General features: G+C 37.3%; 3 protein-coding genes across 5 annotated transcripts; 1 reads left to right on the forward strand and 2 right to left on the reverse strand.

The window, feature by feature from the left end:
* Nucleotides 1-8,612: 8,612 nt before the first annotated feature.
* Nucleotides 8,613-77,050, reverse strand: SMCHD1 (structural maintenance of chromosomes flexible hinge domain containing 1). Its single transcript, XM_066546339.1, has 48 exons — nucleotides 76,871-77,050; nucleotides 65,122-65,197; nucleotides 64,510-64,671; nucleotides 61,820-61,902; nucleotides 61,585-61,715; nucleotides 59,945-60,059; nucleotides 59,673-59,792; nucleotides 56,993-57,159; nucleotides 54,821-54,914; nucleotides 54,357-54,567; nucleotides 53,403-53,520; nucleotides 53,132-53,315; nucleotides 52,424-52,621; nucleotides 52,227-52,340; nucleotides 51,672-51,778; nucleotides 51,309-51,391; nucleotides 51,025-51,138; nucleotides 48,679-48,756; nucleotides 48,483-48,602; nucleotides 43,225-43,369; nucleotides 42,912-43,008; nucleotides 41,262-41,334; nucleotides 39,483-39,622; nucleotides 38,379-38,513; nucleotides 37,339-37,566; nucleotides 36,473-36,621; nucleotides 35,681-35,769; nucleotides 34,461-34,579; nucleotides 33,662-33,829; nucleotides 32,482-32,607; nucleotides 30,491-30,570; nucleotides 29,034-29,191; nucleotides 27,311-27,426; nucleotides 26,811-26,872; nucleotides 24,768-24,855; nucleotides 24,217-24,348; nucleotides 22,899-23,048; nucleotides 19,381-19,507; nucleotides 19,091-19,210; nucleotides 17,719-17,804; nucleotides 16,638-16,760; nucleotides 16,232-16,422; nucleotides 15,361-15,470; nucleotides 13,966-14,036; nucleotides 12,926-13,097; nucleotides 10,832-10,990; nucleotides 10,022-10,145; nucleotides 8,613-9,038 (listed from the first exon to the last, which is right to left on the reverse strand). Exons 1-48 carry the CDS (start codon nucleotides 77,048-77,050, stop codon nucleotides 8,936-8,938), a joined length of 6,096 nt encoding a protein of 2,031 aa, XP_066402436.1. The 3' UTR covers nucleotides 8,613-8,935.
* A 12,082-nt stretch (nucleotides 77,051-89,132) lies between these two features.
* On the reverse strand, nucleotides 89,133-102,369 carry NDC80 (NDC80 kinetochore complex component). The gene is made up of 16 exons (XM_066546350.1): nucleotides 102,269-102,369; nucleotides 101,798-101,884; nucleotides 100,902-101,025; nucleotides 100,602-100,774; nucleotides 99,299-99,401; nucleotides 98,398-98,487; nucleotides 97,031-97,124; nucleotides 95,805-95,911; nucleotides 94,853-94,997; nucleotides 94,351-94,556; nucleotides 93,017-93,169; nucleotides 92,656-92,745; nucleotides 91,743-91,835; nucleotides 90,089-90,219; nucleotides 89,614-89,716; nucleotides 89,133-89,255 (listed from the first exon to the last, which is right to left on the reverse strand). Exons 1-16 carry the CDS (start codon nucleotides 102,367-102,369, stop codon nucleotides 89,133-89,135), a joined length of 1,923 nt encoding a protein of 640 aa, XP_066402447.1.
* Nucleotides 102,370-104,290: 1,921 nt separating this feature from the next.
* Nucleotides 104,291-124,097, forward strand: METTL4 (methyltransferase 4, N6-adenosine). Of its 3 annotated transcripts, none has more exons than XM_066562194.1 (9): nucleotides 104,291-104,406; nucleotides 105,774-106,288; nucleotides 106,999-107,061; nucleotides 110,247-110,613; nucleotides 112,730-112,799; nucleotides 114,603-114,777; nucleotides 114,993-115,099; nucleotides 115,699-115,787; nucleotides 121,923-124,097. In XM_066562194.1, exons 2-9 carry the CDS (start codon nucleotides 105,860-105,862, stop codon nucleotides 122,066-122,068), a joined length of 1,446 nt encoding a protein of 481 aa, XP_066418291.1. In that variant the 5' UTR covers nucleotides 104,291-104,406; nucleotides 105,774-105,859; the 3' UTR covers nucleotides 122,069-124,097. The 3 variants fall into 3 exon arrangements, with proteins under 3 accessions (XP_066418291.1, XP_066418300.1, XP_066418307.1); XM_066562203.1 differs by having other exon boundaries at nucleotides 121,926-124,097; XM_066562210.1 differs by having other exon boundaries at nucleotides 122,057-124,097.
* Nucleotides 124,098-144,179: the final 20,082 nt, after the last annotated feature.

A 144,179-nucleotide genomic window follows, 5' to 3' on the forward strand; every position in this document is an offset into this window, starting at 1 on the left:
TTTATTTTTAGATTCTTTATCCAGTTATGGAATCAAAGTTCTTCACTCTTTTATCAACCTTACAATTACTTTATTTCATTTTCCTTGTGTGTAAGCTTTCTCTGGTAAGGGTCATATATCTGGATTAAGTTACTGGTGTGAGACTCTTTCTTTCCCCTCAGTTCTGTCTGTGGTAACTGGGTATTTGCATTTCAGTCGCCCCCTCAACCTACAGACAGCACTTCATGCCTGACTAATTTCTTGTGACTTGCAAAACTCTTCTGAGACATGTAAATGTAGATCATTTTTTCCTAAGCTTTAGCAATTTCAATGTGAGGACCTAACTTAAAATTCAAGCCTAGATCCTTTGCATGGATATACTCTTGTTTTCAAGCAGTTAACAAAAAAAAAAAAGGGGGAACAAAAAAAAAAAAGCAGAAGTCCACAGCCAAACATTGCAACATAGGTTGGACACACATCCAGGGGTGAGAACAAGACAATTCTTTTCTACAGACTGTCTCTAGGGTCTGGTCCTGTTTTTCAATTGGCAAAAAGTGGTTACAAAACATTTTACGCAGACAGCAAAATCTCACCACTGTTAAGGGCAAGGTTGGCTTGGGCCTTTTGAAGGTGCAGGGCCTCTGTGGGTTCCTGCTGCTGCTGCAAACACAGATGTTTGAAGCAGTCAAAATTGTACACATTTAAATGAATGATGGTTTCTGCCTATGAGTAAGACTTTGATCCAGTGTAGTAGAGGGATCAGACTGTTAAAAAAGAAAAGACCCATATGCAGCTGCTCTCTAGTCATTGTTGGAACCTTGGATCTTTTTCTGATATATTAAACTTGGATATTTTTCTGATATATGTATTCTGTTATATTAAAGGGAGAAAGCATTTGGTTATCAAAACTTAACTTTGAGTGCAGGTTATTAAATGAGAGTTATACCATCCAACGCAGTCAGATTTTGCCACTTTAACAGTCAATGATGAGCAGATCAAATTTACTCGCCATCACCATCATGTACACAAATGAATACTGGAAGAGCCACAATGTTGTGTTCCAAGGGTGGAAATCCAATGGCTTCAAGTCCAGCAGTACAAAATAGCCAGCAGGTCACAGAGAAGTCTACTGCTTCTCTGCCTACAGCAATGAATCCTATTTAATCATCTTTATTTTACATCTTAGAGAAATTTATACCAGCTGACACAACCTGAATTTTAGGAAGGAAAAAAAACATCTTATGAAGTGACATCCAGAATTTCATGTTCAAAGAGTTTTAGATCCTTTGGCGAAGATAATCTAATAGCTCTTTTTTTCATACTAGAGTCTGATTTTCCTTTTTCTTTTGAGAAGAAGCTTACATTTTCTATTCACAAAGATTTCTCAACCTTTAATAAATATATATGTTATACATAGAAGACAGTTGGTTTTGAAAAGGTAAGCTGACAGGGGAAATAATGCAGATGAAAGTTTTATATGTTATGGATTCTGAGATGGCATTATTTATTTTTCACCTAAGTGAAAATTTGAACAGGATTTTACTACCTCTGTATCTCTCTGTGTAGTTGCTTTGTCAAAGTGTTCCAAGAGCAATAACTGGCATTGCCTAAAACCTGAGGAATGTTCTCACAAATTTCCCTCTTTCCCAGGAATCAGAAGAACTGGAAAGAGTGGAGACAGATATACAGTTAGTGTCCATAAAAAATGTGGCAAATACATTCCAAAGACAAAGCAGACTTAAAAGTGATAGCTGTAATTTTGAAACATCTGAAAACTGAGAACAAGAGAACCAGGTAACAATTATTAAATGTTCTGATTCCCAAAGTTCTAACTGTATTATAAATGTATTGCAAAAAATTGCATTTTTATGCAGAACACTGAATGCTTTGTGCTTTTCCGACTCAGGAAAAGGACACCAAATTTCTTTCCAGTTCTTGCCCCATCCCTTTCCCCCTGCCCCCACCCCGATGGCATATTTGTTATTATTATTTTTTGCATGCAATCTCTGCACATGCAGGAGAGTTTTTCAACAAAGGAAAGGCTCACATTTGAAGTGGTGTCATGGAAAAAGTTCCACATCATCAGGTCCTTGACACATAACACCAATGTGTCAGCATGTCTTTATAAGGATCTGGAACAGTCAGTCTTGGCAACAGAGCTAACCAGCAAACTCTTTGACCCCAAATTCCTCTATTTTGATAATGCTATCATGCATTTGACACAGGTCACTATTACCCTCTTACATACAGGAAACTTTCATAAGAGAAACTGAGTAACTCTTATTTAAGAGAAATCTAGTCTGAAGTGATAAGCTGGAATCTGAATAAACCATGCTAATTCCAGATAATTCTATTTGCCAAAATTCTAACAAAACATCCATGTTCAGCTCTTTCTCCAAGCCTGGCAGAGACCTCTCCAGATCCTCAGAGAATGCAAGAGTTCAAAAGTTCACTTGTTATTTGCACTTCAACACATTTGGTTAAAATAATGTTTCCAATCTTTCTTAACACCAGAAGTGGTATATATTACAATTCTAAGATCAGAGAAAGTAGAGCAGTTCAGGGAAAAAATTCAACACAAACATTTAAAATGTATTTATGGCATTTAACAACCAGTGTATCAATATATATGGAGCAACTATTCTCCAGTGTACTTGGCAATTTATATGTGAAGCTTATGAAGTAGATCTGTGTATATTCAAGCCTGCTTATTTTTCTAGAAAATACTAATACTTAAGAAATATTAACATCAAAAATGACTCGGGCCTGCATAGCCTAGAAGACATGTTCCCACGCTGTGATTTGGTGGGTGGTTGAGTAACTGGAAATTAGATGGCTCTGGGAGCCACAAAATACCTCAAAGGATGATACAAAACCTAAAAAATTCAGAGTGCTTTCTTTCCCACAAGAAAAATATTTTATCACCAAACCATTTTTTTAAAGTTAATTCTGGTTTTGTGACCTTTCACCAACCCAGGGAAATTACCTGATCACAATGGTGAGGAAAAGTGACCCATTATATCTTCTGGAACAGGGTATTTGGCATAAGTTTCAAGTCCACTGCAAAGATGTTTTGTAATGTGTGTTCACTAGAATCCTGAATCCATGCCTACCTGTCAGTGTAGAAACAGAAACAGGCTTTAGGAGTTGCACTGGTGAGACCATCCTTAATCTGCCATAAATCGCTCCCTCTAAGGTTGATAGATGTGTCCATCTGTCCTGCTAGACTGGTCAACTCTCCTGCTACTCCTTGCACGCTTACCTGGTATTCTATTTTTGGCAGCTTCAGCAGTTTCCATCTTTCTGCTCATCTTCCCTGTGCCATCAGCATCCAATTGCAGGGAATTCTTATCACACAGCTGAGTCTCCTAGGGACTCTCAAGTCATGTGCCAGGAGCCTCCATAGCTGCTTCATGTCTAATCCCAAACTGCTTCAGTCTTGGAAGCACCCAACAACAGGGGCCTAACAAACTCTCAAGCCTCCTTTTGGTAGATGTGAAACTTCAGACCCAAATTTCAAAGCCAAATATGTCTGATTCCTTGTGCTCTTATTGCTTCCTTCCCTAGCCCACACTCCTCCATTCAGATTTTTCTGGGGACTCTTGCTTATCTTTGAATCTTGTTTATCTTGGCACAGGAGGGTGCTAAAGATTAGTAGGGTAGAGAGACTCTACCAGCATCACAAGCTTATTCCAGGAACAGTTAAGAAGGAGAAGAAGACCCTTTTGACTTTGAGCAGCATGAGACAAGTACAGCACTCTGCCAGCACTGTGGCTGGCCTCCCAGTGTTTGTTTCCAGAAAAAGGAGGACAAGAATGGTCAGATCTTGTACAGTTCCGATGCTCTGACGTGGACTCCTAGAAGGGCTCAGTTCTGGAGGAAGATATAATCGCCAGCCAGAGACCAAGAGACCAACTGGATAAATCAGTCTTGGTCTGACCACCCACTTTCAGAGGGACTTTTTCCTTTCAAACTCTGCATGACAACAAACTGCCTTTGGCATCCAAGGGCTCTCCACTTGGAATGCACTTACAAACTTCAAAATGGTGGTTAAATGCCAGTGAAGGATGTGATTAATTGCAAGCTTGCACATGTCTGTGTAACACCACACTGCAACAGCACCACGCCACAACTCACTAACTGATCTTAGCAGTCCCCATTTTCATCATGCTCCTGCAGCAGTTTGACTCCACCAGCTGTGTCGTATGTCTCAGGTCAGTTCAGGTATGACTGATGCAAGATGAAGTTGTTACACTGAAGGCAGCTCTCTCTAAAATTACCTGCAAGAGCAGCAGCCAAAATTACCTGCAACAGCAGCAGGCTCAATTTCAGCATGGTGAGGCCTCTCACTTGTGACCCAGCCCTCAGTGTGCTTCCACTTCAGCAGTTCTGCTTTGACTTCCCATCACTGCTGGGTTAGCTCTGGCATGCATTACCAAATTTACTCGTGACTGCATCTGCCAGAAGTCCTTAGTATGAAGAAGACTTCCAACCATCCCTTCTCACTTTTCCCAGGACGGTCTCTGTCCTAGAATTGCCCCAGGACTCTGTTTCTTTTCTGAAGAAAAGAAACTCTTGAGCAACTTGTAGAATGGCCTCCTCCATTGTTTCAGAATTCTTTTCACTGCATTCCTCAGGCTGTCATGAATCTTCCTCTTGCTAAACCAGCTCTTCCAGTTTGTAGAGCAGAGCTTGACCTTTGATCTGCATCTTCTGAATCAGTTTAGGTTAATATACCACCACACAGGAGCATGCACATGCTAAGAGACCCTTAATTACAAAGACAGGCTCCTGGAAGTAAGACAGGGCAGGAACATGACAGTCCACCTTTCCCTTTTCTTGTAAGGCAGCCTTTAGCTAATTTTATGACATTGCCATTTCATTTCTCTACTATATTTTGTTTATAAGAACAGCTAAAAGCAGGAGCTGTATTTAATATGAAACATTTGTTTTCACTAGCTGTTTGCTGGGGAAAGTTAACTTTTAAGTTTTTGGGATAATTCCCATTTTCCATTAAACAAAGTAGCAGCAACTTTTAATTCAATAGCTCCGTTTTTTATTCAGTAACTTTTTAATCTACCAATTTATTTTGTGTGTGTGAAAAATGATGAATCAGAGGTTGCTGCAGTTAGTTGGTTCATCATTCTTTGAAACTTTTAAGTACACTAAGGGAAAATAATTTTTCTGTTCTTGAAATCAGCCTTCACTGCAATATTTGCTGCATGATATGGTTTAATTGATTTACCAAAGTTGCAGGATGAGGGATAAAGAGGGAGTGAATAATAAGAAACAACAGCCCACTAAATGTCTTTCCAGTAACTAGAAAGTAACATTCATTTTCTAAAAAGGGTGAATACTATATGATTTAGGCAAAGATTCTTGGGCTGTGTTATTAGATGAAAAAATCTTTCATAATTTGTTCCTAGGTAAGACAGTGAAACGCATAGTTTTGCTGTTGTACATAATATTTTCAATTTTTTGAAGGAAGGTCTTAGCAGCCCTATTTCTCTTGCAAAGTTCACCTGTGCTTGATGATATGCATACAAATAGGGCCTAAATAATGTAGTCATAAAGAGCAAGACTACTGTAAAATAATAACCCCAAAGTAGTGAGTGGGGATTTCTTTAGAGCCCTCATAAATACTAAGTCCTATAAAAGCTAGTGAGAGTTGTAAGAATCCATTAACATATATTATAAAATTTGTGGAATTTATGTATTTACTTAAATTGAAAGTACTGTATTTTTTTGCCTCTAATAACTGAAAATTTTCCTTAGTTTTATATATAGGCTGGATTAAAATAAAATTGCAATTAGTTTACATGTGTACCTTTTCTAAGTCAGTTTTCATTGCTAAAGCTAGGGCTTCTCTGCTCTTAGAACCATTTCACAGCAGAGAAGACATGCCACAGAGGCAGAGATAGAGGATAGGAGCAGCTAAAGCACACCCAGGCAACACAGTAGCTCTCTTGGAATTTTTCCACAGTCACGGTGGGTGTGGAAGAGCTCGTCTATGGAAATATAGACTAAAGGAACTATATGTACACATGTACATATATAACTTGGCATGTGTATGCACATCCACAAGTCCATACTTTTTATGAACCTGAAATGATGCCTGTTCCTGTGGGAAGATGATCTGGTGTGGCAGGAATGTCAAAATCCCTGAATACACCCTGTCGAGTCACAGGCAGAAAGGGAGGCAAACAGCTGCTTTTTACTGATACTGGTACTGCTACCATCAGTAAGACATGTTCTACTTCCTAGATAATAAGCAAACTGACTTTTAAAAAAGAAAACATTGAAAGTGATTTGGGCATCTCTTATGGTGTATTGCATTCTGGCAGGTGAAAAGGAACTTACTGCAGGTATGGTCTGTGATGGTTGCCTATCTTTTCTCTGTGATCATGAAATGCAACTTTAATAGCTTTTGTTTCCTAAGTATTTAAAAAAAACAAACTCCTAAACAGAACAATTTGGGAGGAGAATTTATTGGGAGAAAATGTCGGTGTATGGAAGCAGATAATGTTTTAATGATAGCTCCTTAATAATGCTTTATTAAATATCCACAAAATAACACCACAACTGCAGCAATGTACTATAATAAAAGTCTTTAGAACAGCTGATATCTTTGCTGTTAAAAAGCAAGCAACTTACCTTTCTTTTCCCATTGTGACCAACTGAAGAATGAACCATTCACCAATGGTGACTGCAAATCTCTTTAAAGGCTTAGCTGAAATGGAGTTCAGGATAGCAATATAATGCTAACTTAATCAAATATGCACCTACTCTGGATTGCTTCAGCAGAAAACTTCCAGTAATTACACTGCTACAGTCTCACAATGTCTCAATGGACATTTGGAATGTGTGTTTTTCACCCAGGCTACTGCTGTAGCAGTAACATAGCAACACCCTGCAGTGGTTCCCTGCCCCCCTTTTGCTCCCTGGGCATCATCCCTTCCTCCTTCCCTCTCACTGCTCTTTCCCTGAACTGCAGCTCTGGCTGACAAGGGGACTCTGGCCCTGGAGGAGGGAGAGCAAGTCCCATGGCTAGAGAAGTACTGGTGATACTGGGATTGTAGAGATGTAGAGTCAGGGCCATGATACTGATGGTGGGGCTGTAACACCACAAGCGTGGTTTGGCAGAAAGGACTTGTCATCCAACCTACCTCCCTGGGCTACAAGGGGTGTCCATCCCCACTCACCTGACAAGCAGTCTCTGCATCCTTGGGTGCTAGTCAAAAAGCAGGCCCAGACCAAAACCACAACCACTTCCTCCCAGTTTCCTGCATGGATTTCCACCAGCCCCACATCAAATCAGTGAGGACAACACACACGGCCCAGCATGGCTGAGGTCCCTGCTCTGCTCTGTTGCAGAATAAAGAGTGGGTAGAGGAAAAAAATTGACACTTACCTTCAGAGCTCCAATTTGTTGTCATGACCAAATCAGCTGCCCTCAATAGCTTTGCAAAGCAGTGACTTGCACTGTAGTAACTTGCCATCACTCTGCTGGAAAATCCTGAAAGTTCCCTGCTGAAATTTCCTGAAATCTCTGATAGCTATTGCACAATGCTGGAAACCATCCTTAATTTTCTGTTTGCCTCTTCCACCAGGGAGATCCATCGCATGATGCTAGTAGTGCCTACACTGACTACCAAAGGCAAGAGATGAATTCCAACAGGAATACATATTTCTGCAGGAATATGTATTTAATCCAATTCTGGATTAAATTTCTGCAGGAATACATATTTAATCCAATAAGATTCAAGGTTATCCAGAGGCCAGAGACTGAGGCTAGGCAGATGTCAGAATTAAAATAAATGCATTTAAAAGAAGCACAATCAGGTAACTTGTGGTAGGACAAATTATTACATGGCAAACCCTTCATGATGGCTACCTGATTCAAGTCTTGATGTCTAAATTTAGAGAGAAAAAACAGAAAAAAGGGCTGAGGTAGGGCTAGGTCAGTTTCTTGCTGGTGTTACATGTTATACTTGAATATATTTATTTGCTTTAAGAGTAGGATAATTTGATGTTTAACCTGTCTTTAAAGCATAAAGCTCTGGAAAACCTTCAACTAAAAATTACACTGCTTTATTTCTCCTTAATTTGGAGAAATTCCATTTTATTAGAAGTGTCACAGAGATGTGCACCAATGATCATTCTAAAACTTCTAGCAGGTGACGACCATGTCTTTTTAAGTAAAAGTCCTTTTTCAGAAACAGAGTATGTATATAAAATGCATGTTGCTGAGAGTACAGGTCAGTAGATTTGGTGTCAACATTCACTCTGAGGCAGAAATTCTTTGAGACAGATGTGAACCCACATGTCCACACCCCTGAACACTGTCTCCTATGTTATTCACAGGGCCTCAACTAATTACTGTACTGTTCAAGGTTAGCTTCCTACTCCCACCCTATCTTTTTCTTTCAATCAAGTCTGTTTCCAGCTGCTTGCTCTGACTCTGGCTGCAGTTCTGTCTTTAATCATGCTTGATCCTTTTCTGCCCTGTTCATCACTAAAATCTTTGCAATGCAGATCATTAAAGCGACCTTTGACTATCTTCCTCAAGACAGCTTGGGATGCTTTTTAAATTAAAATCTCATTTCATGACACAATCTATTCAACACAAGCAATTGTATTGTCAGTGCTTTGTACTGAAGCGGTTTTATTGCAAAGATCTTTTATTTTCATAAATAAAAAAGAATATATTTAAAACCTTTTTTTTCCACACACGAACATAAAAACTCTGAAAGCTTTTAGAAATGAAAATTAACTATACAAAACTTGGGCTATCAATGTTAAATACTTACACTTTTGTTCCTACTAACTGAAATACATTTGTATCTTCTATCAGTATAAAAATCGTCAGAGTAATGGTAATACCGCCTAAGTATTTTCTTTAACTGAATGTATTCACATTTTCCATACACAGCTTTTCCCAGCAAGTCTCATCAGTCTATGCCTTTCTTTTCCGTGGAGTTCCATTAAGTTCTGAAGGGGCCACTTGCAGCTCTTGCTGTTGCTGCTGCTTTGCAGAAGAGGAAATCCATTCTTCTGAGCTAAACAAAACATAGCACAGTGGCTTATAAACAAAGCTTTTCTTTTTTATAGATATATATATATCTATATATAATATTTATATAACATAGAGCTCCCACAAGTATAAACAGTATAACCCCCATATTTGTACACAGCTTTTTATTACTGTATTTATTTCTTTAAAATGAAGAATAGCAACAGGCTAATATCACTTTAACTACATAACCACTTTAGTTCTATATGTAGATAAAAATTAAAACAGTAACAAGTATAAAAAATAAGGAGACATAGCAATATAGTGAACACTTGTTCTGAGATTCACAGAACAGTACTGGGTAAGATTTAAATAATTTCAGAAAAAATTACCATAGTTCAGCAAAGACAATGATGTAGTCATGAGGAGAGACATGAGAAATAGCAGACAGTTTCATGTTACTTTACTTTAAAGATACAGATATATGGATTTCCCAAATTTGTGCGTGTGTGTTTGTGTGTGTTCAAACACTCATCAGCACAGAGGGAATGAGAACAGATGCATGGGTAAAACACTTTACCACCAGTTCACCTCAGAGAGTTACTTGGAAAAAATGGTGTAAGAATGATTCTATTACATAAGAATAATTATTCCTGTGTTCATCTATCCAGTATTTGACAGCAGACCTTAAAAGAGTTTACAGACCGAGCCCTCTCAAATAGTTTTGGGTGTAACAGTGTGGGATATACCAGAAAATATGGGGAATGTGATGCACAAAGATAATAATCAGTTTATAAAGAGAAACAGAATTAGAATTAATAAGGAAATCTCTATATTAGATTTAACTTTTAAATGAGGCAGAAACTTGTAGAAGAAATTAAAAATTATCTCAAAAATCAGATTTATGCAAACTCTATTAATTGTTGCTTATTAGATACAAATATGAATTTAAAAATAGGCAGAATAAACTAGTTTTGGTTTTGAATTCAGATTATGGGAAAATAATGACTAGACTCAGAAAATACTTACCTGTACAATTTTTTCACTGTGTCTCTTCTCATTCTTTTGGGAGGAATGGGGGTGTCAGATATATCTAATATTATAGGCTGAAGTAACGATTCAGCACCTTTATCTGATAAAGCAGGAGTCATACCTATGAAAAAGTTGCAAGTAAGAACCAATAACAGAAAAATTAATCCTGCTGGTTATAAATGGGTGCTATAACAATAGAGTTAAACCTTTGAAATAAGACTTTAGAAATGTCATGAATTTTATGGTTACCTTATATCTAAAATAGAGTTCAAAGATGACAGTTAAAATGATTTATTTATAACGGTTGCAGAGTAAATGTTGATTTTTAAAATATTATTTGATATTGACATAAAAAAAATTTGTTACTCAGATAGACAATCCTTGCAGACTTCAGGGTGTTTCTTTTTATAGCACAATGTTTTGATTGTGTTTCCTTAGCAAAAGCAATTCAGCTCTTTACTCCAGTCATTTCAAAAACCATGCCAATGTTCTGTAGCACGGGGCCAGCCACAGTAATCTCTTATTAGTGAGATCACAGTTTCATGTTCACAAGATACAGACTGACCACATTCTTATTATCTGAACACAATACAGGGCAGTACTGCTTTAGGCAATATCCACAGCATCATACTACCACATACAGTTTTTCTATTCTTTCCTTAAAATGTGACATCTCTAAGCTACTAATTAATGTTAACAATTTTCATTCATAGTTTGAACTTCTTACTTTGTAAGAGCAAAATACATCTGGTTGCAGTTAACTGTTCTCTTCCTATAGCACATCAAAATTATAGAACAATAACCTACCCAATTTTTGTTTTACTAGCTTGAGGCTTTTCTCTTGTTCAGCAAGTTCCTGTTTTCTCTTTTGCATTTCTGGAGTGTTCAGTGACTGCAAATGTAAATCCAGGTCCTTATTCACATTATCAAATTTAATCACTGCTGCACGGTATTGCTGAAGAAGATCTAATTGAGAAATAAAACAATAAGCCACAGAACAATAAGTAAATGACCATTTTGATTTAGAATGCTACCAATACAAACTAGGCAATGTATAAATCCACAAGAAAATATACCTTTCATAACACTACTTAAAAAACCACCCAAACTTATAGTGGCTGTTCTTAAAATGACTGTAAAAAGAAAACCATATCCAATATTTTGACTCCTCTTTTCTTTTTGAGTCCACATCTTAGATGACAGTGAAGTACCTGCAAGCTCTGAAAATGATGTGGGAAACTGGTATCACTGTACACTTCTTTTTGTCTGTGTGCTCCAAGTGAAATTCTCTACCTCTGATGACATTAAGTGCTTGTAGCATGTTGTGTTTTCAGTGCTACAAAGCAGAAGCTTGTATTATTGACTTGAATTGTATTCCACCTTGTGGACCAAGTGAACATTTACTGAGTTTCACTCTGTCCCACTATGGAAATCTAATCAAGTAGACTCAGATAAACAAAAGTGTATTTTGTTGACAATCCTTTTTCCTCTTTAAACATATGAGATAAAAAAATTTTTCCATGTCCAGGCATTGAATAAATATGTCAAGTAATAAAGGAAGGGTTCAAGCATATTAGCCTGGACTCATTCATTTTACTTTCAGGTGAGTATGAGGTATCTTGCACAAAGCTTAACTGAACACTAAATGACCTTAAGTTTGCTATGGGGTGAAAGCTCTCATACAGAGACTGACAAAAGTCTGCAGACTCTTAGTACAACTTATTTTACAAGTACCTTGCCTAATCTGTTATTACACTGGCAACTTTTATCCTACAAACATTCAAAAAGAGCATGTCAGAACTAATGCTAAGTGTAAAATTAAGTTCAAAACAAGCCCTGTGTAATGAGATGCTGTCCTTTAAATGGAATTTTACTATGATTTTCCTTTAAATGTCTAGTATCTATCTAAGTGAAATTAAACCATGCCCTTTCCTTCTACCATGATTGCGCCAGTACTAAACTATAAAAAAATTCAATTTCATTTGTATTAGGTAATAATTGAGCTCAACAATTGAAAACATGCTGACAGACAAAGTGTGCTAAACCCAGTGTATTTTAGTCTGTGATTGACGTGCTTACTGTGTTTTCCCTAGGAATAATGTATTTTTACTAAAATGCTGAGAAAAGATCTTTTTAGTCCTGATTTCCCCCCCTATTCAATTGGTCAGTGCTAAGTAGTTTTTCATATATATGGCTACTTTAATAGGTATGTGTGTTCTCTCCCCACACCCCTCCATTGCACTGTCATGGATAAACTTCATGTCCTTTCTTTTTAAAGTTAAGTATTTAAGAACAATCTTGTTTGTAAGTAAGACTTTTCAATGTTTTACTCATCAGTCAGGTCAGTTGTTACATGTCAGAAACTGCATATTCTAACTTAACTTCTAACCTTTATTCTGAAATGAAGAATCCAAACACATAAAGAAATGGAAGTGATCCCATAGGAAACAGTGTAACTTATGAGATATTTTCTCTTGAGAATATGAATTTTTCTACCTCTGTTTCATAGAGCTCACTTGCACAGAAGAAATTCTAAATTGATTATAGTATTTCCAGAGTAGAAAGACCTAAAACTTGTTTCTCAGTTATGCCAGAATTCAATCAGCTCAAGCTTCTCATGCTGGCTATTTGAATGATTATTACTGCTTATACTCCTTTAATAAGACTAAGAATAAAGGGGATTGTCTCATTATTATTATTTTTTATTTCAGGAAATATAATAGCTATAAGCTTTTAAGAAAAGGCAAATTTATAATCAGAACACTGTACAGCTCCTACTCCTTAAAACAACTGTATGCGAAATTGAAGATTTCCTCTCTGTATTACATCAGAGAATAAAAAAACATAGGACAAGCAATAGAATTTTGTAAGTTTTGTATGTTTGTGATTTCATTAACCCACCTATCTGTGCAGAGATAGTAGAGTAAAGTTTTGGCATTGGTGCTCCAAATACCATTCCTCTGAGTTTGTCCATTGGAGGAGCTTTATTCTGCAGGCCTCCAAATTTTCCATTGCTGCGAATCCTGTCTCCTTCCCTAGTCAGCAAGGTAGGGCAGTGTGTAATTTTTACAACCTGCACAGGTATAAAAATCGAGAATAAATTAGTAACTCCACAGAAAATCTAAGTATTCATCAATGCTGTTGTGAACCTTTGTATTTTTCAACTGCAATGCAACTTTGTTCCCTAATGAAAAACATATTTTATGAAATTATGACTTTGCTTTCAAGCAATAGAATGCATAGATTAAAATTAAGCAGTATTGTCAATAATTATGATGACCGGTTTTTTTGGGTTTGTGTTCTCACATTTTACCAGAACTCTCAAGGCAGAATACAGATCTATAACTGGGAAAAGCTGATTATCAACATGTATTAGGAAGCAGTGGCAATAAGTACAGTTCTACATTTTTATGCTCAATCGTTATTTTGATTCTAGCAAAGTCGTAAGCTGAAAGTAAAAGTGCTCAGTATCAGCACCTCCTCAGAGACTCTTGTCTGCTAAAACATATACCATTAAACCTAAATAAAATGGGTCTCAAAGACATCTAGGAAGTTTCACATCAAGTTTTTATTCAAGTGGACCTGAAATTTCACCATATGCCTTAGACTCCTGTGTTTTATGAGACAGAGTGACTAGGAAAGTACAAAAAAACCTGTGCTTAACACTAACACATCAGAACTGAAGATGCTTATCTTTGGAAACATGGTCCCATGTGCCATAGAAACATTCACATAATGGAATTTGTAGAATGGAGGTAATTTTGTCAGTGCCAGTAACAGAGATTTCATTCACTATTAAGTGCTTTGAGACCCACAGACAGTAAGTACACTTACAGCTAACACAGCAGTAAACTAGGAAATTACTCTAAGTTTTTCATGCATTAAATATGTAGCTCTGCAATATATCTGTATCATAAACTTAAAAAAAAATTGATACAAACCTCTTTTCTGTAGTGGTTGGCAGCATCCAAGTTATCTATAATGATAGTATCACCCAAGAGCATACCAAACACTGAAAAATATAAATTTTTGAACTATGAAATTTCTCTGGAACAAAATAACTTGAGTTTTGAAAAGTCAATTCTGAGGCATCATTATAACATCTTCTAAGATAAGTGCAAGGGAAACAGCATGTAAGTAATTTTTGTTTCAAAAAAATTCTCTTGAGGTTGAGATAGATATGCAATCTTCTGCTTTCATCAGTGAATTCATAAGGGAAAAAAATAGTACATTTAAGTGCCTTTTGGCATAATTGAGTGTATTTTTCAATAAAATACTCTCTTGATACTTTACATTGATCAAGATACACATAATAAGTTTCATGGAATTATATAAACACTATCTTTTTAAAAATCTTCCTGGAATGTTGAATTTTGCTCTCAGTTTCTTAATATTTTTCTTCATATTCAACGCTTTATCAAAGAAAAAAACATTCACATGCAATGATCCAAGGGAGCTTAAGACTCTTCTGCTAATAAAAGTCTGTTCCATACAAAATCTAACAATGTAGTCATGCACGGGATATATCATGCAATGTGGTTTTTCAATTCCCCAATGGGCATGAAGAAGAATTTATAGTTAAAAGTCTGTCAATATCTAACTTTCTGAAAATGCACAGGATTAAAAATTGGTCTTTATTAAGAGTAGAGAGGAATACTTCAATAGTGGGAAGTCATTAAATAAAATGCAAAATTTACTGAAGTAACTACAGATGCCAACTCTCCATATAAAGGAGCAGATCTACTTCATTAAAAAAAGTGTAGGTAAGGTAGGGATTGCTACATTGTTAGAAAGAGCAAGAGGACAATAGTTTGCTAAACTAAAATCTATGTAAAAATTGAAAGATTTCTCACAACTATTAAGCTGTTTAAGCATAACATACACAGTCATGTACAGTTCAGTCTGCATGTACTTAAATCTATGCATTTCACATTTCTGAGAAGAACCAAACTAGAAACAAAGCCTAACAAAAGGAGTAACTTCTGCAATATGAGATAATAAAATTAATCTTGTGATAGTTCCTGCTCTAAATAGTTTGAGAATAAGATAATGCTGCAGGAATTTAAAAAAGAAAAAACCTGCCATACATCTAAGTAGACAAAATGAAACTAAGAAAACAAGCAGAAGAAAGTGGTCATGGTTGAAATTTTCACTTTTATTTAAAAATAATTAATGCTAATGTCCTCCTATTTTTACTAACAGAACTCAGGAGGAATGTACTCTGGTATTTGCAAACGTATCAGTGAAGATTATTGAAGGGATTATCATTTGTCATGTTTCTGTATTTCATTCTTTAAAAGAAATAAGTTATTAATTCTTTCTTTCTTATCATTTACCTGTTTGACAGTGTTCTATGTTATCTGGAAATGTTAACAGATCTCTGGCAAATACAGGATTTCCAATAGGTCTGAAGAAGGTTCTTCCATTTCTCAAGTGAGGTAAAGGCCTGGTTAAAGAAAGAGGACAGCGAAGGAGAAGAAAAGAAGAAAGCAATTTGTCTTTATTCTAGTCAGGAATCTCCAACTGAATTGAATGCATCTTAACACTTCCACATTAGATAAATGACTCCACCATTATCTGAAATGCCAGTTATATTAAAGGTGTGTTAGTGAAATATTGATTTGTTATGAGACATTATTTCCAACAAATTCATATGACTAATTTATGGACAAGTTTTAATGCACTGTATTATGAAAACTGAGAATTTGAACATTATAAATGCATTTATACATCAGATCTTTTCTAAAAGGCATTCTTATTATATTAGCAGACACCTTCATAAGCAAATGATTTTCAGGAGCAGAATTACTATACTTTATTATTCAGGCAGCTGATATAGTAAAATGAATTTCTATTACTACAGATGATTTTAGGAATGTATTTTGAAACTGGATTTTTGAAAGTTATAATCTGATTAAAAGCACTATAATTATTTAAAATAAATTCCTGCTCTAGAAAACATGTAGACATGAAGAAAAAGAAGATTATCTTATTTAATAGAAACACCTGAACATCACACAGTCGTTAAAGACGACAAAGCTGAGATTTCAGCTAATGCTTCAAGAGACATTACTGTTGCTATAATAATAAGCCCAGAAATTTTATACTTCAAATCTTTAACTGAAGTTTAACAATCAACTTAGACAAGAAAAAAGAGTTGAAGAAGTATGTAATACAAACGCAGAACTTTCATTGTTTTTTCCCTACCTGTTCCAATCTGGAAGTGTCTTCTTGTAAATGGAATCAAGAGGTAACACTTGTTGTCGACCTTGAGTTTCATCGAAGATAGAACGAGCAGCTTCCGTGGTCAGTGTGACTACACAGTCCATGTCACTTGCCAGGTGCCAAGAGATGACTTTTGCTGCTTCATTATCCTCAATTTGAGCTAAATGTGCAATCTGTACCACAGAAGTTACAACAGTCAAAACAGAAACCAAGACTATGTCCCCTTTTCATAGTAATCACAATAATCCTGCAACTTCAGACAGACATTTAATTCCCTTGTTGATGGCTCTGTTACGGGAGCTGGTCATCGGGTAATTTTTCATCACCATCACTACCACTCTGTGGAACCAACAAAACTTATTAGAAGGCTCCCTGCAAGAAAACTCACCTTGCCTAGAATATCCTGGTTGCCTTTTGGATAGTTTGGGAGGGTGCAAGTTCTCCTTGGCTGCTTCATTACTCCTTCTTGTTCCAACATCTTTTTTTTCAGAAGAGAATCCACATACTGAAGCTGAGAATGAAAATTTAAAATCAGCAAGCATGTACCATTGGGCTGAGCAGCAGAAGTAGTTATCTGTCATCAGCTAACTTTCTAACCTGAAAGTAATAACCTGAAACAGACTTCTAACGTACAAGGGACCACAATCTCAGAGAAGAGCAAAGGGAAAAATCACTGCAATTGTGACCAAACTTTCTAATTACTTTTTTTTCCCTTTTTTTAATTTTTAAGGACTTCAAGGAGCATTTCACAAAGAACTATCAGTGCTTGATTAGAAACAAAAGTGAGGAAAGTTTAAAACAGCAGGAAGAGACAATCATGAATGCACAGAAAGAAACCATTTCAGAGGGTGACTATGTCCAGGCTTGAAAAATTTAGCCAGCAGGGGGAACTTCAGTACTGTGACTGCAATTTAATTCTACTGATTTGTGATTAATGACTATAATTTGGTCTTATTTGATCTAAAGATAATTGTTTACATAGGTGTTTTCTTCCCCCAAATGTCAGTAGTTTGAAAACTTTTTAAAAGTTTCTTAAAACATAATTGTATCTTTAAGGGAAATTAGTAATGAGGTACATTGCCCTGAAAATTTCCAAACTTATTTTTACATGAACTTTGGCAGTTACATATGTAATTCTCTGATTCTCTAAAAAAAAGTGCTTTCCTTTGGCTTACTTATGCCAGAATACATCCAATATATATTGACCAACATCCAAAAACCTACTCTAACATCTAGCAGTACCAGTAACACTCGTAACCTTAGCAGAAACATGACCAGCAGAAACACAAGACCAGGATCTAAAAGACAAGGGTTTTGTTAGTTCTTTAACAGTATTTTAAGTTTGACATTGATTCACGAATTTTTCTACAGTTTAAATTTTCACTGTTTTGGTAACAGGTATGATTCAGCAATATTATTGATATCAATTTTAGATATATTAATGGAGTTTAGTAAGAATCACGTCATACTGTGTTTGTCTGTGGTATTTCAATTTGGTGCTTTTTCAGTTCATTCTTCAGGAGAGCTTCTCGTGTTTCAGCTTCTTTAACCTGACCTGAAACAAAATCAAAAGAGAGTGAGGAAGTGATAGGAAGCAATGGAACACTTAGAGAATTTCTTATAACTTTTCAGAATTATGCCAGCTGCAACTGACCCTATCTACTTCTTAATTTCAGCACAGAATATAAGAATTTTTCCACAAAGATCTTGTGATTTTGTCCAGGTTCTAAACAATTTCAGCAGATGTCACACCTTCAGCTTCAAGAAGCAAAGGGGCCCAGACCTTATATCAATCTGAGAACATTAGCTGGTTTTAGTTTTCATCCTCAATTATCATTGTAAATGGTTCTCCAATGGGTGAATTGGCAAGACAGGAGAGAAGAGTGGTGGCTGGCACTACCTTCTTTTGTCTGTTATATGGGACACCACTTTCTGGACACTACTTCCTCAGCTCTCATGTCTGAACTAATTCCAAAAACAAATGAGTAAACAGGTGAGTTGCTTTCTACCCTCTATTGACAACAAGTTTGTATTTGAAAATGTTACTTAAGAGAACAGCATTACACTTTATGCTAACTTGCTCTCTACAGATGTACGCGTATGAAACAAAGATTTTATGCCTTTCACAGCAATTCAGGATTTTCTATTCATAATGGAAATATGTAGTATTAAAATTACAACAAACAGCAGCATCTTCTATGCCAATCCACTTTATTTACTTTTGGTGATTATTTAAAATAAAAATTCAAAATGCAACTATTAAAACAAACCTTGCAATCAATAGGCAGGATGATTCAAACAAAAAAAAAGGCAAAGAAAACATTTCCCTCATTCATAAAGAATTACATTTGCTGAAGAACATAAACAATGACACAACACTTCTGAATAATGTACACAGGGTCAAATGTGAGGTGGAAAAGTAACATTTTGAAAACATAAGACTACCATTTTTAAAGAGGATTATCTACAGTTCACTCTCCTCAAACTGTTTTTAGGCAACTGTTAAATTTCCAGATGTATGAGCATGCAAAGATGGGAGTGAAAGGCAGTCACGGATAAAAAGAACACCAACTTCAATGTTCCTTTTCTACTTTAGATAATCCTGACATAAGACATTCTACGTCAAAGACCTTTATAGGTAGGAACATCCTAATGCTAAATAGATAGATGCTAAATAATTAGATGCTTCCCTGCAAGATATACACCCTGTCTGCTAGCCTCTAATTACTATCTCTCATGATTTCAATATTGATTTTTCTCCCCTTCTCTCTATTCTGAAAATCATTATGGGACAGAAGTTTAATTTACAGAAAAATTATCTACATATTTGATTGAACTTACATTTCATTTCAGCTACAAGCTGATTTGTAGTATCAAACATCTTTCTGTAAAGATCTATGGACTTAGATAATTGGTCTTTCTCCCTGGTCAGTGTTGCCATCAGCTGCTGCTTCTTGGAATCTACAGAAATACACATAAACACTTTTAAAAGAAAACACAGCAACATGCTTAATTGGTTTAAGCATTAGCAAAAATCTATTAAGCTATTACATGGTTCTGAAAACGTATTATGGATCTAAAAATAGCTGATTCTAAGAAAAAGCAAGTATTTTAGAGCACTTGAAACATACCATTGTAAAACATAAATGAGAGACAATATGGTTCCAAAGGTTTTTTCAAAACTGGCAGATGTGGCTCAAAGACAAGAATATATTCAGTGCTATCTCTTCCAGGACTGTCTTCAGCCAGCACTAAATTCTGTGAAAATAAACAAACATAAGTTTATGCCCATGTTTGAGGTTACACACAAACCAAACATTCTTCAGATGTAAATCTCATAAGTTACATAAGTGTAAATGTGAATCTTGTGAGTTATATAACACATGATATCTATACAGTTGACAGCCTTTTATAACAATTAAACAAAAGTAAAACACAAAGATATAGCTATTTCATTATTTAGGAATTAAGATTGTCATTTTACCTGTTGAAAAAGTCTCAGTATTTTTGCTATGTATTTTATTTCAGAGACACACGCTTAGAAATAATATCCTCTGCACTGTCTCATAAGCAAGATATCCTCAGGTGTACTTCATTCAGTATGTGAAATGCAAACAGATCATTAAAAAGAAAGACCCAAAGCATAAACATGGAGAAGGAAGAACAAACTATTCCCAGTGCTTAGATAAAGTTACTGCTGTTACCATGGAAGCAGACAGCAAATCCCAAATCAATGAACAATATACATCCAAACACTTTCATAAACATTTAACTTCTTATCAATTCCTTATGGAAAAGACATACTAAATCCTTTGCCTTTCTTTATAAATGTGAGAAATATTATAAAATCATAAAGGTAAACAGAAATAAAATTAGTAAAGGTACTATCTAAATGCGCTGCTACTTTGGGAAAGGTATCATGTGTAAAACAAATAATTCTTATAATAAAACTCATACTGTTTCCACCTTTAACATGTAGAAATTGCCACTCAACTGGCCAAATCAAGAGAGAAGTGGTTGCAGCCTAAAAGAAGAGATAGATATATAACCTTCAAAGATAGTCTTCATAGCTTTCAAAAATATTGTAGCTACATATTTTATCAGGAGAAGTCCGTAGTGGAAATATTTTTTCCTTAGAAAATATATGCCAACAAAAATCTAAACATTTTTCTTCATTAAACAAGTTCCAGAACTTGTGACTAAGGGTAAACATGTCAGATTATCACTTTCATTATTTGTGCTAAGTACACATATCTGTCTTTACAAACAAGATGGAACAATTTCAAAATACTTGAAGAACACAAGTATGTCCCTTCCACTCCCTATGACAAGTCATATGAAAAGGACAGTGCATCACAACCAACAAATCCTTTCCACATAAGACTCGCACAGTTTCCACATGGGTTTTGTGAGTAGTCTGAAGTCAGTGAACTGAAATCTGCCTGAAGAGGGGAAAAGATACTGGGTTCACTGAAATGCAATTCGTCCCCATGGATGACTGGGGAACACAAGTTACTGTCAAAAGCAGCAGGACCTCTTTAGATCATCGTAATAAAAAGGAAGAAGCATGCAAAACCCCCCACCTCCCACCAAACCAGGAATACCTAAGTAGAAAAAAACCACCCCATCTGCTTACAAAAAAAGAAAAAAAAGAGGGGAGAGGTAAAGGGCAAAATAAGCCAAATAAACCACCAACCCCCTAAACACCATGAAACTCATCACACTCTCCCCTCCATTACATTGGCTAGTTTGTCACTGATGGGGAACTGGAGAATTTAGGTCACAATGATGCAACAGGAGGTTACTACATGGAGATAAACCAAGAAACTTATTTCTGCATTAGCAAGGAGTCTTTGAAATTATCTAGTAATTTTATCTGAACTGTCACAGGTTGTATATGGGGTTATTGTTACCCATATAAAAGTGTTCAATTTACACCTTGTTACCACAGGTGTAAATACAAGAATTGCAGAGTGTTTTGTTAGACCACTGGTTTTAGCTGATCCTTTACCTAAAGCTAAAACCTTTAGGTTTTCTTAACCCCATCTGCCTGGAGGAAAATGTTTCACAAACCAGTTAATTACTCCTGAAACACGGTACGGAAACCAGAGAAATCCAAGGGTGTACCGTAAATCAATCAGTATATTAATTTTATCTGATACCTCTATTCAGTCTCTGCATTTTATTTTACTAGGTTGTTTTCCATACATATTTTGTCACTTTTCTGTATGGATTAGAGTAGACAAGAATCTGGCACATTAATAACATTTGGCCATGTTAACTAGATGTTTCTGTTCCTGACTGTTATTGACAGAGAATAACTTAGGCTGTGTCATTCAGTTTCACATATATAGCTCCACAAAAGCAGTCAATGTACTGAATAAGATATATATTATAAAGAAGTTTCTATGTAGGACCTGTAGTTTTTAGGATTCTAGTGTAGTCTTATGGTAGTGATTTCCAAGATGTATTTGGAGAATTTGTTTGGATTGCTATGCATGTCTGTCTCCACTTGGCCCACACTGATGTTGGTCAGTCATAAAGCTGGTTCCAAAGAGCGAGTTAGAAAAGGTGGTTGAGAAAATGTCCTTAAAAAGTTGGATCCTACTTTGGTACATCTTCTAACTGTTTGAAGACTTCTGTGGAAGTCTTACTTTTAAAATATGTGACAACCAAATGAAATAGGGGTATAATTTTGCTATGCCTTTCTTATATATTTCAAGTTGAAAACAAAAATCAATATACAACTGTTTCACCACAGGAATACTACTGACTGAAGTTCTGTGTAGGCTTGAGACTGTAGACAGAGATTGTGACCATTCCACTCAGAAGAAATTTCACATTCAGCTGGATTTTCTTTGGTGTGTTTTGAAGAGTTCCTGGTTTTGTGCAGGTGCACATTTTACGCTGTGTCTTTGTATCATATTTTATATCAACTGTGAAAGATGGAACTTACAGGTTTTAAAAATTCAATCTGTATTTGTTGTAGGAAAAGTGCCTGCAGTGATGTGACTACAATATGCAGTATTTTCAGAGTATGCATGATGTCAGAGATTCAAACCAAAATAAGGAAAGCATTTCTAACAGCCAGGTGCATTAATGAGTGAAACAAAGCATAAAGAAAAATGGTAGTTTTATCTTCTTCAAATGAGGGTAGGATGCCTTTCTACAAAGTATATATATGCCCACTACTTAGACAAAAGGAGACCCTAGCAAAATTTAATTAGAAATATATGAAGAAGTCAGTCTAAATGATCTTAAGATAAAACAGTCTGAGAGTATTATAAATAAAAATGTAAAATACTAGTAATATTAGTGGTTTAACTGGTTAAGTGTTGTTCACACGTGAAATTCAGATGAAGAAAATATTTTTCCTGGATTCTCCTGAATGTTCTGATCCCTAACAAAGTACTTGTGCAATTCCCTCACTTGGAAAGGATAAACTTTTTAAAGAATGTCCTTCCTTCAGATTTTCTGAAAATCAGCAACCAAACACAGAAGAAAAAATTTATCTACTTATTTCTAAGGCAAACCTACAATATAAACTAAATCTCCACAGAACACAATGAGATGTAAGATAACTTTAAAACTGCAGGAAAATTAGCCTTATTATACAGTGTTCATGGAGCTGTGTATTTCAATCACTTACAATTTCAGCTGATCCATTCTCCAATGGAAACTCTACTGTATTGACTTTCCCCTGAAACTGCGGGATCTCAATATCTTCTTCATTGGGGCTTTTAATTTTTGCTATTACTCTGCCAACTAGATCAAGTCCACTGTGGTTGTTGTATTCATCCTGTGAGTAAAAAAGAAATTAAAGTTAGTTTGGGACTGAACTAAATAATCCATTCCTGCACTGCCCTGGTTTTATATGGCAAGGTGCTAGGAGTCTCTGCAGAGGCAGCCTTTGTGAGGAGAGACTGCACATGGCCAGTGCTCTGAGCATTGAGCCAAAATGGTGTTTCTTTATATTTAAGAATAGGCAGAAATGCACAGGCAGGTGAGAATGGGTAAAAAAAAAAAGGGAAAACAGCAGAGGGTGAGAGAAGGAACAGTAGGAGGAGCAGAAATTCCCCTACAGCTCACAGGGAAACTACACTGGAGCAAGTACTTCCCTGTAGCCAATCAATGGTGGACCATGGTGAAGCAGAGACCGGCATGGAAGCCCACGGAGGACCCCATGCTAAACCAGGCTGATAATTCCTGGACTGCAGCCTGTGGCAAGGGCTTACAGTGGAGCAGTTCATGAAGGACTGTGGCCCACGAAGGGACCTGCACTAGAACAGGGAAACTGAAGAAAAAGCACTGGCAGGATAGAGCTGAGGGGCTGTTACGGGTTGACTGTGGCCCCTATTCTCCATTCCCCTGCACTGCTTGGGGGAGAGTACAGGAATTTGGAACAAAGCTGAGCCTAGGAAGGGTGGGGCAGTAGGTGTTGCTTTAGATTTTTGGTCTTTGTTTCTTATTACACAAATCTTTTTTAACTGGGAATTAAATTAAATTACTTCTCCACAAGCTGAGTCTGCTTTGCTGTTGTGGTAGCTGGTAAGTGATTTCCTTTTCCTTTTCCCTGTGAACACTCAAAATTCAAGAAACCTTATTTTTGGTAATATAAGATTTCTAAGAGAAACTGTACCTGGGAATAAAAATCATGGAGAGAAACATCTGCTGTACATGTGTTTTCCCACTAGAATCTATTCTTGAAACAATTTTTTTGTGTGGCAACAAGACATGGATTTCAATAGAGATACCTGACAGCAAGTACAAAACATTTCAGTTTTGGTCATCCGTATGTAAATCTAAGAAGATGGACCTGTCACATGCTGAAAAATCACTGATTAACATCTTTTTTAATGAAGTGAATCTGCAAAGAAACAGTAGCAATGCCTTATAGCAAAATTCAACACAGTTTCAGCAGTCTTCTACTTTTCCTTAATTATGATTTTGTATGGAAGTATAGTTACCATTAAATGGAGGTATAAATCCTTGACCAGTGTACGGCTGGTAAGAGCTCGAACATTGGAAACTGCTGGAGTAGCTGGTAAAGAATCAGGTAACAAGCGTACAGGGTCATTAGGTACAACTTCAATTATAATCTAGCAGAAAAAGAAGGAAAAATAAAACAAAACAAAATAAAATAAAGACTGATATAATTAACTACAAATCACCTGCACACCTGGGTTGCTCAAAAACCACTAAAACAAATGTATGTGAAATTTGTGGACAGACCTGAAATATATTAGCACAACCATAAAGCAGTTCTGCTAGGTTGCAAATTATGCACCTCTGTTATACCGTCAAATTTTTGGTTACTTTTGGTTACAGAAGTTAACGAAAACATATTTTGATAATCAACAGTTTGAAATCAGTAACTATCAAAAATAAAAATACAATTTTTTAAAAAATTGTGAGTGAAAGTATTTTCATTCTGAACCTAAAAAGTATCCTAACGCTTCACTCAGATGATTCTGTATTACGTGTTCTTGGCTACTTGCAATTAATTATAGATACAAACCTGTTCACTGTTGAGCATATTTGTCTTATCCATTGCAAAGGTAAACTGGATCATGTAAGTGCCTACCCTCTCTGGAACCATTTTATCCCTAAAAAAATCAAAAATAAAACCCAAGCAAACATGAGACAATATTATAGTCAGAAGTATGTAAGTACACAAGCAATTCAAACTCTGAGTAGTCCTCCAAACTACTCAGAAAGCCCTACTAAGGCATAATACTTCTCTTTCAGAAAGAAGGCCATCAAACGTCCTTGAGAATTAGAGTAAGGCTTTTGGAAGCTTGAATGAGGGAAGTCTCCTGCAAGAGTTTCTCTTCTAGATGACAGGAAGTTTGTCATGGCCCTATTCAGAAATCTGCAAGTCTACACCATTTAATTTCCTGTTCAGAATTTTCATACAGCTACCAGAACAAAACATAGACATCTCTAGATCTGGAACAACCACCATTTCTCTCCAAATTTAATAAAATTTTCATAAAATCAGAGTATCTAATTCCCTCCTTAGTCAGATGGTACAAAGTTGTGTAACTTGGATCACTGGTCAAGGCTGAGTATAGTGAGAGAGAAATAGTTTTCCTTCTACCTTATAGCATTCCAGGTGTAGACCACTGGCAAAGAACCCCTACTACCAAAACATGAAGAAAAGCCCAGACACCTGAGGTTCTGCTGCTATAATTTCACCCAGCAAGGAAGGCCACATGGCATCCAGAGGACTTCTGCAGTATTCAGCAAGGGATACCAGTGACTTAAAAGTGCTTACAAACTTTTGAAGAGATGCAAACAGCCAAGATGCAGGTATTTCTCCAAACATGACATGTGGCATTCCTGAATTGATTAATGATTCTTGTTTTCAACATACAGCAGTTTAACTGTTTTGTCAATATTAAGTAATTTATTTCTTCTGATTTTGTTTGGGAAGTAGTAATATGCAAGATTCCCTGGAATGCTTAGCTTGGAAAAAATGAATTCCCAAAGCTTTAATATTTCTAGAACAGACCATGACTTTTCCTTTTTTACATTTCACATATAGAAGTAACAATTCTTTTCTACATTTTATTGAGCTTAAGACTGACAGTAGCCTTGTCAGGATACATTAAAACACTAATTAGTAAATAATCAGCTAAGGATCTCATGGCTGGACAGACACAGGCTTTAGAAGAAGAAGAAATTACACAATTGCTATGGAAGTTGTTTAAGACTGTGTAATGGCATCTGTGTTACTGACTGGCAATAAATAGATGAAAACCATCTGAGAGTGTGCCAAGAACAGGAAAACTTGAAATAAAGTCACTTGATAGACAGTCATACCACAGACCCTGGCAGTAACATGTAAAACGTACTTTTCTACAAGGGAGGCTAATGGGCAGCGCCTACTCTCATATTTTTCAATAAGGCTGGGAGTTGTAATTCTGGACATTTTTGGACAACTAGTGAACTACAGGCACTGATGTCAAGAAAAGCCCACTCCCAGAAGGCAAAAGCTTAAATCAATAGCCAGTACCATAACTATTTAGCTAATGCCATAGACTAGAAATAGACGTAGAAATAACATGGCATTCAGGCACCACCTTCCATTTAAGACACTATTTCTGAAAAAGTATCACAAGGAATGGTTACTAACAGGACCAAGGTCATGGCTCAGGATTGATGCACAGCTAAAGAAGGTAGCAAAAAAAGAGTTAAATCTGCTTTGTCCAGCCTGCAATTCTACAGTAGTTAAAGCAATATTGAAAAGAATTAAAGTTACCATCTAAGTTACAAGCTGATGATTTAGTTCCCTCATTGCTAGCGTATCTCAAAATGTTTTCTAATATATTTTATTAGACTCCTTTCTTCTCTACTCTCAGATTATACAAATGTCAAAAGCATCTAGGAAAGAATTCAATCTTCATCTCAATGTATCTTGCTAGAATCTTTCACCTCTTCTGTATTATACTAATTCTGTGATGGACTGTTATTATCAAAACATAAAACTCTTCTACTTCAAACTATGTATTTTGTATAGTAAGTTCCATGAGTATTTATAGAATAAATGCTGTTATACCTGAAGTAAAAGAAGCCATCTTCCTTGTCATCCTTCACCTTACTACAGCTAAATGTTGTAACCTGTAAAGATGCAAAAAATTTAATGCAATGTACTAAAGTACTTAACTTGCAATATGCTACCAAGTTTAAATGATTTGCAGTACTGATAGCCCACAGTGAATCAATGAGACTGCCTGTATTTTAGACACTAATTTCATGTTCTTACTTCTCCCAGTCTTTTCTTTGCAAAATTCAACATGACTACTTCTAATACCCTCCCTGCTATGAGTTAGCTTCTGCAGAACAGCAACATTTTTGTCATTACTGTGGTACAGATGATCAATCTGACAACTTGTAACAGGACAGATACTGATAAACACATAGGGTTGATCTGTAATATTTGTTACTTAAAATCTAGAACAGGATGCAGATCTAAGTCAAATGAAAGGCAGCTTCTACTATGTTTGTCTTATGCTGGCATCTTCATAGCCATTTTGAAAATGCATTTTGATGACTTACATCAACCGGTGTCCTAATCCGGCTGCTCTGTGCTTCCCACATTTTCATAGAAATCCGTGCTGGATTAATATTTTTAATAATGGTGTCATCTTCAGAAAGAACATTAACCATAAAATCTGTAGGACAAAAAACATGTTTTGAAGATTATTCTTATTCAGAATTAAGCAGCTCAGACTTCATTATTTCTGTGTCTCCCTCATACTTAAGAGAAAAAAGAACTTAAAAAACAAGCATTTCACAAAGAGCCAAAACCACTAAGAATTTCAAATCAGGTATGAAAAACCTTTTCTCCTAGACCAGGTAACAATCCTTAGGAAAAACCAAACATGTACTTTATGACAGCTTTAAAAAAAAATCCTAAAATTTCAAGTCTGCCTTTCTCAAATTATCATTCTTATCAAAACAGCACACCAGGCTGCTTCTTGCTCTCAGGAATGCGTCCCAATAGCAGTTAAGCAGATGATTCCTTCCTTCAAGGACAAGAAATCCAAATCCCCCTTTTCCTTCACAAGTGCTTTATTTCTTACAGACTAGGATCATACAGTTGTATCTGTTAGAAGTTGGCTATAGGAGGACATTTCACTCTGGTGACTGCTTTTGCAGTCAAACTACCTGCCATTTTATAACCCAGTATGAAAAATTTCACTTTTCCTGTAGGTCCCATAGAAAGTGCAGTGATCTGAAGGAAATGGAATCCAAATTGGAATAAAGTTACCCTTCTTCTAGCTCAAAACGTGAACAAAGCAAATGGGTTTAATGCATGTAAATGAACTTGCACTGTTCGTGCAGAACTGAATTTTGCACTTTAAGGAAGGACTATGATTTGATGAGCATGAAAAGTTCAGGCATGACCCCCTCCAAGATTACAGTGCCTGCCCTCAGGTATGCCTGAAATCAACAGTAAATCAAATAATTAGGATGTTATTTATTTAATAATATGAGGCAGTTAATACAGAACTTATTATGAAATAATTTAATGTCATATATACTATATATATTGTCCTGAAGAAGCTGTTTAATTCTCTTTCTTAACTAAAAACCTGACAGATTTACACTACACACTACATTTGAAAAATGTCTGTTTGGCAGGGAGGTTGGAGGTAGATAATTTTACAGGTCCCTTCCAACCGAAACCACTCTGTCATTTTAGGATTCCTCCTAATGACTTTAATCAAGGTCATAACACTGTATGGAGTATTTTAAAAAACAAAAACCTCTTGCCATAAAAATGTTGGCTGATCAAGTTATGACAGCCAAGAACCAAACTCTTTTGTGAGAGACTACAGCAGGAGAAAAGAATATTTTGTGTTGTCCTCCTGTTGATTACTTTTGGTTTGTCTTGGCTCACAGCTGACCTAGAATTTCATAGCTACTTCCTTTGCTACTATTCCAGAGACAGATGACGGAAAACATACAGGAACTGGCTCAGATCATATTTTAGTAAGACAGAATAGAGATTCTGTAGTTTTACCATTTATAGATGGATAAAAGGAGCAATTTAGAACAAATAAATAAGAGGTCTTTTGAAATGCTTTCCAAAGTTGACCTACGTATCTCTTCTGTCCAAGTGTTACATCTTAGACACAGCTGTTACAAAGAACTGAGAAAAAAGACCAGAAAAACCAAAAATAAAAAAAATACAGTAGGCAAACCACCAAAATTGTTTTCCACAATTTTTCAAAGCTCTTGAGTGATTGGTTTCCACAAAAATCCATATACTTACCAGGAAAAGTACCTCCTGCTGGAAAAGAAGGACTTTTGTCATATTTAACATTCAAGCAGATAGGTTTCTCAGGATCAGGCAGGACATTTATTTTGATTACAAGACAATCTAATATGGCCTTGTTGTACGAGGCTTTAATCTGTAAAATGTGCTCTCCCCTGCAATATACAGAAATCATAAAAATGGATGCAAAATCTCTTCTGAAAAGACAATTTTCGACTGGCTTCAAGTCTGAATAATGTACAGGAAAGCATGCTAAACAATATCTAGTAATGTAGTAGTAAAGAGAAGAAAAAAAGGAACTGTTAATGCAATGTCATTCTTAAGATATTAACTTGTTAATTTTGTGTTAATATTTCATTATTTTAATCACATTTCATTGCCTGTAAGACACTAGCAACTATAGCCTCAAGTAGCAGAAGACAGTAAAGCAAAAAGCAGTTAAAATGGTGAGGAGCATTCCACTTTGATAGATTTCCAAAGAGTGAATCCAAGTAGCATTCACATATAACAAAGTACACTGAAAGTATATAATGTCTTCAATGCTATCAAATAACTGATTTTCTTTACAGTATTAAAAACTTAAATTTTTAAGTTTAAGGTTAATTTTTAAAAGTTTAATTTTTAAGTTTAATTTTTAAAAGCTTTTTCAAAAATTCCCAGTCTTTTAAAAATATAACTGGGTATATAATATTTAACTGCACAGAGGTTGTACTTCCCAGCCAGTTTTGATTATGCTGTAAATAGTATGATGCCACACCTGTTTCTAACCTCCAGTAGTAAATTGATAACTAATATTCATCATCCTTCTACCAAGTCACAGACATTATAAATACACTGAGCACCATCAACAGCATTTAAAGCAATGCTCTTTTAGATTTCCAAATGCAAGAGTACTATGAGTCAAATCCTCCATATTTAAATGCAAAGAACAGGCACTTTTTGCTAGTTTCAAATAACCAAAAGCCAACCCAGTCTTGCTCCAAAACCTCAGGGATACAGGGAGTGGGTTGCAGAACTGTGAATATGAGGAAGATACAGAAATGATGAACCGAAAAGCCATATGGGACCGAAGTGTGTAAGGGAAGCTATACATGAAGTGAGCATGAAGAAGCACAAGATGAAGAAGCAGGAGCCACAGGACACATATCTGCTGGAAATGAGACTTGAGCAGTTGAATTGCAAATAGGAAAAATGAAATACATCTATTTAAAATTCCTTTGGACACTCTACCCAATCCTTTAAAACAATGTCTAGCACAATAAAACAAGATTCAGAAAATTACAGCAGCAGCTTCTCAGTAGATCAAAAGAAGCAGCTACTGAATTTTATTTAGTTAAGCACTTGGATTTTTAAACTTACTATCTGGCCATCCACCTGCATATGAATAGTAAATCTTAGCTCTAGATTAATACTTAATAGTACTTTATGAAATCCATCTGGTTTTCACTACTTACCTCGGTGCATGAATACTAAAAACTCCTAGGTTAGCCCTACCAGTGTCATCTGTTTTATGCTGCTGGTTTGAAGGAACAAGCTGTCAAGAAAAAAAAAATCTTTCAACAACACAGAAATAGTCTTAGGATAAAATGTTTATCTCATTTGCCTGCATATGTCTGTTAATTTGAGCTGTAGCTAAAATTTGTACTGTAAGTTAGGGAAAGATATACTGTTATTAGGACAATATTAACAAAGAAGGTTCAAATTCTCAACCAGATTTTAAAAGCTATCACTTCATCTGAACTAGGATATTTTTCTTCATTAATATATTCAAATATTTTATGTTATTTTTTAAACTGCTACTGATGCTATCGTATCATCCACAGGAGATGTTAATCTGAGTGTATTTTCAGATCCAAAAACTTTCTACAAACTATTTAGTGCTTGTTACAGTGTTCCTCCAGTTCTTACTCAGTTTTGGATCTGTAAGATAAAGGAGTATGGGAGCACATGTTACAACTGCAAAGTATCAGGCTTTGGAGACTTAGAGGGTGGAATCTGAAATATAGAGACATCTTATTTGAGAATTTCCATTCCCAAAATCTTCTCATTTCTTTTGGGAGACTGTGCATACAACCTATTGGAAATGCCAAGGCAGAGCATGCTGTAATAAACACTTTTATAACAATGTTCAACCTTGGCTTTCAGAGCACTTTGTCCTGGACACATCCCACTAAGCTAAAGAACATGTGGACTCTAAGACATGCTGCTGGTGCTCCCTGGAAGAAGGCAAAAAATCTGAGAAGACACAGCACACTACCATAACGTCTCTTTGACCAGGCAGCACAATCACACAGTGCTACTGCCAAGGTTGTGTCTTCTCTCAAGAACAAAATAACTAGAACCCACAGCGAGCTTCAGCTGACATCACAAAAACAGTAGATGGTGCAAAGAAAAAAATCTCCAAACTGTGAGGCAGGCTTCTATGGCAAGAGAGTAAAAAAAGACAGAAAAAAAATGTTCAGGATATCAAGAAATCTACTTCAAAATATCCAATTAAAAAAGTAATAATAGCATAGTTAAATTGGGCAAAAGCTAAGGTTGTGGCACAGCTTTGGTGGAATGAGCAAAAGAAGGTTCTTGGCTTGTTGCTTATTCTGAGAAAATTGAGGAACGCAAATGGACAGCAAGCAAAAACAAAAAGGGAACAGGACCTGTCCTGAATGAAAAAATGTTATGTCCAGAGGTGGATGAATATATCCTGTGTTGATAATATATATATTCAATGTAACAGTCTCTGTAATGACAGGTAGGAATGTTTGACAGCTTGACTTTCCTTTTTTGTTCAAACACAGGAATAAATTTTTAATGAATGGAGTATTCTGTCAAAGTCCTTCCTTTGTACAGACTGATGTGAAAACCATCTGATACTCATACCTCACTTATGGAACAGACAGTAACAACTTAAATCTGGGCTAAATTTGCATCCTTATTGTTTTAATCTCATTTATCCTGCTTTAATTTCATTTATCCTGCTTTTCACAGGATAATCAAGTAGGGCCCAAACCTGTTGACCAGCTTTACATACAGACCAGTAAGTCACATTCAGGAATCAAAATCAAAGAACCAGCAGATAAAAATTATTTGGTTGCCAGTTGAGACTGTACCATTGTCATTACTATCATTCAGTAAATTACCTCTGATAACATGGGGGATGTGGTGGTGTGATGTGCACGCAAAATTTGGAAAAAGGTTCTGTAGAATATCTGGAATGTATTCGAATTGTACTCAGACCCTGTCCTATCTGAATTTTGTTATGTTTGTGATTTTTGTCCTGGGACCAGTTTATAATATTTGTTGCCACAGTTCTTATACTAGATTAGTTATTCTTTTGTGCTCTTAGAATATTTTATTAAAATTTCCAAAAATGTTCTGAAAAGTAACATACCATAGACATGACAACATAACTTGTGTTAAACAAGATTTACCCAATAAGGCCAATGCTTACCTTTAAGTTGTTACTCTTTGTAAGGTTGATTTTGACATTAGGTTCAGGAGTTGGATTTCCCCACTGATCACACAACTGAACAATAAGGGGCCTCTGCAATTCTCTACCATTAATCACTGCGACAGGCTAGAAGAGACACAAATACATGATACTCAAATGATGATAATCAATTGTACATATCTTGGACATTCACAGCAGTTCAGGAATCCCCAGAGCAACAGTGTCCACCTTTCCCATACTATTTACCTCTCAGAACAGCTAGACCATGATTAAATGGTATGCAGGCATGTATTTCTAGAGTTTGTTTATATTCTCTTTTTAGAATAAAATGCACTACTTGAATTAAATGGCATGGGTTACTCAGGGTGATGTGACTAAAAGGAAGGACATGATTCTGAAGGGCCTTATCAATGTTCTTGTTGTAGGAAGAGCTATGGCCTAAAGATTTTATTTTCTGATATACTTAAACAGCTGCCTAACAGAACAAAAATAGTTATGCAACTTCCAGGACCTTTTGTTTAATTTTCTTCAGTAACCTCCTTTGCCATTTTCCCAAAACACCAATCTTGATTCCTGTCCTCTATTCAGACAATTTTCTTTTTTCTGCTTTCAATTTTCTGTTCTGATTTCTGCAAGATGTTAAGCATTGTTCTTTGAATAGCCAAAGTAAACACTGAAAAATAATTTTAAAAACCTAAGGCAAATAGATGGACAGCACCAAAAATCTCCAGCCATTTCCATTAAGTCTTATATTCCATTGTCTCTAAGTGTTTACTTTCTGACAGTAAACACTTGTAAACTGAAGTAAATCTGGGACTGCCATCCTACATCCTGAACATCAAAAAACCCCAGTAAGAGACAGAGAGATGAGCTGCCAGCCATTACTACCACTAAGGACTGTATCTTTGGAAAATAGCAGTGAAAGATGGGTGTCAAGATCCAGCCCACAGTAAAATTACTGCACCACAGAAAAGTTACACTATCAGTAGAAAGGCAAATGGGGAAGAGTAAAGTTTACAGTACTTAAGGTTGTAAACATACACATATGAGTTAGATTACTCCAAAATAAGTTTACTTTTAAAAGTCTAATGTAGATAGCTATTGCATTAAAAATTGAATTAAAATACCTGACTAGAGACCATGATGCTTTTTTTTTTCAAAGCAAAATTGTTCAACTTACCTTTTCTAACTCTGGCCAATCCACAAGCTGCAATTTAGCTGGGGATCCTGCTACCAAATTCACTCTGATAAAGTCAGAAAACTCACGCCAAGCAAAGCACAATTCTTTGCTTCCAAGTAAACAGGGTTTGTATCGAATACCTTTTACTTTCATTGTCTGAGTACTTTCCTATTGAGAAACAAAGAAGATTTTATGAAGAACAAATAAAGCAAACTAAAACTTATTAGTATTTTTTCAATATAGCATTTATGCTATAAATAACTGTTTGGTATTTTTACTCTGAGACAGTGGACTAAAAATTAAACTACAAGTTCGATTCCTTCTCTTAAATTTAATGAACTTCACGAGTAATAAGTGACACATTTCAAACTCAAGAATTTCTCAGAAAACTGTTTTTCAGGTTATATCCAGTGTATTTTAAAAGGGCTAGATACTAGTCCATTCTACAAGGTTCTTCAAAAGATCTTAAAATCAACTGTACCAACATAAAAAAATACAGAAGACTAAAAGCAAGATAGAAGAAAACATATAGAACAATGAACCTAGAAACAAAGCAACCCTCACTCAAGCACAGAGTTAACTGGCCTCCACATTTTACAGCTGCAGCAGTGATAAGGTTTTTAACAGATGCAGCTGTGCTCCTTAGAACACAATCATACAATTTTAATGCTTTAAGCAACCAACTAGCATGTAATTTGACTACCTTTCCACATTTTTGGTTCAGTTCTATGTAACAGAATTAAGACAATTACCACACAAATGCCACAAAGGAGTAAACTATATGACATCTTATAAATACCTGCCAAGTTATTTTCAAATTTGATTTATCAAGTCCAGGCCCAGAAACTCCTAGGGAATTTACACATGCAGATGTCACTGTCTGAACCTGATTTCCAAACTGATCTGTAATCATTACATCTGTTAAAAAAGATGATGATGATTAAAATGATTATTAGGATGATCACCTCAGCAGCTGCTTTAACAAAACATTATACAACATATGGAATATAAACATACACAACATAGAGACACAATATAGAAAAAATTCAAATAACTATCACTACATGACAGGCTGAAGTTGGAGGGTATTTCTGGATGTCACCTGGTTCAAAACCCCTGCTCAATTAGGGCGACCTTGAGCCTGTTGCAGACAGGCAGCTGCTGAGTATTTCTATGGGGGGAGACTCCACAAATTCTGGGCAATCTGTGCCAGTGCTCAGTCACCCTCACAGTGAAAAAGTGTTTCCTGATGTTCAGGGGGAACAGCCTGTGTTTTGCTTGGTGCCCACTGCTTCTATTTACTGTCTCTGATCATGCCTAGGAAAAGCCCGGCTCCAACTTTTTTACACTCTCTTCACGTTTTTATACACATTGATAAGAACACCCAGTCTTGTGGGTATAAACCAAATGTTTAGTTATATCCCATATTTGTGCTACCCCCTTCTTTGAATAAAAAGATTATTTCTTACCAAAAATTAAAAGGAAAATAAAAATCTTAAAATTGAAAGTTTTTTTCAACCTGTTTTTTTTTCTATCTCTTTTTGTTCTATGTGCTTTCTTTATTCACACCCAAGCTTTTAATGTTCCAATACTAAAAGAATTTTTAATTTCTCACTATGTCATGTGGCAACTGCATACAGAAACCAAAGAATGAGAAGACTGATCCCTAACATGCCTTTCTCTGAAGTCCATGCCTTAGCAACAGTCTGAATGCTGTTAAGCCTTTGAGATTTCAGAATACATGAACTAAACAAAAAATTATGAGCTATTTTAATTAAGCGTGATGAATGTCCTGATGTACAAAGTAAGAGGCAAATTTCATCAGAGAGTAACTCCAGAAATGTAAAAGGGCAATTCAGAAGTCTGAACATCTTTCTGTGAATGAGAATGTAAACCTGTTTTTTATATTAAAATAGTTGAAGGTAATTTACTCTTGATGACATCTATACATATATAAGTCTTAACAAACTGCCAAGAAATATATCTTAAAAGAAAATGAAGAATATGCAAACAACTTACCGATTTCACTCTGCAGTTCTTCACCCATCTGCAGTGTGTTTGAGCCTTTTAGTTTACATTTAATGTGTTTGGGTTCATCAGGAACTGGTCTGAGTACATGAAAATTGACTTATTTCTCTCATAAAGTAAATATAACATCATAGCAGGCATGATAAATATATTTAAGAATCTTAATGCTTTGTCATGCAGTGTATTTTATTTTCCTACTGCAGATCTGTGAAATGACTAATTGCTGCAAATTTACCCCTGGCATCAGAGTGCTGTGAATTAATTAATTATAACCTATTAAAATCACATGAAAAACACTGAAGTAATTTAGAATGAGATTCCTCTTCATAAACTTTATAAGATACAAGTCTTAAACTCACTAAGAGCGATAAACAGGTAATTTTAAAGTTCAATTTACAGCCTGTCAGTTTTGACTGAGAAACCAGATAAGAACTAACTTTGTAGGGATATTTCTTTCTCCTCAGTCACCTTATTCTGTGAGCTAATCTTTACTTCAACTTTAGAAAAAAATCAATAGTCTTCTTCAGTGTATGTATATTTACACAAGTGATTATAGGGCTGGATGCAAGTCAGTAATCACAATGGAGTCTTTCACACAGATAATGTTCTCACATGTAATAAATTTACACAAACCCTTCCCATTTCCCCAGTTGACATTCTCCTGTTAATTTGCCAACCGCCTTCATTATTTCAGCTAAAGACTTTTGTTTTACCCCAAAGTAATGAGATCTATATGCTATGCCAATAACATGGTTAATAAAGAAATATACCAAATGAACAAACCTGACTGTGAATGCACTTTCCAAAGACACATGCTCATCAAGGTAAGTAATTAGACAGTAACGTGCATCTTTTACTGAAGTTGGTACTTTTACATCTGGTAATAGTCCCTGCATCAACAGCTCTCTGTCAATTTTAGGTGTCCAGTTGACCTAAAATTAAAATTTTATAAGTTAATCAAAAGCTAAATTATAAATGACTAGCTACATAATGCATCTTGAAGCCATAAATATGCTTCAAAATGCATATGCTAAATATGCATATATAACATATTAAATATGCTCTAAATATGCTGATGTAACATACAGGCAATGGCAGCTTTCAATGGGAAGCCTGGACATTTCTCAGCAGTAACCAATGCTATCTGCTGAAATACAGTCAATTACTTGAAAAAAAACCACAAGCAGATCAAAACATACATTAGGTTTCCCTCACTGAACTTGAATTAGAAAAGATACAAGTGTCATATATTTGGTGAATCCCTCTGTTTGCTTTAGACTCCACATAAGTACACACATAAGACAGGGGGATAAGATAGGCAAGCAAGCCTTCATGGGGAACATGCCTATTTAAAGTTCCTAAATGTTGGGAAGAACCTGGATCTGAGGAATTATAACTACGTGATAATTATTTAATGCATTTAGGAGAAGCACTGAAAATACTAATCTGCTTTTCATTACCCTGAAGCATTACTTGACATTTAATTAATAAAAATAGTTTAAAAATAATTTAAAGGATAGTTAAGTTTCCATGTTTATTAATACAGTTTTGAGGAATATTATTTAGTAGTCTGACATTTATGGATCTTAAGCGTATCAGCTTTGTGTTTCTCCCCCATATTATGCTGCTGTTTACTCAAAAGTACTTGCCTTGATTTTTTCTGCAGCAGCTGCAGTTATGGGTATTTCCCTTTCTGCTTCATCATACATCTGAAATATAAGTTTATTCATGACTTGGCCAGCAACACAACTGATTTCATCCTGATGTTTAATCTGAAGAGCTTTTTGTCCATTCATACTTAAGACCTGTAGTCTTGCAACATGACTGCTAGGAAGAAGTTTTATAATCTTTTCCACTGGTGGCACATCTTTGCAATTCTATTCATAGATAAAAAAAAAAGACAAATAATTAAGATACTAAATTTAGATATGCATACACATAACACCATAATAGCCTATGGCTCTACGCAGAACTACCAGGTATGACCAGGTGTCCAAACATGAAATCAGCTTGATTTGTCAAAACTAAATCAAAAACATATGCCAATATACTTACAACTTTTAACAGATACTAGAATTGATGCTAGCTGTTTAGATTTTTTTCTATTCCAGAAATAGTAGGTTATAAAATTTACAAAATACTTCTTAAGCGCAATCCTAAGTATCCCTTCACATAATTCACTTTGCCATACTAGTATTTATTCACACATTTTCCAGAGTAAAACACACACAGGTCTTATTTTCTCAAGCAGCATGACTCTCCTGTCTGCCAGAGAACTAGAATGTTCAACAGTATTTAAAAAAATTCATACTTCATGAGCTTTGAAATTGAAATGCTACAAAAAACTATTGATTGCCATACCTATTCTTACACTAAAATGTTTATGCAATGAGGGCAGTTTGTGAAAACAATCCAGGAATTAAAAAGGGCAAGAAAAATCCCAGAAAACATGCATATTTCTGAAACACCTCATGGATTTAACAAATAGAATTAGAAGTGAATAAAAAAATGGAAAAAACTCTTTGCCTTTTTATTATTTTCTAGTGATAAAAAAGCGTAGCCACCTGATTATGAGGTTTATGATACCACTAACTTTGGTGGAGCTAAGCTTATTCATAAAAATGCTGGCAAGATAGTACAATAAACTTTTCAGTCTTTTGTTAATCCAAACACTCCAACCAATACTTACAAGTACTTCAAACCTTGCTTTCAGTATCTGGTCTTTTTTGATATTCTGTACATGTATAACTGGACCAGTTAAAATGTTTGTTCCTCCATTACTGCAGTCCACAGAATACACAGGAAGGTCTGAAGCACCTAAAAACTATTGAAAATGTAAGATTAAACATCAAGTTTCTTTTACAGAACTACCATGATTATTTCAGAAATGATTATTTGCAAAGTCCAAATATATATATAATTCTTTCCAGAAAAAAACAATATATTTCAGTTTTCCAACAACTGTAAGACAATTGGAAACAACTGGAGCCTGTATTTTTCTGCAGGTGATAAGAGATGTGTGGGAGAAAGGAGTAAGTTATAGAAATAAAGTATACTATCTACTCACTTGCTTTAATAACACACAATAATTAGACTCTTCTGCCATTATGCAATAAATTCAATTAACTTGTGGAGTAATTTACCAAACATCACACATTAAAGGAATTTAAACATCACATTCATCATATCACTGCAGACCCAGTCTACAGACCCATATAAAGTGCAAATGGAATGCAGCCTATTTTGCAGTGGGGAAACACTTCTATATCCCCTTGCTGGATTTCACTAGAACTGGGGAAGTCACTTTCTTGAGACCAAAAAAAATTGCCAAAAGGGGAAGTTTTTTTACCTCCTAAAGTCAGAGCAAGATATGCATTCCGTTCTGAGCTTATATTGGTGCTTATGATAATTTCTAATATTATTATTAGGCACTAGACTTGAATTTTCAACTTATAAATACCAGAAGTAAGCCTTCTGAAGTTATTTTTCTGAATAAATTTTAACATTGTATATGATAAATATGGTCTAAAATGCCTTAAAATTGAACCTATACATCCTCACATAATTTTCTCCTCCTTTTCCAAGGTCATGTTCCACTGATTCTAAAACTTACTGAATGGCTTATAATACATAAGAGGTAAGACAGTCACAGTTATGGCTAGCAAGCTGTAGAAACTTGAAAAGCATTGCTAAAGATATTAAATTCTACGTAGATTCCAACACAGATTCTTCTTCCAACCCTTTAAAAGGCAAGAATAAAAATCCTTATGGCACACTATGAAATGAAGTTTACCTTACAATGAACAATCAACTCTGGCTGTGCTGTTATATTTCCTGATTCATCCAGTACTTCAACCTGAAAGGGAAAAGCTGTACCATTTTCAATCTTTAGAATTTCTGAATCTGGTTTTACTTTCAATTGACGAGGAGGGCCTGTAAAAAATGCACAATTGCAGAACAATAGTTACATTCTGGATAACTTGTGAGACACTAAATTTAAGTTTTTGCTATCTCAGAGATTTTAAAGCCAAGCTACTAAGATATTTGTGGTAACAAACCATTTCAAACAATTCAGGTATATATGTTGGTTTGTACTGACATGTTCTAGACTTTCTGTCCTTCAACACATACCATCTGCCAATCTTTTGAACTTAGTAGATAACCCTTAGAGAAACACGATGAAATTCAGAATATACAAGGTGTAAACACATGATATAATTCTGCTTACATATTATATGGATTCACATTCATCAAAAAAGAAACTTCGAGCTTTCTTGTGACATGATAAACACAAGAAAAATAATGTTGAGATATCCAATTAATTGCCAAAGCTATCACAGCTACAATCTGCATGCAAAAAAATGCAAAAGAAAATTTTGTTGTCATTACTTAGATAAGAAAGTGAAGCTATTCAGATAATTATGTGTTCCAGGAGATAGACTTATTTTATAAGTTTTTAAAAAGAGAAGGAAGTAATAGATTACTATTAGAAAATAGGTTCTGAAAGAACAAAGATGGTAATTTTTCAGAAGCATCCTTTATGCATGACTTACTAAATCTTCTATTTCAAACTCACTAGTTGAGGAATGAGACTGAAATAGCTTTAATTATTCCTTCCTCAAAAACCAGCTTACAAAGCCAAGGGTTTAACTCAAGTGAGAAGAAAGAGGCAGTGAAGCATCTCTACATTGTCGAAAGCAAAATGAAGGACGAAGGTAAATAATAGTCCAAGGTAAATAACAGCAACACACAACACAGTCTGTCTCAAGTCCAATCATTTCACTGTTTTCTACGTAAACACTTAACTCCTCAAAGGATAAAGATTAATGGACTAAACTGTGCATTGTTGGTCTTACAAAGTAGAAGATAGTATCTCTGCAAAATGAGATGGGCAAGCCTGAAGTTTGGTAATCTGGGAGGCCAAAACTTAGCTTTCATACTATACTTTATATCCCAAATCCAGAAAAACCCAGGTAACAAGGGATAACAAGATCTCATATAAGGGACTCCTCTGAATCAAGACATCCAGAAAACATAAAATTCTGGTAAGGGCAGTGTCCTTACAGACCTCTATGTTCTTGTCTTGCATTATGATAAATTCATGTAAGATAAAAATTTCAGACACAATTCAATTACCAAAGCATCCCCCTTTGCTCAGTTAAGAAACTGAATGACCACTTATTCATTCATAAAAGGTTTTCTGCAGAGAGAACAGGTTAATACTGATTAGTACAGGTTAAAATCTTAATGCTAAAGAAAAACAAGAAGATAAGAAATTCATTCGTTCAGTGGTGCTAGATTAGAAAAAGATTTAAAGTAATTAAAAGACAAAAATGTATCTCAAATAAGCAGAGCAATATTCCAGCCCCTAGAATAGTAGAGAAGATTGTACTGTGAGTACATTGATACTCCTGCCAAGAATGAGATGCTCTTGGCTTTATTTCCTTTCTAGTCATCACCTGAATCCTTTTTTATGCCTCACTAAATATTTTACTTTCTTGGGAGAAGCTTTCGTTAATAGTGTCAGAATAAAATTTAACAGAATTTCACTAAATATTTTAAGGATACTTACCAGGCTGCAATCTTATTTTAATGACTTGTGTATCTTCTTTCAAACCAGGAAGAGTAATCTTGAGATTAAAGTTCTAATGAAAAGAATATTTTAATTATTAACTTTAAATAAAACCAGGTATTAGTTTCACATAATCATGTCAATTTGTATATATGTTAATTTCAGAAGCCCCTAGAAATAGTCTTGCAGTGCTCCAAAAAATAAAGATTTTTTTTCCTATACTGAAACCTCTTTTCCATGTTATTATAATCAGAGATGTCAATTCAGGATTTATATGTTAAACTACATGATTCTGAAACTACGAAAAGCGGCGATCATAACTTTTCATTTCCTGCTTAGAGGTTGTTTTAATGGGGGAAAAAATACAGTAGTTAAAAAAAAAAAACCAGTTTTAAAATAAAGGTCTGCAAGTTCTGTGTTTGTTATTCCTTAGCAAGGCATCACTATCACCATCCATCTATCTTTGATTAAGGAGGTAAGAAAAATAACTGCTGCAAACTGCAGCACTAAAACAAATTTTCACATTAAAATCAGAAAATGAAAAATAGTAATAAGAATAGTTTTTTAAATTATTATGGTACAATATTATTTCTATACTGCAAATTCCCTAACTGATTCTTGGTCTTGCCCCTCACCAAATTTATCTCTTGCTAAAGTCTGGCACATTTGCTCCTATACACTTTATTTCTCATAATCCACTCCATTTTATGCCATTGTTCTTGCCCTTCACCTTAGATGATGAACTTCGCCTACAAAATTGACTACACTGAACACCCTTTAATTTTCAATAAGCAGGTATATATGCTGTTTCTCCTCTTCATACATCTTTCCACCAGCAACATTATTTGCTATTTTCTAAGCAACAATATCAACAGTAAAATGGGATACCTCATCTCCTAGCTTTGTCATTAATATACTAGACTATCAGACTAAATGAAAGGATAGGGACCTGGCTAAAATACTGTGTAAATATGCCTTATAAATAATTTAAGAAACATTTTTAAAATATTTAAATCTATATTCATCAAAAGCATTAAGATCTGTTTTATGAAAAAAATCTTTTTAACATGGAATGTACATTTTGGGTTTTACAGTAAAGCAGAAGCTTGACAAGGTGCTGAGAATCCATCAGTAACAGGTTGGCTTGAGATAACATAAGTGTGTAAGTGGATAAGCATAACTGTGTAAGTGCAATAAGAATAGTGGAAACTTATTATTAAAAAAATTAAAGAAGCTTGAGCAGACACCCTGCATATTAGCTGCTACTACTCTCATCTGAACTAAGAATGTAAGATTTCATTTTCTTTAGCTCCCTATCATCTTTCAGTGCAAAAGTCACCAGGATGATTTGGTCTAAACCAATCTCAGCACTAGTTCAAACTAAGACAGCTGATTTGGTGTGCTGGGTACACTCTACCACACATCCATGTGTTGCTCAGCCTTTCTAGCTCCACGTCCCATCAGTTGTGAAAAGAGTGCAGGTATGGGAAATACAAATTGCTCCAAGTAGAGCTCTTAAAGATAATTTAAAAATATCCCAAGAAATATCTGTAGTCATTAGTGCAGACCAAACTTAACAATTCATTTCACACAAACATTATTTTCTCTGTCTCTTAATATGCTACTTAAAGTTTAAATTTATTAGCCTACCTTGCCCTGGCAACTATTTACACAGCCTTTAGCAGTAACACCCTTAATGACACACTTTGTTGCCACAGGTATGTCGTCATGCTTCAGTGTTAATCCACTAGAAAAATATATAGAAAACACAAGAGAACCAGTTTAAAAACAAACACAGTGTTTAATATACAAGATACTTTCAGACATTCTTATGAAAATAAAAGGAAAACATATCAGTTAATTTATGTGAGAAATTGCTAGAATATCATTCAGATAAACCCTAAAGTATTATTATATTATTGTCATATAAAGAAAGGGCAAAGAAAAAAGATGGCTGAATTACCTAGCTTCCAGAATTGGTCTAATGCGATTTGTCAAGTGTGTTGTATGACCAAATTCATCCTGCAATTCCAAAGGAATACTAAAAGGTACTCCAATTCGAAAAGGAAGCTCCAAGAGACCCACCAAAAATTTCTCTGGTTTGCCCTCTAAGAGAAAAGAATAATACATTTTGAGAAAGAATTATGTGCGCTCCTTGGCTTTTTCTTGATTAAGGCTGCAATTAAGTCAAGAGGTTTTCAGACACAAAGTAAACAGGCTGTTCAGAATACTGTTATAACCAAAGTTATGCTTATGTTCTTTTTCTAATTTATGCTAAAATAGAAACAATGGTTAAAATGTAACAGTGGGAGACTACAGTATAAGAAACATAACAAGATAGTCAAAATTCCCAAAGTATTCAAAACACCAATACAGCACCTGAAAGTGAAAAAGTTCTGTGTGGACAGCTTTTCCTAAATATTCAATTGCTTTAATTCTGGTAAAATAAATCATTCATGCAACAGAACATTTTTGTTCTACAACTGCCTCAAATTTGAGAAATAAAGATATATAATGATGAGTATTAGAAAAAGAAACATGAGTGTATCTTTCCTGTGAAACCTGGTCCCACTACACTTCCTCCAATTAGGCACTAGCAAACAAGACCCAACAGTGGTAATAAGATGAGTGTCTATCAACTGGAGCACGTAGATCAAGAATCATATTTTGTGGAAACAAAATGTCTTGACCAAGTGACCTTTGAAAAAAGAAGCAATGCATGCTGAGCTACATGGTAAATTAATATCCTATCAAAAAATTTCAAACTCAAATTAACAACTATCTATACAACCTAGGGGTGTCCATTATCAGGGAGCTTCCTTTGCACATGAGATGACAGATATCTTGTATTGGCCAAAATTAGTTACCAGTTATAACAAGAGAAAGACCTCAACCTCACAGTGTCTACAACTTTATTTGTCATTTTAAGTGAATGATAAAACTGTAAAATTATTTGAGAAAGTAACAGTAGAATAACTTCTGCAATATTTAAGTGAGTAACTGCCAAAAGAACATGTCTGAACTAAAACCACAAACCTAGCAGATTGACTTAGGAAGCTCAGTTTTAACCAGGATTTATGGTGATTTTTTAGCTTATCAAGAACAACTATAAACACTCAGTGACACCCTTCTGTTAGAGAAATAGAATAATTTGTTTCTCAGTCCAGCGCTGTAATAAACATTACCAGCTTTACAACTTTCACAAAAGTTGTAGAGTTTTGTTTATCTCAGCAAAACACTATTAGCTAAATCAGTTTTTCAAAGTTTTTTTCCTTTCCATTGAGATTTGTTCATTTCAGTTGTTATAGCTGAAGGAATCTTTAACTGAATGCTGCCATACTGGGGGAAGTGACACTACTATTGGAAAATAGTAAGATTCTCTTTTCACTTTGATAAAGAGATAAAAGAAGAGGAAAGGTTCATTTTTCTTCAGAGAACAAGTTTTTTTTTTCCTCTTCTTTACTTGCAAGTTCACAGAAACCATCTTGAGCCTTCCATGGCATGTTTTCAGACATATGTTTAGATAACTACTCTTTTGAAGGAATGCCAAACATTTTTTTTCCTTTACTGTCATACAAGAACACCTCTTTATACTCTGCCAATACGTAGAAAATATTAGAAAAATATGCTACATACAAAGAACTATTTTCTGCCTCAAGAATTTGCATTCAAAGCCTCTCTTTTGTGGAAGAAATAGAAAACATTGATTTTTTCCCCCCGCTTTGATCTTCTGAAAACAGATGTTAGCTGTACCTCCCAAAATTGTGACAAAAATAACCATTTTGATATTAAATGCAAAGAAATTAGCTTTTTTTTCTTTCCCTCTTCCTGTCCCTCTTGTAGATAAAGTTCACAGAATGGCTGAGGTCAGAAGGGTTTTCTGGAGGTCATCTTATCCAATGCCTCTGGCTCAAATGGCACCACCTAGAGTCAGCTGCCCAGGAACATCTTTAGACAACTTTTGATATCACCAAGAAAGGAAACTCCACAACTTCTTGGGCAACTTGTGCCACCACTGCGTCACATTTATAGTGAAAAACCCCTGTTTCCTGATGTTTGGAGAGAACCTCCTGTGTTTCAGTGTGTGCCCCTTGGCTCTGGTCCTGTCACTGAGCACCACTGGAAAAAGCCTGGCTCCACCTTCTTTACACTCCCTTCAGTTATTTATAGACACTGGTAAGACCCCCATGAGTCATCTTCAGGCAAAGCAGTCACTGCTCCCCCAGACTTTTTTCAGGTAAGAGATCACGGAATCATAGAATGCTTTGAGTTGGAAAGGACCTTAAACATCACCCAGTTCCAACCCCCCCACTGTGGACAGGAACACCTTCCACTAGACAAGGTTGCTCAGAGTCCCATACTACCTGGTCTTGAACACTTCCAGGGGTGGGGCTACCACTTCTCTGGGAAAATTGTTTCACTGTCTCAGCACCCTCCAGTCCCTTCCTCAGCTTCAGGGGCCTGTGCTAGACTCTCTCCAGAATATCCATGTCTGTGTGTTGTAATGAAATGTGTCCAGTTCTGGGCACAGTACCCCAGCTAGCCTCACCAATCCTCCCTTGACCAGCTTCTAATGCAGCCCAAGAAGTTGTTGCTGCTTGTTGCTGTAAGGGCACATTGCTGGTTTGTGTCCACCTGCTGCCCACGAGGACCTCCAGGTCCTTTCCTGCTGCTTTCCAGATACCTGGGTGGCAGGTAGGGGGTTGTCCTTCCACGGTGCCGGACTTTGCCCTTCATGCTGGATTATTTCCTAAGGCTCCAGACAGCCAATTTCTGCAGCCTGTTGAGGTCGCTCTGGATGGTGGCAAATTCTCATGTGTATCAGCCACTCTTCCCAGTTTTGTGTTATCAGGAAGACTTGCTAAAGGTACATTCTCTCTTGTTATCCAGATCATGAATGAAGACATTGAGCAGGATTCAAACCCTGGTTTGGCCCCTGGGGTAACCCCTACTTGCTGCCCTCCAACTAGACAGATCACCACTCTCTGGGCTCACTGTTCATTAATTCACCTCACCCTGTTCATCCAGTCCAAACTCCATGAGCTTCTCTGTAAGGATCTTATGGGATCTTACTGATGAGAACCCTGCTGAAGTCTAGGTAGACAACATCTACTAGCTAGTCCTTTCATCATAGAAGGTGAATCCACGCTAACTACTCCTGATGATCTTCTAGTCCTTCACATACCTGGAAATGGTTTTCAGGATTAGTTGCTCCATCACCTTCCCACAAACATCACCTTCCCACTGAGATGAGGCTGACTGGCCTGTAGCTCTGCGTGTCCTCTTCCTGATTTCTGTAGATGGGAGTGATGCTTTCCTCAAAACATCAGAAGTTCTCTCAATTGCCATGATTATTCAATTGAGTGGCCTCATAAGGATATCAGTCAGCTCTCTCTGGCTCATGAGTGTGTCCCATCATGGCCCATGGACTTTGGTATCACCGGTTTCCTTAGGTATTCCCTGGCCTGATCATCTTCCACCAAGGGTGTATCCTCCTTGTTCCAGACCTTTCACCAGGGGAAGGTCTTTGGGGTCTGGGATTCTTGAGGTCTGTCTTACTAGTAAATACTAAGGCAGACGATTTCAGTATCTCAGACTTTTCCACATCCTGTGTTCCCTGCCTCATTCAACAGTGGGCCCATGTTTATTTCAGCCATCCTTTTGTCACCTATGTATTTAAAGAAGTCTATCTTTTTGACTTTGATATCACTTGCTAGTGATTCCATTTTCAATTCCAATTGGACTTTGGCTTTCCTAACCCCATCCCTGCATGCTTGGATGGTGTCTGTATTCCTCCCCAGTTACTTGGTTCCATTTCCACCTTCTGTATACTTCTTTGTGTTGAGTTTTGCCAGTAGCTCCTTGTTCATCCATGCAAGACTCCAGGAATTTTTGTCTGACTTTCTATTCAGTGTGATGAACCAGACCTGAGCTTGGAAGTGACTGTGAATACTAACAAACTTGCTTGGGCCTCCAGTCTGTCCAGGGCCTCTTTCCATAGAGCTCTAACAGGCAGATCTTTGAAGAGGCCAGAGTTTTTTCCTGAAGTTCAGGTTGTGAACTTCCTTTTTGCTCTTCTTCTTCCAGCCTTTCTGGATTCCTCTGCCCTTCAGAACTACCTCCCAAGGGACTCTGTCAACCACTCACCTAACAGGCCAAATCCTGCTCTCTGGAAGTCCAAGGTGACAGTTCTCTCCTTACTTCAAGAACAGTGAACACTGTAAACATCCATTTTACGACTGATATGCTCAAGACAGCCTCCAACCACCCACCAGTCCTTCTCTCTTCACAAAGAGAAAGTCACAAAGGAGATGGGGCTCCCTGCGCAGCTGGCTCCCTCACCAGTTGTGTCAGCTCAGCAAGCTCTCTTCAACAGACTCTAGGAACCTCCTAGACCATTTCCTGCTGTGTTATATTTCCAGCATACATCTGGGAAAGAGGAAGTCCCCCGTAAGAACAAGGACTAGTGATTGTGACACTTCTCCCAGCTGTTTATGTATTTAATCTGCCTCTGCATCCTGGCTGGGTGGTCTGTAACAGACTCCTACCACAGGATCTGCCTTGTTGGCCTTCTCCGTTCTCTCAGCCACAAACACTCAACAATAACTGTCACCATCATCAAGCTCTGTAAAGTCTAAACCCTCTCAGGCTACCTCACCACCTCTCCTTTCACACTGACCCTTTCTGAAATGAGTATTCTAGTAAGCATTGCAGTAAAGAGACATATCCATTACAACCAAATGAGAATTTAGTTTTGCATCGGATTCTTCCTTAATTAATTAATTTAAAAAAGACTTCAATCTCAACGTGTTTATTTTAAACACGTTTTAAACACGTGTTTTTGAATGCATTTCTGTGGTTTATGCATGAAAGTTGGCCTAATGAATACTAGTTTTATGAAAGAATATTTATGTCAATGGCATGTGGAAAAGGGGGGATTCTAATGAAATTTAAGTTTGGCTTTTTTTATGTACATTTAGGAAAGTTCACATCAAGGAGCTTTATTTTTTATGTAAAACTGCCTGCCACAGAGCCAACACATTACACATGAGATCAAAACCTACTACAAACCCCATTGTTTCCTGGAAATTCTTCAAATTTCACATGCAAATGCTACTTTTCAGTGCTGAAAACCACGTCTCAACTAGGACATGACAAATTTTGATATAATATGAATCAAACAGAAACACTATAAGTAAGAAAAAAGATGGGAATTCTTACCTACAATAGTAAATTTAAATACTTTAGATGGCAGAGGCCTTCCTGCGTAAGTGTCTGCATTACTTTCATTCAACACTACTTGCAGTTTCAAGGAGTAGTTACCAAGTTTCTGAAGATTTTCTAAACAGATATAAAAGTACAATTAGAAAGAAAAAAATATTACAAATAAACTGAAGATATTGAATATGCAACTTACCCATTTTTTTAAACCAGTATGGCCACTTGCCTCCATGCTGACTGATATGGGAAATTATTTCTTTATTCTCAGTAGGTGCTGCAAAACAAACACTTAGCTCATGTATTGAAATTTTACATCATAGTTCTTAACTTTTTCAAGCATTAGCATCACTTATTATTTAGTATTACTCTCACTTCTGGATCTAACTAACATCGATTCAGCTTTACAACTAAACACAATGATCACAGCTAAACAAATGAGTTCCCTGTCTAATCCCATTTTAATTAAAACTTGCTAGCCTCAGGCACATTGCACTGAAAGAAGCAGGTTTGTAAAGCTGAATTTTGTTAGCTCTTTGGTTGTACATTCCCTGTAACTATGAGCACCCTGCACTCCATGCTGGCAATGGATCAAACTGACAAATGACTGTAGCAAAACTGCTTAAATGGGAGCAATGATAAAAATGTGCAGTTGACAGAAAACATAACTGGAAAAAAAAATTCCTGTTTTGCTCCAAATTGTTTTCTCTGTCTTTATAAACCTCTGCAGAATTAAGACATATACAAAAATATAACACACTGAAACTCTGAGGCAGTTTTAGTGACTGGTTCTATAACCTAAGATAAATACAGAAGTAAGATTTATTGTTGGAAGTGTCAAGAGGTATTACTACCTCTTTTATTTTCGACTGAAACACACTTCAAAATATAGAATGTGACTGCAATAAGACTACACAGAATAAAAAGAAATGCAGTAGAAATACAAATTGTTTTATAGCTAAGCAAAACAGTTTCAAGACCCTGTCCTTGCACCAAATGGCATACATAAGATAAAGTAAGAGCTGTCAACAAGATTTTATCATTCTTTTACCCTAATTCAAACCCTAATTTTGAATTGAAACTTGTATAATAAGACTCCCCAGTAACAGATCAGGTTTCTCATAGCTCAGGTCTCTTGGTAGACCACACTACAGTTCACTAAGTATTCCACTCCTCAGAAGAGAAGAGAAACTTTTTGTACATTATATTTGCTCTTGGCCTTTGTATGGGTGTAACCACATTTCTCTCATTTATACAATTAAGGGTTTGAGTTTTGCTAGGTGTGCTATGCCCAAATCATCACTTAGGATTCACTGTTCTGGTGAAGAAGATGAGGATTACACTACTGATTCTTCAGCTGAGTAGAGAAAAAAAGCTAACACAGGAAGTAGTAGAAACAGTTAAAAGTACAAATTTCCATCAATGAATGGGTCAGGAGACATGAAAGGTCTGAAGGCAGACTTTTCAGTGATCCTAGGAATGACCCTGACAAAACAGAACAACAGAAACACCAGGTCTCTCTCAAGTCCATACTTCCTGAGATCAGGATGCCCTATCTCATTAAGTTTGCAAAATGCTGGTGTGTCACACATGCTGATAGGTGACAATTTGATAATCTAGATTAAATGAACAGCTTTTTTCAATTCCAACCTCTTTATGCCCCAGCACACTATGCTGGACAATGGTCATGCACAGCAGCCAGCTCCCATGAACAAGAGCCATTAAAATACCACGTGTAACCTCATGACACGTGCACTAAACTGTAGCTAAGATACTTCAATTTGGTTTCCTTGACATGTACCACTACAATAACCTCAGTGCTCATAAAGCTATTTTTACAACTCCTAACAGATAAAGAATTGCTTATGGTGTATGGAAAGAAAGAAGATTTTAGGTTTCTACAAGTTTCAAATACATTTGACATGTGCAGAATTGGAGTTTTCAGAGAATTTGGTGTTCTAATTCCGTGTTCAAAACAAAACAAAACTTGGGCAGAATGCAATTCTTAACAATGCAATGTGAGAACATCAAGTGAAGTACCCACAAAATGGAAACCACAAACCAGTAAATCAAAAAAACCCCTTGATTTTTTAAAAATTCTGAAGCGAATTTATGTTAGATACTAAACAAGTCTGATTCCCCACTTTTATGCATCTCATGTAAATTGCTACATGAACTACAGAAACATTACCCATTTTACCCATGTTCTTATGCAGGTTAAGTAGAACAGGCTGGAATTGTTAGGCCCTCCTTACTTGTGACAGAAGATGTAATCAAAATACAGCATTAAGACAATACATGGTATTGAGGCAGTTGTCATTTCATGAAAAGTAGCTTTGAAATGCTACATGAACTGATGGAATATTGTCTAACTACGACATCCATTTGTCACATTCAAATATGTATTTTAAATATATACATATGTATTCTAAATATATACATATATATTTAAAATATATACATATATTATACAATTAAATACCTTATTATCTATTATGCACTTTAAAAATAATAAAGATACAATTAAATATAATGAAATACTCACAATGCAAAATAACTTTGAGTTCAACAAGAAGTTTCTTTGAACCTCCGTGGCTTGTACCTGGAAGTTTTTGCATTGCTTCTCCTTTTTTATTTAAAATTTCTATTCTTAATGCTCCTGAATTTAAAATGAAAGATGACAGACTTTTAAAATATGTTGTGAATTAAAAGTGATCAGAGATTTCTGTATGCTTGTCTTTTTAACAAGGGTGCACAATGTATTTTTATTAAAAAATGTATTTTTTAATTGGCGTTTAATACTTTAGTATTTGGAAGAAAAAAATATACCTATTGGTGTACCAGCAAATCTTGTTTCATTTGGTAACAACTCATCTCCTTCAGGCCATGTTACTGATAATTTATCAGGAAGTCTAATAGAAAAAAAAAAGGGTGAACATTTTTTCAGTAAGTTAAAATAAAGAGCAATTTACCTTTAGTTAAATACATGTGAATCTATTTTTGTGGTGGGGAAAGAAAAACCAAATCCCAACCTATTTCTTCTTGGCTTATTTTTTTTTTTTTTTGGTTTCTACTGAAACAGCTGACTGCTTTCCCATTTGGGAATAAAACTGAACTTTGTTTGATTCCTGATTAAATACAAAAACTATAATTAGGAACTCCACAATTATGTAATTGTTACTTGGTGCTTACCTAGCCATTTCATCCTCTATGTATTTTTTAACAACTTTGTCAGACACTGTTCTGTCAAGTTTTGAGATTGGAATAATTTTTGTTTCAGCATACAATGCCTGTGGTTCCTGAAATAAAAATTCAGTGCAGTTATAAGTGGCCAGACTTTATAATATGTCAGATGAGAAAGACCTCCCAATCAAGGGACTAAACAAGTCAACACAGACATAATGCAATATGCTAACAAATACTACCTGGTAAAACTACAAGATACTGTTTTAAAATTTGCTGAAACCGTAAGAGTTACAAATGGATGCACAATATACTGTTGATGTTAACTGTGATACTTTATTCCATACACAAATCTTAATAAGTCAGACTGTTCATAATGAATAATAATTTTAATATATTCACATTAAAGCTCAAGTTGATTATTTCTAGACTGCTGATTGTAAAAAATTACATTAAAGGTATTTACTGTTATTTAAAGTAATTTAATCAGGTCAGACAAGGGACTACGTTTAAAGATTTAATATCCACACTAGCTGTGAGAATCCTTTCTGTATTTCTTCTTACCAAAGCAATCTGAACCTCTCCCCCAGTGGCAAATATATCCCCATCATGGTCCCCATACAAGTAAAATTTCTCAATGCTTCCATAGAATATTGGATGAGTCTTAGTAGTTTTCACCTATAAGCAGAAGACACCAATTAATTCATTACTTCTGCATCAAATGCACAGTGTCTGCCTTTCATAGGGTTTAACTAACATACCAGCTGTCCAGTTTTGTATGTTTTTCCATCCCACTCTATTGCAGCATACATTGTCCAAGGGCTCTGCATTCTTTTGGATAATACATCAGTACGTACAGTTATTCCTTTAAAGACTGTGAATTTTATCTGTTTGTCATATTTTTCATGACAGTCTTTGAGCCACAGAGCAAATTCTCTGTCAATTTTCATTCTCTGCTCCTATAAAGAGATTACAAAATAATTACATATTAACAATGTATTATAAAATTTGAATCTGACCACATCAGAAGCCTGAACAGTTGTAAGAGTACAGAGATACTGTACTCAAATGAAAAGCCAAAAAGTCACACACACACAAAAAGAACAAACAGAAAAGAAAAAGAAACACAGGAACAGAAGCAAAGAAAAAAAAAGGATTCTTCAGTCTGAAAACTTTAAAAAACTCGAGGAAAGCTACACTTCAAGTCAAAAAAAAGTGCTTCCCCCAGCAGCCATATTCCTTTAGGAAGAGGGTCTTTCCACAAATACTGACATATAACAACTAAATAAAGTAATTGTTCAAGAAAATAAAAGGAAAAATACTGAGTCTTAAGTTTTCAGATTTAAAGATTCAGCTTTACTGCTCACTAAACCAGAGAGACATGAACAAATAACCAGTAAGCAAAGGTTTCTGTATTACATGCACTGAACTTCACCAAGAAGAAACACTTAACAGAATGCAGTAATTACCTGTCCATTGAAGATTCTTGTGAACAAAGTATTCTTATCCTTTAGCTTCAGCTCCAGATCCATGAAAGTGAGTTTGTTTGTGCTGACCTGGAACTTATCATTGGTAAACAATGCACCAGAAATTCTGTTGTAGCATTCAATTGGTGCCAATCCTCTCTTCTTTGGAGGAGCGCACCAGTCAAAACTTAAAAGGAGAAAGTCATTACAATCCTTTTTCATAAAGAGAGGTTTACGTTACAGAAAGAGAATGTACAAACACATCACCACTTACTCTTCCACAGTTGTGTATGGTATTAATCTTCCATTCCAAAAACATTCAAAAATAGGCCTTTTTCCTCTGGCACCTTTTTCTACTAAAAAACAGTCATCGTCATCATCATCATTTAATCCTTGTTAAAAAAAAAAAGAAAGATAGTCTCTTGAATAAATTTCCTTAAAAAACTAATGTAATATCAAAACCCATTGCAAACTTAATGAAGAAGTACTATTGTTATTACATTCAGCACAGAAGCAACGCACATTATATCAAGCTCATTACATACAATATTACATTTTTTTTCCTGTTTTAGAAATACCAAGCAGAAAAACTAAGGAAGGTAAAGAAAAATTCTAAATGGAAGTTAAATGTTACCAAATCAAAACTTTAAAATTTTGAGTGTTACTTTTTCCTTCGTTTCAACTGATGTTCTTCTAGTATCATGAAATCTTGTCCCAATTAACTCAAGATTTGCTTTGTCAAGAAAAAAAAGGCACAAGGAATTTTAAAACCCCTAGCATTTGAAAACTCATAACTGCGTAAAACAAATTTTAAACTAAAGACTTCAGACTATATGTTGTCCTTTGCAGTATTTCAATACTATAATCTCTTGAATCTGTATCTCTTAAAATCTCTTGAATCAACTGCTCATATTTTATTACTTTGTTGGAGCAAAGATGTAATCAAGAAAGTGCAAAGTTTCAACTGGAGTACATTCCATAAGAGTTTATAATTTGGAATCAGATGGTGGTATGCCAAAGATTAAGTTTACAGGAATGAGTTACCACAACAGACAATTCACAAGATCTGTTCATCCAAAAGAATGTGAACTTTTTTGTTCTGTCACAACCTAAATCAGGTAATATTTACACTTCAACCTAAAGTTGTTCTGGTTTTACTTCATTAAAATATTTACAGTAGTAGAACTGTCTATGATAGGACTGACAAGCAGCAAAACATTTCACTTACTTGATGGAAAACATGGATCATCAGGGTATGTTTCTTTATCATAAAGGAAGGGATGGTATCGGATGATGCCTTCAACTATACCTTCTTCTTCAACATGTGCCTTGAACTCAAAACTATCTGCTGCAGTGTTTATATACAATGTCTGCATGTCATCTTTGATCTCCCTCAGATTGACAATCTTTGGTACTTTCCCCTTTTCAAACATTGAAATCTGGAAAAAAGGAAAACAAGTTGATTTTCCTTAAAGCAAAAAGACTTATAGTAATAAGCACTTTGACAATTGACTGTTAGCAAAGGAGTTCGTTTCTACACTGCAATGCTAAACAGAATTACTTCAAAAAATTAAACTACATACACATCTTGAATGCTGTATTTTAAAATGCATTATTACAGAGAAACAGGCACAATATAAAATAAGTTGGCATTAAAGAGGACTTCTGACTCACATGTATAAAATCTCTTACCTGAATATCGATGTTGTTGAAAGGGCTTATTTCCTTTGTTACAGCATTAGCTTCATTTCCTTTTGGTCCATGGATATAATAGTGATAGATATGTCTGAAATATATTTCAGAAAAAAAAAAACAAACCAGCAAGTGAAATTTAAAAACTGCACATTATAATTTAAAAAAAATCTAAATAAGCTTTTATTTTTATTATAATATAACTGGTTTGTTGCACTGTTATAAATCAACTCCTTGACAACATATATCTGGTACAAAAGATTTACTAAAGGGAGTGACTCCTTTTCATTCTTCTCATCTCTGTCATGCACAATCACACCAGGACCAATTTTTGGGTAAAATAATTGGAAACAAATTTGAAAAAAAATGAATAAGTGAAAAAAATTACAATTGTTACATGGCTACAGATCCTTTACATTAAAGGGTAAACTAAAAATAACAAAAAACTACTGTAAATTGTTCTGCAGTCTGGAAATCAGAATTAGAGCCACAAATCTTTCCACACTTTGTCTCTGATATCAGTTTTATATCAATCATCTAATGGTAACAGAAATATGTAACATACAATCACTATCTTTACATTATTTACATAAATTTGAATATAGGTAGGAGTCATGGACGTGATCTGCATAATAGAAATAGTTTTCCAGTTGTAAACGTTGCTTTCTAATTGGCATTTTTCCTCATTTAAGAAATTTCAAAAAATCCATGTGGTCAAATAGATTAAATAATTTCATAGAGAAATGCAATTTGAGAAAACTGAGGAACTTAACTCCATTTACTTCAACTTTTCAGCAAGCTAGCTAATTCTTCCAACTTCAAAGACTGTATACTTAAAGCTCTGGGGGATGGTCTGGAGAAAAATGAGATTGTACTAGTCAAAGGGACTGAATGCATGACTAAAGTCAAATGCACCTGCAAGTTTATAGCTACTTGTCTTTGACCTCCACTACACTAAATGTTCCCCAAAGAGAAATCTTGGTTCCCAGAAAAAAGCTCCTCCTGGTCTCATTGCTCAGGATTTTATAGTATGTCCAAACTGCCTAGTATTTTGTGTGCATTCTTCCAGACTTCAAAAGGCAGTCTCCTGGCCTTAAGACATTGTTATTTTAGGGGTTCATCTCCACTTCAAAGCATCCACAATAATGAGGGCTGTGCTGCAGCGCATGAAAGCGGAATGAAACTGGTACCCTGCATGTGTGGCAAAAGGCATGGCAGAAGGGAATGGGGAAGTGTTTGAGGGAAAGGGCCATTACAGCTGAAACAGTGACACAGGACTGTGTAGCACCGGAAGGCTAAGTGAGTGGTTTTACTGTAACAGCTACAGGGCATATATCTGAATAATTGCACCTGGGTTCCATCTCAAACAGAGGCAGCTCTTTCACTTCAAGAGATGGTTGGAAAGAACTAACACACACTAATGTGTGAGTGTTAACTGGATGAGCACCTGGAAGCTAATGAGGGATCTAAATTATCCTCTGCAGGTAGATGTACCCTATATTTTCATGACGTTAAAAATGGTTTCAGCAACAAGTTTTTATGTGCAACACTGAATGATATTTCAAATAGTAAGATATTACCTAATTCTTATATTAATCCTCTTTTTAAGTACATCTATTATTATCAGATTATAGGTATCACAAAAATAAAATCATAGTTTGAAAACAAAGTTGTGTAGTTTGCCAGATTTCAATATTGATCTAGGCCTTTGTATTTCAGTTTACATTCACAGATGGATCCATCATCATATCAGGTAAGCCCAAACTATTCACAGGTATCTCCAGGCTCTGCAGGCCCACTGACAACACTATTACAGTACAGAGCAGATAGTGTCATATATCCTTCTCCCTCTTGAACTGGGATGAAGAGCAGTATCTTCTTTTATTGCTGTTTAAAAAAGTCAACCAACCAAAAGATCCCCTAAAACTGTAAACACAATGCTAGGTACCAAGGTTAGGAGCACGGCTGTGAGCAAAGTAACTGATGAAGGTATTAGGAATTAGATAAACAACTTCTTACATTAGTAATACACCATTAAATTAACAGGCTACTAAAAATTACAGTGGATATGTATGTAAAAATTACAGTGGATTATGTATTGAAGCAGTTCATAATTACTTGACTTTGTTAGTAGCCCACTTTTAATTCAAATCTTTTAAATCACCAACTTACGCCAGCTGCCTTGTCCAAAGATGAAAGTAGTTTTTCAAGTACTGCATGTGATCTGGTTGTACACCTGTAATGACAACTGCTGTGAAACTCTCTTTATGCCTTTCTTCTAATATTAGATTATGAAGAAATCTTTCATCATCACTTGTGATGTGAGTAGAATCAGATGGCTGCAAAAAGAGTAAAATAATAAGATCAGGGATGTAAACTGAATTTCCGAACTCCCATCAACTTGAAAGCGATTAAAAAACATAAGAGAAAAGTAATACAGAACACATGATGCTAAGTATCACAAAGGATTAAAGCTTAAAATAAAGGTTTCCAAATTAAAGTCAACAAGCTGAGAATGTGACAACCCCAATCCAGTTCATTTTCAACTCACTTTCACCACAGCACTTAAAGTGTGCCGTCTAAAAATGCATTTAAGCACGCTGAATGTAGCGCTGTGTAATATCCCTGTTCTCATCCATCAAGTGGAAGCATTAAGTGTGCAAGACATTAAGCCCACTTTAAGAAAACAAAGCCAAAAAAAATTATTGGCTTTTAAAGGGATAGGCTGCTTTCTATAGCAGAAACTCAAGCAGAAGAAACAGTTTTGTTATAAAAGAAAAAAAAGTGAATCCTCAATTCCAGATGAAATGTCAAGTAGTCTAAAAGAAAGAGAGATTCCTCATTCCAGAAACTACTGACTGTCTTTTCCTGAATGGATGCACTTTGCTCTTTTGACAGTTCTCTAAAGTGCAGGAAGACACAGTGGTTGATGTCATGCTTCACACTGGACCAGTGAGTAATCCCTTACATTTGGTACATCCAGAAAAAAACCCTATTTTTAAAACAAAGATTAAGATCTTTCTAGTGAATTCAATCAATTGCTACAACTGAGAAGACATGTTGTAGTAAATGCAGCTACATGCCTTATTTTGCAGGAAAGCAGACAAACCCCATATCACTAAGGCATGAAAGGAGACATGTCCTACCTAACCAGTTAGGTGAAATAGTTAAGGGTGTTCTATCAAGACTTACTTTCCCCAGGGAATCAAAGAGCTCTCCTTAGCTAAAAGGATAATTAAACAATTTTTGAGACTTTTCGTCAAAGAAGACTACATCTCTTTTGCCTGCCCATAGCATAGCCTGGACTCTTCTATGCTAGTGATGGGATTGGCAATAATAAAGAAAAGCCAGAGCTGCTTGGTCCTCATCCCCATGTGATCTGACAAACCTAGAAGCTGCACACTTATGCTAAACAATTGCCACTTTGTACAGCATGGAAGAAATTTAGAGACCAAAAGAGCCTCCAAAATATCACTCCCGAATTATCTGGCTGCATTCCCACTACAGATTACAAACTACCATGGCACCTTCCCCTACATTCCTAGCATCTATCTCAACTAGAAAATTACTATTTACTTCTTTGTAATATTCAATGGTCCAGAGAAATGACTGCATTGAAGAGAGGTGCCTATTACCCATTAAGGAAAGATGACCAGCAGGGATACCATTAATATCACTTCTCTTCAGTGTTATGGCCATGTTCTAAAGTTCTTTTTGTTTCATATTAACTACATCTTAATTTCTTTGCAAAAGTAACTTCCTTCACTAACTGAATGGCTCAAAGGCTCAATTATTCTTCTCACACTAGTAATCCATTTACAATTTCTACTTCTGCCACAGTATCCACAGTATTCTCTTGCTGAAGTATGTGTGTCTTAGGTTGGATGATACAAAGTAGAAGACAAACTTTCTCTTTAGTATCAGGCAGGGAGGGAAGGCATTTGTACCCTTTACAATAAAGCAGATTTTGTCAGCTTTTATTTTCAGTTTCTACTTTTTGAGTCTGATATTGTAGAGAGAATAAAACCAAAACTGGCAATTCATGTTTTGTTGCAACTCACTGACCCAGAATTGGCATGATAAAACCCTATTTACCTACTGTTCCTTTCTCATCCATATGAAACATCAAGAACACTGATATAATCCACAGGATATGGGCTCAAGTCTGACTACCTTATCATACACACCACCCATTTTTCCTCCCATCTGCACCCTTAGCTACATCTTTGCCTCTCTCTCCTTGCCCAAAAATGTCCAAAAACTAGTTCTTTTAAATCTTCCTCCTTATCTTACAGCTTTTTTACTTAGGCTCTTTTCCTTCATGAAAAGCATCAGGACTGTTGAGTTTAGCTTTCAGCTAAACAGTTCATTTATTTTACAACAATATTTTATGAATATTTATAAAATCATTGGGTTTTGTTGGTCTGGCTGGACTTCTCTCCCATATGCAGGTTAGTCGTACATATTTCTAAACAAGTACAATTTGGTTCCCTAATTTATTCCTTACTGCTTCAGAGAAAATTCATTTTTGTTTCATACACAACAAAAAAATTTGCTGTGCTTGGAAAAGTATTTTAAAGTATTTTTCTTAACCTGACATGCAAAACTGTAAAGCATTTCTGTCATTTAACCTTAACTGAAAAGAGGAAAAAGCATCACATAAAAAAATAAGGCATAAATTGTCTTTAGTGTCTTCAAGTTCTTGGTTACTGCCTTTTACACTACAGGGTGCAAATGTTTCACTAATGTGAAGATATCCCCAGGTAAGTATTACAGGAATATTACACAGTTAAATCACATTAACCTGGGAAAGGCTTTCAATTACAAATGTGAGAATCTTAAGGGTATTTACCTTCCTGTTTCGAATGAATCCAGTATATATCGCTTCTTTGTTTTTCTCCTTCTTTTCAAAATCCTCTTTAGAAAGGACAAGTTCATGAACATCCTGAGATGCTGCAGGTTTGCTTATCATCTGATTTTATTAAAGAAACAGCATTTAAAATCAAAATAAGACTTAAAATTAACATCATAACATACTTTAATGCTGTGATTAAAAATTAGGAAGTAACAATCTGATTGTGTGCCAACGTTCTAAAATAAAATTAAAGTCAGACATTGACTTACTCTGGCAGACTGTCCCACGAAGAACACTGCTTGCTTGCCTCCAACTCCAAAATATGAGATATCACTATTTAAACTACGAGGCACTGGCAAAGGGCGCACGTATCCTGAGTGATCACTGAGAATAAAAGTGTCTTTAATAAAATTTTTCAAGACAAAAGTAATTAAAAAACCCAAAGATACTTTTGATCTAAAGCTTCTACTAAATTCTTCCTCCTGGCATTTTGTTAAAAAATCCTTCACTTTATACCTTTTAAAACTGCAAGCTTAAAACATATGTGCCTGAAATTCTTGATGTACTCTTTTTAAAAGGATAATGACAGAGTAAGTATTTTCCTAAGTCATCTTATAAAACATTTCTGCCCCTTCTCGCAAACCAAATCTTACTAAATAAAAATGGCTTAAAAAGCAAGCCTGATCTTTCTGACAGCATCCTTTCATAAAATACTTTTAAGTCAAAGTGGAAAATAATGCCAACCAACTATTAAATGCAGACTTGGAGAGATAACATATGCTATCAGTAGTGAAATTCCATGTCTTCTAAGTCACCTTGAACAGCCTTATCTAGTTTAGGAAAACATTTATCTTTAAATCACAACAGTCCCAAATGAAAATAAGGTGCAGATGGTATCCTACTATAATTTAGACCTCTGTTTCCATTAAGTGGTAGTAATCCACAGTTTAAATCGGCATTTTAGGAATACTAAATTTACTAAAGTTGCTTACAGCAATTTCAAAAAGCATTGAATTTCTCTACAAATGACCCAGAATCACTTTTTATGCACATATCTCCAGATGCTTAAAAACACTGACTTTCCATTTGGAGATGTTTTCAATTCCCCCAGCTATATTATCACTTCCCACAACCATATTACTTTTTACACTACCTGCTCATATGACAAAGTAGTTATGACTGAGACTGTAATTATCATCTTCACATTTACGATCCTAGGCTTAAGGTATTTAAAATGTGACCAAAGCTCAAAAACTGTACATAACTGATTTTGTGGGATTTTATACACTAGGATTAAGCCTGGCTGTGCAGGTAGAACATCTCTTAAGAATAGACTCAAAACTGTAAAGTTAATTCATATAAATAGCAAAACCCACCACAGAACCTCCACTTTCTTCTTTAAATGCAAAACATTTATTTTGTGTAGCCTGCATCAAAAAATAAGACATCTCCAGGTATAATTTATAATACATTATACAGAATTAAAATTTAAATAAAAAAAAAGAAAATTTGAACTAAAACCATCTGTTTTGCAGTAGCTTAACAGATATTGAATGTATCATTTAATGCACCACTGAAAGGCTTTCAGGTAAGAGATGAACATGGTACAAAAACCCCTTGCAGGACATAGCATGCCCCAAACTGTATGCAGGCAAGCAAAAGACAGTTTAGAAAAGGTCTCAAGAACAAAAAAATATTCAGAGTATTCAGTGTGTCACAACAATAGAAGAGCAGTTTTGTGTTATAAAGCTTCTCTATTGCCTACTTAGAAAAAGTATGGGTATATTTACGTAATCATAAAATGACAGGGTTTAGCTGAGTGTTGGTATACAGGTATGCCTTAAAAGCATATTTTATGGATCTTTGCAGAACTTGATAATTGTTGTAGAAATATTTAGAACTTGCTAACCTTTCAAAGTCACCTTGTCTTGTAAACTTTGACAATCTATATACAGCCCAGTTGTTAAGCTGTTTAGAAGTCATTCCACTTCCATTATCAATCACAGCAACAGCTGGTTTTCCTTGGGAATCATCAAACAGCTGTTTGGGAAAAGACAAACAAACAGCACAAATCAACAAGGAGCAACAGGAAAAAAAGGATAATGCAAGCTACATCTGAAAACATTGAAGTATTTTTATCTTACCAATTTTATCTGTATACTCCGAATGCCAGTATTTTGAGAGGTAGCTGATAGAGAATTGTCAATCAATTCAGCAAGGGCAAATGCTAAAGAAATTGACGAAAAAACCCTATTAGTGCTCAGAAAACAGACATGCACTTATAGTAGTTTCTTTCAACAATTAGGAAAACACATTACCTAAACACAGACAAGACCTAAGCCCAGTCAGAACAATCAAAATCACATAACATCTTGTTTAAAAAAACAAAACAGCTTTTCTACATGTACTTTATGATTTGTTTCATCACCAAGTCTCTCATATCTCTTAATGGCAATATCACAATTATTAGAAAGAACAATGATAAACCATCTCCTTAACAAAAGACAGATTTGTCCCTTTCACGATTAGAAATTAATTTTTATGATTCATATGTGAGTCAAAAGTACATAAAAATGGACTTTGAATTGTTAAAATATTGAGGGAAGAATGAATTAACTGAAGAAAACTGAATTGAAATTTTGTGGAACACTTAAAACTACAATGTTATTTTTTTATAGAAAACAAAGAAAATTGTAGAAATGGTTGAAGGATTTGGCTGTAAATACAGCCAAATTTCTGTCAGGTCCATGGCAATACACTGCAGAAATAGTCAGGCAAACTATTTGCACAAATTTGTCATTTCTAACCATTAATGCTTGGAGCACTTACCTAATTAGAGTAAAACTACCTAAGTTTACTGGAAAATTGCATTTAATCTGAAAAAAATACATCAAATTCAGATTAACTCAATCTGACTGACCAGCTTTAGTGAACAGACATTTCCAGTCAGTCTCTTTAAAAAGGAAACCTTATTTCCTACAACTTGCAGAGTTCTTCAGAATGCTACAGTGCAATTTACACTGGCCACATACTTCAGACATGTAAAAGAAAACCCTTGAGTATCAGTGTAACACAGCAACACTGAAGCACATGGCATTTTCCCTCAAGCTGTTATCGAAGTACAAAAACTGTTCTGCACTTTTTTGCAACTTTCTTCATTGCAGAGTAGTTGAGCATCAGTTATGTGATCCATATTTACTATTCCATAGCAAAGAACAATGGTCCTTCATCAACACTCAGAATTGGTTAGGCACTGGTTTAGTACTTCAGCCTTCCCCATGTCAGCTGCCCCTAGACCTCCTCACTTCACATTTCATTTATTTAGGGTGCAACTTTTTTTATCATCCTTTTCTAATGTATCAGTAAAACCCTTATTAACCTTCCTCTCATCCCTTGCCAAATTTGCTCCGGCTGTGCCTTAGCGTTCCTGATCTCATCTGTATATTCCCAGGCAATATCCCTGCATTATTCTCTAGCTTGCTTGCTAGCTATTATTGCTATATTATTCTCTAGCTTGCTATTATTCTATAGCTTGCTTCCACCAGCTGTGCAATTCTCTCCTGTGTTTCAGTGTGACCAGGAGGTCTTTACTCAGCCATGCTATTCTCCTGCCTTCTACACCCGATTTCTTCCACATAGAAATCAATAGTTATTGTGCTCTGAAAAGTCATTTAAGCAACTGCAAGCACTCTTCTACTCCTTTATCCCCAAGGGTGTTTCCGGGTGTCCCATGAACCACACCCTTTAACATCCTTTAACAACTGAAAGGTCTTTTCCTAAGGTTTAGAGTCCTTACAATACTTTACACTTGCCTATATAATCAAATTCCACCAGGATGTGGTTGCTACAGACCATGCCCAGCTTGGCCTTTCCAGTCAGTTTCTCTGTATTGGAAAGCCACAGGTCCACTACTGGCTGCTGGCAGGAATAAAGCACATATCTCCACAGAACGCTTGCTCTGAGTGGCCTTACACAGCAATTCCTGTGCACAGGGATGGGTGTACCACTGACTCAACAGTACCACCAAACCCGAACCAAAATAGTGCTTTTGCTGGGGCACAGAACAAATGATGTGCACAAAGAGGAAAGGGGAAAGATTGGTCCTTAAAAATAACAGCTGCTATTTATAAACATTTTTTATATTGCTTTAAAACAACAGGAATGGTATGATGCTTGATTCTTGATATTTTTTGGATTTTTTTCCTGTGCAATTTTGAACCTGCTGTACCTTTGAACTACATAGTACTTAGAAGGTAATCACAGCCACAGACAGAATTTTCAGAGAAGCCATGAACAGAAAGTAATTTATTCAATAAAACAATACAAAATGCTGGTCACATATTTCATGCACCACTTAGATAAAAACTGATTAAAGCAGCATCTTTTTAAAGAAATACTTGCTCTTGTTGGTAAGTTAAGCCCTGTAGCACCCCAGATGGGAGGGCACAAAACGTTCTATAGTAGCTCACACAAAAACCGTTCATGAAATTCAAACACAAAGTCTACAGTTTAGTACAGGAGACAAAAAAACTGATAACACAAATGCTGACCTGTCTGAATGACATGCACAAGATTATTCAGGCTAAAGTTATTTTACTTCTAAAATACTCAAACTTCTTGAACAAGTATTTGAGAAGATATCTCTATAAATCTGGATCCTTAGGTGGCTACTTTTAATAATTTTTAGAAGAAAAATTTATATAAAGAACACATTAATTTTTGTTTTGCAGTTAGGACTATTTTTTAGCAGCTATAATTTTAAGTTGAACTGCTCATAACCACATTATATTCATATAAACATCATTTACACAAGATTACTTTTGCAGGTACTTACGCAAAGGATTTTGGCCCTCGCTGGCATAGTACTCGTACATGCCACTTTTGACGAGTGTGTCATAGTGGGGCAGAAAGTCAATTCGCTCCTTGGTTGCCAAAAGCAACATTTGATCAACTGACTGCAGCAGATATAAAGTAACTCCATCGTGAACAAGCTCGCCTGCAGTGAAGATGAAATGCAAAGTACATTGAAGAGCACTGCATCAGGCAACTTCTGCTCTCAAAACAAGTACGGGCTTAGCTGCAGGTAATCTGTGTATTGTCCTAGGCATTGCCTGTTCAGCATTTAACAACAACTACATTTAAATTAATATCTTTTCACATTTCCAAGCTTTAGAATGCAAGTTTTCTCAGGTGATAGCTATGTACATATAATTTTTTCCTATCATTTACAGACTTTGTGAAAGAAAATACTTAGTATAACTGTCATCATATGAACTCATCAAAATCATGCTTTTGAAAATAATTTTTAAACAATTTTTGGCAAACTATTACAGGATTTGTACTTTCAGTTAATTACTGTATATCATAGAGCACAAACAGTTATCATGTTACCTTTATGGCCAATATAAGAAATAACTGTAATTATTTTGTCATCTAAGATACTTACTGAAGTTATCTTCAGAGATTTCCTTCCTATTTGTTGTGGTGATAACAAAGATTTCATCAGAAGGTATGCCAAATGCCTATAAAATTGAAGGTTATTTAGTTATGATAACTAAGTAGTCCAAAAACTATTCAGATACATAAAAAAAAAAAAAGGCACAGTCTATTTACTTTGTCACAAGCTACTGGTGAGTAATCACATAATCTCTTAGAACACGGTTGAACTTAGGATCACTTATTTTCTCAATTTAGCCAAATCTGTTCATACTAGGGTGGTTTGCTCTTTTACCTGCATAAAAGAAAAATATGCTCTAGTGAGCAACAGGAATTTTAAGGAGGAAGAACTGTCCTACAGATAACCCCCTTGAGGGCAGAGGAACAAGACTGTGAAACTACAATAACAATAGTTATGATCTAGAGGGTGTCCCATATTTGACTGCACTCCTAAGACACCAAACCAACCTAATATTTCTTAACGTTGGATATTAAAGTCTTTGTTCTTCAATTATATCATACATCTGAAAAAAAAATAAAGATTTCTTTCAGAAAAATTCTTTACTGTTAAAATACTGAAGTTTATTTTTCTGAACATAAACAATCTTTGCCACTTTCATGCCTTCTTCTGAATGTGTTTACTGTAGCTTTAGACTTTTTATCTTGCTTTCTACATGCATTCAAATGCTTCTACTTTTGCTTTCATTTTTACACCCTGATGATCAACACTAATCTCTTTCCCAAAATAATAAAATAAATATCTGTACCTTCTCCTGCCTTTCCAGTCTTTGAAACTCAAATAAAAGTCAACCCTGGTCTCATCAAACTCCATCAACCCAGTCAGTCTTGCAGTGAAAACTCAGATAAGTACTTTATGCATTTCTACCCAGATTCTTCCCTGAAGGAAGCTCTAGCATTCTCTGTAGCAGCTTGCCCTCATCATTTCCCACATCTCTCTTTCCATCCCTATTACTCAGACTCATGAAAATATTTTTAAACACTACTTATGGTTTCATTAAGAGCCTACTTTCCATATTTCAGTTACTTTCTCCCTGTGACCACATTAAAGTTACAGTTATTATCCATCAGCAAAATTAGAAAAAATGGTGAACTTCTCATAGCATTTGGTGCAAGTGAAACTAATGCAGATGACAGAGACTGATATTCAGACTTAAGAACCCAAAGTAATATTTTTAACTCTTCTGAATTCAGATCACTTCAATTTTACCTCTCACATTACACAAAATTCCACATAGCAAATCTGTACAGGAAAAACTATAAAACTGCTGAGAGCAAGAAAAGTAAGCATTAAAATATATGGATTTTTAAAAACTAACACCTTACAGTGCATTTGAGGCCAGTGGTTAATAGAGAGTAACTGTAGAGTTTTACATTTGAAAGCACAGACAAGCATCTTTCCCTCCAGCTATAGCTACAGCTTCCTTGTTTTCTCACTCTCCCAAAGGCTCTTCTCCTCTCACACTATTATGAAGAGTGCAGTATTTACTTTAAGGCAGCAAAAAGTTAGGATCAGCTAGTGCATGTACAAGGCAGCAGCCTGCTATGGAAGCAGGGGCAGCCTCATCCTTCTGGTCCTCCCCCCCATTCCATGGGAGAGCCTCAATTAAACCAACCCAAACAGCCTGGCAGGCTATGCTTTAATTTCCTGCGCGAACCCAGCATTTCAGCATCCACTGGCAGCAGGTCCTTTCCACTTCACCAACTACTAGGTAGGTACACAGACCAAGTTTGGCAGTCTGGACTGCAGATTACTGTTTTTTCTTGTCCATGCCATGGTTTGACTGGCCATATCCTTTGTAAACTTTGGGAATTACTCAGTTTGAATGCTTCACTTCTATATAAGACTTACTTGTTTTACTTCCCCCTCCCTCTCTCCTACATTCTTGGTTATCCTAGTCCCTGTCTCTTCCCACTATGCCAGGTAGCAGTGAAGCAGCTGGACAGCTGTGCCAGTATGTGGATCTGATTTCCAGAATGAGAAGCTGCTGGTCATTCCTGAATTAAAGTGAACCTACTGGGCAATTTACTTGTACAGTTGGCAATTTCCATTCAGTTCCAACAGACAATGTTTGGTCAAATGTTTAATTTCTCAGTAAGATTTGTGCATGTAAGAGATATCATGTTATCTTCTGTTGGTAAGAAGTTCCGGTTTCACTGCCATGTCTTTTTCAGCCTAGCATGGTGCCCTTTTCCAAGTAAGTACTGAAGATGTACACAACACAATTTGATAAGATTCAGACCCAGAAACACATTCATACAATAAATCTGTGAGTTATTCTATGATAATCCAGACACACAACCATGATGAAGCTTTCACTGTCACCAAAATCTGCAAGAGTACAATCACTATGCTCAGAAACACCTGTGCACATTCACAGTGAAAGCATGTTTGGAGGTTACTGTGTTCAAACAACTAAGTGAAAGCTTTTATCTTTTTGTATACAAAAGAAGAGACGTTGGGAAAAAAAAAAAGACACAAACTTCAAATAAATCCACAACCTAGAAAAGGCAGACATGTGAAAAGGCAAGGATCCCTAAACTGTTGGTTACATATTATCACTTCATGCAAACTCAAGAGTTAAAATAGTACAAAGATGAACTGTTATGTGCATAGAGAAGAGAAAAATTACACCAAAAGCCTAAGAAGTATAGATTATGTCAACAAACCAAAATTTTAATATTCTGGGAAAACAACCATAGCTGTTGAATGAAAATCAAATTAGTTGCTAAACCACACTTGGAAGCATGCTGAGCGTACGCTGCCAGGCTTTGATGTCAGAGAGCTGTAGGGGTGACCAGTGTGAGAAGAGGCAATCAATTGCCCTGAGACAGCCATAGCCAGTTCCAGATAGCTCTCAAATCCATGGAAATAACTCACTCCTCCCCCAAATTTCCACCAGAAGGGCACATGGTGCTTCTGCTCTAACTTATCAGGGAAGACATAGAAGAGACAAAAGAGAAGCAACAGAGGAGATGCATCAGGAGACACTGCCCAGGACAGACCCATTGAAAGGATGTTCTCCACACCAGGGCAGGGAGGGTCCCAAAGCTGCTGAGGGCCATGGAGGACTCACATCAGGGCACAGAACTTCCTCTCTCTGTCCTCCTACTCCCATGGAGCTGAGACCTATGGCAATTCATCATAACAGGAAAACAAACAGTATGAGCAGCAGAATAAAGCCCCGAACATGCCCTGATGTCTCACACCACCTGTTGCCTAACCAAAGGAATTGGGATTGACCATGAGATGTGCATTGGGAGAACAAGGACAAATTAAACTAGGAATGAAAAGAATGGTGTATGACAGAAGATGAGTTTGGAAGAGGGGAAGGAAATGCATCACTTCTCTAAGTGATTAATTTCCCCCACAATCAATCATCACAAGTTTGTATTAACAGGCAATAAGTCAAATTAAGAAAAACAAAACCCCTGAGTTTACCCTGCTTTGCACACAGCAGGATATCAATCCTTAAACCCATGGAATGACACAGACGCAAAAAAAGCTGCCTGTACAAACAAGAAAAATGCCCTCCTTGTAACTGGAGGATCAGTCTGGAGCACCACCTATGTTTAATGATAAATAAAGTTAATAGCTCTCAACCTGCTGGTAGATGTTTATGACATGAGATTAATACAATGCTAAAGGAGTTTGAGACAATGTCACATGCCCAAGAAGCTTTCAGCAGAGCACTTTACAGGTATGACACATGAAAGCGTGAATGAACTGGTGGTATCTTTAACCTTTAAGTCTGAATCAAGAAGCAAGGTTCAGTTTATGTACCAGCTTCAGTCACAGGTTTTCTTCATAAACCAAAAAAAACCCGACAAACCTCAAAACAAAAACACAACCCCTCAAACCATAGATAACTCCTCAGCAGCTTACACTTTAAACAGGCCTCTGTTTCTTTTCTCTTTCACATATGAGCACAAAAGCTCAAAAGTTTTACTGCTACTTGATCTACACACACACAGCAAGTCTTACCTGCCTACTGAGCCAACTAAAACACTCAACAGGAAGTCAACTTAGATTTTGCCTCTGGATTTACTATCTGCCTTGGAAAAGGTGCTCAAAGAACAAATATTTAATTTAGTGTGTGCACCACCACCGCTAGCAGTCACATGAATAGGCTTGAGGCGGTAAGTGAAGGAGAAATAACATGCTGTAAGGACAGAGTCATTGGCCCACTTCCTCTGCTCCTCCTGGTGTTGACTTTTAAAACTGAAGGAATAGAACACTCTCCAACATGACAAAGGTAGAACAGTGAAGCCAAGACTACAATATCTTCAGAAAAGATGTTTAACCCCTTGGAATCCAAACCTTTCCAACACAAACAGTTGTTCCCTACAATATGCAACTTCTGTACCCTTAAAATTCTGCATCCTCTGACCGTAACCAATCCAAGCAGACAGCACATGAGAATAATGAGAATAAATGGCTGCAGGCCTTAGTGATGCAGCCAAAGGATAACAGAGACATAACATCCATGGAGTCACCTTCCACATCCAAGAAGTATTTTTTCTGACTGCTACAACTGTACTGCCAATGCAAACCTCTAAAGGGGAACCTGAACTGTATTAGTTAAACATAAAGAAATTTGATAATGTCATTTTCAATGCTCTCCTTCATAGTTATACACTTAGTGACCCAACATGGCAAAAGGCAAAATAGCTTTTAAAGTATTTCAAATTGATCCAGCAGCTGCTTTACAAAAACTTGTCCAGGAATCTGAAAATATGAAGCTAAGAGCCACATCCCAACACTGAGAAGGCTGTAGCCTTCTCTAATTTTGCACCGATTAACTGAATATCCCATGCTATTTACCAAATTATCATCTGAAAGACATGCATTTATCGGTTAATCAGCCCACTTAATGAAGATTTATCAGTCCAAATTGAGAGAAATCTCTTACATCAACAAATGGATGAAATGATAGTACTCATTTAAGGGAAACTATTTCATTCTCAAATCCCAGATTTTCAAGCCAAGAACTGTCTTTTGTATCATCTCTCTCAATTATTCATACAGCTATATAATATTAAGGTAATTAATAGAAGTAGCAGATATGAAAACTAAAATATAAAAAGATTAAGTGGAGACCTTGCTGGAAGTATATAAGAACAACTGTATGTGCCTCCTAAGAATGCTAATCAAATAAACTTTTCCAATCCACTGTTAGGACAGTTCTCAACACAATGACAACTTGCTGAGGATGTCTTAGTGAGGACCTGGGACTAAGCACTCATGGTAGCAGGGCAGGATGATAACAGTCATCTCCAATCATAATCTCAATAAGCTTCCCTAATGTCACAACACAAACTCATATATAATTGGACACCAACAAAGAGGAATCCAAAAGTCTCTAGAAAAGCAGGTAAAATTAAAAATAAAGGTAGAAATTATTTCTAAGCATTTCTTAGAGCTAAAATCAAAAAATTATATATTACAGAAATACACAGGAGCCCATATCTTCTGGTCAAATGGTTTTTAGAGACTATCTGCAGACAAAAACTAGCAATGAACTCTAACGCTCTAAAAATATTTTCCAACCATCCTTTATTGACAGCACCATCTCCATCTAAAGAACAAATTACAGAGGATAACATTTGCAGAACTTCAAGGTCCTTGTCCTCAGTCATACTTAAAAGCTTCACTACTTTCAGAAGTTCAGTTGATACACTTCTAAATATTTACGAAAAGTAATCAATAAAAGGTGTTAAGAAGTTAAGAACTAAGAGTTTAACAGAAACACTTAGAACATTGCTATGTATCACAAGATTCAGTAATAGAATAGGTTTTTGAGGTGCCTTAAAGTTTTATCACAATTTTGATGGAAAAAGAGAAAAAAAGAAAAGAGGCAAATGGTTTGACACAACATCTCTACAGAAGTCACAAGTGTATTTGTCCAGAATGATGCACTAACTCAGACATCTTTTCAAGATGTGCAACTTTTAGCAAGCAGAAAGAAGCTTGGGACCCCAGAATTTCTACAAAGAGCATGTTACTACACTTAGTCTGAGTCTAGACAGTAACTTCCACAAGACCTTCACAAACTACCATGTCTAAAATCACAATCACAAATACTCAGTGCAGCTATCAGCCAAAATTTGAACATTAACTTCATGCCAGCTTCTCCTACCAAAATACTTTGTATGGCACCACTTCTTAAATGAACAAGAATTCAGAAACCACTCTTCAAAACCAAAAAATATTTAGTCACATCTAACAACTGCACCTGGATAACTAATCCTAAAGACTGCAGGTACTCTTCATGTGACTGTGTTGCCAACACTTGAATTTGACCAGGAACTTACAAGCCACTCAGCTTTCCAAATCAACTGATGCACATAAGGCTGTACCTAAGTGCACAAAGGTAGGCAAACTGCATCCTTCTTCCCATCAAAACATCAGTAACAATTTGAGTGAATTCTGCAATACAGTGTGATAGTGCTGAAAAAAAATTTACAGCATTGCTGCATCGTACAGTATTTCCAGCAGTGTCTTTAAAAATCAAGGAGAAACTTGCTTTGCATATGCATAGCATGTTTAAAATAAATCTATTCTTAGTTTCTGGTTACACAGAATTGCTAAAATTGCTAAACAAACATAGGGCTTAAAATACAAAAATACAATTATTGCAAGATGGACTGATTTTATCATTAATGGAAGTATCTCTATTAAGCATTTATCAGAATGATGTTTTGGTGATACAAACTTGCAGAAGTTCCTAATATTTTTTCTTTGATTGCAAATAATTTGATTATACTTCATTTATTATGCACTGTAAGCAAATATTCACCAAAATTTTCACTTATTTCTTGTCTTGATTTGATATTACACTTATGCTTATTTTCCACACACCATCTTAATGAATATCCTTTTCTGATTCTTGGCTCATTGAGACATTGGAATTTATTTGGGTGGATTGGCAAAATCTATTTAAATATCTATTTAAATAGTAAGTAGGTTAGGATACAACGGGAAGCTCGACAAAAGACTAAAAGCAAAAAATATTGTTTTATTGTGATACTTGTTGATATTTAATTACAGATAATTACTTTTTATACAGATTACAGATCTATGCTTTCTTTTTTTTTTACACAAGGAGATCACAACAATGAGGAGAAGCTTCAGAAGAACTAAGGAAGCATTTACCAATGACTTTGGATCCTATACAAGTAGTAACCCTAATCTTAGTACCATTAACTGTCTTCAGACTGGTAGTTCACCTCAAAGCCTCTTAAAAATCCCTTCACACATGGCAAAACTTCTGTGCAGTTTCCAGCCCAGACACCTTTCTGCTATCAAAGGAGCATAACCTCTCTAAGTGACTGAAGGATTTCTGCCATCCCAGCAACAAACTGAAGGGTTTCAGTTCCACTGTGCACCGGGATAAGGTGAGCAAGGAATTTCAGATTAGCTGCCAACAGTTTAGCTACATTTTGCTTACTGCTACTAAGTATTTTTGAATTATACTCTAAACATCAGGACAAGCAGTAGGGTACAGACCTAACAGAAGACAACAATAAGGAGCACAAGAAACAGTACTGCCAAGAAGAAGCAAAAGAAGCAACACACAGCATTTAATGCCCTTATTCACCTTAAAACTTCATGATTCTGTAGACTGAAATTATATGACTGCTCCACATGGGCACAAACTGAATACTCAAGCTAGTATTATTCTTAATTAAGAGCTTTCTACTTTAGGATTGATCACTACAAGGATGAAGAACGAAGACCATATAAGCTCCACCCTCTTATAAGATTTTTTTCCCTAAATCTTCCCTCCTGCAACACTGAGAATGAAAGGCTAATTTATCAGTATATAAAGCCACTTCCAACTACACAGACATGTATTAACTACTTATGGGATAGTAAAAAACCAAAAATTTGCTTAAAACCCCCTCCCAAAATTTCAAAAATTAATTAAGAATATTTTAGTTATTATAGAGGAATATTTTATATGACAACAGACACGACATGCATAAGCTCCTAAATCAGCCTCTGAAGTGGCTGAATCAATTCTGCTCCACAAACAAGAAAATACCTTCTCTCTGCATTATGAAAAAAAATCCCTAAGTCTCAGAAGTAGCAGCCCAAGACCATGCCTTCAGGTACTTAAGTTTCTCAATTCAGGATCATCGCATACCACAATCAGGTTTAATTTCATAATTTTTTTGTAGGATTTGACTCCTATACATACACATCTACCCAGAAGAATTCTCTTGTGCCATAGGAAAACGTTCACAACATAAATAGTTCCAACAGCTTAATATTTCTGGCATCCTTGTCAGCCATGGCCATGTGGGAGCACCTTTGCTGCTACACTCACATCATTCAGTTGTACAACAAATTTCCAATCAAAGTCCATTGAAAGCTGAGCCTGTACTGAGGCTGAGCCACCAGACGGAGACCCGTGGAAACAACACTGCTACATACTTGGTATCTGCCCAATCAAGCAGTCTGACAGTGCCTAACAGCTTTAATTGTCTAAAAGTGACTACAACATTCCACTTCACCTTAGTTTGAACTAACTCAAAATCCACTTAACAAAAGAATTGTTCTTCCTGAGCTTTCATCACTTCCCTGCTGTTTTCAGCACCACGAACCTAGGAAAGTCTGTCCCAAGCCGATGAACCCATTCATCACTTTCTCCTAAAAGTAATTAGTTGCAACTTTCGAGATGCCAGAAATGGAGAACTTTGGAGTACAACCAAATTTACAAAGCTCTTGGAGCACTGAGATGCCAAAATGTTCTTTCAGAAGTCCTAGAACTTGTATATTGTTGGTGTGGGAGACATGAGATAGCAAACATCCCAACCCTCTGCCTGTCCAGTTTTCACTGTACCAACATTTAGAGGTCATGCCAATCCACCTGCCTCAGCATTTTTTCAGAGTCAGATGCCCCACATATTAGATGATGACAGTTCCAAAGTGCAAAGAGTCATTACACTGAAAGTAGCAGTGACAGAGGCATCTCTGACCACACTCACCGATGGTAAATGTTATAGGTAAAAATTAAGTTATGTTAAATTAGGGTATAGTTCAATTATATTGTATTAATTATGTTATATTAATTGTATTATGTTAAGGGGGGGTCTGATTAGAATGTTCTAGGAGAAGGGTCCAGGGTTTGGTGGAACATTGGTCTGGTGGGGCAAGGAGACGTCAAAGAGGGATTGGAATCATTTGAAGCCCTGCAGAAATGCTCGGTCCAGAATGAAAGGCGTTAAAGACCAAAGAGAAGCCTGGAAATGGACCAATCACCGCGCGGATCCAAAATGGACCAATCCTGGACTCAAAGGGGGCTATAAATGGGGGGAGCTGGGTTGGGTCAGGGTTCTTCTTTTTGGATACTTGTTTTGTGGGGAGAACCCAGTGCACTTGGGGTTAGCGCACTGTTCTGGTTTTGGCTCGCTGTGTGGGTGCCTGGCTTATCCTGGGTACTCCATTCCTTGCAGCTATTTTAATAAACGAGAACCTCTTTCTCCAGAGAAAGTTTGGCCTCATTCATATTCATAACAGTAAACACATTATTGGAGAAGGTCTTTCTCTAAGAGAATAATCAGCTGAGGTTCTTGCTGCATAAGTTTGTAAGAGCACAGACTCTGTTATCCTCAACACGCAAAACAGCCACCAGGACTGGTGACAAGGCTTGTAATACTAAACATAGTAAAAAAACTATACTTGAAAATTTTACTTTCACAGGCAGCACATTCAAACACAGCAAGGTCTGCTTTGCAGCATCAGGCTTCTCAAACGCTCAGCTGCCCATGCGAGAAGTCTGCCTAACAGCATTAAGGTACCAACTTCAAAACATCAATACGTTTCTCTGGTAAAAAAAATCCCCAAAGATGTTTGTACCCGAGATCTGTCACAGCTGGTGATGATGGCTTAGTACTGCAAATATGCCAAAAGCTCTGTGAACTGAACACCATGTCGACGTATGGAAACATTAAGTCACTGGAGTGTGGAGTATATGTAAAAAAACCCAGAAAAGACAGACTCCATTCTAGAACAAATTGTAAATTAGTGTTAAACTCAGCCTGTCGATAAAGTACAAAATTAAGAGAAAGAGGGGTGGGTTCATCAGGTACATATTTGCCTCAACTACTGAAAATACTTAGTGTTCTTGAGCTCATCTGCTAGGTGCAGTTGTATCTATTAAGACAATTCTAGAAGAAAATTATCTAACACTCATAAATTACTCACAGGAGATACAAACCCTTGGAAGGTCATGAACCCACCCTACTGTCTAGCTTCTCAGAATGTTACACTGTAGTGTATTCATGTCTTTATCGGGCACTGATCAGACAAAGCAATATGCTAACACTCCACAACCCCTTTATTTATGAGTACAGAATCAAAAAGGCTGGAAAAGACTTCCCAGTCTTCCAAGACTTCACACTCTCTAAACCATATCATATCACAAAGTACCACCTCTACTCCTTTTTTGGACACTTCTAGGGAAGATGACTCTGCCATGGCTATGCCATTTTGGACACAGAACTCTGCAATCACAAGTGACAGCTATCCCTGCTGACACTGGCAACTCAAAGCTTCCATCACAGTAGGAAGCCATTACATGAAACACTGTCCAGACACAGAACAATTTATACATTACTTATTTAGTTATTTTTTTCTCAATAAATATTTTGCCTGTATCTTATATATAATTATTATCACATATAATTATATTAATTATATATTTCATAATGATATAGTTATATTACATATAAAAGTAATACTTCGTAGTACTTACATTGTTCATAAATAATCGATACATTTTTATAATATTTAGAAATAATTCTATTTATTAAAATGTAAAACAGGTATTTATTATATCACATCAATATGTAAAAAATAGAATTTACATGCTTCAAAACGAAGTGCAAATTATACTGGATAAAGAAATTAAAATTAAATTTTTTATCAGACTAAATTAGTACAGAAATTCAGAGCTGATTTTCCTGCGCATTTCACATGGTAAAACACGCAGGCAGCTAAGAGGTTTATGGCATTTACCACTCGCTCAGAAAACGAAACCATGATAGAAACGGGCGATGCCTACTGGCAGCGCCAGCAAACTGCTGGAACAGCCCGTACGCGGAAAACAATCTCCACCTTCCCGAGCTGTGAAGACAGAGTAAGTTTCGTTTCGCGTTACGACAGAGAAAAAGAACCGAAAGGACACGCGACAGGCAAAGGCGCCGCCAGACACGGTATTTAAATGGCAGCCACCGCTGGAGACGGGAAACGGCGCTCATCGCCAACACTTCGGACAGCAGAAACAGAGCCACAGAACCACCTGGGTTGGAAGCGACCTGTGAGACCCCCGAGCCGGCGCTGCGACCGAGCACCAACCACCGCGTCAGCTACAAACGCCCTCCGGAGCGCGGCACCGCGCCCGCCGCCGCCGCTCCCCGAGCGGGGGCGCTCGGGGGCCGCTCGCTGCCTTCCCGCCCGCCGGCAGGGGCTGCTCCCGCCGCCGCCCCGCACCGGCCTCTCGGGCTGCGGGAGAAAGGCGACGGCGACGGGGCCGCCGCGGGCTCTCCGCCATGGCCGCCCATCTATCCCGGCAACAAAGCTGGCGGGCAGACGGCGGGCGCGGCGGCCCCCGAGCAGGCTGTGACACCTCCGCCTCGCCCCGGCCGCCCCCCAGCCCCAGCGCCTCAGGGACGGACGCTCACTAGTGAAACAACGCCACCGGCGCGCCCGACGCGCCCGCCCTGCCGCGTACCTGGCAGACGGCGCTGCGGAAAGCGCGGTAGTTGTCCTTGCCGTAGCTGAGCACTTTCTCGTCCGGGTCCGCCTGCTCACGGCGCCGGTCGAAGAGGAACACGGTGCGGTCCCCGTTGCCGCGAGGGGTCAGCAGCGCCGGCCTGCGAGATGCGCGGCCACCTCCCGCCGCTGCTGCCATGTTGGGGAGCTGAGGAGACTGAAACCGTCCTGCAGCGATGGCGGCAGCGACGCCTGCTGCTGCCGGGCCCGCCAGCGCCCCCGCCCGGCAAAATACGTCCCGGCAGGGGAAGGAGGAGGCGGAGCCGGCCCGGAAGCTGGGGAAGCAGGCGCCGTGGAAGCCCGGAAGGAGAGGGTGGGAGTGAGGGAAGGAGAGGGACGGCGATAACTGCGCTGGCCATACGGAGTAGTGCCAGGGGCGCGGGGCAGGCGGGTGGGAAGGGCCTGGAAACAAATGCGCCACTTTGGCGGTGTGATCTCGGAATGAGTTAGCGCCCTCCGCCTCGTGCCACTTCCGCCGCCGGGTAGAGCAGGATCGGGATCGGGATCGTCATCGTCGCTGTAGAAAGCGCAGGCGGGGTGGGTCATGGCAGCGCATGCTGCGCCCGTGTTCGCGGCCCGCCGGCCGTTGCGAGCGGTGGCGCGGGAGCCGCCGCGCGAGGGGACCGGCGGGCGCGCTCCTGACACCGGCGGGCGCGCTCCTGTCACCGGACAACGGCCAGGGAGGGACCAGAGGTGTGAAGTCCCGCTTCGTCTGCCGTAAAACAAAGCGGCCAGTCTGGATCCCAACAGTGTTGTTTTACACAATCACAGAATCTCAGAACGGTCAAGTTGGAAGGGACCAGAGTGGGTCACCTGGTCAAATCTGTGCTCAAACAGGGTCATCCCAGAGCAAAGAATTGTGCCCAGATAGTTCCTGAGTGTCTCCAGTGGGGGAGACTCCACAACCTCTCTGCACAATCTGTTCCAGTGTACAGTCACCGGCACAGTAAGGTTCTTCCTCGTGTTCAGGTAGAACCTCCTGTGCATCAGTTCCTGCCAGTTGCCTCTTGTCCTACTGCTTGGGACCACAGAGGAGAGCCTGGCTCCATCCTCTTGCACCCCCCTTTAGATACACAATGCACACGTTGGTGGGGTCGTCTCTCACTTGTCTCCTCCTGAGGCTGAACAGGCCCAGATCTGTCCTCATAAGAGAGGTGCTCCAGTCCCTCAATCGTCTTTGTTGCCCTCCACTATATCCACTGCAGGAGCTCCATATCTTGTACTGAGGTGCCCAGAACTGGACACAGAACGCCAGTTGTGGCCCCATTGGGGTTTGTGGAGTAGGATCACCTTCCCTGACCTGGTAGTGATGCTCTCTTCCTAACGTACCCCAGGATCCCCTTCTTGGCCACAAGGGCACTGCTGGCTCATGGACAGTTTGTTGTCCACCAGGACCACCAGGTCCTTCTTTGCAGAGCTGCTTTCCAGCAGGTCGACCCCCAGTTTGTGCTGGTGCAGGGGGTTATTCTTCCCGTGCTAGAACCTGTGTTGTACCTTGGTTGAGCTTCAGAAGGTTCTTTGTCCATTTCTCCACCCTGTTGAGGTCCTTCTGAGGATGGCACAGCCCTCTGGGATAGGCATCCGCCGCTTCTCCCAGCTTTGTGTCACCAGTTAACTTGCTGAGGAGGCCTCTGTCTCTTCATCCAAGTCATTGATGCACAAATTAAACAGTACTGGACCCAGTATTGAGTTTTGGGGGACAACACTAATGACAGGCCTCCAAATATGCCTCCCCTGTGCCACTGATCATGACCTTCTGGGATCTGCCAGTCACCCAGTTCTCAATCTACCCCACTGTCCACTCATCCAACTCTCACAAAAGCATAGCTGCTTCTGTTCCAAGGAGTCTTGGTTTTGAGGAAAGGATTGTGATGGCATGTAGGGGAGGTTTGTAAATCAATAGAGGTGACAAATGAGTAACAAAAAAAATCTTGCCTTTTGAACGCTTCCAAGGTCTTCCATCTTCCTGATGTCCAACCTCAACCTCTCCTGGCACAGCTTGAGGCTATATCCTCTTGTCCTGCCACTTGTGTTTTGGGAGAAGAGACTGACCACCACATGGCTACAGCCTCCTTTCAGGTGGTTGTAGAGATAAGGCCTCCCTGAGCCTCCTTTTCTCCAGGCTAAACAACCCCAGCATCCTCAGCTTTTTCTCATAAGACTTGTGTGTCAGATCCTTCACAGGTTCCATTGCCTTTCTCTGGACATGCTCCAGCCCCTCAATGTCCTTTGTCTAGTGAGGGGCCGAAACAGAACAGAGGATTTGAGGTGTGGCCTCCCCAGTGCCCAGTACAAGGGAATGATCCCCTCCTTGGTCCTGCTGGCCACACTGTTGCTGACACAGCCCAGGATGCCATTGGCCTTCTTGGCCACTTGGGCACACCCTGGCTCACGTTCAGCTGCTGCCAACCAGCACCCCCAGGTCCCTTTCCTCTGGGCAGCTTCCCAATGACTCTTCCCCAAGCCTCTAGCCCTGCCTGGGGTTGCTGTGACCCAAGGGCAGGATCCAGCACTTGGCCTTGTTGAACCTCAGACCATTGATCCGAGCCCATCGATCCAGCCTGTTCAGATCTCTCTGCAGAGTCTTCTTCCCCTCCAGCAGATCAACAGTTCTGCACATCTTGGTGCAAAGTGACTGAGGGTTTGCTTGATCACCTGGGTTGTCGAAGATACTGAACAGGACAGGCCCCAGCACTGAGCCCTGCAGAGCACCACTTGTGACTGGCCATCATCTGGACGTAACTCCACCATTCTCTGGGCTCAGTTAGACTACAAGAAAGCAAATTGCATAGTGGAACTGAGCAGTGTGGAGTTCTGTGAGAATGAAGAACATTTGCCCTGACTGATTAAGAGAGGAAGAGTCTCTTGAGAGTTTTTATGTAGGCTGTGACTCTGAGCTCCTCTAAATGATGACTTGATAAAATTTGGAAGAGTGTGTCAAACCTTGTTACTTTATGAGTACATCAAACAAAATTTAGTTTTACAGTGTACTTGAGACAGTACTTCCATTTTGGAATGCTAAGTGCTTTGGAAAAAAAAAACTTGATGAACTATTTAATCTAGTTTCAAAATTAATATTGCAAGGAGGAAGGGATGTTTCTGCCTGAAATGCAGGCACTTACATGAAAATAAGTTGCTATTAGCCTATCTCCAAGCTGGTTTAAAGAGTGCCTGCAGTTGCAAAGTTTTCATTTTGCAGTATGAAGTTTTTTGTTCTTGAACAACTGAATAATCATTTTAATCCATGTGAAAAAGAATTTCTTATCTTGAAAAAGGAATTAATATTCATGTACCATATTTTAAGATCAGATATCATGTTGTTTTTCAAAATTAATAGTAACAATAGAGTAACCAATAATTTGTTCATCTTGCAATTTGATATTTCAGATGATACTCGGGAAAGTGGGTTTTTTTGTGTATGTGTGCAAGGATGTATTTATTGTTATATCCTGAGTGTATTTAATTTTTTTTTTTTTGTTGAAGGAATAAATTAAATTCCTGATTTCTTTTTTTTTTTTTTTACTGAGGGCAAATATTAACTAAGTTCCAGGACTGGACATTTTTAGATAGTAAATATTTTGTATACACATAATGAAAAATGCTGTGTTTTCACTAGAAGAAAGTGCACAGCCTCTCTAGTAGCTTGTTGCAGTCTATTGAGTGATACTGGATGCTACTGCCTACATATGCCTTGTAGGTGCAATGCTGCCAATTCCAAATGATACAATAAAAATGCTGTTCCTCCTTAAGCTAACAAAGGTTTTACATGTAAGAAGACATGGCATCTTGGATTTAGAATTCTATGGACCTTTGACCTGGCCTGTTAGAAAAAATACCTTAGTGAGAACCCCTGAGGTGTGAAATAAAAGAAGATCATTATTTGAGTCACTGAGGTGTGAAACAATAGCATCACTATTCAGAAAACCAAGCCATCTGAGAGACAGAAACTAAATCATAGAATTAAACAATGAATTATCATCATAAATTGAAAACTAAGATAGATATAGAGAAGTGAGTTACTGAAGTGAGTTACCTATCTGGTAATTATTTTTTTTTTATTTGCTTCTCAGTAACTTGACAAAAATTAGTGAGCAAATAAAGTGATAAAATTTGTGAAACACAATCCACTTAGTCAAGTTGAGAGGACTGTAAACACAGTCCATGGTTCTGAAATACCTGACTGATGTGATAAAAGATTAAATTAAATTTAAAAAATTGAAGGCAACTGAGAGAGAGATGGTGAAGAAGGGGGAGGTACAACAAACCATTAGTTCAATCTCCTTTGGTCCAAATTAAGTCCGTCAGCTGGGCTTTGTGAGTAAAACTCATGTAAATTTTCACTGTTCATTGTGTACTTCATTAAGAAAAATACGAAGTGACATGCTCATTAAAATCCAGTAGAAATAAAGGCTCTGATGACTACAGATAGGCTATAAATAGTTGTGGAAAGCATGCCTAAGAGGACTGGGATTATCAAACTAAGAAAGTATTGTGGTTAAAAGTATAAAAATAGGACAGATAATCAGGAACTTCTAGTATATCTCACAAAGAAAGAAGGAACATGGAGTTATATTAAGAAACATGCAGAGCTGACAGGAAGATCTACTCTTCATAAAACATTGGATTGAGCTATGAAATATGTAATGAGAATGCATAATTTAGTGAGGTTTAAAACAATTTTTTCTTCCTATGAATACAAAAGAGATAAAGGACTAGAAAAATTAAGAATGAAATTATTCCCGGTAGACATACAAATCATATACTTTCACCTTAGAATAAATATCCAAATATTACTGAGTAGGAAGAGTTTAAGTTGGAAAACAAGTTATTCCATATCTGATCATTGTACTGTTTTGCACTATTTTCCAAAGACGTATTTGGAAGGAAGACACCACACTAGATGGATACTTGTAGGATTTAGCATGTCAGCTCTCCTAGGATTGTCATGTAACTATTTGAGGGAAACCATGGCAATAGCAGGGAACTTCACTGAAAAGCTCAGCAAGAAGCTGTTCTCAGCAAGAAGCTCTTGTCATTCACCTCTGACAAGGGCAAATGAATGCAGCCAAATATTCAGTGGTCGTGAAATAAGTTTGATGGCAATCCACTGCACCTTGTGAGTTCCAGAGTCAACTTTCTCATGGGAAATTATTGAGGATATAGCAACCATAAAAACTTTCTTCCTCTGTAGACAAAGAAACATGAATGATTCTTGAACAAATACATGAGGACACGTATCTGGCAAATGCACAATGGGAGAAAACAGTTTTTAATTTGAAAGGCTGTTGCAGTATAAGATTTATGTCTTCAAGCATTGCTGTTCTAATAAAACAGATGCTATGATTGCCATGATTTTTAAGATCATGTCTGAAGAAATCCCTCCAATCACACTCTTAAAAAACTGGGATCAAATACATCATTCTGTCCTGTAAAATGTGTAAGAAATAGGAAAACTTGATAAATACATTTTCACAGAGAAGATCCTGCCTCGTATGTAAGACCCTATGCTTTTCCATTCAATTTGCTATTGCTGTTCTGTAGTCTTAGCTGAGTGTCTTCCAGGTGTCCTATAGCTGAGCATCACTAGCATTTCCTTTTTTTTTTTTTTTTTTGGAAGGGTGTTTCCTCCTTTTTCTCTTCCTATCACCTTGTTACCTTGCTTTTAACACTCTTATTTACACTCTTCTTTTTACCCTTTTCCTTTGCCTGGCTGCTTTCTCCTGAATGTTCAAGGAGTGATTTTATCGCAAGCTCCGGTAGCAGTGGCACCAGGGACTCCAAGAAAGCCCAGGCAACCCCAGTTGACTGCTTAGTTATTTGTGACATGTCTCTGCATGGCATTGCCTCATACTCCGGATTTTGGGATGGTCACACAGTAACCATTGCCCTGTCTTTGTCACTATGGGCGTGTTTTGCCATGCGGAAATTCTTCAAGCATGTATCATACAGTTTTTGTTGTAGCACTGTGGTAGGTTGATGCTGGCCAGATGCCAGGCACCCACCAAAGCCGGTTTCTCACTCCCCTCTGCAACTGGGCAGGGGAGAGAAAACGCAATGAATTCATGGGCTGGGATAAGGCCAGGGAGAGATCACTCACCAAATACAGCCACAGGCAAAACACACTCCAATTGGGGATATTAATTAAATTTATTACTAACCAAATCCAAGCAGGTAAGAAGTAAAATGAGAAGTAAAATAAACCTTAAAACACCTTACTCCCACACTTCTCTCCTTCCCAGCTCTACCTCCCTCCCTCAGGGGCACAAGGAGACAGGGAATGGGGGTTACAGTCAGTTCATCCACACATTATTCCTGATGCTGATCAGTCCTTCCCCTGCTCCAGTGTGGGGTCCCTTCCACAGGAAACAGTTCTCTTCAAACTGCTGGAATGTAGGCGACCTTTTCACAGTGTGCAGTCCCTCAGGCACAGCCTACTGCAGTGTAGGCCCCCCACAGGGTCATTAGTCATACCACAAAACCTGCTCCAGTGTGGGCTCCTCTCTGCACAGGTCCCTGACAGGAGCCTATTCCAACATGGGCTTCCCTTGGGTTCACAGCCTTGTCTTGGGCATCTACCTGTTCTGGTGTTGGTCTCTTCCCTGGGCTGCAGGTGGATCTTGGCATCCCCATGGACCTTCATGGGCTGCAGGATGACAGCCTGCTTCAGCATGGTTCTCACCATGGGCTGCAGAGGAATCTCAGACCTGGAGCACCTCCTTCCCCTCCTTTTCCACTGACCTTGGTGTTAACAGGGTGTTCCTTTCCCATATTCCCACTCTGCTCTTCTCTGGCTACAATTTCTGCTGTACAATAACCTTTACTTTTTTCTTTTTAAATATGTTATCACAGAGGTGTTGCCAGCATTTCTGATTGGCCCAGCCTTGGCCAGCAGCACGTCCACCTTGGAGTGGAGCTGCCTTGGACATTGGCTCTGCTGGAGGAATCCTCCAGGAGCTTCTCACAGAAGCCACCCCTGTAGCCCCCCTGCTACCAAAACCTGGCCATGCAAACCCCAATACAAGCACACACAAAAGACAGATGGTATTTAAGGAGCTTCTAGGCCAAGTATTTGTGTTCTCAAAATCCATAATAAAAAACCTGAGGAGTAGCTTCTGTAGAGTCAAACCATCCAGCAATTGCTGGAAGAGATCCTCATTAATGCTGAATTGTCATTCCTTGATTTCTTGTTTATACCTTTACAATTCTATATCTTTCAAGTGAGTGGTTTTCTCTTAAAATACCTAAACTTGCCTGAACCATGCAACCCTTTCTTGTCTTGTGTGACTCAACTCTGCAGCTTTCCTTATGACTTTGTCATGAGTGATCGCCTAAGCCTTGGGAGGGGGGAAGAAGATGGTAAGTCACTACCCAGCAGTAGTCAAGCAGACCCCATTATTTGGTGTCCACTCTACATTTCAAATGTAATGTAATTTCCATTGCTAATCAAGACCTTCCAGATAATTAGAACTAGTAACTCCAGATGCTCTTTTCCAGGCAGAATAGTGAATGCCTTTCAGCTGGGCATACCAGTTGTCATGCATGACTGTGCTAGTGTTCAGTGTTCTCCAAACCACATGACTTCTAACAATACAAAGGCATGCACTATTCTGAATCCTTGTAGGAAAAGTGAAGTAAAATTACATACATCTCACTTGTTTCAAAATACTTATACACATTCCATCACCTTTCTTTCTGCTTTGGAGTCTTGCCAGAACAATAAATGTTGCTTTAGAGGTGAAATTAGAGTAACAGACGTTATTTTAAATCTTTGCCTTGTGCAAAGGGTTCTTGAGACTAAAATGCTTATCAGGTCACTGCCAATTAAAATTGTGGTCACTGCCAATTAAAACTGTGGTCTCATGCATGAGGTGCTAGAGGAAACACCCTTCCAACAACATACAGACCACATATCACAAAGGTTCCTTGTTATCATGAAGCTGTTGATAAGAGCTTCTGTAATGGAGGGACAGTGCAGCCAATCATCCTGTAGACAAACAAATGATCCTGTCTACCTCAGGCAAATACTGGGACTGGTAGACCTTTATGAGCCAGGGTTCACAAAAGGTCCACTGTCCAGTGGGCAGTAGTGGGTAACAGACTTGACATCTGTCATGTCTAGAAAAATCCTGTAAACAGATCAAGTCCTACCAAAAAAAAAAAAAAAAAAAAAAAGCCTGCAAAATTAGGAGTTTCCTCAGGCTGAGTGATAGAACTCTGTGAATCTCCTGATAGAGGACTAAAGATGCTGAAGATGTCAGTGCACATCCTTTAGATATGATATTGACTAAGACATTGACAGTGTCCCTCATCAAGTGGGGGACACTGAGGCCTTTGTGTCTTCTGTGCTTCTTCCATTTCTTAAAAAGGAATGAATACCATCAAAACTTCAAACAAGCACATAAAATCTAAAATCCTGATGAAGATTCAATAGCCTTATATGGTGGAGAGCTTTGCAAGCATAAAAGACTCGATGATACATGATTTCATCATACCAGCACGTTTTCAAAGCCAAAAATCTGTAGACAGGAAGTACTGAAAAAACAGGTAAATTCCCTGTTCTATACTACTGCCAAAAGAGGAAGGTTAACTGGCTCTGAAGGACGCATTAACGTTTCCAGTATTAAAGCAAACAAGAGCATCCTGAAGAAGAGTGGAAAGATTATATATATAGTCTCTTCAGATTGTTTGCAGTGCTCAAAATACTTGCATACCAAATAACCTGTAGATGAGCAATGAATCGGCAACACCCTTGTTAACAAAATCTCCATTGCTTTACAGTCATTTAGCATGAGAGGCCAGTCTTCCTTTTTTACTAGAGCGTTGCATTGAGGGAGTTGCCCCTGTTAGTGAAAAGGGAATGTCTTCAGCTATTGACTTTTTCTTCTTCCTTACTCTTTCAAAAAAGAACATAAAACAAATATATTGCTGTTTTTTTAATTCTACCACATAAGTTGGAGCAGGGCTAAGAGCTCCCATAAAAGGCCAGAGCAGGCACACTATTGGAAGTATTACAGAGCCACAGAGCACAAATTGTTGCTCAGCTCAGAACTAAAGGCTTGCATAGGCATGCCATGATTTATGTTGGCAAAATCAATGAAGAGCATTGCAGAAGCCTCATATAAGACACTGCAACGTTAAAGCCTGAGCAGGCACAGGTTGCAGCAGAGGAGGTTTAAATTGGCTATTAGGAAAAATTTCTTCACAGCAGGAGTTGTCAAGCATTGGAGCAGGCTGCTCAAGGAAGCGGTTGAATCACCAGCCGTGGAGGCATTTATAAGTCATGAGGATGTGGCACTCAGAGACATGGTTGAGTGGTGGATGGGGCACTGTTAGACTGACAGTTAAACTCAATGAAATTAGAAGCCCTTTCCAACCTGAATGAATCTATGTGATGCACTCAAGAAGTACTCTAAAAAAAGAACTAAAAAAGAACTACCACGTTCTTGATGGTGATGAGAGTTCTGACAACAAAATAAATACGAAAAATACAACATACCCTAGAGAAAAGAAGAAAGCTACAGACTTCCAGCATGCTTCTATAGCATCAAATGTTATTTTTTTATAGCTAAATAATAGTAATAATAATAAAGCAGATGCAAGAGTGGTCATGGAAAGGAAATACTTATGCAACATGAAGATAGCAAAAGGCTGGTTGGTGAGTTTAATGCCAAAAGGACACTACATAAATCATTGTCAAAGCAGCTTGGCCCTATGTTCCTAAGAATTTTTAAAAAGCCATCTATTTTTAAAAAGGTTAAAGCAATTTTTATTCCTCTAAAATTTACATGAAGATGTTTCTGCATTTTAGTTTTCCCCTACACAATGCATGTTCAACAGCAAGGAGAGCCAGGGAATTAGTATCTGCTGCTAAAATGATTATCTAGTTCCTCAAGGAAAGTCAGATGATTGGGATTTTATGTCATATTTCTACACTTGCAGTAAGGATCAGTCTTTTTTAGAAGCAGGCAAAAGAAAGTTTATTGAGTGTAAGAATACAAAAATTGACACATTAAACTGTACAAAAGGTACACTATCACTAAATGAGGCAACTGTATCCATACAAGAGGCATCATTTACAAATGACTCATACTACTGAAATGTACAAGTGCTGTGGTACCTTCTCATTAAGACTTTATATCCCAATAAAGAAACAAAACCAAAACCAAGAGCAGTAATTATGTTCTAGTGCCTACTGCCTAAATTCAGAAGCCATATTACAGAACACAAATCAAAAATAACTGCCTGACTTTCAATATCACAGAGAAAACATGTTGAACAAGGATTAAAAAATTCCCTCAATTTTTAAATTGCGAAGACATAGTACCTAGTAAACATTGCCTGGTGTTGATCTGTTAGATCACAACACACAGCCCCACAGTATTTTACAGAACCTAGATCCAAATTTGAGGTAGTTCTAAAGGCAGTTTAGCTTAACTGACATACAGACCAATAACAAAACCACATTGCCAAGGTTACTAACATGGATTTTTAAAAAATATTTGGACCACTTTAATTTCAGAATATTATATTGGCCAGTGCATTAAGCAAAGACATCGTGATTTTGATTTTGACCCATTTTCATTATGGTTAATATAAAGCCCTTGGAAATGCCATTTATTTTGCTCTCATTTAATCAACTGACTACTGTTCCTTGCACATGGCAAGGAACCTACAGATGCTAAAAACACAAGGTCAGTTATAGAAGCAGAGATAAACAGGTATGAGGGAGTCAAGAGAGAGCATAGCCCCTAAATAAGCACATAGTTTAAAGGAATGTGGCTCTCTTCAACAGCTCAGTTTTGCTCCATTAGATTGCTACCTCACTTTAGATAACAAAAGTATTAAAGACATCACAAAAGGACAAAACTTCTAAAGAGAAGGAGCTGGGATGTAGTAAAGACTCATTTGTTACACAAGACAAAAAGTAAGTCTGTAGAGGTAAGAGAAAAGAGGACAACAAAAGAAAGCATAAAAACTTCCCAGCTGTTGGAAGACTTTTCCAGCTGTCAAATTAGAATTCTGGAGTATAAAAAAGAACAGAAAATTAGAAGCTTAAATAATGTCATCATTATCATATCTGAAACAAAATACTTGTACCAGGGCCAGAAGATTCATGCACTATGTTAAGAACAACTGAGTGTTAAACTCATTCTGCAAAAATAGCCTAGAATTAGACAATTCAGTCTGTGTTTAGATGGGGTCTAACTCAAGTTTGGTTGTATATCCTAGGGATCCGTGTTGCATTCAAATATTGTAGAATTAAGGAGCAGCTTTCTTTATCTATCAGCTGCTAAATGCCTTTAAACAACTGCAAAATTGTTTTTATCTTTGTATATTTGAATGTTTGACCTATAAAAACAACATTCAAATACTTCAATGCTTTTAATAGGAAATACCACCATAAACTATCCAAGATATGAATGCTGGGTTTTATTTATTTATTTTTTAACACAAAATTATACACAGAATAGATAAAAACACTACTTTCACATAGCATTAATCCATTTTCTTTAAAGTATTTGGACCAGAGCTGCCCATGCACTAATTTTACTGTTACTTTCCTGAGGAAACATCAAAGGTTGTCCAACTGGCCTAAAAAGAAGAATACAGACATTTTAGACCATTTTGATGTATCTAACATGCACCAAACTTACAAGTGATAAGATATACAGCCAGAATTCATATGATGTCCTATTTAGAGCTTTCTCTGGTACATATATTCAAGAAGTTCAGTGAAGTTTCATCTGGGAGTATGAGCAGCTAAAGACAAAGCTTGGTTTTCAAACTACTGAGTTTCTTTTTCTAGATTATTTACAAGACTACTATACAAGGACTAATCTTTTCAAAAGATGTTTTGATTTTTTACTCATGTAAGAGGTGTCTCTGTGCAGTTTCATAAGTAACTGAACAAGCAAGAGGCAGACATTTACATTTAGTCTTGCTAGTAAAATAAGGCTTGGGGAAGGATGTGAACTGTCTGTGATGTGTGTGCCCTAAACACATACATATGCTATTGAAAGTACAAAGTCTGAGCAAAGCATTTAAGAAAATGCTAATATATTGTTTAATTCTTAAATGTATTTGTGTCAACAAAACAAAGAATTACTTCCTTCCACTTAAAATCAGTTTCAGTGCTAAACACAGGTAAGTACCCATCCCTTTAGAGGGCCCCATACTAGCACTTCAGAAATGCAACAATTTTATCTCCATCTTTCTAGTGATTAGACACTTTCAGCCTTCTTTTTATAACTGTCTAGGATGCTGGTCAAGTTTGACAATAGATCTTCAGGCATGAATTCTTCATCATCTCTGTAAATTCTCGCATTCTGTTCATCAAGGTATTTCTAGAAAAGAGATACAGAAAACTTTAGTAGCTCTGTCATGGTCTTTATTTTACTGATTCTGCTAAAGCATTTTAAGCAGTAATTGCACAGGTTAACTAATTTCAATCAAACACTTTCCTGAAAGACATCTATCAGAAACAGGTTTAACCTGACAGGATGTTACTGCTGCTGAAACTTAACAATCAATTCTGATTATTTACACCAAAGGTTTTGTCAGAAAATTTAACTAGAATCCATGGACTCAGTGCAGCAGCTAAATAACTGATACTTCCTCAGAAAGAGTAAGCTCTAATTTCCAAGTGTTTAACTGCAGATGTCTCTAGAGAGATTTAGTTCTGAATATCAAATTTTAGCTTACCACTATAGATGCTATATGAGTAGCAACTGTTTCTATAAGACGACTCAAGTTAGCACCAATTTTTCTCTTCTCTTCTGTTGTTGTTTGCAAAACGACTTGATATCTAAAAGGTAAAGATACTCAGAAGGTCATGTCCATAATTAGAGAATTCCTGACATTTAAAACAATCACTTCAAGTCTGATTTATCATCACGTTTAGCCATATTTTTTTCCATTAGTATTAATTTGAACCAAGTTACAAATATATTAATACTCAACTTAAAAAACCCCTTACATGGAAAACAGGAGTTCTGATACAGCAGACAAATATTTTTGCAAAATACTGTTGAGGAGAAACATCTTTCAGTTGTTAACTTGTGAAATTAATACACTGAGATGGATACCTGCTGAAACAGCTTTATGTTACATTCAAGAGAATATCTTTATCCTTAAAAACCAAAATAAACAAGGCAGACATGGAAGTTAGGAGCCTTACTGTCTTTGGAGATCATGCAATTCATTTGTGGCTTCACTGAGCCCTTCATAGACACCACTCTCAAGTAACTGTTTATGCTTCTTTAATGACTCCAGTTCATTTGCACATTTCTGCTCTTCCTCTTCTATCTCCTATAGTCATAAGGAAAGGAGAAGAAAAAAAGACCTTTCTCAGGTATAATTTGGATTTTTTTTCTTCTTTCTACTACCTGATTATACCCTAATGCTTGAATTCAAAATTCACACAAGTAGCTCCAAGTTCAGAACTGAAAAAGAAAAAAACCCAAGGACATCCCTCCCAAACCTAAAGTTTCAGCTGTTTTCTGTATCATCCCCATCCCAGAATAAGCCTAACCATCTCTTTATTCCTTTAACCGTATTTAAAGGCCTGTCTTGCAGCTACTTTCCCTTCAGAGTTAAAATCAAAAAGTGTTGTTTAGATAGTCTAAATAGCTTAGAAATGGCACATCATGAACAACTGTTTCTAGGTTAAAAAATACAACCACATTTGAGTAAGAAAATAGCTTTTTTTTTTTTGTCTGAAAGAGAGTACAATTCCAAATAATCATCTCTTCAAGGAGAATGACACTGTTGATGCTATACAGTCCACAAAACCAAACAAAATTCTGACGTCAACTCAACATGCAATTTTGGTAGATTACTGAAACATCATCCATCAAAATTAATTTTAATACTTAAGACTTACAAACAGCAATTTAAAAAGGAAGAGGAATTAGAAGAGGAATTACATGACTATGTCTTATTATAAGCATCTGGTGGCAAATGTGTATTTTATGAGCTTAACTTTAGAGAAAAGTATATGCAAGAGCACAGATCAAAAGCTAAATGTCATGTGGTTTTGAAAAATATAAACTAAATTAATTGCCTTTATATACCTATATATACATCTGCCTCAGCAGGTATTAGCAGTGAAATAGCCCTGTTTCATGGCTATGGCACAGGAATTTGGATTTACAGGAGCATATATGGTAAACACTGGCATAGTTCAAAGAACATTTTTCTGTAGGGCACCACAGCCCCACTAAAGCAGTGTTGTCAGAGAAGTTGGGAGGTACCAAAATAGCCACTCAGTTGTTAACAGAGAGGGTTATGTTTTGTTACTGAACTGCAAGTAGGGAAAAGGATAGGGACTGCTCCTGTGCTGGGAAAGGAAGCTAAAGGAAGCAACAGTTTGAGATCATTAAAACAATTTCACATGCTTGTTGGTCAATCAATGTTTTCCTTAGTTTTTACAGAAGCTGATTAAACATGTTTACTAAAAACTGTAAATATATTTATTATATACAAATTGATTAGACAAGACAGATTCTGTTAATCCTAAAATTTCCTTCAAGCACATGCCCGAAGACATCCTGATGTCAGATGATTGTTGCTGCTTTTATTACTGGATGCAGTAATTTATGATTTATAGGATCTGCTACAGTATGATGCCAGATTCTCTTACAAGAAATTCAGTTAAGGTAGCAGTCAAATCACTTTTCTGAAAATAATGAAAAAATCCTGTAAGAGGAAGGGAAGAAGGCAAAGGCAGAAGCCCAAACAAAATGCAACCCAAAAATTTAGCTGTAAATACAAAAATTAAGGATAAGGGTATCATTAAAGATAAGTTGTCATCAAACTGTAAGAAGTTCTACCTTAAGCTTCTGCTGGTAAAGATCATCCAGCTTTTCAGCTTCTTCTGTCAGCATTTTCACACTGCGTTTCTTGTCCTCTAGCATTACATTCACCTAGGATGAAAACATAACCAAGGAAATATGGTTCAAAAAGAATTCCAACATAAAAATCCATGCCACCACAAACCACATCTGGTTGAACAGGTTAAACAATTAAACTAGGCTAGGTTGGGATGGTATTATCTTTCTTCATAGCAGCCTATGTTATGCTTTGTTTTGGATAAGGTGCTAAACAGTGTGGTAACACACCAAAGTTTTGGCTACTGCTGAATAGTGCTAACACAGCATTCCAAGGCTTTCTATCCCTCCCAGGGCCCCTCACTGAGTAGGGTAGGGATAGGCAACAGACTGGGAAGGTGCAAAACCAGGCCAGCTGGCCAAGAGGACATTCCATACCACATAACATGATGCTCAGCAATAAAAACTGAGGTAAAGGTAAAAGAATGAGGAAATAAAATTCTCCTTCTTTCAATCTATCCCAAATCCAATATTACTAAAATTCTTTCTGACAACAATTTGTCAGTGATGGTAAGCCACACAATCAACTGGAATGAGCAATTTATTAAAAACAAATGCTTCCAATGTTTATGGTCTAATATATGTAAGCTACATAAACTTTAATTCAGGGAATACACAATATTTCAACCAACAAAGACCCCAACTCATAGAAAATCTTCTAGGTTTCATGACAATTAAAGCAGTTTTCTCACAGCTTCTCCCCCTCTGCTTGTCCTCAGAAAACTCCAACCAATCCAAAAAACCAACTTACCACACCACACCACACCACACTTTAGCCATGCAAAAGGCTGAATGAAAGCAACAGATACAGCTTTAGGGTTGGTATCTCAGTGTTAATCTTCATTAACCAACTCACCTGTTCCAAAGTATCTTCCAAAGTAATTTTCCGTTGAGTGGCTCTACTAATTTCTTCCTCAGTCTCGTTGATGATCTCCATGAGGGGAGCCTGTAATATGCATACAAGAATATCCAACAAATGCAATTTGTTATTTGAACCAAGATGCACCCCAGTACCTCTTTCCCTTTTATTTTTTTTAAGTTACTATATTCTCCAATACCAAATTTCTTTCACATACTACAATGTCATTATGGTGACTCATCACACAAGCTTTTCAATGACATTTCATTGTGAGATTGAGAGACCTTCCCAGCATTCCCAAAGAAACACAATTTTTTTGTGAGTGGTATCTAAAGCCTTCAGTGTTGATTCTACTTACCTTGATCTGAGTTCTGTATTTGACTAGGCAATTTGGTCCTGACTCAGGATTAAACTGAATCTCAAAGTCGTGGCCTTTGGAATTCTCAGCACTTACTGGAATTAATTTCAGCTTTCGAGCCAGTTTATGATACTCTGCCAGTTGCATTTCGATCTGCTCAGAGGAGAAAAGGGCACAAATCATAGAAAGAGATACAAGTGAAAAGCTTTGCAAGAAGTATTCATATAGTACTTTAAACAAGTTCCTGAGTTGTTCTCTATAGCCTTAATTCCTTGTTACCCCACAGTATTCAAGAGCTGTATGCAATGCCAGTCCAGCAGTTTGCTGCATTAGGTACGGTTTTATGATTCTTTCAGAGTTTGCACACTGAGGTTTCTTAGTGTCTATGGCTGAGAACACTGAATGGTTTCACCTGTGGTTTTCCATATTCATCTGCCATAATTTTTCCTGCCTCAAGTTTTTGAGAATTAGCTGATGTGGAACTAAAATTGTGCTGGAAAATAATACTAAACAAATGATCAGTCATAAGGTCAATATGCCTTCTCTCATTAGTTTTGACAGGAAATGCTACACAACCACACATCCTAACAACAAACTAACTTGACCATGCCTTTAAACAAAGCTTATTAAATGCTTTAATTTCTAATTAATGAGTGCTATTAAATGCAAACATTAAAGAACCCAGGGGTTCTTTTTCCAGTTTTATGTGCTTCATACTTGCACCTGAGGAATTAAGTTAATAAAAGTGCTTGATAAAGGGTAACCCTACCAAATATATTTGAAATTTTTTCTTTAGCTCTCCAATTGGCAAAGCAGAACCTTTAAATCCCATCACTTACACGACTATATCTTTTCATTCTGTTTGAAGGGATTGAACTTGGCCCTTGAAAGATGTTACAACTGCTGCACAAAGAACTAATCAGGCCCTAAATGTATGCAAAGCTATTGATTCAAATTCACTAGTTTTGCCTTACTTCCTTGCTCTGAAATATTAACATTAGCCTGTAGTTTCTTGTGTTATCAAAGCAATGGCATGCTAATGTTATCAAAACTCTTAATGCTATAGCAGTGACAGCTTACCATATTCTAGACACATCACTTATGATACAGAAAAAAGTACATTTCCATTAAGTGCAAAACAGAAAAAGGGAAAAAAGCGCAACATTTTTCAGAGATAATGTAAACAGAGGCCATTCTTGTCAGTTTTGCCTGGTTAGATATATGTATTGTGGTGGTGTTAGATTATTTAGGAAAGAAATTATCAAGACTCCAATTTTAAGCTTGCATGATGAAAACTGGCAGCCACCTCTGAGTGTAGTGGGGTTTTCACATACCGCCTCTTTATTCCTAGCATATTTTAGCTCTTCATTCCACAGCTGATGTTCTTCTGCTTCCAGCTCCTTAGTCAGCTTGTTAATGGTTTGCTGCAGCTCATTTCTCTCGTGATTTATTCTCTCAATGTCCGCAGCTGAGTACTTCTGGTTATCTAAGATGTGCCGGAGCCGGGCATTCTCCTGCTTCATGGCTTCTACTTCCATTTCTAAGTTCATAAAACATTTGTGAAATGGACATAAAATACCAGCCTATATACATAAACCTCACCTCTGTATTGTATGAGTAAATAACATAATTATTACATAACATTACCATTTCATTACTCCAGTGTACAGAGAGCTATTAGACAAAAAAAAAATCTTTATAAGCAATCCATTCTGGAAAGTTTATTTGTAGCATCATCCTACTCCAAGTATCTCGCTCCGCTCTCAAGCTAAGAACTACAATTATTTGAAGACTATTTCTAGCTTCACTGTCCTGACTGGGTCAAGTCCTCCTTACCTGCTGTCTCAACTTCATCATTAACACTTTCCAGTTTTTGATCAAGGATGGATATATGAGATTCCAGATTAGCCAAATAAGCCTGGTATTTCTGGACATCTGCTTGAAGAGATGATTTCACGTTTCGTAGCGTTACTCTACGATCCTAGGAAATGGGTGAAAAGAACAACCACTCTTAGATAAATATAAAACAATGGCTTCACTTTCCAGATAAGACAGTAGAGTAATTGATCAATATCAATAGCACAAATATAAAACTAAAGAACTTTAATAATTTTTTATCTCTGTGACAGCTAAGTCAAGTCAAGACACCTTTAAAATAACAGCAAAGAAGGCCAAAAAGATTCTTGCATTTCAGCAGTAAGTCTCTCATTTGCATCAGACGCTGCTTTAGACAATTCTTACTACAGGTAGTCCACAACTTAACTCTAATAATATATGGAGGGCAGATGAAACAGGGGCATGGAATGCCGGGAATAAACTCAGCACATTTTGCACAGTTTGCAGGAATTTCAATTTGCCACCTGCACAGCCACTAACCAATTTTTAAACTCAGGATGTATTAAAAGCAGAATCCAGCTTTTCAAGCAAAGTATTTTCCATAAAATATATTTGTTACCACTGAATCCCATATTTGAATACCAACACATTTGAAAAAAATAATGTTGAAATTTATATTAAAAAATTTGGTTCAAGTATTTTATTGATATTTCAGTCAATATAAGACCTTATTGCCTGTAAATACCTGCACATTACCAAACAAATAGTTACTGAAGATTCCACAGAAAAAAACCTTGTTCTATAATGGTATAGAGTCTGTGAAAATCTGGCCTAATTAAAATCACAAAGCACTGAAATTTTTCCAGTTGTTATATATCATAAGTATCTTCATCAGAAATGGTCAATATTATAAAATTCAACTCCACCATGAAAACAGACACAATTTACTAACCGGCTCACTTTCCTTTTCTTTCTCTAGTCTTGCAATCTCTTCTTGAAGTCTTTTGTTCTCAGCTGCTAAACTTTCCATCTGGAATGGATCTATATTAAATAAATCCTCTGTGGGAGAGCAAAAGAGAGAGTGGAGTTACTAATTTATCTCAATAGCACCACCTATTCTGAGTATCTGAACTTGAGCTTCAGCACAGTAAATACCCATTATCTGGATAATTATTTTACACTAAAGAAATAACTAAAAACAACCAAGAAACCTATAAGAAAAACCTTTCATTAAAATGTAACCAGGCAAAAACCCCAGAACAAACAAGAAAAGAAACAAATGGGTTTCTCAGTCCTCATGTCAGAAAGAGTCCTCATGTCAAAGTCACTCCCAAGAAGTAAGGGTTTCCAAACTCTCATACAGCCCACATCACAGGAGAGTATACAAGTCAGGACTACCTTGTGAAGCTAGAACAAATCAAAGTTATTTAAAAACCTCTTTCTTATCCATATACTTCCTTGCTTCTTGAGACATCTTTTCCCTAGCTTAATTTGGCTTTGCCAAAAAATGGGATGATTATTTTTTCCCAATATCCAGTAACAGTGTGGTATCTTGTTTCCTCTCCAACTGATGGCTCCAGTTTGCAAACAAAGGGCCCCTTAGTCTGGCTTTTCATAGGAGAGCAAAGAAAGTAAGAAATGTTTTTCTTCCTTGTTCTCACACTGTATTTCTGCAGGTGGTGAAATGAGTGAGTCAAAAAAACCTAATAATTTTCTACCTCCCTGAAGACAAACACAGGTGCATGCTGAATCACATACAGAACCCTCACAATAGTTTGGAACTCTTGCAGACTGCTTTCAGATCTTTCAAAAGCTGAACTTTCTCATCAGCTGTGCATCCTCTGAAAATAGTTTTCTTTTTTTTAATTGTTAACTTTGCCAGACAGAAACAAGTCATCTGCATAGATGGAGTTCACATCTGAAGAATTGCATACTGGTTTTCTGTGACAAAGACATTAAAAAATCAGGTGACACAGCTACAGCTGATAGCAGATCATGACCTATCCATCTGTACTGCTAAAAATATATATAAAAAAGAGAGCATTAAGTTGAAGTAACTGAAACATACTTAGGTATTTCAGACTCCCTTAGATCACTTTCACTTGTAAACTGAACAAACCGATGCTAGGAGAAAAGAAACCAGTAACACAATTGAATACTTAAAATTTGAAAACTTACTTAATTTTGACTGCACTTCAGCATCCAACTCTTCAAAGGTATCTCTCCCTTTCATGAAAAGATCATAGCACTTCACACAGTAGTCCATGAAAAGCTGAAAACAATTTAAAAATCTTTCGTTTCAACCATTCCAAGGCCTGTAAAATATCTGGATAGTCTAAAGCTACTCAATCAGTGGAATTAAACAGACATCAAAAATATCTTTAATGCTTCGATTGTACTTTTGTAAAATTAAACTTTTTACCTCCCTTTGAACACAGAATGTCAACAGATTATATATTCAGGCAGAAGGAGACACCTATAATTCACACCAAGAAGGGTCTGGAAATACTGTATTTTTAACAAAGATATTTAACAAAGATTGTAGGTAGAATATTTAAGAATTTTTCATCTTGATGCATTTGATTCTCTCAGGCTAGTTTATGGAAACTGCAGGTCTGTTTAACAGACCTTTTCTATAAATATGACCATTAAAATTCAGATCTGCAGGTCTCAAAGTACTCTTATCTAGAATTAAAGAAAGGTTACCCAAAAAGAATTTGCTAGACACTAAGTCACAGATGCTTCAGAAGTAATTACACCAGTATTGTGAATTTTGTATCTATATATATATATGCATAAGTGCCAATGTAGAAGAACGTATTTAGTTTAAAAGCATTTTTACTTGCCAACCATCATGCTGTAACCTTAGTCCAAAATTATGATTTTACTTGATTTTTGCAATTTCTAATTAAATGTTTTAGCTTATAATGCAACCCCCTCCAAACACCTGCTCTGATTTAACACTGAGTTAAATCTGAGTAGTACTAATAATCCATGATAAATTAAAAAGAAAGCAAACTGTTGGATTAAGAGCTCGAATTACACTGCCACCCTATTTTTTGGCTCAGAAATAAAACTTTACAACCAATTTTTACATAGTAAACTGAGTAGATATTGGCACAAGTCACTATATTTAGAATTAAGTCACTGTCTTTACACTGAACTGCAGTTAACCTCAGAAGTCTTGCGTGCTAAAGGAAAATATATCAGAAACTTTACTAAAACAATAAACAGCATAATGATGCCCTTTCTCCACAAAGGAGAACAGTATATACTTGGAGAATAAGGTGAATATAAAATAAGGAGAATATTTTGTTTAATACCCAGTCTGCACCAATAGACTGATCATGATACCTGCTCAGGAAATAGTTGATCAGGTTTTTATATAATGCTACTCTACTTCCTAGAAAGCATTGTGAATATAAAAGGAAACAGAACCTATAAATACATGACACAACAATCTAAACTGTAATTAAATTGTGTTGTTACAGCACATGGCAAAATCCATTTGAGGAATTCTGATTCTAAATTCCTTTTTATGGTACCTTATTATGTACAATTCCATCATCTGTCTCTCCTCCCCAGCTCTGTCTGTCATCAAATGATGGTGCATTTTCCCTGATCGCATTGTACAGCTGAAAAGCAGAGGTGCACACACAAAGAGCAAATATGAAGACATCCATTAGTTTCCATATTGGTTTTCATGAAAAGAAGCAGAGTAACACTGGATTAGGATTTCAGCAAGCAGGATGGAATATGCCTGCATTGAGTTGACTAAACAGACAGGTAAAGAGGCATGAACTAGACAGTCAACACTGCCAAATTGTCTTGTGTCTTTTGAGCAAAAGAGGACAGGGTTTTCATGGGTGCTCAATTCAGCATGGGTCAACTTCTGTCACAGATGCCAAATTTTGCTCAGACCTGAGCTGGCAACAACAGTTACCACTACTAAAAACCCAAGCAAACCAAACAAAACTAAAATTAAATAAAAACACCCCACCTAAACTGAAAACTCACCACTCTGTATCAGAATCACAGGACATTTGAATAATTTCAATTGAAAATTCCATCCTTAGGTTTCAAATTTAGGAGAGAATGGCAGATGTCACAACATCTCTACTGGAGATACACGTTCTACTCAGTGATTATACTCATTAACTTCTCACGTTTAATGTATGTACAGATCAGCTTTTCACCACCTTTTTTTATACATTTATCCAGTGCACACATTTAAAGAAAAAAAACTATCACAATATAACATGAAAAGCACACTTTAAAAGTTACTAAAACATAAGGCTAAGGGTCAGCTCCCAGATGACAGCTGAGAAGATCTATGTTTACATATATGTTAAACCAAGAGATTTGTAGAAAATACGTACTAAATCTGTATTGAAACTAACATTCCAGCCTGGAAAGTGAAAATATTTATCTTAAGACAAACATTACCTTGACACAATCAATTAACCAAACCAAAGCTGCCACAATCTGAGGCCAGGTGTGTGGTGCTCCCACAGTGTACATGGAGCTTTTTGACAGAGCAAAGGGGTACCTGTAAGGCCAAAAAGATACATTTTTAATAGCTGTGGCAGACAGTGATGAAAACAAACCACCACATTTTGAAAATAAAGCAGTGCATTTTTATATGTAGATGAAAGCACAGAAGGAAGAGCAAACACAATTCTACTGTACTTCAAAGGAAATAAGTTGGGTTCTTACAGCACGATTTTATTCGATTATCATGGGTTTCTCATTTTGTGATTCATAGAATATCATGGCTTGAAAGGGACCCGTAAGGATCAACAAATCCAACTCCCTGCTCCTCATAGACTGCCTACAACTAAACCATATGATCAAGAGTGTCATCCAGATGCTCCTTGAACTCCCAAAACTTCAAGTGACTTGTCAGAATTAGTCACTTTATCCATAATTACACCCTTGGTGCAGCAGAGTGTAATCCTTTTCAACATTTCAAGCTATGTCAGCAGTTTCAAATGTTATAGATTAAAACAAAATTTTATTAAAATGCTGAGAAGTGTACAAAAAAGATTTGCACCTACATTTAAGGAGCCCTGGCACTCTGACACCATCATGGGTGTACATTCCCTTTTTTTATTTTTTTTTTATTTTTTAATGAGACTGAAAATTCAGTTATCAACAGGCAGAGGATTTTCTTTCCAAGAAAGTGTTGGGGCATTAATGATTTCAAACACTGAACAAATTCAGCAATAAACCACTCAGCTACTTAGTGTTTTTCTCCCCTCAACAGTAATTTTTGTTATTTCCACATTCTGCTTTGAAAGCAGAATGAGAAAAATGGCAGGAAAACATATTTTAAGATAAGTTAAATTTGTTTAAACTAAAATTAAATTGTCTTGATCCAAAATTCTGGAAATTTTAGTTCTTAGATTCTAACAAAATGAACAGAAAGGTCTGTAAAAGAAAATTGTGCCTTGTCTTTCAAAGTTCTATACAAATAATCAATTAAATTTTACATGACAAAGCAAGATTCCAAGAGCTTATAGTTCTGCAAATTCAAATATAAAATGTATAGCAGATGCTGAAAATCATAGAGTAAACCTAGAGTTAAACAAAAGTGAAACAAAACAATCACAACATTGTACTTTTAGAGTCTCATCTGAATAAATAAACCTATTCATTCCCCCCAACTACCAATGCAGAATTCTTAGCTTTTAAATTTCCAGCCATAGCATATCTATTCAGCCCAGGAGACTAACAATAATCATCTTACCCAAGGTCTTTAAAAACTTTGGGAATTTCCTCTTCAAATTTTGAGTCAGGCAGTTCATAAGAAGGGCAGAGGAATTTATAGATAAAGGTGAAGATCTTTAAAAAGTCCTTAACTGATGGAGATTGTAGCGATTTCATGGAAACATTGTGGGCATAAGCATTCTCAACAAGGAACTGTGCAAAAGAAACACGGAATACCAGTCACTAAATAAAATTTACAGTTGAAACCAAGGGAAATAACCATTTTGATTAGCACATTTTACACCTCATAACATAGATGCAGAATAAATTAATATGTTACCTCACAAAGTTTTTTGATACATTGTTGGATGAATGCCTTGTCATGAAGGGGCCTGGGATCCTTTATCTTTTCTGTCCCAAACACACCGTACTGGCTGCTGCGTGACCCTCCAGCCCCACTCGCTCTAGGGACAGACAATAAATACAGGTCTTGTGACAAAGCATAGAAAGAAGAACTCTCTTCATGTTTAAGTCACAACAACTGCTATCTTTATGTTTTCTTTGCATTTGGTATACAAAGTGATACATGAAGTTTTCTCTTCATTTAAGGTCATTGGTAAAACATCAAGCTGGAAGCCACAATGCCACATGTACAACAAAGGGATTTCTGCATCCTGGATGAATACTTTCTTCATTTTATTGAAAGAAATAAACTTTTAGAGAGCAGAAAAATACCCCCAAAGATGAAGAAAAAAATCATGTTTGTGACTGTAAATAAAATCTAAAATATTCAAGGAATATTTAAAAGGAATAGACCCCAGCAACATTGGCTTGCTATCAAGAAGATACCCACAACACAGAAAGTCATGAGCTAAGCAGAAAGTTTTTAGATTTTTGGAAGGTTTGTATCTTAGAGAGAGGGAGCTAACGCAGAGTATACTTCAGATGCCTTAACATTCTTCCTTAAACAAGAAAACGCATTGAAATACTCTTAAGGTCTGCAGTGCGCATTATTCCCAAAAGGAAAAAAAAAACCAATAAAGCTCCCAAAGCAATTCCTGCTCCACAGTATTATTGTTTAGTTAGCAAGGACTGGAGGAAGGCAGACCTGAAGGTCTGCTTGCCTCAGATCCATTATTCCCTATAATGAAAATCTGTCAAGAAAGAAAAATGCCAAAATTACAGAGGACCATTTTTGTTTTAACTTACAGTGCAGAGAACGAAAGCTATCCATACCTGTTCCCAAAACAGCTGACTTTTCTTTCTGAAGCTCCAGATGTAGGTTTGCTCATGCTCAGCTTCCCAAAGGTGCTTCTGTCCTTCCTGAGGAGCAGAGAGAAGGATTCAAGTGACTGCTTCTACCAATTCATCTTTCGCTCATACAAGAGCTATACACACACATATATTCCTAAACACCTTCATCCCAGTAACATCCCAGCAAGGTCAACTGATGCATCCAGACACCTCCTAAGAAACGTGTAACAAAATGTTACCATTTGAAACATGACACAGGTACACAAAAAGGTTAAAGCAAGTGTTTTTGCAAAACTGGAGCACTTGTGCAAGCATCCTTGGCTAAGGAGCCTTCTTCTCACTATTCATATTTTTTTCTTCAGTTGCTACTCACACACTCAAACACATTATGATAAATCTCTTCAGAATTAGTTTTATATACTTATTTTTAGCAACATGGCCAGCCAGACTTACATCTGAGGTGTCTGAAGACCCATCTTGTTGTTGTCCTGCACTCTCAGTGCCATCATAGATTGTCGACTGCTGCTTCCAGCAATACTTGAGCTTCGCCTCATTGTGACTGCTGTAAACCACAATCCCTCAGTATTCCAGCAGTATCAGAAAATCCAGGACCTAAGGGTATTTTCTTTTCTAAATGCCACAATGATTTTCCAAAGGCTCAGAATAAACAAGTAGACCTGTACATTGGACCAAAAAAAAAAAAAAAGAAGAAAAAAGATTACGCTAGACTCCAGAAATATATAAATCAATCATTTTATTGTTTTATTGACAAAAGTGTTATTGCTTGTTCCAAACCTACTGTTTTGCCTTTCTTTATATTTGGCCACTTCAAACCTACATGTTCTAAAAGCAAAAGAGCTTGAGAAATTTTTCATTTCAGTCCACTGGGAAAAAGGCCACACTACCACGAGTACACAAGTACTGCTTACAGCACTTCTGCTGTACATCAGCTCCTGAGCCGCTTGTTCGGAGCCTATCCATTCCTCTGCAACTGATATCCCAGTATTATAGCATAATAACAAGAAAACCTATTCTGAGATAATATTATGGCTCTCTTCAGAATATGCATGCAGAATATAAATCAAACTGGAATATTAAAACCATTATCGCCACTGTGGCATTAAGGGGGAATTTGAAGTAAACAGAACTCACGAAACATAAAGTCACAAAAAAATTGCTTGCTTCTTCCCTCTACAGAGGTTCTACTTTATTTGTGGGATAGGCTTAAATGACTGAATTATAACTAATAAAAACCCCTCTATTACAGACATTACCAAAACACATTATTAATATAAAATGTTGCTTAATTTTGCTTCCAGTTCCACTGCTCAGAAACCACAACAGAAGTTTAGCTCAAGCTCAATTCATAGGGCAGCATTTCTCACTGTGTCTGGGGAAGAATCTGCATTATTCCATTACTTTAACTGAGACCAGCCACAGAGAGAATGAATTTTCACAAACATAGCAAGCAATTAGCTTCTAGAATAACAGAATCAGTCTGGAAAACACCTGCAAGATCATCAAGTCCAACTTATGACCAAACACCACCTTGTAAGCTAGACCATGGCACTAAGTGCTACATCCAGCCTTTCCTTTAACACCTCCAGGGACACTGACTCCACCACCATGCTGAGCAGGTGTGGTGGTTGTTTGAGCAAGCTTAGCACACTCACTCACGACAGCAATCCATTCCAGTGTGTAATCGCCTTTTCTATGGAGGAATTCCTCCAACTGTCCCACCAAAGCCTGGTGCAGTTTGGGACCGTGTACTGTCGCTTATTGCCTGGGAGAAGAGGCCGATCCCCACCTGGCTCAGCCTCCTTTCAGGTGGTTCCAGAGTGATAAGGCTCCCCAGAGTCTCCTTTTCTCCAGGCTAAACACCCCCAGCTCCCACAGCCGCTCCTCACAGGACTTGTGCTCCAGACCCTTCCCCAGCTCTGTTGCCCTTCTCCGAACACGCTCCAGCCCCACCATGAATTGCGGGGCCCAGAAGTGGCCGCAGCGCTGGAGGTGCGGCCTCACCAGTGCCGCGTACAGGGCTCTGTCACTGCCGTGGTCCTGCTGCTGCTGACAAAAGCCAGGACTCTGAAAGAGCAGAGTTTGGGCAGAGATTTAAGAGCAGTTTGCCAGAGCCAACACGCCAGCAGAAAAAAAACAATAAAGCGTAGAGCGCGGCAGAGCTGGGCGCAGCTCCACCCGCTCGCCCTGAGAGCGCGTCTAAACCGTACCGAAGGCGACCGGGGGCACTCAGCAGCGAGCCCGCAGCCCGGGACTCACCGCCGCCGCACGGACACTTGTCTCAGGGGGTGAGGGGGTGAAGGGGTGAAGGTGGTGGTGGTGCTTCTGCCGCTGCCCTCCCGCTCCCCGCCCTGCCGTTACCGCCAGCGCCGCCGCCGCCTCCTCGCAATTTCAAATCCGCCCGCCCGGACGTGGCCCAGAGCGTCACACGGAACTGCGTCACGGCGGGGCCGCGGGCCGGCAGCGCCGCGGGCGGGGACCGGGGGCGGTGGAAACGAAGCGGAGGAGGCTCCCACCCCCGGAAAGGCTCGGGGCAAGGGCTATGGCCGTACGGCGACGTGTTTGTGCCCACGGTGAGTGTCTGACAGGCGCTGCCACGGCGAGCCCCGGGCTTTTCTCCAGCCGCCGAGAGTTTTCCTAGGGAAAAGCCCGAGCTCTCGGTCCCTGTGTGCCCCCGCGGGGGCGGGAGTCGGTGCCCGGCCTCAGCAGCGCTGGGGCCGCGGCTGCCCCTGCCCTTGTGCCTGTGTTGCTGCTCCTGGGTGCCGTCATAGTGATCTATGTTTCCATACGTATATGTGTATATATATTTGTGTGTGTGTGTAGATACAGTATGTGCACGTATATATAACTATAGTGTGTATATGTGCATATATGTGTGTGTTTATGTGTGTGAAAAACGCATATTTTATGATTGGCTTTTTGTAAATATTAAAATGAATATTATATGTGTTATGTTAGAAACTTATGATGTATTAATTTTCTTAACACATTTAACTAGTGTGTTAAATGTAGTTTTAGGTTATAACAAAATGTTAAAATAGAAACTATGCTATGTAAGATATTTTTTTAAAGAAGGAACTTGTAGTGAGATAGCAGCCACAGGACACCTAAATGTTTCAGAGAAAGTTTCTCCTGATAAGAGAGCAATAAATTTGCTAACTTCTTCCCGCCTCACTCAGCCACGAAGATGCCAGTTAGGATTAAGTGGAAGAAGCTGACGATGGCCAGACAGAATCCTGTGTTTGAATGGAGTTTATGTGTCATGTATGAGGTGTATGAATATGCAACAGGTTATTGTTTTTAGGGGTTAATCCTTCATTAACGTGTATCCTTTTTCAGGCTTATGCTGCCCAGGAAAAGGTACCTGGACATCCGTAACTCTTTGTTTCTATTGTCTCATATTGTCCTAATCCAAATTGTCCAAATAATTATTACTCTAATTATATTGCTATTTTTATAACCATTTTTATTACTATTAAAGTTTTAAAATTTTAAAAGCAAGCGATTGGCATTTTTCACATGTGTGAATATATATATAGCGTGTGCATATAAATAGAATATATGTAGTCTATATAGCATGTGTGTAACATATATAGTAAAGACATGTAGTGTAAATGCATGTATATGTGGTGTATATACAGTGTATAGATATATACACATACCATATAGTGTTAGACTTAATTGATGGGTCATAGGGCTGTTTTCTGACTTGTTAAAAAGAGTAAGTGCATACCGTATAAAAGTATAAAGAAGTTGTGTAAAATTTAGTTGATATAAAAAAAGTAGTGGTATAGGGATGAACATAATGGGAAAAGCAGCTGAAGTCAGGAGTTTCAACAGTGTGCCCTGTGTGGGCATGGAAATGTCTGTGAGAAGGCAGGTGCTAATTTATTAAACAGTGATAATTCTGTAAAGTGAATTCTTATAAAAATTCCCACAGGAGGAGGTTGCTCCAGGAAGGCCAAATGGTTGGTGAAGGCCATGGTTTCAGGGAGCTGATTTTTCGTCCTGAAAAGGGGACTTACGATGTCTGTGGTACATCGTCTGACAGTGGGATGGCTTGTGGATCATCTGTCTTTCATCAACCAGTGTGGCTATGAGATCTGTGACTCCTTTGCACACCCTGGTGGCGTCACTCCCAATACTTCTGCCACATCTACCGAAGACTGTCACAGTATTTCTGCTTTTGCTGCCACCCCCCCATCAAGCGACGGTCCTTCTTACTGTCCTGGAAATGCCGTAGAAACAGAAGGTAAAAGAACAAAAATGAGATACGTGTTTCGGGAGGAGTTCTTTGATATTTCTAAGCCCCGTATAGCTGCGGCTCCTGAGGAGCAGCTGTGTCAGGGATGCCCTGAGGTGAGTCTGACAGAAATAAAGGCCAACAGCAGCAGAGAGGAATACCAAGAAGGAGCAAAGAGTGACACTGGAGATTCTCTTGCCACTGCTAGGAAGGTATGTTATCTGTAACACAGTAAATTACAGTAATCCCTTGATAAATAATATACTACTAATACTGTTTTGCATACCTGAGTCTTTTTAGGTAGTGTAGAAGAGTGGGAACTTTTGAGAATATTCCTGGGTCCCTTCTCAGTCATGTGCATTCTGTGTCTCATAAGCAGTGGATTGCTCCTGAAATCCCCTGACACTGGTTGTGGTCAGGTACACAGTCTGAAGCTGTGGTAGCTGTTGAGATTGTGCAGATTAGCAAGTTGGGAAGGACAGCATGAATTTACTTTCAGTGTTGTTTAGTACTGTTCCATATGGACAAAAGAAAATAAGAGTCACTTGTCTAAGCCAATAAATGTAATCATGAAGACATAGTTAATTCTTTTCTCTAATTGGTAAACTGCCCTTGGCAGCTGAAACTTTTAGTATGGGCCCAAAGGAGGCATGAGCACCAACTGTGCACTAGGTGCCTTCAAATCCTAGTGCCATGAATAATTTAAAACAGCTTTAAGCCTATGTACCTTATGAAAGCCTGCAGCAGGTTAGGTATTTTCGGATCTTTTTGCTTATTTGACTTGTACTTGTGATAGAAAAACAGGAAACTTTCTTCTGCTTTTAGAGTTCATTTGTAATTCAGGTATGTTTGATGTCTTTTCCCCTTTTATTTCATTGTGGAATGATATGGATTTTGTTGTTGGTTTTTGCTAATTCTGCAGAAACGTAAAAGGAAATGTGTGTTCAACCAAGGTGAACTGGATGCTTTGGAATACCATTCAAAGGTAAGTTGGAAAAAATGTATATTTTGCAAGTACTTGCTACTTGACTTTGGGCGTGTGCCGAGTGGAGGGCATGGTTGCAAACAAATTCTGTTTTTGTAGCTTGTTCCACTGGTGAAAAGAAGGAAAGGGAAAGGAAGGTCAATCTCTCCAGTCCTCATTTGAATTTGTACTTACAGCATAGATCTTCTATGTGGATACATGTGAAGTTGCATCTGAGACATTAGGAAGATCTGGAAGCTGCATTCACAAAGTAACTTGGACTGTTAGAGACAACTGAACATTGTGTGGTGATGAGTTGAATATTAGGAATTGGCTGATTTGAAATTGGCAGCATAACCTGTTCTGAAGATCAGCTTTCAGTGTTTCAGGACACTGTGCTGGAGTTACTCAACACTTTGTGACAAATGTGCTTCAAAATATCTTATTCTGCAATTGAAAAAAAAAATCTTTCTCTAACATTTTATATTGTCCTACTAAAACATTGTGAATGAATTGGAATTGAAGTCTGTATGCCTATGTCAGTTGTGTACTGATGAAGATACAACTGAATTACACTGAAACATAGTAGGAATTGTAGAAATGCAATCTGTAGGTAATGTTTGATGTATTCTTACTGCTTTCCCAAATAGTAATGTGAACCTGAACTAGGAGCTACACTTGCTTTCTTTCCTTTGACAAAGGTTTAATCATACTGGGCTTTTTGTTTAAATCTGTTCTGCTTGAACTACATTTAGATGGCTACGCTTTTTTCTTTTATATAGCAACAGTCTTGTAGTAAACATGTGCGTGTGTAAACTTGCTGATACAGTGTAGAGGTCTTGTGATTATTTTAGTGAATAAGCTGTGCATGTGCAGAATCACCTTAAAGGAGAAAACTTTGAAGTTCAGCATCAACATGAGTATGAAAACACAAAGGCTAAAAAATCATTCAACAATAGAAATAAGGAAAGAAATTAAAAAAAGAAGTTTGATGCCTTGGAGGTTTGTGTAACTTTGGTGATATTTGGTGAATATGTGGAAAATACAGAGTTTGGAAAAATCAGTGACTCCAGTTAGCCTCTTGTATCATTCACAGATTAGAAAGTATTGGGTCTTTACTAAATTTGTGTTATTAAAGGTTATACCTCTGCAAGTTAAGCCAGATTATTTTGACACTTATTTATATCTGTAGACTCACCAAAAATAAACCCAAACAACCGCAATTTTTTGTTTTTGCAAGTGAATCTATGAATTTCAGCTGTTGAATCCATTTATGAATTTCAGTCAGTGTCAACATAGGGAACAGTACAAAATATGCTAAACTCCTTCAGCAGCCCTTTGTTAAAACTCCTGTTTTGATTGCTTCATATTCAAGAGACTTTGTCCATCTGCAAGTTAACACATGCATGTAAGAAGGTATAATTTCTGAAGATATGTTTATTAATTCTCTCGAAGCAATATGAGCTTTTCTTATCACAAACCTAGGTACTAAAAATTTATGACTCTGTAGTGTCTGATATCTAGAGTGGCGCTATTAAATTATAAAAAAAAAAATCTTTTTCTTCCCCTTCCACTAATCTGGGAATTGTAATAAAGTGCATTTTGTAAAACCCTCTTGTAATCTTGAAGATTCTGTGATCAGAAGCTTTTGAAACCACAGTATAATGGCTTTTTACAGGGGCTTTAATAAAGCCCCTGTAACTGACAATGGACAAATGGATAAACCCACCTCACAGACAATCAAAACTCATAAAGGCTCCATGATTTGGAATAAAATGGGTCTCTAAATTTTGTGAAGGGGAGATGCTGACTCCCCAGTAGGTGCATGACAGTGTAAATACATCCAAGACTCATGTCATCCTGGACTGACTAACAGGCTATTTGACATGTTTGCCACTTAGAAAAGTTGCAAAAATTGAGTTCTGATACTTTAATTTGATTTACTGATGGTACTTCTGTATGACTGTAAAATGCATAAACTGTTGTTTTATGAAGTGAATTGAAATGTGGAAAATGACCGATTTTTAGATCCCAGTATACATTTTAATTAAAAAGATGTTCATGGGCACAGTAACTTGAAATTAAATTAGAATTTTAAATTAAACTTCACATAATTGCTTTGAAATTTGTGTTTGGTTGAAACAATGATATTCCACATCTGTTGTCTGAAATGTTTTATTCAGTAGTTTCTCTCTCCTTCTTTCTCCAGCATTCTAATTATTGTAATTTTACCAAAAAATGAAAACCAACAACAGCGCGGTGTCCTGATTTTGGCTGGGAGTTAGTTTTCTGCTTGGTAGCTGGACAGCTAATGCAGAGTTGATGGAGTGGGAGTGCTGCAAATGAAAAATAAACCTAAGACTTTTAAAAAGCCCCAGAGTTAACATATTGGATGCTAAAGCTAGATCTGTTGCCCAAATGTCTGCACCCAGGTGCAGCTGCTTTGTCCTTTCCAGTCTGATCAGGATAGATCAGAAAACATCAAATATTCTTATTTTGGGTTTAGCATGAGGATAATGTTGACAGCAACAATTCAAACATCAGTGTGTTAAGCCATGCTTACCCTGAATCAAGGAGTTTTCACCTGTGCTGTCAGCGAGCAGGTGCACAAAGGAAGCTGGGAGGAAACATGGCCAGGACAGGTGACCTGAGTTGGCCAGAGGGATATTCCATGGATAGGATCTCATGCTCACTATATAAACGATGGGAGTTGGCCAGGAGCCATGGATTTGCTACTAAGGGGATGGGCTGGACATCAGTCAGTAGGTGGTGGGTGTTCTTACTGTGCGTCAGTTGTTTCTCTTGGGCCATACTTCTCTCTCTCTCCCACTTTTCAATAATTAAAATAATGATAATAAATTTTTAGTTTCAGTTTTTAAGCTGATCTTACAGTAGCCCATGAAGTTTGCTAAAATTTTTCCTTGGATTCTTCTCCCCACCAGGGACTGGGAGGCATGTGGTGTGAGTGAATGGCTGTGTGGTACTTGGTTGCCAGCGGGGGTTAGACCAAGACACACACCTTATTATAATGCCTTTGTAGCTCTTTGTAGCTTTTGATCTCAGTAATTGGCAAGGATCCTTTTCCCTGCCTGCAGATTGAAAATGTTTTGATTTCTGTTGCATTCCCTGGTCAAGTAGATACTTGAAAGATCTTTTCCTTTTTCCTTTGGTTCTTTTTTTTTTTTTTTTTTTTTGTCCCCATACAGGTCAGGAAGCTCATTTGGGAAGGGACTTTGGATTTAGTCCAAGAGGGACTCAAAAGTGGTTTTCTTCACCGTACGACTGCAAAACTCAGTTGCAGGAAGAATAATGTTCCTCAGCACATTGTCTGTGGCTTGGCTGAACTGTGTGAAATGGCAAAGCAGTTTCCAGCTGTTAATGAAAGTGACCATCAAGCTGTACATGTGCTAGAGGAGAAAACCTCCAATGCAGAGCAGGACCTGCTTTCATGTGTTATGGAAAACAACTCAAACTGTGCAAAGATAATTGTGTTAATGGGGCAGAAATACTTAGTGCCACCAAGAAGCAGTTTCCTCTTATCTGATATTTCATGTTTACAGCCCCTGCTCAACTGTAAGTATCATTAGGTGTTTTTCTCCTGCCCAAGAAGGGCAGGTAATGTCAAGAGGACTCAATGAACATATTTTAGCTACAGCATTACACTCATAGCAAATGCTGTTGCAGGCTTTCAAGGTGATATTTCTAACTTTGCACAAATAGGTAAGGACTTTCAAAGGAATGTTGAGTGGCTAGGAAATCATGTTGTGAAGGGATTATTTGTCTCCAGGAGGCTCCTTTAAAAGTCTCAGCCAAAATACAGGAGTTTGTGAGTGTGTTCTGAGCCGCTGTCAGCATAGAAGTCATGTAAACCCGTTGAATTGGGATTAGCTGTTCTGCTGGGTTCCTGTCCCACAGGATGAGCCTTTAGCATAGATAGGTCCATGCTGCTGCTGAAGTGGTGGTCTGCTGTCTTGATTTTTAGCTAGATTAGACCATGGGGGAGGGATGAGATAATGCACCATAAAGCAAATGTTCATTTACAGACTCATCCTGTTCAGTGGCAGGGTCTTTTTAGATTGGAATAAACAGGTCGTGGAACAAAACCCAGTATCCCCCAGGGAAGGTAACAGTTTGAGAGGCTGTTGCACCGAGCTGGAGGGCAACATCACTTTAGCAAGACCACCAGTAGCAACCATGATTTGACTTTTCAGCTGCTGTGTTTCACAGCTGAGATTATTGGTTTATGCAAAAATCAGTGACAGGGAAATTAGGGGATTTTAGAATAATCAAGTTCTCTGTAAAAGTACATCAAAAGCTATCAAGCCACTGTCCCCAGCCCTAAGCTGACAGCATGCATCAGTCTTCAGTACCATTCCATTAGCTTTCAAATTGGCCTTCATTATTATTATTACTATCATTTTTATCACTATCAGTCACAGCTAGGGTTTATCAGACAGTCTTATAGGAAAGATGTTGCCTGTGAGCAAGAGCTGGGCATTACTGCGCTTCCCTCTAATCGGTAATTTTAGATTTTTTTAATTGCACATGAGAAGAGAGGAAGCATATGTAATTTAGATGTTACGATTTTTTAAATTTTGTTTTTTATTGAGAAGATATTCCGGAGGTAGAATCTTACTATCTAAATAGTAATTTTGCATTTGAAGTCCAAAATCTAGCTTGGAAGCTGTTTTCATCTGTAGGAAAGAAAGAAGATTATTATCATTCTGCTACCACTCTCCACACTGGAGCATGTAAGATTCTCCAAGGAGTTACAGAGCAGTCCAAGAAATCTGAGCGAGTGCTTTTGAAATAAACAACAGTGAATGTTAACATAATGCCCTGACTGTAGACTTTTTTCCTGAGTAAATCTGCTGTCCCTTTTAATTATTATCTTTCTTCTTCCCTTTCACCTGCCAAAAGAGAAGTAATTCTTGCTGGTCAGTCCACTGAGGATAACACCTCCAGTGTTAAATGAATAATATGTAGTAATCACATTTCATGAACATCAGATACTAAGCTGTTGTTTTTACTGTCAGACTAAATGAAAGAACAAAAATGTTCTCTGGAGAAATAAAATTGGGGAGTTCTGTTTTTTCATGGATTTGTTCTGTATCTTTTATCCTCCAGCTAAAGTAAACTCAGCTTCTCCCATGAAAACTCTTTCGGTTCTTTTACTCTTCATTGATTCCCATTTCATACACTATCTGTCTCTCTTTTCCTCCAGTAGTGCAAAACAGTTTTCTAGGGCTGGCTTGAAGCTCTGCATGTCCCTGTTGGCCTGATAAAAGATCAAACAGGACAGGAATCTTGCATTCAGGGCTGTAGCTTTTCACTCAGCTGGGTGCCTTATTGCATAGCTTCTGTTGGGAAACTTTGAAAAATTTTTATTTTTGAGACTTGCACTCTGCTAGCTTTTTTTTCCTGAAAGTCCTAAAGATCCTCAAAATTTCTTAGAGGGATCTGACACAGACCACATGAAAGTCCTTTCCTTAGGTAATCAGCCTAAAAATATTGAATTTTCTGGATATGATTATCTGAATTAGAACAGGCATGTCAAAAGTCTTTTAACTTCTTATTTGGAAAGAACAGAAGAAATTTGCAGTTTTGCTATATATCTGTTTTAACTCATATATATTTTTAAAGCTACTTTACTGATTTAGCTTTTTTTTTCATTAATTTTACTTGCCAGACAAGAAAAAATTTGATGTAATTGTGATCGATCCACCATGGGAGAACAAGTCTGTTAAAAGGAGTAACAGGTATGTTTTATAGTAAAATCAAACAAACTTTGTCATGGTAGCTTACAAAGGGTAATTAACATTTTAATATATTGATCCAATCTACAACCAGTATAACTGTGAGACTGTAGCTCAAACTTGTGAATATTTTCACACTTCAAATCTATGGACTGTCTTAGGTATTTCACTGAAATGCGTTGGATACTTGGCATAGAAGATATTTGCAAGAGCAGATCTTAAATTATGCTGAGAGAATGTTACAAAGAAAGTATGGATTCAGCTGTTCTGTAGGGCCCAGACCATGCACATATTAGTTTGTAATTAATAGGGTTACTTCAGTGGACATAAAACTAGATAAATATGTAAGTATTTCCAGGACTGAAATCTTCCTCAGGAGTTTGAGTGCGTTTTTATTTAATTTGAGGTGTAACTCAAGCTTCAGTCTAATGTTCAGAAGAACATGATAATGCAGCAGTGAAATCCTCTAGTGCAATAGGAACTCTGAGTACTGTAGTTTATGAAGTTATTAACTTAAATTTTTATAGGCTTCCTCCACTGCTGAGTAACATCATATTTATGCTAGTGGAGTCCTCTTGATTACCATAGAATTGTATCTCTTTGAAAGAAGGGTAGACAGGAAATATGGTCTTACAGCTTTGTAGAATAAAGTTTGCTGTGGCTTTTGATGCTTGTTATGAAGACATAAGTTGAAGATATAGAGACTAATGTGTAGGCTTTCTTTTGAAAGCCCTTCAGAAACCTCTATAAATTCTCATTCAAATGAGACATTTCTCATTCAGAAGTGTCTTTCTTGAGTATATAAGGTACTCAGAGAATAATTGTAGTTATGAGCATAAGTTAGTCACCAAGATCCTTTCTCCCTTATATAATAAAGGGAAAGAGTGGAGAAGCTATCACTGCTCATAATTATCTTGTTGGCAGCTAATCATTGTGAAGCATTTCTCATCTAGGTGAACATTTTCTCCTCTAGACAGTCCAGGAGGTATTTGGATTTTATCCTTGTTCACTGTTTCTCACTGTAGCATTGTGTAGGGTCCTGGCTACCTGCATGGTGGCTGCCAATTTTCATTAGGCAGTGTGCCAATATTTTTGGTGCTGCAATGTGTAGGCTCCACGAGCTGCAGTCTATTGATAGCGTAGAATTGCATCATGAAAAAAAATGGTAGAACAGGACAGGATCTGGAAAGCATCCTGGATTCACCAGTGTAGCATTCAATTAGCTCAGAAAAGTGCAGAATGGTTTTGAATAACCTAGAAAAATTCTACCATGGCTGATAATTAAAAAAAATGAACAACTTGTGAAAATAATTGGAGAAGTTATTATCTCTAATGACCTCTTCTCTTGCCATTCAAATTAGTGTGACTCACTTGTCATTTTCATTCAGAAGAGAGTTTATTATGAGAAGTGAATAGCGTTACATTGCCTAAGAAGCTGTTCAATAAATAGCTTTGTTCTGGCACAAAGATGAGAATATTGAGTTACATCTGATAGTTCTTAAATGAAAAGAAACATGGGCTCCTAAACTTCAGAGCCACAACTAATAGTGCTTTATTTTGAGGCATAGTGGAAGTACATAGTTCAAGGTTCTGCTCAGTAAAACTTATGTACATACACTAATGATTTTATATCAGATCTCTCAGAATTGTCCACTGGGTGTCAGTCTTGAACTATTTTTATGACTTAGATTGTCAGGAGATAATTCTTCAAGTGACTGGTCTGTGTAATTTTTTTATCCATTTGTTTTGCTCTGCAATTTTTATGGTGTGTATATGCTAATTTGCTTTCTCACTTTATTGGCATAGGTACAGCTACTTGTCTTCATGGCAAATCAAGCAGATTCCAGTACCAACACTAGCTGCTCCAAATTGTCTTGTAGTCATGTGGGTGACTAACAGACAGAAGCACTTACGTTTTGTTAAGGATGAACTTTTTCCTCACTGGTCGGTGAAAACACTTGCTGAGTGGCACTGGGTAAAAGTAAGTTCTTAATTTATTTTGTTACTTTCTTGGAGACTGAGAAAACTTGCACTATGACACGTTGTGTTCTTCTAATTTGTCTATTTACTGCCATTTGCTTTGGTATTTGAAAGCTGTGATATCATCAGTATCCTTCTTTTTATAAAGGAAAAGGTCTTGGAAAAATATGGGATATTAAAATTTTCTACTGTATATTTTTAACTCTCTTGTATCAGATTACTACAGCTGGAGAATTTGTGTTGCCTTTGGATTCTTTGCACAAAAAACCCTATGAAGTTCTTGTATTGGGGAGAGTTCAAGGAGATGTAAAGGAAGCTTTAAGGTATGTCAGGATATTTATGGTAAATGTCTTTTTTTTTTTTTTGGCAGCTGCTAGGATTCCCTTTGTATGTATCACTTACCCATAATACAGTATAATGTCCCAAAATCTCTTGGCTGATTGTGGACCTAAAGATAGCCTTATTAGCTTTGGAGTAAGGGAGTGCCTTAGTGAGACTAAAGAATGGAACCCCCATCTGTTCCTGCATCTGCTGTCTTGGGAAACTCTTGGACAAAAGCCTTGTGGACAGGGCTTCCTTTGCTACAGGTTCTCTTGGACCACGAGCCCTTGGCACAGGCTGATGCTGTTTTGGGGATGCTGCTGTTGTTCTGTACATGACACGGTACAGGACTGCGTTGTTTGTTCTCAGTGGCTCTACATGGCTATTGTAAACCATGTTTTGGCCAAAGCCCCAATGATTTCATAAACTCATTTTATATATTATGTCTGAGCAGCATTTAACTTTCCTTGGACTTCCCTGAAGTTTGTGAATGAGCATTCTGTGTGTTATCTCCCATCTGAAATCACTCTGCAAGAGCTGTAGCATCACATTGGGTAACATTCATTCTCATGTTTCTTTTCTTTTCTGATTTATATGACAGGAAATCTGAAAGTATTCTTCCAATTCCCGAGCATCAGTTAATTGTCAGCATACCCTGCAGTCTGCATTCACATAAACCTCCTCTTGCTGGTATGTTTTGGTTTTTATGCCTAATGTTTCTGTAGCACAGTGGTCTTGAATGCCTCATTATGGGGTGTATCTAGAAATGCCTTAATTTCCCATCTGTCAAGCAATTTTACTCAACAGAACTTGTGGTTCCTCTAAAAGTGTTCTGAAGCACCTCAGTCTCGGTCTCAGAAAATTAATGTGAAAACCAGAACTTCAAGTAGTATATGAACATTTTGGGTAGACATAGAAAAAATGTTGCCTTTTTCAAAATTTATCTTTTAAATGCTGCAAAAACAGTTTTGCAGATACTTCATATATGACGTTGTGACAAATGACCTAAAGCACCTTGTGAGGGAGAGAACTTTGGGAATACATAAAATAGGAAAGCAGAAATCTCTTTCATTATTATGTCATCCTGAAATAAATGTTTATATATCTACATGAATTGATTACATGCCTTTGATTATATTGATTTTGATTATATGCAAGCAGTAAAATTATGCCTTTAAATCCAAAAACTTAACTGTTTTAAGATTGCTAATAAGAAGCAAAAAATAAGGCATGCCCTGCTTGTTTCTGAGGAGTTATATTTCACTCACTGAAGTTGTATTTCACTCACTGAAACTGCTGCAGTAATTCCAGCCAGCCAGTTAGCGTGGGTATAAATTCAGCTTTTTAGAGCTAGTCCAAAGAATTGTTCTGAAGCACTTCTACTAGTTTTGTCAACAGAAAGTGGTACTTCTTTCATCCTTACAGCACCTTAGAACTTTACAAGGCTGTGGTAAGAAATATAATTAATACCTCTCACAAAATCGATTTCATCCTCCACTAAGGGGGAAGCTTGCAGTGAGTCTGCAAATATTCCAGGTGTTTTGTATTCACATCAGAAAAGGCAGGTAGAAGAAATGTTTAGTGGTCTTGGAGAGGAGAGGTGTCATGCTTTGCTTCACTGATATGCTTTCCTTTTTCTCTTCCCAAGGGGTAGAACTACTTTTGATCTGAACAATTGTTGTACCTCCAGGGATGCTCTAAAATCTGTGTTTGGGGGATTGCATTTATTAAATTACCATATATATATATACACATACACACCTGTTAAAAAACTAGTAGAAAGGACATAATTTGGTTAGCTAAAAATAGAAGAAAAAAGTGCCATCCTGAAGCCACATCTTCAAGAATTAGGGCTACAGCAGGGGGTATATGTATTGATTTAAGCTAATGAACAGTGGGGTGGTTATTTTGAGGCTGTCACCTTGGATCTCTTTAGCAAGCCAATACTTATCAGCAAACTTGGACACAAACAGGAAACTTGTGAGGCATCCAAGGGTGCAAACCAGCAGTTTGGATGTATTATGGAAAATTTTAGTGCAACAGTGGTCCTCGGAACAATTATTTTGTAGGGCAGAATCTAGAAACCATATTGGAGAATACGTTATAAATTATAACCCTGAGTGGAATTTGTAGGAAACTGTCCTTCCTAATTTCTTGTGTGTATTCCTTGAGTCTTCAGTTGAGTAATGGGATTTGATAACATTGTGTAGCATTTCTATTTCTCTTTGAAAAAATGAACTTGCTTGGAGCAATATGAATGATTTAAAAAGTTTTTGTGAAAATCCACGTATATCCTACAGGTTTTTTTGGCAGGTCTGTGCAGAATATGGTTATGTAATGAAAAGGTAGACAGTAAAGCAAAAGCTGATTGCTGATGCTTTGACTTCTGTGCTGTACAAGGTGTCGCTTTAATGACCAGGCAATGATCTTAAGCAGCCAGTAGAGAGCAGCTGAGCTACATGCTAGAGGGGTTCAGAAGAAATTTGAACAGAAGCAGATATTTGGCAAGGGGGGAGAAGGACACTTGATGAGTCACACACATTCTTTATGCTTTGTTTAAGTAGTAACAAAGCCAAAAATATTAGTATTTACTGATGCTGTCTGGCACTTTGTTTCTTATTACAACAATAAAGGTTGTATGTTGATACATATGTAGCCACTTAATGACTGATTATAAGAGTTTATCTCTCTGGGGGAAGAGAAAGATGTAAATTAAAGTAAGCCATCAAAAAGAGATGTTTGTGTTCCTACAGTGCATTTAACCATGAAATTGCAACTGTAGGGGTTTTTGGTGATGCATGTGTTGTGTTCAATGCTTAGAGCTCTAATATGTAATTGTAAATGTACTTAAGCTGCTTTATGCAAATGTGTTGAAATCAAATTTTATTACTCCAGGTTTTGATTCAAATAGCAGCAGGTTTTCTTCCTAATTCAATTCAATGATGTTCTTAGAGAGCACAAAAGATACTCTGTTACAGATATGTATGAAGTTCTACATAACTTCACATCACCTTTTTTCCTTTTCCTGTATTATAAATTATTCTTGTTACAGCCATTGCTCTTCCAGTTTTTAAGTATATGCATTTATTGTCAGAAAATAATGCTGTTGTCTAGGAGTTTGCCTAAAAGCAGTGGAATTAATTCTTGGCTATGTTCTAACCAATTTGCATATATTCAGCAGAACTGTGCAATGAGGAGTCATGGGAAGTCCCTCCTCCTGTAGCATTGATGGTTTATTAGGCCATGTTATAAAGGTTTGCTTGGAACTAAAAGAAGTAAATGCCTTTTGTTTCCTTATGGGCCTTGTGAGCCCTTGCTGTAAGACTAATTGATTGTTGCATCAGCATCTAGGTTTAACTTGAAGTTCAGGAAAGACACAGTGCTGTAAAGCCATCTTTGAGCTGGATTTCAGATCGTTTTCTGGTCCAGGGTTTAGACAAATTGGGCAATAAGGACCTCTACGTCGCAAACTCTTTTGAAGGGTTATTTTAAACTGAGATAACTTGTGCTTTGTGCTTTGCATGGCTCACTGATCAGGCAGTGAAAAAGCAGACAGTTATTTTCACTTTATATATCCAATTTGTCAATGCAGAACCTGCTTTTTAAGCAGTGGAAGTTCAAAAAATGTCGCTTGTTTCAAAGATAATTCTTTAGCTCATTTAAACATTTTTAGGAGCATGCATCTTCAATACGTGTCTGGGACTAGGAGTATGCAGCTGTGTCAAGTCTCCTGCCTGGACACTGGATTGTGCTTCAGAATGAAATGGGTTTTCTGGAGCTGTTGTGTCTGCCAGCTGGCTTTGTGCTTGCTTCACGTGTCCTAGGGCATTAGGTGCTCAAGTATAAGTATCTGAGTTGCTGTCTTGGTGTTTGTGACACCTGCAAGTGATAAAGAACAGGCTGTTTATCATCTATTTAACCTGTTTCCTGTCAGTGGTATCTGTAAGTGGATAGAAGTAATTGTGTTCTGGGTTTTGTTTTTCAATCTATTCCTGTGGTAGAAAAACTCAATACTTAATTTTTCTACTGATGGAACTCCTCTAAGCTGTTTTCAGAGGAAAAAAAACCCAAGGGTTTGCTTGAGGGCTGCAGATCAGATCCATGTGTGTTAAGATAGCCTACTGGTGATAGAAAGGTCTAACAAAGAAGACATAATTTGTGACTTGAACACTGATTTTTCCTATTTGAAGGAAACCAATGTAATGAGATTTTAAGCCAACAAAATTCAGCTCTTTTGATATGGTAATTTTGTTGCAGTGCAAGTTACTGCTTGATGTGATTATGTAAATGCCTACAACCTAGCAATGAAGAATCATACTATAATGTGATCTCAAATTGTATGTAATATGTCTGGTTTTTTTAAAAAGCCCTCGAAGTTTAAAAAGATGCTGTCTCTGCCAGAAGGAGAAGGGAGATTCCTGCAACTTCCTTTTTAAATTCTAGAACCAAATTGATAGAAAGACTGGCACACTTTTCCTGCTTCTGCTGAACTGGTTATCCCTTTTTTGCTTTCTGAACCAGTGTGTGAGATTGGTTGAAGTGTGCTTTTCAGATTTGTTCTTTTAGGCATGGAAGTTTTTGGTGTCTATTAAAACAGCTTTGGATTACTGAACCTAATGCTATGATGATTATTTTTAACTTACGAATTTTAAGATCTACCACCTCTCTGGGCAATCTGTTCAGTGTTTCAGCACCCTCATTGTAAACAATTGTTTCCTTATATCTAGTCTGAATTGATCCTATTTTAGTTTAAAACCTTTATCCCCTGTCCTATTGGTGCAGGCCCTGCTAAAATAGGCTTGTTGCCTTCTTTCTTACAGGCCCCATTTAAGCATTGAAAAGCCACAATAAGGTCTCCCTGGAGCCTTCTCATCTTCAAGATGAACAACCCCAACTCTCAGCTTGTCCTCCTAGGAGAGGTGCTTTGGCCCTCTGATCAAATTGTCAGCAAATTAAGCACAAGAAATTCTTATCTTAATGGAGCTGTGAAAAGAACAATAAATTTTACCACTTTTTTATTATGATGTGTTTGCAAAATGATATTAAGCAACTGCTCATAAGTGGTGTCTAATTAGATGAAACACCCACGACACCAAACAGTGTGTGAGTTTTCTGTCAGAATGTACATTTTCCTCTAAACTTCCCAGATTCTTCTCTGTAAATGCTAGATTTGTTTAAACATTTTATCTGGCCTCTAAAAGAAGCAGGTTTTTGGAATAAGATTCCTTCTGGTAGCAGTATTTTTTAGATTAAAAGCTGCCTTGATGATAACCCATCTGAGGCATTCATGTGACATTTGTTAAAGATTGGGAGAAGGCGAATAGATTTTTACACCATGCCAAAATACAATAAAGCCTGGAAACACCCATTAAAAATATTTACAGAAAAGTTTTTAATATACTGGAGCTTTGGAAGAGGTGATCACGCAGGGTAGGAAATGCATCTTGGGTTGGTTAACACTAGAAAGTGAAGTGGGTGCTCATCTTTCTGTAGCAGGAGCAATCCATGACCTGATCAGCTGGAGTCTGACATGGGGTATCTGTGACTGGCAAACTTGATGCAAAAAGTCAGTACTTGGATTGCACCAAGAAAAAAAAGAAAAAACATTTCCTCTCATACTTTGGTGTATGTTGCCTGGATGTGTTTTTGCTTTCTGCAGTGATCATATCTGAAGAGACTGAGTGAAGGAGCAAAATGTTGGCCTTATGAGTTGTATTTTTAAGTGACAGAGATTCAGAAATCACTAGCAGATCTGATCTAAAAATGACCAAAGTATCCTTTGGAGAGGGATATGTTTCTGTAATTTTTCCTCTTTTATCTTCAGCAGCAAAACAAAAAACTTAACGTGCAATTTTTAGTATAGATAATTTTTTCAGTTTTTCTGCCTTCTCTATGTTGGGTGCTCCTTAACCCTTTGCTTTTCTCATGTTTTTGTACACAATGTCTTTGTAGCCATTTCATGAAGCCTAGTTAAGGAGTTGCTCAAACCAGCCACAGACTAAATGGCTCTATATGACAAGTAACACATTTAACAATAAACTCTTGGCAATAATACTTTTCAAGCAAGATGCAAGATCTTTTTCTATCACTCCAAGAATGCCAGTCATGATCAGTGACACAGTCATGATCATTGATGTTAATGACAGGCATCTTTATATTTGGATTTAGGCAGCAAAAATGCCTAACTTAAAAGAAATTTGAGATTTATGTTACTGAATAGGAGTAACAGTTATAGAAATATCTCTTCAGCTGCCAGGTTGATATTGGGGAAGAAAATAGTTCCTGCATTTTTATAGCTCTTTTAGTGCTATACTTATTTAACTGGTATTACTTTTAACAGTTGTCATTACAAAAATACTTTCATCCCCTTTAAGGTACAGAGGAAAAGAGAGTGTGCTCTTAATTAAGGAAAGGGTTATGTATTTATTTATTTATGTATATAAGTATTGCCCCCATGTTATTGAAGCTAAGTGAGGTTTTAGGAGGTGTTTGGTTGATATTAGTAAAAAAAATGCAGAATTCATCTATGTAGAGGCTGAAATAAATCCTCCTTCCCTTTCTCTAAATGAAAACCAATAAATCAAGGCTATTGAAGGCCTTGACAGTATTTTTCAGAATCTCAAGGGCATTTATTTAAGATTACTTTCTCACTATAAATAGTCCAGCTGTTTGATGAAACCTCTGAAATTAATTTGCTGTCTTTCCCTTTTTTAATGAAACATTCATTTTTTCGTCTGCCAGCATCACAGGGGAGGTTTTACTTTTTTGCTATTGTTTGTACCATTGTCATTGTTGTTCTCTTTTTTTTTTTTTTCTCTTGCACAGCAGTTCTGGCAGAGTTTATCAAGCCAGATGTGGAATGCTTGGAGTTGTTTGCTCGCAATCTACAGCCTGGTTGGACCAGCTGGGGAAATGAGGTCTTGAAGTTTCAGCACATTGATTATTTCACTCTTCTGCAGAATGAAAACTGAGCTGGGTCTTAGACATCTATACCCTCTGAAATTCCACATCTTCCCAGGGGACTCTTGAACTTAGCTTTATTGCTGATGGTGCACCTAAAGGTAACAGGAATAAAACCAATTGCATTTTGGTTAGAATTCTTTAAGTGACAAGATACCTGTTTAATGCTATCTCCCCTCTGTGCAAGGTGGTCCCTTATATTGATGATCTGAACATATTTAGATACTGATGTTGTTACCAAAAATCAGTGAAGATAAAACTCCTTAATAGCAGTGTAGCATTAAGAAGCAGGCGTTCTTTATCTGGCCAGGTACATGAGGGAGTATCCTCTCTGAAATATTGTGTATGTTGATTATAGAGAAAGCTCCTGTTTATATTCTGTATTTTACATACATATGCATTGACATTGATAGTACTAATTTCCCCAAAATCATTAACATATGTTCCCTCTGCTTTGCACACATGTTCTTCTGTACCAGGGGTTTCTTTGGTGATTCCTGGTGGTCAGCCACCCCAAAATCATATTTGACCATACAGTGAACTGGTAAAAAGTTGGCATAACTGGGCTAGTTACTCTGCAGTTTTCCTTCTTGGTCAATGTTTAACATGACCCTAGAGAATTAGCATGTTATGGTTCTATAGGCTTTTGGTTTTTGAAGAATAATCATATTAACCCATCAGGTTAATATGGTGGGTTAAAACAATAATTTTTCATCTGCCAACAATGTTAGAGTGTAAGTTCATCCCTGTTCTTTTTAAAACCTCAAGAAAAGAAAGATATTTTAAAGTCATTTCACTGCAGCTATCAAATCTGAGCTGATAGCACATTGCTACTGCTGTACTGTAGCTTGTGCTATTTTTAAAGAATTATAATAAAGAATTGTATTGTTTTTCAAGAGTCAATGGAAGTAAACAATTCTGAATGATGCCTGTTTTCTTAAAGTTTTTTTGCAAAACAATGGATTTTGAACTAAAATAGTTATGAAGGCAGTGTATCTTGCTACATATTTGTATGTATCTGTCTGCCTCAGAGAAAATAAAAGGAGCAGTGCTTATATTGGCTTATGAATTTTTAACTGACCATATTCTATGTAAAATGATACTTTTAAAACAATTGATAATTCTGTCTTTGTGTATATGGTGTTAATTTTTTGACTACATTGTAAATGATCAGTTTCAGCATCTTAAAAATTCTGAAATTTTAACAGATTATATGTATTTTTTAAAAGATTTTTTCCTTATGTTCTGGAACATTATAAAGCCATGCTAGTGAGCTGTATTTTTCAGCTAACAAAAAATGATCCCTTTAAAAAAATATTAAGGAATTGTACACTTTATGTATCATTTGTTGTGCTTAGATTTACTTTGAAAAATATAAAGAAAATGTAATGAGGCCTCTGCTACTTACTCATTTATAGCAGTAGAGGCAGAGGTGCTGGACAAACTGATTTTCCTGATGGCAGGTTCTTGAGTTCTGACTGTTTGTAATGAAGAGCAAAATACATTGCCTAATTTATTTTCCTTCATTTTCCCTCTTGGTAGCCTGGTGAGCTGTGAAGATTTTTTTAAGTTTAACTTCAAAATGTTAGCAGAGTATTTTTTGATAATTTTGTAATAAAGATGAAAATGAAAACTTCTGCCTTATTTTCTGTTTCTATATTACTGTTCAATTCCATGTTTTGCCTATTGGAGCAGTGGAGTTAATAAAGCAAGGAAAATACTTTTTTCTCCCTCCCCCAACAGTTAAACATATACTCAAAATAAGTAAATAACGTAATAGTGGAAGTAGTTTCCCAGGGAAACGTTTCTTGCTGCATGTTTTTATTTAGTCTGCCTTTTAAACTGTCAGTATATAAGCAATCTTACCTACAGCTACAAGGGATAGATGGTTCTTTATTTGCTTTTAGTTTTAGAAGACATTCCCTACCTGGAACTTCTGCTTTCCTAGTCAGAATTCCCCTGCCCTCCCAAGATGCTTTCATCCAGTACTAAATGATGTATGGGACTCAAGCATGTAATAAATGATAACTGCTTCACTTATCTTGTTTTCCCTTTGTATTCTACAAAACAGTACAAGAAATGACAATGTTGTCTGTTCCACATCCGCTGCTATGAACAACTCCAGATTATCATTTTAATTCCAGCTAAAAGATAGATGAACAATCTTAAAGATCAAGAAACCACCTTTCTCCTTTGAGCTAAGCAGCAGAACCCTTCTAAGGGAATAACCTTCTTTAGGCTGTTTAACAATTAATGACCTGATTAATTTGTCTTTTCTGTGGAGTCCCTTTGCAAACAGTGGCTTTCTAGAATCCTAGAATAATTAAGATTGGAAAAGACCTCTAAGATCAAGCCCAGCTGTTAACCTGCCATCACTGTGTTCACCACTAAATGGAAGCAGCTGAGCAGCTACTTCCAGCACCTGGGAATCCAGCCTCCAAAGTATGGCTTGTATGTAGAGGACTTGTGCAGGCAGGTTCTAAGCTGCTCAGGCTAAGTCAAAAGTTGAAGATTGGAACTTGTCATATCTGATCCTGTCCTAAATAGTTACAAAATTATGCCTTGGACACCTGTTTGCTGCTTTTCCACTGCTCTGGCCATGAATAAAACCTTGTGAATATGACAGAAGTGATGTTACACATCTGCAGCCAACCTGAAACCATTACATTTTCTCAGGAGAAGAAAACTTGGAGGAGAAAACTGTTGCTAACTTGGAAATCTCGTGGTGGTGTTAGCAGTTGATAGTTTGAGGTGATAGGGTCATCTTTTAAACTTAATTATTTGCCTGTTATGCTGAATTCATAATTTAAATAGCTCCTTACACTTTTCTAGCTCTCCAAGACCCCAGCTGTTCCTAACCAGCCATCAGATTGTTCAGTGTCTGTCAGATTCTTCTGAGGCAGAATCTGCAGCATGCTGAAAGATCAGTGATGAGTGAAACCAGCTAATATAACAGGATAATTTAAGATCTGGTTTCCTTTTATGTAGTATATGTTAATTGCTCAGAGGGAAAAATGCTCTCTGTTGTGTCAAGCCTTGTATAAAAAAAACAAACTTGCTCTGAAGAGTTTACAAAGTTCGTAAGAAATGAAAGAAAAGGGGAGAAGGTAAGGATGGAGGAATACAAGATGGTAATGAGATACTAAAGGTGTATTTAATAAGTATCAGCCTAGGTATTATGCACATCTTCAGTTTTCTTAAGGTTTTGTAAGGTTGTTTCCCCCATTTTAAATGGGATTTTCTTCTCACACATTCAAATTAAAAAAATGGTGGAGTGTGTATTTTTCTTAAAGCATTCACAAATTAAAAGGGTTTTTAAAGCTATAAATACTTGTGGCAACTTGGAGAAGTGACAACTATGATTACTCAAGAATTTTCAGAAAGTATGTTGTTTGGTACATCTGTTGTTGTCTTAGCAGGACAATGGTAAAGTTTCTTTGGCTAGGTATTCTCTACTATTTAAAGCCTTTTAATATTATGTCTTATTGCAAAAAAACTCAGTTGCATTACAAAAAGAAGTATTTCTAAGCTTTTTCTATACATAGAGTACATCAAGTGTCATAATCAAACTTTTATGAATCTTCAGGTTTGAGTGTGATTTTGAAATGTCAAATTAGCATATGACCTTTACTTGTATTTTTAAACTTCTGTGAAGTAAAAAGAATTATACCAGTAAGATATGTTTTTGGAATAATGATTGCTAGGCATGTGCTCCTGTGGAAACAGCAAATCTTCTTTTGCAAGATTAAACATAATTAAAGAAGTGAGGTTAGTGAGGTAATTGAGGAGGTCATACCTCTTCATAGCATTCAGCTTGGATAGGTGTCAGCAGCAGCAAAGGGCTGACTTTTAAAAATAGATTTCCAAATTACACAAACAGCTATAAATTACAGGAGATAAATGCTACTCTGCCTTGATAATTTTGTTCACTAGCCTCAACACACCAATAAAGACTTGCCTACTGCTTATTTTGGATTGGACATAAGAAGAAGAGAATGGAAGGTGGCTGGAGAATAGCCAAGGGATATGAGGTATGTTGCAGTTGCTGAAAGAAGTCTTGTGGTGTCCCAGCTGGCAGGTTTTTTCATAGAATCATAGAATAGTTTGATTTGGAAGGGACCTTTACAGGTCATCTAGTCCAACTTCCCTGCACTGAACAGGGACATCTTCATCCAGATCAGGTTGCCAAGACCCTATACCCAGCCCCTACCTGACCTCCAATGTTTCCATGGCTGGGTCGGCCAGTTTTTTGTGGACAGAATTGTGTATGTGCTTGTGTGTGTGCAGGTAAGGCTGACCTGTTGGAGAGAATCAGTGTATACAGTGTGTGAATCACTAGGATACAGTTCTTTGAATAACAACAATATGTGCATTGCTAGAAATTTAATATCACCATATTTCTACTTGTCAGTGTCCTAATGTTACCAATTTGTGGGGAAAAGGTACTATTTATTTGGTTAGAGATGTCCCAATACCATGCATGGTTTGAAAGCTTGCCTGGGGCTGTTTAATGGATATATTTTTGCTTTGTAATCTTCTGGAAGCATAACATGGACACGGATAAGTGAACAGCATAGCAGCTGCCCAGGTGTGTTCCCATGACCCTGGCCACATCTCAGAAGCATGGGAAGCCTGCAGGGGGTTGGGCAGGTCCATGGTTCTGTGGGTTCTTTGGCAGCTTCAATGTGCCTTGACATCACTAAAATGACATCAGAGCTGTTCTAATGAGGCTGGGTCACTTAGCTGGGCCTAGCTCTGAGGACTTTCCTTCCTGGCATAAAGGAGTTGAGGTTATCACCTTCTTGTCAGGGTTGTTCTTCAAGTAGACTGAAAATTTTCTAAAGAAAGTTGCTTTTTACTCACAAGCATTTTTTATTCAACCTGTTGAACTCTTGATGTGCTGCAGAGCCTGGGCTTTCAGCTCTGGGTCTAAGCCTGCCACATGGGCTGTTTTGGGGTTGGAGAGTTATGGGCCATGCTCTGAGGGCTGAGATTCAAAATTCTTCTGTTCTCAAGACATCCAGGCATTATGCCATTAATTCAGGAGACATCTTATTGGAAATATTCTTATGGCACTGTTACTGCCCTCAAACTATTGCATGTGTGTTTTAAACTATTTGCATCTTCCATTACTCTGCACTCCAAAAATTAGGCTGAGTTCAGAAAGAATGTGTCCTTTCCTGAGGTTCATATAACTTCTAAAAGATAGTTATGACATAAGAATTACATTTTTCCACATCAAAGTGACCCAGTCAAAACTTCAGTTGAAAATTTTTATGAGGCCTACAGCCTAATTTTTTAAAAGTAACCAAGGGAGTTTAGATTAAAAGGAGCTATTTTTGACCAAGTAAACTGGCCAGCAAATTTATGAGGAATTCTAAATTTCTAATAAAGTCAAGGAAGTGTAGAACATAAGAGGAGTCTAAATATTATTACAATTTTCACTGCATGATCAACTTCCACAGATTTGTTATTTTTTTGGTCCTGTGCTCTTCAAGGTTAATTATGATAAACCTCAAAGTAAAAAATGCCACAGGAATCAACAATGCTAACATTACCTCTAGTATTATAGGAAGAAACTTTCTGGTATTACAGTGCTGAAAACCCTCATTTGCAGAGGCTGGCAACTGTCTTACACAACAATTTCATTTAGTTGATACAATCATGGCTTTGTATAGCCATTTACATAATGACATTATAGGTCTGTAAGAGAAATAGGATTATATTATCCCATAACAAAGTTACTGAGGTTTTGATATAATATGAAGACTCTACTTTTACATATGATTTTCATGAGAACACTCTTTAAAGGAAATTATTTACCTACTATCACACTGCTCTTTTTGAGGTCTTAAGTAGACCTGCAAAGCCTAGGCCTTTTCCTAAGTGTCTGCTGGTGATAGGCCATTTCACTCAAAATCACTGTGGTAACAAACTCTTCTTTCACATGAGTAGTTTGTCTTTTTTTTTCCTCTGTGTATATATAGAAGGCGAAGAACAGCAAAGTTGTGGCTTTGTCACACATTTCTTTACAGGAGGATTTGCTGAATGTACACAGTATGTGCAAAAGAGGAAGATCTTTTACAAATTCAGAAAGGAATGATGGACAGTGAATAGTGATTGAGCAGTGGGATGGCTCCTTTGCAAGGAGGGGTGTGCTTCCTTGTAGTTGATCTTTCCACAGTGGTGAGTACTCTGATTGGAAAGGCTGCATCAGTAACAGGACATTCACTTTAAATGAAGATGTTGCCTCAGAGTTTTTAATTCTCAGTCATAAATCTTTGCCAGAAATCTAAATAGCTCTCTCAGTTTTCCAGATCTGCTCATTATACAAAACCTCTTTGATGATAGTACTAGCAAAAGCAAGAGAAAATAAATCCAAATGCACTTGCAGAGTTGACTCCCTTTGCAGCCCAAATATGTGAGATTATATCTGTTATCTTCATAATTTTTTACTGTCTAGCCATTTATGAAATACCCACTAAAGATGTAATAATTTTCACTTAAAGTCTTGGTACTAGATATTTAGTTTGAGACCAGCTGTGACACTTAAGTATTTCCTGCTTTGATGAACCAGATGATGAAATAATCTAATTAGTCTCCTCATGAGAAGCAGTCAGAAGTATGATAGCTTTCCTATTTAAGAATCAATATAATGGAAAGATGGTAAAATCTGGCAGGGCATCTGTAACATGAATGCTTTATTATGAAGAAACAAAGGCTTCATACAGATTTGATTACAGAGGATTACTTATCTTCCTTTGCAGTAGCCAGGGATTAGCAAGCAGTCCTTATCCTCTTGCATACTCTGCGTGTCTGTTTGTGAGAGGAAGGAGTATGTGAATAAGATTTAGGGATACAACTATTTAGTTTTCTTTCTCTGACTGGGTACTATAGGTGATAATTTCATATTTGCAAGACCCTTATTCTTTCTTCCATTTCTTCATAGCAGCAGCACATGTGATGGTCCTCAACTGGAATGAACTTGTGAATTTTCTTGGAAGCTGATGAAATGCTGCTAGATTACACAAACAAAGCCTTTGCCTGACAGCTTATGGTGTCCACTTTTCTCATTACCGATCATCCCTTCTGTGAATTTCTCAGCTTATTCAGAGTAGAAAACAACAGATAGCTCCCTATAAGGCAGGCGTAGTATTTTCTAAACCATCTGTGACTATTTTTTGACTCATTTTTTCCAAGTAATCCCAACATTTTTACTCACTGCATCAGACATAGCTCCTTCTATGTCTTACAGGGGTATCAAACCAAACTATAATTGCCAGCTACATGTGATTTTAATTAATGCTTTACCTTGAAGGAACTGAGCTGCTGGTAGCAGCTGAGAGTGTATGAGTTCCTCATCTTGTGAACGTTGCCGCCTCGTGTTATAATCCACATCCAAAACCCACCTCCTTTAGAAATGAACTACAGCTGCTCCTGATATCTAACATTTTAAACTTCTTTTGTATCTTTTAGTGACCCTTAGAAACATCACGGACCACAATTTTAGAAATATTGAGCTAAGTATTTAACAATTCTTGCTTCTAGGTCACATGGTGAGTTGGAGTTGGGTAACACTGTCACCTGCAGACATTCCCTTTTTTTCTGATTGTTCTAGTAGAGCCTGCTCATGTTGAGATATAAATCTCTTTAGATTGAAAAAGGCACATAATTCAGGAGGCTTTCTAAAAGCAGCCAGAGCATTTATCTATTTCAGTTACAAGTATTCCATCTCTCTGTAGCAGAGCTCTATGTCTGGGGAGAGCTTAATATCAGATACAGTTTTCCCACTGGATGGGGATCTTTAATGTATCACTTGTGAGTAGTAACTCTCTTTGCTGACATTTACAATTGCTGTTGATATTTCTTAATGTTTCCAGACACTGAGCCTTCCAGGAGGGCCTAAGCCGACTCAGGCTGGGGCACATTTGCCTCCTCTGGGAAGCTGCTTTGCAGTTTTGAATATCTCAGCTATTCATAAAAAGGCAATGTGACTTTGCTAGCCCTCCAGAGTACATCTGTCTCACTGACTCACCGCAGAGATGCTGAAAACAAATATACTTGCCAGTCGTGAAAGCGGTGCTTGGCTTGTTGGCTTTTTCAGGCACTTGGAAGAACACAGCCAAGCTTTCTCAGGAAGGGCTTTGGGCAGACAGGTCAAGATGGCAGAGGCACCCAGCCAGGATGGCAGCTCAATGGGATTGAGAGCTGGACTGCTGCATCATCTGATTCATTAGAGGATGAAGCACTTAATTGTCACAGCTGGTGTCATAGTGAATCTCTGGCACCTTGGAGGAGAAAGAGAATTATTGAGTATGACCAACATGGGCTCTAGGAAGAGATGACTGGTAGCATGTGATGAAGGAGCTTTTATGAGGATGTGCAAGATAAGAATAAGAAGTCTACATACAGTTGGAATTCCAAAATAACGGGTCAGTATAAAGCTTAGGATTCCAGGTAAAAACTTTTAATGCATTCCAAGCATGTATTAAAAAGGTAGCCTCCAGTACTAACCTTTAAAATACTTAATAAACTTTTCACTTGAAAATTTGACCTATGATGAAGATTCTCTTTAGTTTGATCGGCCTGAGCTAATTTCTGAGTTATTTTCTCTTTCCAGGTTTTGTTTGCAGTATGCTTAGCTGAGCATGATGCAAAATACTTAGTCATGTATAATGTAAAAGATCAGAAAGCAGCTCAGGCCTTCAGCTGTTGTCTTTAAAGAACCATCATTTACATGCTTACTACCTAGTAAAAGGCTGAGAGTCATGTGTGCTAAGTCACTTATCTGGCTCGTTTACTCCATCTTTGGGGGCATGATTGTAGGTAGAGAATGAAAATGGAGAGTTCAGAACCAGATGAGAAAATCAGTGATTATTTCAAAGCACTGAAATGACAGATAATATCTCAAATATTGTCATGGTCACTTGTCTTACCTAGCATGTTCTTCTTAAACTCCTTTGCTGTGACAGAGGTGGCTGTTAACTGAAGAAAAGCAGCAAATACTGCAAACCACTGATGGTGGCACTAGAGCCCCATCCCTGTGTTCTCCTCCCCTGAAAGCTAATAAAGAACATCAAAAATAGATGTTATCAGGCCATCAAGAATTAACAACATGCAGCAGATGGTAACACCTACCCTTTGCTATATACCTAATTTTAGCCCAGACTATTTACCAGCAAGTTGTGGCAAAGGTTGAGGAATCCAGTGCTGAGGAGCAGGAAGCAAGTAGAGGCAGAAAGGGCAGAGAGGTTTTCTCTCACTTCTGGCCCTCTTTCAGTTTATCATTTTAATCAGTGCCTTTGCACACCACGATTACCCTCAGTGAAATGAATGAAAGTGTTTCCTTCAGCCTCAAACTATCAACTGGTAAACTGCCAGTTGAAATCTATGACATACCCTAAAAAACGGGGCTATGTTTCATAGCTGAAATTGAACTGTCTTCCTGAAGGTGTTATCATGGGAAATGCAATTAGGTTATGTAGTGTGTGTGTAGGGTGGGCACACATGCTTATGGATACACATACATATTTTCACTCATCATGTTTTGTCCTTACCTCCTTGCTTTATTTGCTTTCCTTTCCTGACACTAGAAACAATGTGATTTAGGACAGCGCATTGGTGCACTTTGGATCTGTCATTCTTGTGATGGAGTATCTAGACTGAGACCATGTTTTCACCACAGGCTAACTCAGGCTCCCACATACATTTTAGTAAAAATCTCTCTGTCAGCACCACACTTAAACTTTTCACCTGTGCTTATGTGAGCTCTGAACAGATCTTTGCTGGCCCAGTGAGGGGCACACTCTAAAGTCAAGGTCGCTGCTGAAGGGTGGCCCAATTCAGCCTTGCAGCCTGTCCAGTGCAGGGAATGGCTGAAAAGTGCTGGGTAAGAAAGAAAGAAAGAGGTCAGGATTTCTCCACCTGGAATGAAGGATGCCACAGTCGGGGTGAGCAGACCCTGCACTCGATGTGTTTGATAGCAGGTGGTCTAGTTCCTCTGATGGAGGAGAAGCAGGCGTCGCTGCTGAAGATGTCCACTCCAGATGCTGCAGCCCCCCAGCAAGGGACAGCTGGCATCTAGCAGCCTTATCTCTGTGCCCTGTCCTGTTCCTGTTCATCAAGAGCAGACCACACAAGCTTTGCAAGAGGCTTGGCTCTCACATCCTGTGCACGAGTCACATCCTACAGTGCATGACTCCTGCCTTGATGCTGAACAAGGGGCTGACTGGATTCCCTGTCCCAGCCTGTACCCTTTGATGTGGATTTTCTTGCTCAGTCCCTGCCAGGTCAATTGGCCAGAGGCTTAAATTTACCCATGAGTCCATACTTTGAAGATGCAGGGAGGGTCTGCAGATCAGAAGAGACCTGAAAATTTGTCAAAGAGGATGTAAGCAACAGGAGAATTTCCCCCAAAGCACTGGCAAACTGCTCAGCCTTTGAGAGGGTCATGTATAGATTTAATTTATTTTTGTTAAATTGCCATATCACCAGCTGTGTTTCCTAGTGGGAAGTTCCATACACAAGATACTTAAAATGTTCTTCTGCTGTGGATGCTTTGTAAACAGCAGTTCAGTGAGAGACAAATTGCCCTGAGTTGTGCAAGTGAATAAAAATTACTTGAATCCCTGGTTCTGATCTACTGACTAACTGCTGTGAGTTTTCTGTATTTTGTGCCTGGTTTGAAGTGCCTGAAAGTTATTGGGGTTTATATTTATTATTTAACAGACTCCTTCTGGGAAGACAGCTCTGGCCTCTCTCCACTATGTTTTTCAAGAATAAAAAGCTCACAGACCTATTCATTTTGAAAGTTATATTAATGGAAAAAGGACTGTTGAATTTTTTTAAGGTTGAGTTTTCACATTTATAGTTTGAAAAATCATTCATGAGGAATCAGTTTTCTTTATAGAACTGCTGCCAATTTCAGAGGTACAAGCATTAAATTTGTGTATGGGATGTAAATTGCTTTTTGTGAGTAGTCAAAGTGTGAAATGATAATTGTATAAGTTAGGTAAAGTATAATTTGTTATCCCTGACTGAACATAGTAGCACTGGTCATTACAAAGTATGCAAGAAACCCAGTGAGGCCAATGATTCTTACATAAATGCTAACCTATGGGAGCATTTAAAAAGGACAGATGATTAATAAGGTAGTGTAACTTTGTATCCCAGGATTCCCATAGCTTCAATATCTCTTCAGCTTGTATTTTCAGAACACCAAGCAAAATGAGTTGCTGGGAAAATACTGCTGTTACAGTGGAGCACCTTTTTTTCTTGTTACCTAATACAAATAGTAGAGAAAGAAACCCTAACTTTAAGGTTCCTTATTCCTTAACTTAGGATCTCAAGAAGTTGATAAATTCTGATAAATGCTATTAAAGAAAAATAATCCAGAGAACATATGGTATTTGACTGCATAGCGAACAAAGATGCATTTTTTGTCTTTATCCAGCTGACTACACCATCTTTGGGCAATGAGCAGTGAGCCAGAGTCTGATTTGCTTCCTCAGCTGCCTTAAACTGCAACAGGCCTTAAAAACAGACTTTCTAGCACTAATAGTGTTGCAATTAAACTTTCAGAGGACTCATTCAAGTTTAAAGTTTGAATATCTTGACACACAAGGGGCAAACACCCTTTCACTGAAGGACTTTATTCTGCAGCATGGTCAGGAACTCACAGCAGCCTTGAGTTAATTGAATGCAGTCTACAAGAGAAGTGCAATGTAGCATCCAGACACAATACAATGTATTCAAGTGTTTGTCCATATGTAAGTAGTTAATTGATTGTGTTGCTATGAAGCAAATTTCAAGGTTATTGTATTATCTTTAGCACAAAGCTGTAAAATTACAGAATCATACAGTTTGCAAAATACATTTAAGGGCAAGGTAGGCTTAACTACTATGTTGGGAATGACAATGAATTATTTTTCCTCTCTTTATCTTTCCGTACCCTTCACAGCTCAGGAATGTCATCTGGTGCTTGGCAAAATCCTACTTCTATTTAGATTTTCTGCTGGGAGGATTGATGGTAAAAGAGATTGTGTGTGGTTTCCAAGGGCATGCATTCGTGTTAAATATGGTTTACATTTGGAGTCTTGATAATTGACCAGTCCCAATCATTCATGTATCGTGATTTCAGCCTCTCAATAATGTGTAGATATTAAAAAAAGCATACTATACAAGGCTTAGCCTATCTGTCCTCTCTTTCTAAACCTTTTAAGCACTTTTCTACATGACCATGAAGTCCAGAAACTTACATAAAAGCTGAAATTTTCCTGGAAATCTTCATTCAAAGGAATAGAGAAAGGCAGATATTTCCAGAATTTTAATGAGATGATTGTGAAAGTTTGATTCTCTTTTTTCTTCTCTCCAAGCATCCATCTGGACCTTGTGAAGCTCATGTGAAGACAGATTTGAAAGTAACACTACATCTTACATTCCCCCACAAAAATCCCATAACAAATTGGAGGGGTCTTGCTGAGCTAGAAATATTGTATTTTTTGGTTGGATTTCCTATTTTTTCTCCTGTTCACCATCAGTGCAGCTGCACTATATGAAGAACAACCTGGGGCAGCAGGCAGAGGGAAACAGGACCACAGGGTGTGTGGATACTCCACCAACCTCTGTCACCTTTGTGGTACAGTGGTGAGGAGGAGGTGAAGGGATCAAAGGGAAGATTTTTCTGTGTTCATGAAAAAGCTAAACCTCATTGAAAGCATATGGCATTTCTAGTAGCCAAGCACATGACACAAGTTTTCTTTACCCTCATTCCTGTACAAGCACAGATATGCTTCAAAATGTCCCATTTGTGTGTCTGTGTGTGTGGAGCTGGCAGAAATGACATAATGTAAATTTCACAATTGTAGTTATAACTGAAAGTGGTGAGGTAGCTACAAATATTGTCATCCAGTACTTGGCATCTTAATCCCTTGCTATTTAAAGCAGACAAAAATGTTTGTGAAACATCTCAAAAAGCCTTATTTTTAACAAGTGACAGGCTGAAGCTAGAACATAATGGCCAGGAGCTTTTTAGCAAATGAAATAGCATTATGTTCTTAGTATGAGTGTTAGATAGGAAATACTTCCCAGGAACAACTATTTGAGGGCATTCCATTAGGGAAGTAAAATTATTGTGAATTTTAAGTAGCTTTGTGAAAGGAATTTCCATGCAGAAGTATTTAGATTACCTTTCTATCTTATCTATTCATTAGGTGTGGTCTGTCTGCATAGAACAGAATGTATATATATTTATTTCTGTATATAACAGAATGAAATGCCTTCTGTGTGCATTATGGAGCCTGCATCAGCTAATCTCCTTGAGACTGCCAATGCCATGGTTTCCTCAAGGCATTAAAAAAGAATATACATTGCATGCTACTGTATGTGTTCTTAGATTTCTCCTTTGAATTTGATAGGAAGTTATGGGTTTTCACATCAGTGCTGAGGCCCTAAAGCACTGTACACATGCTAACAAACACCTCAGACCTAATGAGACAGGAAATTGAGAAGTTGAAATGGAATAATAAAGGAAGAAAAATATTGATGCTTGCATGATCCTGGAAAATGACTGTTATGTTCTATTACAGAAATTAAAATAAGTTTGGCAAGGAGTTACTATTGAAGAAAAGTACACATGGGACTAAACCTAGGGTAAAAGAGCAAAACCAAAATATCATGTCGAACAAAAAGCCTTTGGAAGAGGCACCAATCAAGATACAAATTGAGTTTTAAAAGTATTTTAAAAAATTAAAATTAAAAAAAATTAAAATTAAAATTAAAAAAAAATTAAAATGTTTCATTTATTATGGACAATAATACAAGAGAATTATATCTGAACTTCAAAGCAGGTTGATTACCTGTAAGAGAGCTTCTAGATGCTGGTTAAAGAGTTATGATTTATATTAACAGAAATTAAGACAGCTAAAAAGATGTTAAACTGTTAGCAGTTTTGAGAATGCATCTACCATTTTGGTGCCTAAGCATAATTTCCTCTTTTTATTTGGTGGTAAAAACAACAACCAAGGACCTGTGGAGAGTTCTCATCTTTTAAGGATGTTCTGGTCCAAACTGTTTGACACAGCCACCTGCAGTAATTGCCTGGCCTGGCTCTTCATTAACCATTTGTTGAATTTTGTTTCCATGACAACTTCCTATATTATACTATCACAGAAACTCAGTAGAATTCAGACATCAAGTTAAAACACCTAAATGTTTCTCTGAGTTACATCTCTTGTTTCCTTGGCAACTTCCTCTCAAGTCACCCTAGGATATTTCAAGGCACCCAAGACAAATTTCATCGCATTGATCTTTTTAATGAATTTACACTGACCTGCAGTATACACATTGTACCAAACTTAAAATATTAGATGACAGAATCTTTATTGATTTCATTCAAATGCTGCTTCTCAGCCGAAATCCAATTACTTTGCCCCAGTATGTACATTTTCCCCATTAAGGCTGCAAAAACAATGCTGTAAGGCGCTATCTATACGTATGCAGACCAATCTGACGATTAAAAACAACTTTGCATACCAAGTGCAATATTTCTGACAGAAACAAGGACACTTTTTTTGCTGTTTTGGAGTAATGTGTGATTATTAAAATAAATTCTAATGAGAAAAGGTAAATGCAGAGGAAATCTCAAGAAGCATTGGCTTCTTTGGTACATTGCAAAGGCAGCAGTTAAAGAAACCATAGCACAAAAAAATCATTCCAGATGCTAAATCCCGTCCTTCAGCCCCAAAATAAAAAACAACTAACACTGATTCCATGCTGGTAATGAAAGTTGGTGGCTCAATAGGTCTTCCCTAATTCTGCACATCCCCACATTCTGCTTTTCCTATCTTGGAGCAGTGTAAGAGGCTGAAAGAAACAAGATGAGTCTTGTATCTTGATTCCAGTCTCTTCCTCCAAAGTCCCTTAAGGAAAGAATGGGCAGTTCTGAGCAAATATTTAGCTGTAAATGTTGTTTACAGTGGGTAAACAGCATTTTCATCTCCCACTTTTCTCCTTTCACATTGATTGGTCCCACAGCCTAAGGAAGTGAAACCAAGATCTGTCATATATGAATGGAAAAGTGGAAACCAGATCAGACCCTGAAAATTAATCTCTGGAGAAAAGAAAGGACTGAAAATAAAAGATCCTCACACCAGAATCTTATCTCCACCTGCATTATTGAATCCTACCACACTTGGTTTCCCTAGTGTAAACCCATATCCTATTATTTCTGAATATGGCCCACCTTCTCACACTGGCATCTGTTTTTTGCTGACCTCAACCCTGGTTTAGCATCTTCCCATTTTTCTCATAGCTTCCTTTTACCAGGTTTACTGAGTATGCTTCACTCTAAAATAAAACCATAACCAAACACAGACAGCACAATGGCTTCCTCACAAGGGTGCAATAGGCCTTCTTACATGGCAGGGGCCACTTCCTCCTTTGTGTTATGGAGATGAATTGGCTCAAGCAAGAGCAGTTTTCTGAGTGTCAGTCTGAATCTAAGCCTTTAATTTGGACCAGTTGATGTTCCCCAGGAATGATGTCTGGGGTGGTCTCTTTTGATGAAGACCCTTTAAGTCTTGATCCAGTGTTGTGCATGTGAGATCCAAAGGAAGGGAAGAAGCAGTGGAGGACAAGGATCATATTTTTATTGCTGTGCAAATTGGTTGTCATGGTGTCAACACAACAGTATTTGTTTAAAAGAAATAGAATTTCTGCTGACAAAGAGATAAATGAAGGAAGTTTTAAGAGAGGAAAGTGAGATTTTACTGTTTTGAAGTTAAGTTCAATGCTTAGGAGCACCTGAGAGGAAATTAACTACTTTAAGCTCTCATGAAGCCTAAAATAGAGAGCCTTGTATCGCATTAATGCTAATTGACAGATGTGCAACTCTTGAATATAAAGATTTGAGACGTACAGTTATATATAAAAACTAAGCAGCAATGGCTTCATAAGAGGTAATGGAGATGATTAATTCATGCATTAAAAAAAAAATAGTGAGCTCTTTGTCTGAGCTGGAGAGATCATCCATCCCTCTACTGAGTGTCTGCTGCTTTCTTACTTTTGCCTGGCAGGAAGTGATCCTTTGAAGACATAACGACTTGTCTAATTTTCTGCATGTTAGAAGTCTCATTAAGTATAATAAATCATTAATTCCAAAGAGATTATGATGGAGAGAATTTGTTGGATCAGAGCTAGAAGTGTTAAGCCCTTCTACAAAAACACCAGTTTACTGGGACCTCATTCTAGATAGCACGGTAGCTTTGGGTAGGAAAAATAATAACATTTGTAAGGACCAAATTATATGATGTGTGTGTAGTTTCAGGCAAACCTAAAGTGCTGGGCAATTTGAATGTTATTAAACTTCCTTCTCTCTTGAGAAAAATGATGCATTTTTTAAAAGAGAATTGCACATACTCTTTTCAAATTTCAAATGCAATTCATAGTGTTTTGTAGATGGCCTGCACTGCCAAGACTTGCTGTTATGCAGAATGCACTTTAATTAAGATTTTAATGCATGTCTTATGTCAACATTTGTGGTTGTATTATGCTGTTTTAGCCTAGTGGTAAAATATTGATATTGAATTTTTAGTAGAAACTGTTTCTTGAAAGTATTTTTTGTTCATGCTTTTCTCAGACTAATTGTTCTTTGATGCACAAATATTTCAACTTTATTTAGGTGGGAGTATCAATGCAGGATAGCGTGTGATGCCTGGAAGGGATTAAGAGTAAGTTTAGGAAAGACTTTCAGTCTTTCCAGTGGTTTCAGTTGGTTTTGGATCATGCTGAAGAAAACATTTTCAGATACTTCAGTTCCATATTGACACTTATGTAATTATGGGTTCTTAGTAAGATAAGGTATTTTCTTTATCAAAATATATGATGCCAACATGTATCATTAGAAAGAAGATTTTCTTGAATGAGATCATCTATTTGTTTTGCTGCAGTCTAGCTTTGAGCAAGCAATGCAAATATATGTGTGTTTGATATAAAGGATGTTTGTTGTACATATGGAATCAGTTTTTGAGATATCTTACTACACCACTACTTTCAAATCATTGACAGAACTGTGGGCATTTGTAAGAGAGGGAACAAAAGTAGAGGCTGATTTATTTACCTGGAGACAGCTAAAAATCCCATAAGGTTAGAGACAGTGTGTTAATCTGCACTTGTACTTCCAGTGTAAAGGAGTGTAAAATATACTGCCTTTGTCTGTTCCATTTTGTTTCATTACTGACTTAAATTCAGAGGGATTGCCAGAAACAACAAAATGCTGCCTGACACAGTGGTACCTCCTTTACAGCTGGGCATGTGGCAATGGCCTGAGGGTTACATCTGCTTTGCATATGAATTTGCATGGTATATTCATTAGAGCCTAATGTGAAGGGTTAGCCTTTATATATTTGTATGAATTTTAAAGAAACTGCATAAAATATGTTTCAAAGGCTGCAGGGGGAAAGGGTATAAAATGGAAAACTGACACTTCTTGTGTCCATCTTTTTCTTCATGCATTATTTAACATGCCTTCTACTGCCAATATCCATCAGGCTGAAATTCTTCAGGAAAAACCCAAATCGCTAAAGCTTTGTTTGGAAGACAAAGAACCTCACAAGTGAGATGATATTTGTTTGGAAACTGGAAGCTGAACATTTATCCACCTAGGTGAAAGCAACATCACAGTAAAACAAGATGATTTTGGTGCCAGCAGCACTCTCAAATATATGAAGGAGTTCTTGGAATCTTTTCCAAGACTGCTCATCTAGTGAAGTACAGCATTCACCCTCATTCCCTATTATTTTTTGTTTCCTGAAATGAAGTGATAACACAGTGAAGACTTTGGAGTGTAGTTTCCAAACTGTCATTAGCCTCAAGAGATCCAGGTTTTGGCTTCTCTTATGCCTGCAAAACCAGATGGACTTTCCATCAAAAATTCTGCTGGCTGAGGATTGTCCTCCTTCTCTCCCCCTTCCTTTGAAAGAGGGTGGTATGAGAAGGTGTGCTGAGGAAGAAGTGGCTGTGACCATTTCACATTGTGTTCTGATAACCTGGGGCTTCTGCAGGGATTTGCTTAGAGAACTTCCTGTTTCCCTGTAGCGTCTCTTGTGGTGCTCAGAATGGGCACTAGAGATACCTCAAGGAAAGTCCATTCTTTGACCAGGAAGCTCAACAACATCAAATCACTTCAGAGAGTTTCAATTCAGAGACAAAAAATATAGTCATGTCCCTTTTGTCTTGGGTGGGTTTTGATTGATTGGTTTTGTGTGGTTGTAAACCAGATCTCCAGCCCAAGTGACACCTCAGCTTGAGACCGGCACCCCCAACCCAGGTCCACATTCCCATGAGGCCTGAAGAAACAGATATGTTCATCACAGCAGAGTCCTGCTGCCAGTAAGGGTGCACATGTTATTCCTTTGGAGAAGTCTATCTGAGTCTATTATAACCTCCTCAAATATTTGCCTTTCACTTTGAAAAATTACATGGCTGTTGTCAGTCTTTTTTCTTTTTCTTTTTTTCTTTTTTCTTTTTCTTTTTTCTTTTTTCTTTCTGCAATGAGTTCAAGCTGTACCAGATCTTCTTTCCTGTGAAGAAATTTACCTCTGCCTAAACCACCCATATTGTTGCAGTGCTAAAAGTAAAGCTTCAGCAATTTAAACAGGAAAGTGTCTCATGATTTGGAAAAGACACTAAATCTATCAGGAACCAAGGGGCTTGGGTTACAGATGTGTGACCCAATAGATGGTGAAAATCCATTTTGGTTCATCTACTTGTAAGGGTTTTTACATCACACTCTCAACTCATGTTCTTTTTTTAGAAGACAGAAAAGCTCTTTGTCTTTTAAACTAGTGATATACCATTATTGAATGAATGTGAGTTCTATTTATGTTTGACTGAAGTGGTTTTGTCATGGTCTGATCAATCCTTCCTGAGGTTCACAGAAGCCTTCCAGCTGGCTTTGCTGAACTTTGCACTGTCTTTACTGCATGACTGTGGTTTGTAAGGGAAGGCTCCAGAAGGCTTTGCTTACCTTAGATATTATTCCCCAGTTTATATACCCTGAGAGTTATGAATTCACATGGCTGTAATATCATTTTTTCAAACCCTTGTGAAGATTATTATTTATTATAGGCAGGGTAATAGGACGATTTTTTATACTATAACTAGCAAAATTGCTGAAATTGAGTGCCTTATTTTTGCCAATACTTTTGACAGATACTGCTGTGCTTCCTATACTTTTTATTGCACAACATAGCAGCATGTAAAATGATGGAGAGTGTAGTCTAGTGACTCCAAATGAATATTTGCTCAGTCTGGGACTTTAATCAATGTAAAAATATAAGGTTTTTATACTGAAAGGTTTCAGCTAACTTCTGATTTTTGTCTGTTTTTATTCTGTGATTGTATTTGGAAATTATCTATCATCTTTTATGAAACAATTATTAATGCATAGAAATGAAATTCTGTTGCAATGGGTGGTAGCCTGGTGCTGCATCTCCCTCCTCATGTGTCGAAGAGTCCCATGTTTAACTTGCAGCAGTATTTTTTAATTTGTCTGTCTGAGGCAGATGTCGATGTGTAACTAATATCACTGAAATATATGAATGCATTTCCATAATTAGTGTCTTGTGAGGGTTGATTTGGATTTAATGGGGGATCCAAGTCTTAAGTGTCTTGCAAATTGCAGTATACTGATTAATACTATCCCCTCAACCAGAACTTAGTTTAACAGCCACCTGTTTCCAAAATATCCAGAAATCCACAACTGGAGTAGCCCAGCAGTTAAATCAGAAAAATAAATGAAGTTTGATGTACACATTGAAATTTAACTCTGCTTGTAAAAGAATACTATAAAAACTGGCGTTGGAAACATTTGGAAATAATTTTGAATATTTTTATTCAGGATGTATTCAGCCATTAAAATTGGCCCTCCAGGTAACCTTTCATACAGCACTAATATTATTTAAAAGTGGAAAAGCTGAATAATTAAATGACTTTAGGGCACAATATTTACCAGATGTAATCAAACAGAGTTTAAGAATGAAGAACAATCAAAATTTACTTTTCTGTATAACTGCTTCCTGCAGTAATCACGCAAGCTTCTAAAACTGAAGTCAGAGTACAGGTGCTGAGCAGGGAAAGGTTTGCTTTCATTGGCCCTCCTTAATTAAATTCTCCATGTATACCATGCTGAATCCATACTCACCCAGAAGCAGCAAACCTAGACAAGAAGAAAGTAAGGACACTGGAATTTAATATAATTCCTTCTCTTTCTGTTGTGTTTGCATTTGCACAGTGGACTTGGAGCTCCATCTTACCCATTTCTTAGGGGAGAATCCAGCAGCAATTATCAGAGGCTTGCCACTTCTGAGAGAGGTATGCAGGAGAGAGAAAAATGAATGTTAGTAGACAGAGCTTGTTTGTCTTTTGCTGTAGGAATGTCAGTCAGTAGCCTGTAACCCTGTAATGAAGCAGCTGCCTAGCTCTCCCACTGTTGCTTTTGCTGTATATCTCTGTGTCCTGGTTTGTTTATGGATTGGGAATTTTTCTCACCTGATATTTCACGGGGTGAGAAGAAAGTCAGAAGAAAATTATTACAGAGGTGGTGCCCTGACAGGCAGTATCCAATTGAAGTATCGATTAGGCTTGTGAGGACTCCACTGGACCAGAAATTCTTTGATGCCTGAGTTTGCTGCTGGTGTCTGGAACCAGTTTTATCTGCAACAGAAAACAACATTTTTCATTTCTTTTAACAAGGTGCTTGCAAATTGACTGGTCTTTGAAAGGCACATTAACAACTTTTAGCCATGTCCTTGGACCGGCACTACATGGTCTAAACTGATGGTGCAAGAATGACCAAAATTTCAGAAGGAGAAACATTAAGCACTTCCTGTTCTATTACAAGAGGTCTGCAAACAAAGTCATAAGATTGCATTTAAAAATAGTTTTCTATCTGAGTGGAGCAAAGAAGCAAGCATGTTGTGTGTAGAAAGTCTGCAGTAATTGACTCAGACCTGTGATTCTCCTTAAGCAGTGACTAAGTTCACCCTACTGGGACGGCAGAGCAGTGATTGTCTTCTTGCAGACAGATGGCCTCCCACACTTTATCTGATTGTCAGGAGAAAAAGAAGGGAAAGAATTGCAAGGGTAAATTACTATTACTTGGATATGGAGATTTTTGTGGCCTTTCATGCACTGAACTTTGTTTATTGCTACACCATCTACAATCCTGTTGCTAACAATCACCCATCAGAGTTCATGCATGGTCACAGCTCTCTTGGGTGGTGTGTCTCCTCACTCTGGGGTATGTCTTCTTCTGGTTTACTATCAGCCAACATTAGTACAGCCCTGAGACAAATGTGAAGAGAGGGCTACTTCTTGTTTTGTGCCTACATTTGAAAGGGACCAGGAAACTCAAGGAGGAAAGCTCTCCTATCTGATTCTACTTGCAGCTCAGGATCCAGGCTTTGTCTCTATATTACAGAGAAAAATCTCTGCAGAGTCAAGACCAGACCCCATCCTTAGCTGCTTTTCCTGATGAAAAGGGAAAAGTGCTTCAACAGCTTCTTGGATTTAAGTGGAAAATATTACCTTTTTTCATGTATAGTCTTGAATAAGTACATGAAATTTTGGAGTATATATTTTAGAGTGCTTCCAAAAGAGTCACTGTATTGTACTACGTGAATGCAATGGCAAAGAACTAAAGTCTATCTCCTTGTGCCAGATAGGACTGCTACTGGCTAAAACCATTCCTGGCACTATCCTGCATCTCTCCACCCCATTGCTGAGTCCCTGAACTTTGCCTTTGACTCTCCCTCTCTGGTTCTCATACAAGTGTGAAGGAAAAGTCACAAACCTAGTTGTTCTTAGGAACGTATAGGGAATGTTCTGTTTTCAAGTAAAATATTACGCACCCCTTCCCCCACCCCCTCCCCTTATATAAGACTTTCTTTGGCTTGCATACAATCAGCCAGTGGAATTTCATCCATAGGAGAAGTAATAAATCTGCCAGGAAAGCTCATTAGTTTAATTTATTATGATTAAATACAAGGATTGTTCACTTCCCTGTTTCATCAAGGATTATAATCAAGATTTTAAATGTGGCCAGAAGGGACATTTCAGCCAGTG

The sequence above is a fragment of the Molothrus aeneus genome, chromosome 1 (assembly GCF_037042795.1).
Source record: "Molothrus aeneus isolate 106 chromosome 1, BPBGC_Maene_1.0, whole genome shotgun sequence".
Lineage (NCBI taxonomy): Eukaryota > Metazoa > Chordata > Aves > Passeriformes > Icteridae > Molothrus > Molothrus aeneus.

What these genes read in the sequence shown, in the direction of transcription:
- SMCHD1 (XM_066546339.1), bottom strand. Translation starts at nt 77,050, where the DNA reads ATGGCAGCAGCGGCGGGAGGTGGCCGCGCATCTCGCAGGCCGGCGCTG. An exon ending in AGACAAGGTGACTTTGAAAG is followed by an intron (nt 60,060 to 61,584) that starts GTTAGCAAGTTC and finishes TTTTATTCTCAG; the next exon opens with TGATCACTCAGGATACGTGC. An exon ending in GATTCATTCGAAACAGGAAG is followed by an intron (nt 57,160 to 59,672) that starts GTAAATACCCTT and finishes CTCTTTTTGCAG; the next exon opens with CCATCTGATTCTACTCACAT.
- NDC80 (XM_066546350.1), bottom strand. Translation starts at nt 102,369, where the DNA reads ATGAGGCGAAGCTCAAGTATTGCTGGAAGCAGCAGTCGACAATCTATG. An exon ending in GTATCAAAAAACTTTGTGAG is followed by an intron (nt 100,775 to 100,901) that starts GTAACATATTAA and finishes TCTTTTGCACAG; the next exon opens with TTCCTTGTTGAGAATGCTTA. An exon ending in TGAAGTGCAGTCAAAATTAA is followed by an intron (nt 95,912 to 97,030) that starts GTAAGTTTTCAA and finishes GCTCTCCCACAG; the next exon opens with AGGATTTATTTAATATAGAT.
- METTL4 (XM_066562194.1), top strand. Translation starts at nt 105,860, where the DNA reads ATGTCTGTGGTACATCGTCTGACAGTGGGATGGCTTGTGGATCATCTG. An exon ending in CTTTGGAATACCATTCAAAG is followed by an intron (nt 107,062 to 110,246) that starts GTAAGTTGGAAA and finishes GTCCCCATACAG; the next exon opens with GTCAGGAAGCTCATTTGGGA. An exon ending in TCTGTTAAAAGGAGTAACAG is followed by an intron (nt 112,800 to 114,602) that starts GTATGTTTTATA and finishes TTATTGGCATAG; the next exon opens with GTACAGCTACTTGTCTTCAT.